At 28.9% G+C, this 144,179-nt stretch overlaps 1 protein-coding gene and 2 long non-coding RNA genes across 11 annotated transcripts in view; 1 reads left to right on the top strand and 2 right to left on the bottom strand.

The window, feature by feature from the left end:
* Nucleotides 1-55,568: 55,568 nt before the first annotated feature.
* On the bottom strand, nt 55,569-117,558 carry LOC147806712 (serine/threonine-protein kinase mig-15-like). Of its 9 annotated transcripts, none has more exons than XM_087167041.1 (14): nt 117,274-117,558; nt 114,691-114,797; nt 113,532-113,736; nt 111,706-111,884; nt 110,407-110,618; nt 108,714-108,777; nt 105,249-105,388; nt 98,769-98,846; nt 96,347-96,427; nt 94,993-95,132; nt 76,869-76,969; nt 69,226-69,408; nt 64,334-64,396; nt 55,570-56,234 (listed from the first exon to the last, which is right to left on the bottom strand). In XM_087167041.1, the coding sequence occupies exons 5-9, from the start codon at nt 110,581-110,583 to the stop codon at nt 96,410-96,412; spliced, it is 477 nt and encodes a 158-aa protein (XP_087023167.1). In that variant the 5' UTR covers nt 110,584-110,618; nt 111,706-111,884; nt 113,532-113,736; nt 114,691-114,797; nt 117,274-117,558; the 3' UTR covers nt 55,570-56,234; nt 64,334-64,396; nt 69,226-69,408; nt 76,869-76,969; nt 94,993-95,132; nt 96,347-96,409. The 9 variants fall into 9 exon arrangements, with proteins under 9 accessions (XP_087023170.1, XP_087023167.1, XP_087023166.1 ...); XM_087167040.1 differs by lacking the exon at nt 117,274-117,558 and adding an exon at nt 116,916-117,247; XM_087167039.1 differs by lacking the exon at nt 117,274-117,558 and adding an exon at nt 116,184-116,896.
* On the top strand, nt 88,593-92,703 carry LOC147806713 (uncharacterized). The gene is made up of 2 exons (XR_015435073.1): nt 88,593-88,732; nt 92,555-92,703. It is a non-coding gene; the product is annotated as an uncharacterized LOC147806713 (long non-coding RNA).
* Nucleotides 117,559-141,123: 23,565 nt separating the features above from the next.
* LOC147806711 (uncharacterized) overlaps nt 141,124-144,179 on the bottom strand; it is a 7,463-nt gene continuing 4,407 nt past the window's right edge. The window contains exon 3 of the long non-coding RNA XR_015435072.1: nt 141,124-142,951. This is a non-coding gene — a long non-coding RNA (uncharacterized LOC147806711). The remainder of the gene's footprint in view (nt 142,952-144,179) is intronic.

Here is a 144,179-nt window from a genome sequence, read left to right as displayed (position 1 = left end):
GTGTTTTAAACTAAATATTCGCGGGGTAGGCAAGAGAAGCATGGCGCAGTTGGTAAAGCTGTGTGGCAAGTTAGATTTGTTGTCCCGGGGGCCATTGGTTCGAAACCCTGTTGCAGTCGACATTTAAATTTTTTCTTTTCTTATATATTATTTTTTTAAATATATTTTGTGATATTTTAACGTGAATCAAGTGTTCCGTACATAATAAAAAAACCATTTTTTCTTTGGGAAATAGCGTATAATAGCTTATAAACGGATAAATTTCGGTTAAATTTTATTTATTTATTTATTTTAATTTAAATTATTTTTTTAACTTCTTTTCAATATTTTAAAGCAAATAAAGTGTTCTATATGAGAGAAGAAATATTTTTCTTTGCTAAAGAGTGAATAATGGCTGAAAAAGGGACAGAAGTCATATCAGGAGGCGACGCACACATCACACCCCGTAACTCCCTATAATATTAACTTATAAATTTCAAACTCCGCCCAAAATTAGAATTTAATATATCGAACAATTTTACCGAAGGATTGTTTTATATACCAATTAGTGGGTCCACAATCTGCCAAAATAAGTTTTGTTTACTAACCGGGAGGAGGTGTTTTAAACTAAATATTCGCGGGGTTGGCAAGAGAAGCATGGCGCAGTTGGTAAAGCTCGGTGGCAAGTTAGATTTGTTGTCCCGGGGGCCATTGGTTCGAAACCCTGTTGCGGTCGACATTCAAATTTTTTCTTTTCTAATATATTATTTTTTTAAATATATTTTGTGATATTTTAACGTGAATCAAGTGTTCTGTACATAATAAAAAAACTATTTTTTCTTTGGGAAATAGCGTATAATAGCTTATAAACGGATAAATTTCGGTTAAATTTTATTTATTTATTTATTTTAATTTAAATTATTTTTTTAACTTCTTTTCTATATTTTAAAGCAAATAAAGTGTTCTATATGAGAGAAGAAATATTTTTCTTTGCTAAAGAGTGAATAATGGCTGAAAAAGGGACAGAAGTCATATCAGGAGGCGACGCACACATCACACCCCGTAACTCCCTATAATATTAACTTATAAATTTCAAACTCCGCCCAAAATTAGAATTTAATATATCGAACAATTTTACCGAAGGATTTTTTTATATACCAATTAGTGGGTCCACAATCTGCCAAAATAAGTTTTGTTTATTAACCGGGAGGAGGTGTTTTAAACTAAATATTCGCGGGGTTGGCAAGAGAAGCATGGCGCAGTTGGTAAAGCTGTGTGGCAAGTTAAATTTGTTGTCCCGGGGGCCATTGGTTCGAAACCCTGTTGCGGTCGACATTCAAATTTTTTCTTTTCTTATATATTATTTTTTTAAATATATTTTGTGATATTTTAACGTGAATCAAGTGTTCTGTACATAATAAAAAAACTATTTTTTCTTTGGGAAATAGCGTATAATAGCTTATAAACGGATAAATTTCGGATAAATTTTATTTATTTATTTATTTTAATTTAAATTATTTTTTTAACTTCTTTTCAATATTTTAAAGCAAATAAAGTGTTCTATATGAGAGAAGAAATATTTTTCTTTGCTAAAGAGTGAATAATGGCTGAAAAAGGGACAGAAGTCATATCAGGAGGCGACGCACACATCACAACCCGTAACTCCCTATAATATTAACTTATAAAATTCAAACTCCGCCCAAAATTAGAATTTAAAATATCGAACAATTTTACCGAAGGATTTTTTTATATACCAATTAGTGGGTCCACAATCTGACAAAATAAGTTTTGTTTACTAACCGGGAGGAGGTGTTTTAAACTAAATATTCGCGGGGTTGGCAAGAGAAGCATAGCGCAGTTGGTAAAGCTGTGTGGCAAGTTAGATTTGTTGTCCCGGGGGCCATTGGTTCGAAACCCTGTTGCGGTCGACATTCAAATTTTTTCTTTTCTTATATATTATTTTTTTAAATATATTTTGTGATATTTTAACGTGAATCAAGTGTTCTGTACATAATAAAAAAACTATTTTTTCTTTGGGAAATAGCGTATAATAGCTAATAAACGGATAAATTTCGGATAAATTTTATTTATTTATTTATTTTAATTTATATTATTTTTTTAGCTTCTTTTCAATATTTTAAAGCAAATAAAGTGTTCTATATGAGAGAAGAAATATTTTTCTTTGCTAAAGAGTGAATAATGGCTGAAAAAGGGACAGAAGTCATATCAGGAGGCGACGCACACATCACACCCCGTAACTCCCTATAATATTAACTTATAAATTTCAAACTCCGCCCAAAATTAGAATTTAATATATCGAAAAATTTTACCGAAGGATTTTTTTATATACCAATTAGTGGGTCCACAATCTGCCAAAATAAGTTTTGTTTACTAACCGGGAGGAAGTGTTTTAAACTAAATATTCGCGGGGTAGGCAAGAGAAGCATGGCGCAGTTGGTAAAGCTGTGTGGCAAGTTAGATTTGTTGTCCCGGGGGCCATTGGTTCGAAACCCTGTTGCAGTCGACATTTAAATTTTTTCTTTTCTTATATATTATTTTTTTAAATATATTTTGTGATATTTTAACGTGAATCAAGTGTTCCGTACATAATAAAAAAACCATTTTTTCTTTGGGAAATAGCGTATTATAGCTTATAAACGGATAAATTTCGGTTAAATTTTATTTATTTATTTATTTTAATTTAAATTATTTTTTTAACTTCTTTTCAATATTTTAAAGCAAATAAAGTGTTCTATATGAGAGAAGAAATATTTTTCTTTGCTAAAGAGTGAATAATGGCTGAAAAAGGGACAGAAGTCATATCAGGAGGCGACGCACACATCACACCCCGTAACTCCCTATAATATTAACTTATAAATTTCAAACTCCGCCCAAAATTAGAATTTAATATATCGAACAATTTTACCGAAGGATTGTTTTATATACCAATTAGTGGGTCCACAATCTGCCAAAATAAGTTTTGTTTACTAACCGGGAGGAGGTGTTTTAAACTAAATATTCGCGGGGTTGGCAAGAGAAGCATGGCGCAGTTGGTAAAGCTCGGTGGCAAGTTAGATTTGTTGTCCCGGGGGCCATTGGTTCGAAACCCTGTTGCGGTCGACATTCAAATTTTTTCTTTTCTAATATATTATTTTTTTAAATATATTTTGTGATATTTTAACGTGAATCAAGTGTTCTGTACATAATAAAAAAACTATTTTTTCTTTGGGAAATAGCGTATAATAGCTTATAAACGGATAAATTTCGGTTAAATTTTATTTATTTATTTATTTTAATTTAAATTATTTTTTTAACTTCTTTTCTATATTTTAAAGCAAATAAAGTGTTCTATATGAGAGAAGAAATATTTTTCTTTGCTAAAGAGTGAATAATGGCTGAAAAAGGGACAGAAGTCATATCAGGAGGCGACGCACACATCACACCCCGTAACTCCCTATAATATTAACTTATAAATTTCAAACTCCGCCCAAAATTAGAATTTAATATATCGAACAATTTTACCGAAGGATTTTTTTATATACCAATTAGTGGGTCCACAATCTGCCAAAATAAGTTTTGTTTATTAACCGGGAGGAGGTGTTTTAAACTAAATATTCGCGGGGTTGGCAAGAGAAGCATGGCGCAGTTGGTAAAGCTGTGTGGCAAGTTAAATTTGTTGTCCCGGGGGCCATTGGTTCGAAACCCTGTTGCGGTCGACATTCAAATTTTTTCTTTTCTTATATATTATTTTTTTAAATATATTTTGTGATATTTTAACGTGAATCAAGTGTTCTGTACATAATAAAAAAACTATTTTTTCTTTGGGAAATAGCGTATAATAGCTTATAAACGGATAAATTTCGGATAAATTTTATTTATTTATTTATTTTAATTTAAATTATTTTTTTAACTTCTTTTCAATATTTTAAAGCAAATAAAGTGTTCTATATGAGAGAAGAAATATTTTTCTTTGCTAAAGAGTGAATAATGGCTGAAAAAGGGACAGAAGTCATATCAGGAGGCGACGCACACATCACAACCCGTAACTCCCTATAATATTAACTTATAAAATTCAAACTCCGCCCAAAATTAGAATTTAAAATATCGAACAATTTTACCGAAGGATTTTTTTATATACCAATTAGTGGGTCCACAATCTGACAAAATAAGTTTTGTTTACTAACCGGGAGGAGGTGTTTTAAACTAAATATTCGCGGGGTTGGCAAGAGAAGCATAGCGCAGTTGGTAAAGCTGTGTGGCAAGTTAGATTTGTTGTCCCGGGGGCCATTGGTTCGAAACCCTGTTGCGGTCGACATTCAAATTTTTTCTTTTCTTATATATTATTTTTTTAAATATATTTTGTGATATTTTAACGTGAATCAAGTGTTCTGTACATAATAAAAAAACTATTTTTTCTTTGGGAAATAGCGTATAATAGCTAATAAACGGATAAATTTCGGATAAATTTTATTTATTTATTTATTTTAATTTATATTATTTTTTTAGCTTCTTTTCAATATTTTAAAGCAAATAAAGTGTTCTATATGAGAGAAGAAATATTTTTCTTTGCTAAAGAGTGAATAATGGCTGAAAAAGGGACAGAAGTCATATCAGGAGGCGACGCACACATCACACCCCGTAACTCCCTATAATATTAACTTATAAATTTCAAACTCCGCCCAAAATTAGAATTTAATATATCGAAAAATTTTACCGAAGGATTTTTTTATATACCAATTAGTGGGTCCACAACCTGCCAAAATAAGTTTTGTTTACTAACCGGAAGGAGGTGTTTTAAATTAAATATTCGCGGGGTTGGCAAGAGAAGCATGGCGCAGTTGGTAAAGCTGTGTGGCAAGTTAGATTTGTTGTCCCGAAGCCATTGGTTCGAAACCCTGTTGCGGTCGACATTCAAATTTTTTCATTTCTTATATATTATTTTTTTAAATATATTTTGTGATATTTTAACGTGAATCAAGTGTTCTGTACATAATAAAAAAACTCTTTTTTCTTTGGGAAATAGCGTATAATAGCTAATAAACGGATAAATTTCGGATAAATTTTATTTATTTATTTATTTTAATTTATATTATTTTTTTAACTTCTTTTCAATATTTTAAAGCAAATAAAGTGTTCTATATGAGAGAAGAAATATTTTTCTTTGCTAAAGAGTGAATAATGGCTGAAAAAGGGACAGAAGTCATATCAGGAGGCGACGCACACATCACACCCCGTAACTCCCTATAATATTAACTTATGAATTTCAAACTCCGCCCAAAATTAGAATTTAATATATCGAACAATTTTACCGAAGGATTTTTTTATATACCAAATAGTGGGTCCACAATCTGCCAAAATAAGTTTTGTTTGCTAACCGGGAGGAGGTGTTTTAAATTAAATATTCGCGGGGTTGGCAAGAGAAGCATGGCGCAGTTGGTAAAGCTGTGTGGCAAGTTAGATTTGTTGTCCCGGGGGCCATTGGTTCGAAACCCTGTTGCGGTCGACATTCAAATTTTTTCATTTCTTATATATTATTTTTTTAAATATATTTTGTGATATTTTAACGTGAATCAAGTGTTCTGTACATAATAAAAAAACTCTTTTTTCTTTGGGAAATAGCGTATAATAGCTAATAAACGGATAAATTTCGGATAAATTTTATTTATTTATTTATTTTAATTTATATTATTTTTTTAACTTCTTTTCAATATTTTAAAGCAAATAAAGTGTTCTATATGAGAGAAGAAATATTTTTCTTTGCTATAGAGTGAATAATGGCTGAAAAAGGGACAGAAGTCATATCAGGAGGCGACGCACACATCACACCCCGTAACTCCCTATAATATTAACTTATGAATTTCAAACTCCGCCCAAAATTAGAATTTAATATATCGAACAATTTTACCGAAGGATTTTTTTATATACCAGCTAGTGGGTCCACAATCTGCCAAAATAAGTTTTGTTTACTAACCGGGAGGAGGTGTTTTAAACTAAATATTCGCGGGGTAGGCAAGAGAAGCATGGCGCAGTTGGTAAAGCTGTGTGGCAAGTTAGATTTGTTGTCCCGGGGGCCATTGGTTCGAAACCCTGTTGCGGTCGACATTCAAATTTTTTCTTTTCTTATATATTATTTTTTTAAATATATTTTGTGATATTTTAACGTGAATCAAGTGTTCTGTACATAATAAAAAAACTATTTTTTCTTTGGGAAATAGCGTATAATAGCTAATAAACGGATAAATTTCGGATAAATTTTATTTATTTATTTATTTTAATTTATATTATTTTTTAAACTTCTTTTCAATATTTTAAAGCAAATAAAGTGTTCTATATGAGGGAAGAAATATTTTTCTTTGCTAAAGAGTGAATAATGGCTGAAAAAGGGACAGAAGTCATATCAGGAGGCGACGCACACATCACACCCCGTAACTCGCTATAATATTAACTTATAAATTTCAAACTCCGCCCAAAATTAGAATTTAATATATCGAACAATTTTACCGAAGGATTTTTTTATATACCAATTAGTGGGTCCACAATCTGCCAAAATAAGTTTTGTTTACTAACCGGGAGGAGGTGTTTTAAACTAAATATTCGCGGGGTTGGCAAGAGAAGAATGGCGCAGTTGGTAAAGCTGTGTTACAGGTTAGATTTGTTGTCCCGGGGGCCATTGGTTCGAAACCCTGTTGCGGTCGACATTCAAAATTTTCTTTTCTTATATATTATTTTTTTAAATATATTTTGTGATATTTTAACGTGAATCAAGTGTTCTGTAGATAATAAAAAAACTATTTTTTCTTTGGGAAATAGCGTATACTAGCTTATAAACGGATAAATTTCGGTTAAATTTTATTTATTTATTTATTTTAATTTAAATTATTTTTTTAACTTCTTTTCAATATTTTAAAGCAAATAAAGTGTTCTATATGAGAGAAGAAATATTTTTCTTTGCTAAAGAGTGAATAAGGGCTGAAAAAGGGACAGAAGTCATATCAGGAGGCGACGCACACATCACACCCCGTAACTCCCTATAATATTAACTTATAAATTTCAAACTCCGCCCAAAATTAGAATTTAATATATCGAACAATTTTACCGAAGGATTTTTTTATATACCAATTAGTGGGTCCACAATCTGCCAAAATAAGTTTTGTTTACTAACCGGGAGGAGGTGTTTTAAACTAAATATTCGCGGGGTTGGCAAGAGAAGCATGGCGTAGTTGGTAAAGCTGTATGGCAAGTTAGATTTGTTGTCCCGGGGGCCATTGGTTCGAAACCCTGTTGCGGTCGACATTCTAATTTTTTCATTTCTTATATATTATTTTTTTAAATATATTTTGTGATATTTTAACGTGAATCAAGTGTTCTGTACATAATAAAAAAACTATTTTTTCTTTGGGAAATAGCGTATAATAGCTAATAAACGGATAAATTTCGGATAAATTTTATTTATTTATTTATTTTAATTTATATTATTTTTTAAACTTCTTTTCAATATTTTAAAGCAAATAAAGTGTTCTATATGAGAGAAGAAATATTTTTCTTTGCTAAAGAGTGAATAATGGCTGAAAAAGGGACAGAAGTCATATCAGGTGGCGACGCACACATCACACCCCGTAACTCGCTATAATATTAACTTATAAATTTCAAACTCCGCCCAAAATTAGAATTTAATATATCGAACAATTTTACCGAAGGATTTTTTTATATACCAATTAGTGGGTCCACAATCTGCCAAAATAAGTTTTGTTTACTAACCGGGAGGAGGTGTTTTAAACTAAATATTCGCGGGGTAGGCAAGAGAAGCATGGCGCAGTTGGTAAAGCTGTGTGGCAAGTTAGATTTGTTGTCCCGGGGGCCATTGGTTCGAAACCCTGTTGCGGCCGACATTCAAATTTTTTCTTTTTATTAATTTTTTTATTAATTCTCTTTAATATTTTTTTAAATATATTTTGTGATATTTTAACGTGAATCAAGTGTTCTGTACATAATAAAAAAACTATTTTTTCTTTGGGAAATAGCGTATAATAGCTAATAAACGGATAAATTTCGGATAAATTTTATTTATTTATTTATTTTAATTTATATTATTTTTTTAACTTCTTTTCAATATTTTAAAGCAAATAAAGTGTTCTATATGAGAGAAGAAATATTTTTCTTTGCTAAAGAGTGAATAATGGCTGAAAAAGGGACAGAAGTCATATCAGGAGGCGACGCACACATCACACCCCGTAACTCGCTATAATATTAACTTATAAATTTCAAACTCCGCCCAAAATTAGAATTTAATATATCGAACAATTTTACCGAAGGATTTTTTTATATACCAATTAGTGGGTCCACAATCTGCCAAAATAAGTTTTGTTTACTAACCGGGAGGAGGTGTTTTAAACTAAATATTCGCGGGGTTGGCAAGAGAAGAATGGCGCAGTTGGTAAAGCTGTGTTACAGGTTAGATATGTTGTCCCGGGGGCCATTGGTTCGAAACCCTGTTGCGGTCGACATTCAAATTTTTCTTTTCTTATATATTATTTTTTTAAATATATTTTGTGATATTTTAACGTGAATCAAGTGTTCTGTAGATAATAAAAAAACTATTTTTTCTTTGGGAAATAGCGTATACTAGCTTATAAACGGATAAATTTCGGTTAAATTTTATTTATTTATTTATTTTAATTTAAATTATTTTTTTAACTTCTTTTCAATATTTTAAAGCAAATAAAGTGTTCTATATGAGAGAAGAAATATTTTTCTTTGCTAAAGAGTGAATAAGGGCTGAAAAAGGGACAGAAGTCATATCAGGAGGCGACGCACACATCACACCCCGTAACTCCCTATAATATTAACTTATAAATTTCAAACTCCGCCCAAAATTAGAATTTAATATATCGAACAATTTTACCGAAGGATTTTTTTATATACCAATTAGTGGGTCCACAATCTGCCAAAATAAGTTTTGTTTACTAACCGGGAGGAGGTGTTTTAAACTAAATATTCGCGGGGTTGGCAAGAGAAGCATGGCGCAGTTGGTAACGCTGTGTGGCAAGTTAGATTTGTTGTCCCGGGGGCCATTGGTTCGAAACCCTGTTGCGGTCGACATTCTAATTTTTTCTTTTCTTATATATTATTTTTTTAAATATATTTTGTGATATTTTAACGTGAATCAAGTGTTCTGTACATAATAAAAAAAACTATTTTTTCTTTGGGAAATAGCGTATAATAGCTAATAAACGGATAAATTTCGGATAAATTTTATTTATTTATTTATTTTAATTTATATTATTTTTTAAACTTCTTTTCAATATTTTAAAGCAAATAAAGTGTTCTATATGAGAGAAGAAATATTTTTCTTTGCTAAAGAGTGAATAATGGCTGAAAAAGGGACAGAAGTCATATGAGGAGGCGACGCACACATCACACCCCGTAACTCGCTATAATATTAACTTATAAATTTCAAACTCCGCCCAAAATTAGAATTTAATATATCGAACAATTTTACCGAAGGATTTTTTTATATACCAATTAGTGGGTCCACAATCTGCCAAAATAAGTTTTGTTTACTAACCGGGAGGAGGTGTTTTAAACTAAATATTCGCGGGGTTGGCAAGAGAAGCATGGCGAAGTTGGTAAAGCTGTGTTACAAGTTAGATTTGTTGTCCCGGGGGCCATTGGTTCGAAACCCTGTTGCGGTCGACATTCAAATTTTTTCTTTTCTTATATATTATTTTTTTAAATATATTTTGTGATATTTTAACGTGAATCAAGTGTTGTGTACATAATAAAAAAACTATTTTTTCTTTGGGAAATAGCGTATAATAGCTTATAAACGGATAAATTTCGGTTAAATTTTATTTATTTATTTATTTTAATTTAAATTATTTTTTTAACTTCTTTTCAATATTTTAAAGCAAATAAAGTGTTCTATATGAGAGAAGAAATATTTTTCTTTGCTAAAGAGTGAATAATGGCTGAAAAAGGGACAGAAGTCATATCAGGAGGCGACGCACACATCACACCCCGTAACTCCCTATAATATTAACTTATAAATTTCAAACTCCGCCCAAAATTAGAATTTAATATATCGAACAATTTTACCGAAGGATTTTTTTATATACCAATTAGTGGGTCCACAATCTGCCAAAATAAGTTTTGTTTACTAACCGGGAGGAGGTGTTTTAAACTAAATATTCGCGGGGTTGGCAAGAGAAGCATGGCGCAATTGGTAAAGCTGTGTGGCAAGTTAGATTTGTTGTCCCGGGGGCCATTGGTTCGAAACCCTGTTACGGTGGACATTCAAATTTTTTCTTTTCTTATATATTATTTTTTTAAATATATTTTGTGATATTTTAACGTGAATCAAGTGTTCTGTACATAATAAAAAAACTATTTTTTTTTTGGGAAATAGCGTATAATAGCTAATAAACGGATAAATTTCGGATAAATTTTATTTTTTTATTTATTTTAATTTATATTATTTTTTTAACTTCTTTTCAATATTTTAAAGCAAATAAAGTGTTCTATATGAGAGAAGAAATATTTTTCTTTGCTAAAGAGTGAATAATGGCTGAAAAAGGGACAGAAGTCATATCAGGAGGCGACGCACACATCACACCCCGTAACTCCCTTTAATATTAACTTATAAACTTCAAACTCCGCCCAAAATTAGAATTTAATATATCGAACAATTTTACCGAAGGATTTTTTTATATACCAATTAGTGGGTCCACAATCTGCCAAAATAAGTTTTGTTTACTAACCGGGAGGAGGTGTTTTAAACTAAATATTCGCGGGGTTGGCAAGAGAAGAATGGCGCAGTTGGTAAAGCTGTGTTACAAGTTAGATTTGTTGCCCCGGGGGCCATTGGTTCGAAACCCTGTTGCGGTCGACATTCAAATTTTTCTTTTCTTATATATTATTTTTTTAAATATATTTTGTGATATTTTAACGTGAATCAAGTGTTCTGTAGATAATAAAAAAACTATTTTTTCTTTATGAAATAGCGTATACTAGCTTATAAACGGATAAATTTCGGTTAAATTTTATTTATTTATTTATTTTAATTTAAATTATTTTTTTAACTTCTTTTCAATATTTTAAAGCAAATAAAGTGTTCTATATGAGAGAAGAAATATTTTTCTTTGCTAAAGAGTGAATAAGGGCTGAAAAAGGGACAGAAGTCATATCAGGAGGCGACGCACACATCACACCCCGTAACTCCCTATAATATTAGCTTATAAATTTCAAACTCCGCCCAAAATTAGAATTTAATATATCGAACAATTTTACCGAAGGATTTTTTTATATACCAATTAGTGGGTCCACAATCTGCCAAAATAAGTTTTGTTTACTAACCGGGAGGAGGTGTTTTAAACTAAATATTCGCGGGGTTGGCAAGAGAAGAATGGCGCAGTTGGTAAAGCTGTGTGGCAAGTTAGATTTGTTGTCCCGGGGGCCATTGGTTCGAAACCCTGTTGCGGTCGACATTCAAATTTTTTCTTTTCTTATATATTATTTTTTTAAATATATTTTTTGATATTTTAACGTGAATCAAGTGTTCTGTACATAATAAAAAAACTATTTTTTCTTTGGGAAATAGCGTATAATAGCTAATAAACGGATAAATTTCGGATAAATTTTATTTATTTATTTATTTTAATTTATATTATTTTTTTAACTTCTTTTCAATATTTTAAAGCAAATAAAGTGTTCTATATGAGAGAAGAAATATTTTTCTTTGCTAAAGAGTGAATAATGGCTGAAAAAGGGACAGAAGTCATATCAGGAGGCAACGCACACATCACACCCCGTAACTCCCTATAATATTAACTTATAAATTTCAAACTCTGCCCAAAATTGGAATTTAATATATCGAACAATTTTACCGAAGGATTTTTTTATATACCAATTAGTGGGTCCACAATCTGACAAAATAAGTTTTGTTTACTAACCGGGAGGAGGTGTTTTAAACTAAATATTCGCGGGGTAGACAAGAGAAGCATGGCGCAGTTGGTAAAGCTGTGTGGCAAGTTAGATTTGTTGTCCCGGGGGCCATTGGTTCGAAACCCTGTTGCGGTCGACATTCAAATTTTTTCTTTTCTTATATATTATTTTTTTAAATATATTTTGTGATATTTTAACGTGAATCAAGTGTTCTGTACATAATAAAAAAACTATTTTTTCTTTGGGAAATAGCGTATAATAGTTTATAAACGCATAAATTTCGGTTAAATTTTATTTATTTATTTATTTTAATTTAAATTATTTTTTTAACTTCTTTTCAATATTTTAAAGCAAATAAAGTGTTCTATATGAGAGAAGAAATATTTTTCTTTGCTAAAGAGTGAATAATGACTGAAAAAGGGACAGAAGTCATATCAGGAGGCGACGCACACATCACACCCCGTAACTCCCTGTAATATTAACTTAAAAATTTCAAACTCCGCCCAAAATTAGAATTTAATATATCTTACAATTTTACCGAAGGATTTTTTTATATACCAATTAGTGGGTCCACAATCTGCCAAAATAAGTTTTGTTTACTAACCGGGAGGAGGTGTTTTAAACTAAATATTCGCGGGGTTGGCAAGAGAAGAATGGCGCAGTTGGTAAAGCTGTGTGGCAAGTTAGATTTGTTGTCCCGGGGGCCATTGGTTCGAAACCCTGTTGCGGTCGACATTCAAATTTTTTCTTTTCTTATATATTATTTTTTTAAATATATTTTGTGATATTTTAACGTGAATCAAGTGTTCTGTACATAATAAAAAAACTATTTTTTCTTTGGGAAATAGCGTATAATAGCTAATAAACGGATAAATTTCGGATAAATTTTATTTATTTATTTATTTTAATTTATATTATTTTTTTAACTTCTTTTCTATATTTTAAAGCAACTAAAGTGTTCTATATGAGAGAAGAAATATTTTTCTTTGCTAAAGAGTGAATAATGGCTGAAAAAGGGACAGAAGTCATATCAGGAGGCGACTCACACATCACACCCCGTAACTCCCTATAATATTAACTTACAAATTTCAAACTCCCCCCAAAATTAGAATTTAATATATCGAACAATTTTACCGAAGGATTTTTTTATATACCAATTAGTGGGTCCACAATCTGCCAAAATAAGTTTTGTTTACTAACCGGGAGGAGGTGTTTTAAACTAAATATTCGCGGGGTAGGCAAGAGAAGCATGGCGCAGTTGGTAAAGCTGTGTCGCAAGTTAGATTTGTTGTCCCGGGGGTCATTGGTTCGAAACCCTGTTGCGGTCGACATTCAAATTTTTTCTTTTCTTATATATTATTTTTTTAAATATATTTTGTGATATTTTAACGTGAATCAAGTGTTCTGTACATAATAAAAAAACTATTTTTTCTTTGGGAAATATCGTATAATAGCTTATAAACGGATAAATTTCGGTTAAATTTTATTTATTTATTTATTTTAATTTAAATTATTTTTTTAACTTCTTTTCAATATTTTAAAGCAAATAAAGTGTTCTATATGAGAGAAGAAATATTTTTCTTTGCTAAAGAGTGAATAATGGCTGAAAAAGGGACAGAAGTCATATCAGGAGGCGACGCACACATCACACCCCGTAACTCCCTATAATATTAACTTATAAATTTCAAACTCCGCCCAAAATTAGAATTTAATATATCGAACAATTTTACCGAAGGATTTTTTTATATACCAATTAGTGGGTCTACAATCTGCCAAAATAAGTTTTGTTTACTAACCGGGAGGAGGTGTTTTAAACTAAATATTCGCGGGGTTGGCAAGAGAAGCATGGCGCAGTTGGTAAAGCTGTGTGGCAAGTTAGATTTGTTGTCCCGGGGGCCATTGGTTCGAAACCCTGTTGCGGTCGACATTCAAATTTTTTCTTTTCTTATATATTATTTTTTTAAATATATTTTGTGATATTTTAACGTGAATCAAGTGTTCTGTACATAATAAAAAAACTATTTTTTCTTTGGGAAATAGCGTATAATAGCTAATAAACGGAAAAATTTCGGATAAATTTTATTTATTTATTTATTTTAATTTATATTATTTTTTTAACTTCTTTTCAATATTTTAAAGCAAATAAAGTGTTCTATATGAGAGAAGAAATATTTTTCTTTGCTAAAGAGTGAATAATGGCTGAAAAAGGGACAGAAGTCATATCAGGAGGCGACGCACACATCACACCCCGTAACTCCCTATAATATTAACTTATAAATTTCAAACTCCGCCCAAAATGAGAATTTAATATATCGAACAATTTTACCGAAGGATTTTTTTATATACCAATTAGTGGGTCCACAATCTGCCAAAATAAGTTTTGTTTACTAACCGGGAGGAGGTGTTTTAAACTAAATATTCGCGGGGTTGGCAAGAGAAGCATGGCGCAGTTGGTAAAGCTGTGTCGCAAGTTAGATTTGTTTTCCCGGGGGCCATTGGTTCGAAACCCTGTTGCGGTCGACATTCAAATTTTTTCTTTTCTTATATATTATTTTTTTAAATATAATTTGGGATATTTTAACGTGAATCAAGTGTTCTGTACATAATAAAAAAACTATTTTTTCTTTGGGAAATATCGAATAATAGCTTATAAACGGATAAATTTCGGTTAAATTTTATTTATTTATTTATTTTAATTTAAATTATTTTTTTAACTTCTTTTCAATATTTTAAAGCAAATAAAGTGTTCTATATGAGAGAAGAGATATTTTTCTTTGCTAAAGAGTGAATAATGGCTGAAAAAGGGACAGAAGTCATATCAGGAGGCGACGCACACATCACACCCCGTAACTCCCTATAATATTAACTTATAAATTTCAAACTCCGCCCAAAATTAGAATTTAATATATCGAACAATTTTACCGAAGGATTTTTTTATATACCAATTAGTGGGTCTACAATATGCCAAAATAAGTTTTGTTTACTAACCGGGAGGAGGTGTTTTAAACTAAATATTCGCGGGGTTGGCAAGAGAAGCATGGCGCAGTTGGTAAAGCTGTGTGGCAAGTTAGATTTGTTGTCCCGGGGGCCATTGGTTCGAAACCCTGTTGCGGTCGACATTCAAATTTTTTCTTTTCTTATATATTATTTTTTTAAATTTATTTTGTGATAATTTAACGTGAATCAAATGTTCTGTACATAATAAAAAAACTATTTTTTCTTTGGGAAATAGCGTATAATAGCTAATAAACGGATAAATTTCGGATAAATTTTATTTATTTATTTATTTTAATTTATATTATTTTTTTAACTTCTTTTCAATATTTTAAAGCAAATAAAGTGTTCTATATGAGAGAAGAAATATTTTTCTTTGCTAAAGAGTGAATAATGGCTGAAAAAGGGACAGAAGTCATCAGGAGGCGACGCACACATCACACCCCGTAACTCCCTATAATATTAACTTATAAATTTCAAACTCCGCCCAAAATGAGAATTTAATATATCGAACAATTTTACCGAAGGATTTTTTTATATACCAATTAGTGGGTCCACAATCTGCCAAAATAAGTTTTGTTTACTAACCGGGAGGAGGTGTTTTAAACTAAATATTCGCGGGGTTGGCAAGAGAAGCATGGCGCAGTTGGTAAAGCTGTGTGGCAAGTTAGATTTGTTGTCCCGGGGGCCATTGGATCGAAACCCTGTTGCGGTCGACATTCAAATTTTTTGTTTTCTAATATATTATTTTTTTAAATATATTTTGTGATATTTTAACGTGAATCAAGTGTTCTGTACATAATAAAAAAACTATTTTTTCTTTGGGAAATAGCGTATAATAGCTTATAAACGGATAAATTTCGGTTAAATTTTATTTATTTATTTATTTTAATTTAAATTATTTTTTTAACTTCTTTTCAATATTTTAAAGCAAATAAAGTGTTCTATATGAGAGAAGAAATATTTTTCTTTGCTAAAGAGTGAATAATGGCTGAAAAAGGGACAGAAGTCATATCAGGAGGCGACGCACACATCACACCCCGTAACTCCCTATAATATTAACTTATAAATTTCAAACTCCGCCCAAAATTGGAATTTAATATATGGAACAATTTTACCGAAGGATTTTTTTATATACCAATTAGTGGGTCCACAATCTGCCAAAATAAGTTTTGTTTACTAACCGGGAGGAGGTGTTTTAAACTAAATATTCGCGGGGTAGACAAGAGAAGCATGGCGCAGTTGGTAAAGCTGTGTGGCAAGTTAGATTTGTTGTCCCGGGGGCCATTGGTTCGAAACCCTGTTGCGGTCGACATTCAAATTTTTTCTTTTCTTATATATTATTTTTTTAAATATATTTTGTGATATTTTAACGTGAATCAAGTGTTCTGTACATAATAAAAAAACTATTTTTTCTTTGGGAAATAGCGTATAATAGTTTATAAACGGATAAATTTCGGTTAAATTTTATTTATTTATTTATTTTAATTTAAATTATTTTTTTAACTTCTTTTCAATATTTTAAAGCAAATAAAGTGTTCTATATGAGAGAAGAAATATTTTTCTTTGCTAAAGAGTGAATAATGACTGAAAAAGGGACAGAAGTCATATCAGGAGGCGACGCACACATCACACCCCGTAACTCCCTGTAATATTAACTTATAAATTTCAAACTCCGCCCAAAATTAGAATTTAATATATCGAACAATTTTACCGAAGGATTTTTTTATATACCAATTAGTGGGTCCACAATCTGCCAAAATAAGTTTTGTTTACTAACCGGGAGGAGGTGTTTTAAACTAAATATTCGCGGGGTTGGCAAGAGAAGAATGGCGCAGTTGGTAAAGCTGTGTGGCAAGTTAGATTTGTTGTCCCGGGGGCCATTGGTTCGAAACCCTGTTGCGGTCGACATTCAAATTTTTTCTTTTCTTATATATTATTTTTTTAAATATATTTTGTGATATTTTAACGTGAATCAAGTGTTCTGTACATATTAAAAAAACTATTTTTTCTTTGGGAAATAGCGTATAATAGCTAATAAACGGATAAATTTCGGATAAATTTTATTTATTTATTTATTTTAATTTAAATTATTTTTTTAACTTCTTTTCAATATTTTAAAGCAAATAAAGTGTTCTATATGAGAGAAGAAATATTTTTCTTTGCTAAAGAGTGAATAATGACTGAAAAAGGGACAGAAGTCATATCAGGAGGCGACGCACACATCACACCCCGTAACTCCCTGTAATATTAACTTATAAATTTCAAACTCCGCCCAAAATTAGAATTTAATATATCGAACAATTTTACCGAAGGATTTTTTTATATACCAATTAGTGGGTCCACAATCTGCCAAAATAAGTTTTGTTTACTAACCGGGAGGAGGTGTTTTAAACTAAATATTCGCGGGGTTGGCAAGAGAAGAATGGCGCAGTTGGTAAAGCTGTGTGGCAAGTTAGATTTGTTGTCCCGGGGGCCATTGGTTCGAAACCCTGTTGCGGTCGACATTCAAATTTTTTCTTTTCTTATATATTATTTTTTTAAATATATTTTGTGATATTTTAACGTGAATCAAGTGTTCTGTACATATTAAAAAAACTATTTTTTCTTTGGGAAATAGCGTATAATAGCTAATAAACGGATAAATTTCGGATAAATTTTATTTATTTATTTATTTTAATTTATATTATTTTTTTAACTTCTTTTCAATATTTTAAAGCAAATAAAGTGTTCTATATGAGAGAAGAAATATTTTTCTTTGCTAAAGAGTGAATAATGGCTGAAAAAGGGACAGAAGTCATATCAGGAGGCGACGCACACATCACACCCCGTAACTCCCTATAATATTAACTTATAAATTTCAAACTCCGCCCAAAATGAGAATTTAATATATCTTACAATTTTACCGAAGGATTTTTTTATATACCAATTAGTAGGTCCACAATCTGCCAAAATAAGTTTTGTTTACTAACCGGGAGGAGGTGTTTTAAACTAAATATTCGCGGGGTTGGCAAGAGAAGCATGGCGCAGTTGGTAAAGCTGTGTGGCAAGTTAGATTTGTTGTCCCGGGGGCCATTGGTTCGAAAGCCTGTTGCGGTCGACATTCAAATTTTTTCTTTTCTTATATATTATTTTTTTAAATATATTTTGTGATATTTTAACGTGAATCAAGTGTTCTGTACATAATAAAAAAACTATTTTTTCTTTGGGAAATAGCGTATAATAGCTAATAAACGGATAAATTTCGGATAAATTTTATTTATTTATTTATTTTAATTTATATTATTTTTTTAACTTCTTTTCTATATTTTAAAGCAACTAAAGTGTTCTATATGAGAGAAGAAATATTTTTCTTTGCTAAAGAGTGAATAATGGCTGAAAAAGGGACAGAAGTCATATCAGGAGGCGACTCACACATCACACCCCGTAACTCCCTATAATATTAACTTACAAATTTCAAACTCCCCCCAAAATTAGAATTTAATATATCGAACAATTTTACCGAAGGATTTTTTTATATACCAATTAGTGGGTCCACAATCTGCCAAAATAAGTTTTGTTTACTAACCGGGAGGAGGTGTTTTAAACTAAATATTCGCGGGGTAGGCAAGAGAAGCATGGTGCAGTTGGTAAAGCTGTGTCGCAAGTTAGATTTGTTGTCCCGGGGGTCATTGGTTCGAAACCCTGTTGCGGTCGACATTCAAATTTTTTCTTTTCTTATATATTATTTTTTTAAATATATTTTGTGATATTTTAACGTGAATCAAGTGTTCTGTACATAATAAAAAAACTATTTTTTCTTTGGGAAATATCGTATAATAGCTTATAAACGGATAAATTTCGGTTAAATTTTATTTATTTATTTATTTTAATTTAAATTATTTTTTTAACTTCTTTTCAATATTTTAAAGCAAATAAAGTGTTCTATATGAGAGAAGAAATATTTTTCTTTGCTAAAGAGTGAATAATGGCTGAAAAAGGGACAGAAGTCATATCAGGAGGCGACGCACACATCACACCCCGTAACTCCCTATAATATTAACTTATAAATTTCAAACTCCGCCCAAAATTAGAATTTAATATATCGAACAATTTTACCGAAGGATTTTTTTATATACCAATTAGTGGGTCTACAATCTGCCAAAATAAGTTTTGTTTACTAACCGGGAGGAGGTGTTTTAAACTAAATATTCGCGGGGTTGGCAAGAGAAGCATGGCGCAGTTGGTAAAGCTGTGTGGCAAGTTAGATTTGTTGTCCCGGGGGCCATTGGTTCGAAACCCTGTTGCGGTCGACATTCAAATTTTTTCTTTTCTTATATATTATTTTTTTAAATATATTTTGTGATATTTTAACGTGAATCAAGTGTTCTGTACATAATAAAAAAACTATTTTTTCTTTGGGAAATAGCGTATAATAGCTAATAAACGGAAAAATTTCGGATAAATTTTATTTATTTATTTATTTTAATTTATATTATTTTTTTAACTTCTTTTCAATATTTTAAAGCAAATAAAGTGTTCTATATGAGAGAAGAGATATTTTTCTTTGCTAAAGAGTGAATAATGGCTGAAAAAGGGACAGAAGTCATATCAGGAGGCGACGCACACATCACACCCCGTAACCCCCTATAATATTAACTTATAAATTTCAAACTCCGCCCAAAATTAGAATTTAATATATCGAACAATTTTACCGAAGGATTTTTTTATATACCAATTAGTGGGTCTACAATATGCCAAAATAAGTTTTGTTTACTAACCGGGAGGAGGTGTTTTAAACTAAATATTCGCGGGGTTGGCAAGAGAAGCATGGCGCAGTTGGTAAAGCTGTGTGGCAAGTTAGATTTGTTGTCCCTGTTGTCTGATCTGTTGTCGAAACCCTGTTGCGGTCGACATTCAAATTTTTTCTTTTCTTATATATTATTTTTTTAAATATATTTTGTGATATTTTAACGTGAATCAAGTGTTCTGTACATAATAAAAAAACTATTTTTTCTTTGGGAAATATCGTATAATAGCTTATAAACGGATAAATTTCGGTTAAATTTTATTTATTTATTTATTTTAATTTAAATTATTTTTTTAACTTCTTTTCAATATTTTAAAGCAAATAAAGTGTTCTATATGAGAGAAGAAATATTTTTCTTTGCTAAAGAGTGAATAATGGCTGAAAAAGGGACAGAAGTCATATCAGGAGGCGACGCACACATCACACCCCGTAACTCCCTATAATATTAACTTATAAATTTCAAACTCCGCCCAAAATTAGAATTTAATATATCGAACAATTTTACCGAAGGATTTTTTTATATACCAATTAGTGGGTCTACAATATGCCAAAATAAGTTTTGTTTACTAACCGGGAGGAGGTGTTTTAAACTAAATATTCGCGGGGTTGGCAAGAGAAGCATGGCGCAGTTGGTAAAGCTGTGTGGCAAGTTAGATTTGTTGTCCCGGGGGCCATTGGTTCGAAACCCTGTTGCGGTCGACATTCAAATTTTTTCTTTTCTTATATATTATTTTTTTAAATTTATTTTGTGATAATTTAACGTGAATCAAATGTTCTGTACATAATAAAAAAACTATTTTTTCTTTGGGAAATAGCGTATAATAGCTAATAAACGGATAAATTTCGGATAAATTTTATTTATTTATTTATTTTAATTTATATTATTTTTTTAACTTCTTTTCAATATTTTAAAGCAAATAAAGTGTTCTATATGAGAGAAGAAATATTTTTCTTTGCTAAAGAGTGAATAATGGCTGAAAAAGGGACAGAAGTCATCAGGAGGCGACGCACACATCACACCCCGTAACTCCCTATAATATTAACTTATAAATTTCAAACTCCGCCCAAAATGAGAATTTAATATATCGAACAATTTTACCGAAGGATTTTTTTATATACCAATTAGTGGGTCCACAATCTGCCAAAATAAGTTTTGTTTACTAACCGGGAGGAGGTGTTTTAAACTAAATATTCGCGGGGTTGGCAAGAGAAGCATGGCGCAGTTGGTAAAGCTGTGTCGCAAGTTAGATTTGTTTTCCCGGGGGCCATTGGATCGAAACCCTGTTGCGGTCGACATTCAAATTTTTTCTTTTCTTATATATTATTTTTTTAAATATATTTTGTGATATTTTAACGTGAATCAAGTGTTCTGTACATAATAAAAAAACTATTTTTTCTTTGGGAAATATCGTATAATAGCTTATAAACGGATAAATTTCGGTTAAATTTTATTTATTTATTTATTTTAATTTAAATTATTTTTTTAACTTCTTTTCAATATTTTAAAGCAAATAAAGTGTTCTATATGAGAGAAGAAATATTTTTCTTTGCTAAAGAGTGAATAATGGCTGAAAAAGGGACAGAAGTCATATCAGGAGGCGACGCACACATCACACCCCGTAACTCCCTATAATATTAACTTATAAATTTCAAACTCCGCCCAAAATTAGAATTTAATATATCGAACAATTTTACCGAAGGATTTTTTTATATACCAATTAGTGGGTCTACAATCTGCCAAAATAAGTTTTGTTTACTAACCGGGAGGAGGTGTTTTAAACTAAATATTCGCGGGGTTGGCAAGAGAAGCATGGCGCAGTTGGTAAAGCTGTGTGGCAAGTTAGATTTGTTGTCCCGGGGGCCATTGGATCGAAACCCTGTTGCGGTCGACATTCAAATTTTTTGTTTTCTAATATATTATTTTTTTAAATATATTTTGTGATATTTTAACGTGAATCAAGTGTTCTGTACATAATAAAAAAACTATTTTTTCTTTGGGAAATAGCGTATAATAGCTTATAAACGGATAAATTTCGGTTAAATTTTATTTATTTATTTATTTTAATTTAAATTATTTTTTTAACTTCTTTTCAATATTTTAAAGCAAATAAAGTGTTCTATATGAGAGAAGAAATATTTTTCTTTGCTAAAGAGTGAATAATGGCTGAAAAAGGGACAGAAGTCATATCAGGAGGCGACGCACACATCACACCCCGTAACTCCCTATAATATTAACTTATAAATTTCAAACTCCGCCCAAAATTGGAATTTAATATATCGAACAATTTTACCGAAGGATTTTTTTATATACCAATTAGTGGGTCCACAATCTGCCAAAATAAGTTTTGTTTACTAACCGGGAGGAGGTGTTTTAAACTAAATATTCGCGGGGTAGACAAGAGAAGCATGGCGCAGTTGGTAAAGCTGTGTGGCAAGTTAGATTTGTTGTCCCGGGGGCCATTGGTTCGAAACCCTGTTGCGGTCGACATTCAAATTTTTTCTTTTCTTATATATTATTTTTTTAAATATATTTTGTGATATTTTAACGTGAATCAAGTGTTCTGTACATAATAAAAAAACTATTTTTTCTTTGGGAAATAGCGTATAATAGTTTATAAACGCATAAATTTCGGTTAAATTTTATTTATTTATTTATTTTAATTTAAATTATTTTTTTAACTTCTTTTCAATATTTTAAAGCAAATAAAGTGTTCTATATGAGAGAAGAAATATTTTTCTTTGCTAAAGAGTGAATAATGACTGAAAAAGGGACAGAAGTCATATCAGGAGGCGACGCACACATCACACCCCGTAACTCCCTGTAATATTAACTTATAAATTTCAAACTCCGCCCAAAATTAGAATTTAATATATCGAACAATTTTACCGAAGGATTTTTTTATATACCAATTAGTGGGTCCACAATCTGCCAAAATAAGTTTTGTTTACTAACCGGGAGGAGGTGTTTTAAACTAAATATTCGCGGGGTTGGCAAGAGAAGAATGGCGCAGTTGGTAAAGCTGTGTGGCAAGTTAGATTTGTTGTCCCGGGGGCCATTGGTTCGAAACCCTGTTGCGGTCGACATTCAAATTTTTTCTTTTCTTATATATTATTTTTTTAAATATATTTTGTGATATTTTAACGTGAATCAAGTGTTCTGTACATATTAAAAAAACTATTTTTTCTTTGGGAAATAGCGTATAATAGCTAATAAACGGATAAATTTCGGATAAATTTTATTTATTTATTTATTTTAATTTATATTATTTTTTTAACTTCTTTTCAATATTTTAAAGCAAATAAAGTGTTCTATATGAGAGAAGAAATATTTTTCTTTGCTAAAGAGTGAATAATGGCTGAAAAAGGGACAGAAGTCATATCAGGAGGCGACGCACACATCACACCCCGTAACTCCCTATAATATTAACTTATAAATTTCAAACTCCGCCCAAAATGAGAATTTAATATATCTTACAATTTTACCGAAGGATTTTTTTATATACCAATTAGTAGGTCCACAATCTGCCAAAATAAGTTTTGTTTACTAACCGGGAGGAGGTGTTTTAAACTAAATATTCGCGGGGTTGGCAAGAGAAGCATGGCGCAGTTGGTAAAGCTGTGTGGCAAGTTAGATTTGTTGTCCCGGGGGCCATTGGTTCGAAACCCTGTTGCGGTCGACATTCAAATTTTTTCTTTTCTTATATATTATTTTTTTAAATATATTTTGTGATATTTTAACGTGAATCAAGTGTTCTGTACATAATAAAAAAACTATTTTTTCTTTGGGAAATAGCGTATAATAGCTAATAAACGGATAAATTTCGGATAAATTTTATTTATTTATTTATTTTAATTTATATTATTTTTTTAACTTCTTTTCTATATTTTAAAGCAACTAAAGTGTTCTATATGAGAGAAGAAATATTTTTCTTTGCTAAAGAGTGAATAATGGCTGAAAAAGGGACAGAAGTCATATCAGGAGGCGACTCACACATCACACCCCGTAACTCCCTATAATATTAACTTACAAATTTCAAACTCCCCCCAAAATTAGAATTTAATATATCGAACAATTTTACCGAAGGATTTTTTTATATACCAATTAGTGGGTCCACAATCTGCCAAAATAAGTTTTGTTTACTAACCGGGAGGAGGTGTTTTAAACTAAATATTCGCGGGGTAGGCAAGAGAAGCATGGTGCAGTTGGTAAAGCTGTGTCGCAAGTTAGATTTGTTGTCCCGGGGGTCATTGGTTCGAAACCCTGTTGCGGTCGACATTCAAATTTTTTCTTTTCTTATATATTATTTTTTTAAATATATTTTGTGATATTTTAACGTGAATCAAGTGTTCTGTACATAATAAAAAAACTATTTTTTCTTTGGGAAATATCGTATAATAGCTTATAAACGGATAAATTTCGGTTAAATTTTATTTATTTATTTATTTTAATTTAAATTATTTTTTTAACTTCTTTTCAATATTTTAAAGCAAATAAAGTGTTCTATATGAGAGAAGAAATATTTTTCTTTGCTAAAGAGTGAATAATGGCTGAAAAAGGGACAGAAGTCATATCAGGAGGCGACGCACACATCACACCCCGTAACTCCCTATAATATTAACTTATAAATTTCAAACTCCGCCCAAAATTAGAATTTAATATATCGAACAATTTTACCGAAGGATTTTTTTATATACCAATTAGTGGGTCTACAATCTGCCAAAATAAGTTTTGTTTACTAACCGGGAGGAGGTGTTTTAAACTAAATATTCGCGGGGTTGGCAAGAGAAGCATGGCGCAGTTGGTAAAGCTGTGTGGCAAGTTAGATTTGTTGTCCCGGGGGCCATTGGTTCGAAACCCTGTTGCGGTCGACATTCAAATTTTTTCTTTTCTTATATATTATTTTTTTAAATATATTTTGTGATATTTTAACGTGAATCAAGTGTTCTGTACATAATAAAAAAACTATTTTTTCTTTGGGAAATAGCGTATAATAGCTAATAAACGGAAATATTTCGGATAAATTTTATTTATTTATTTATTTTAATTTATATTATTTTTTTAACTTCTTTTCAATATTTTAAAGCAAATAAATTGTTCTATATGAGAGAAGAAATATTTTTCTTTGCTAAAGAGTGAATAATGGCTGAAAAAGGGACAGAAGTCATATCAGGAGGCGACGCACACATCACACCCCGTAACTCCCTATAATATTAACTTATAAATTTCAAACTCCGCCCAAAATGAGAATTTAATATATCGAACAATTTTACCGAAGGATTTTTTTATATACCAATTAGTGGGTCCACAATCTGCCAAAATAAGTTTTGTTTACTAACCGGGAGGAGGTGTTTTAAACTAAATATTCGCGGGGTTGGCAAGAGAAGCATGGCGCAGTTGGTAAAGCTGTGTCGCAAGTTAGATTTGTTTTCCCGGGGGCCATTGGTTCGAAACCCTGTTGCGGTCGACATTCAAATTTTTTCTTTTCTTATATATTATTTTTTTAAATATAATTTGTGATATTTTAACGTGAATCAAGTGTTCTGTACATAATAAAAAAACTATTTTTTCTTTGGGAAATATCGAATAATAGCTTATAAACGGATAAATTTCGGTTAAATTTTATTTATTTATTTATTTTAATTTAAATTATTTTTTTAACTTCTTTTCAATATTTTAAAGCAAATAAAGTGTTCTATATGAGAGAAGAGATATTTTTCTTTGCTAAAGAGTGAATAATGGCTGAAAAAGGGACAGAAGTCATATCAGGAGGCGACGCACACATCACACCCCGTAACTCCCTATAATATTAACTTATAAATTTCAAACTCCGACCAAAATTAGAATTTAATATATCGAACAATTTTACCGAAGGATTTTTTTATATACCAATTAGTGGGTCTACAATATGCCAAAATAAGTTTTGTTTACTAACCGGGAGGAGGTGTTTTAAACTAAATATTCGCGGGGTTGGCAAGAGAAGCATGGCGCAGTTGGTAAAGCTGTGTGGCAAGTTAGATTTGTTGTCCCGGGGGCCATTGGTTCGAAACCCTGTTGCGGTCGACATTCAAATTTTTTCTTTTCTTATATATTATTTTTTTTAAATTTATTTTGTGATAATTTAACGTGAATCAAGTGTTCTGTACATAATAAAAAAACTATTTTTTCTTTGGGAAATAGCGTATAATAGCTAATAAACGGATAAATTTCGGATAAATTTTATTTATTTATTTATTTTAATTTATATTATTTTTTTAACTTCTTTTCAATATTTTAAAGCAAATAAAGTGTTCTATATGAGAGAAGAAATATTTTTCTTTGCTAAAGAGTGAATAATGGCTGAAAAAGGGACAGAAGTCATATCAGGAGGCGACGCACACATCACACCCCGTAACTCCCTATAATATTAACTTATAAATTTCAAACTCCGCCCAAAATGAGAATTTAATATATCGAACAATTTTACCGAAGGATTTTTTTATATACCAATTAGTGGGTCCACAATCTGCCAAAATAAGTTTTGTTTACTAACCGGGAGGAGGTGTTTTAAACTAAATATTCGCGGGGTTGGCAAGAGAAGCATGGCGCAGTTGGTAAAGCTGTGTCGCAAGTTAGATTTGTTTTCCCGGGGGCCATTGGATCGAAACCCTGTTGCGGTCGACATTCAAATTTTTTCTTTTCTTATATATTATTTTTTTAAATATATTTTGTGATATTTTAACGTGAATCAAGTGTTCTGTACATAATAAAAAAACTATTTTTTCTTTGGGAAATATCGTATAATAGCTTATAAACGGATAAATTTCGGTTAAATTTTATTTATTTATTTATTTTAATTTAAATTATTTTTTTAACTTCTTTTCAATATTTTAAAGCAAATAAAGTGTTCTATATGAGAGAAGAAATATTTTTCTTTGCTAAAGAGTGAATAATGGCTGAAAAAGGGACAGAAGTCATATCAGGAGGCGACGCACACATCACACCCCGTAACTCCCTATAATATTAACTTATAAATTTCAAACTCCGCCCAAAATTAGAATTTAATATATCGAACAATTTTACCGAAGGATTTTTTTATATACCAATTAGTGGGTCTACAATCTGCCAAAATAAGTTTTGTTTACTAACCGGGAGGAGGTGTTTTAAACTAAATATTCGCGGGGTTGGCAAGAGAAGCATGGCGCAGTTGGTAAAGCTGTGTGGCAAGTTAGATTTGTTGTCCCGGGGGCCATTGGATCGAAACCCTGTTGCGGTCGACATTCAAATTTTTTGTTTTCTAATATATTATTTTTTTAAATATATTTTGTGATATTTTAACGTGAATCAAGTGTTCTGTACATAATAAAAAAACTATTTTTTCTTTGGGAAATAGCGTAAAATAGCTAATAAACGGATGAATTTCGGATAAATTTTATTTATTTATTTATTTTAATTTATATTATTTTTTTAACTTCTTTTCAATATTTTAAAGCAAATAAAGTGTTCTATATGAGAGAAGAAATATTTTTCTTTGCTAAAGAGTGAATAATGGCTGAAAAAGGGACAGAAGTCATATCAGGAGGCGACGCACACATCACACCCCGTAACTCCCTATAATATTAACTTATAAATTTCAAACTCCGCCCAAAATTAGAATTTAATATATCGAACAATTTTACCGAAGGATTTTTTTATATACCAATTAGTGGGTCCACAATCTGCCAAAATAAGTTTTGTTTACTAACCGGGAGGAGGTGTTTTAAACTAAATATTCGCGGGGTAGGCAAGAGAAGCATGGCGCAGTTGGTAAAGCTGTGTCGCAAGTTAGATTTGTTGTCCCGGGGGCCATTGGTTCGAAACCCTGTTGCGGTCGACATTCAAATTTTTTCTTTTCTTATATATTATTTTTTTAAATATATTTTGTGATATTTTAACGTGAATCAAGTGTTCTGTACATAATAAAAAAACTATTTTTTCTTTGGGAAATAGCGTATAATAGCTAATAAACGGATAAATTTCGGATAAATTTTATTTATTTATTTATTTTAATTTATATTATTTTTTTAACTTCTTTTCTATATTTTAAAGCAACTAAAGTGTTCTATATGAGAGAAGAAATATTTTTCTTTGCTAAAGAGTGAATAATGGCTGAAAAAGGGACAGAAGTCATATCAGGAGGCGACGCACACATCACACCCCGTAACTTCCTATAATATTAACTTATAAATTTCAAACTCCGCCCAAAATTAGAATTTAATATATCGAACAATTTTACCGAAGGATTTTTTTATATACCAATTAGTGGGTCCACAATCTGCCAAAATAAGTTTTGTTTACTAACCGGGAGGAGGTGTTTTAAACTAAATATTCGCGGGGTAGGCAAGAGAAGCATGGCGCAGTTGGTAAAGCTGTGTCGCAAGTTAGATTTGTTGTCCCGGGGGCCATTGGTTCGAAACCCTGTTGCGGTCGACATTTAAATTTTTTCTTTTCTTATATATTATTTTTTTAAATATATTTTGTGATATTTTAACGTGAATCAAGTGTTCTGTACATAATAAAAAAAACTATTTTTTCTTTGGGAAATAGCGTATAATAGCTAATAAACGGATAAATTTCGGATAAATTTTATTTATTTATTTATTTTAATTTATATTATTTTTTTAACTTCTTTTCAATATTTTAAAGCAAATAAAGTGTTCTATATGAGAGAAGAAATATTTTTCTTTGCTAAAGAGTGAATAATGGCTGAAAAAGGGACAGAAGTCATATCAGGAGGCGACGCACACATCACACCCCGTAATTCCCTATAATATTAACTTATAAATTTCAAACTCCGCCCAAAATTAGAATTTAATATATCGAACAATTTTACCGAAGGATTTTTTTATATACCAATTAGTGGGTCCACAATCTGCCAAAATAAGTTTTGTTTACTAACCGGGAGGAGGTGTTTTAAACTAAATATTCGCGGGGTTGGCAAGAGAAGCATGGCGCAGTTGGTAAAGCTGTGTGGCAAGTTAGATTTGTTGTCCCGGGGGCCATTGGTTCGAAACCCTGTTGCGGTCGACATTCAAATTTTTTCTTTTCTTATATATTATTTTTTAAAATATATTTTGTGGTATTTTAACGTGAATCAAGTGTTCTGTACATAATAAAAAAACTATTTTTTCTTTGGGAAATAGCGTATAATAGCTAATAAACGGATAAATTTCGGATAAATTTTATTTATTTATTTATTTTAATTTATATTATTTTTTTTAACTTCTTTTCAATATTTTAAAGCAAATAAAGTGTTCTATATGAGAGAAGAAATATTTTTCTTTGCTAAAGAGTGAATAATGGCTGAAAAAGGGACAGAAGTCATATCAGGAGGCGACGCACACATCCCACCCCGTAACTCCCTATAATATTAACTTATAAATTTCAAACTCCGCCCAAAATTAGAATTTAATATATCGAACAATTTTACCGAAGGATTTTTTTATATACCAATTAGTGGGTCCACAATCTGCCAAAATAAGATTTGTTTACTAACCGGGAGGAGGTGTTTTAAACTAAATATTCGCGGGGTTGGCCAGAGAAGCATGGCGCAGTTGGTAAAGCCGTGTGGCAAGTTAGATTTGTTGTCCCGGGGGCCATTGGTTCGAAACCCTGTTGCGGTCGACATTCAAATTTTTTGTTTTCTTATATATTATTTTTTTAAATATATTTTGTGATATTTTAACGTGAATCAAGTGTTCTGTACATAATAAAAAAACTATTTTTTCTTTGGGAAATAGCGTATAATAGCTAATAAACGGATAAATTTCGGATAAATTTTATTTATTTATTTATTTTAATTTATATTATTTTTTTAACTTCTTTTCAATATTTTAAAGCAAATAAAGTGTTCTATATGAGAGAAGAAATATTTTTCTTTGCTAAAGAGTGAATAATGGCTGAAAAAGGGACAGAAGTCATATCAGGAGGCGACGCACACATCACACCCCGTAACTCCCTATAATATTAACTTATAAATTTCAAACTCCGCCCAAAATTAGAATTTAATATATCGAACAATTTTACCGAAGGATTTTTTTATATACCAATTAGTGGGTCCACAATCTGCCAAAATAAGTTTTGTTTACTAACCGGGAGGAGGTGTTTTAAACTAAATATTCGCGGGGTAGGCAAGAGAAGCATGGCGCAGTTGGTAAAGCTGTGTCGCAAGTTAGATTTGTTGTCCCGGGGGCCATTGGTTCGAAACCCTGTTGCGGTCGACATTCAAATTTTTTCTTTTCTTATATATTATTTTTTTAAATATATTTTGTGATATTTTAACGTGAATCAAGTGTTCTGTACATAATAAAAAAACTATTTTTTCTTTGGGAAATAGCGTATAATAGCTAATAAACGGATAAATTTCGGATAAATTTTATTTATTTATTTATTTTAATTTATATTATTTTTTTAACTTCTTTTCTATATTTTAAAGCAACTAAAGTGTTCTATATGAGAGAAGAAATATTTTTCTTTGCTAAAGAGTGAATAATGGCTGAAAAAGGGACAGAAGTCATATCAGGAGGCGACGCACACATCACACCCCGTAACTTCCTATAATATTAACTTATAAATTTCAAACTCCGCCCAAAATTAGAATTTAATATATCGAACAATTTTACCGAAGGATTTTTTTATATACCAATTAGTGGGTCCACAATCTGCCAAAATAAGTTTTGTTTACTAACCGGGAGGAGGTGTTTTAAACTAAATATTCGCGGGGTAGGCAAGAGAAGCATGGCGCAGTTGGTAAAGCTGTGTCGCAAGTTAGATTTGTTGTCCCGGGGGCCATTGGTTCGAAACCCTGTTGCGGTCGACATTCAAATTTTTTCTTTTCTTATATATTATTTTTTTAAATATATTTTGTGATATTTTAACGTGAATCAAGTGTTCTGTACATAATAAAAAAAACTATTTTTTCTTTGGGAAATAGCGTATAATAGCTAATAAACGGATAAATTTCGGATAAATTTTATTTATTTATTTATTTTAATTTATATTATTTTTTTAACTTCTTTTCAATATTTTAAAGCAAATAAAGTGTTCTATATGAGAGAAGAAATATTTTTCTTTGCTAAAGAGTGAATAATGGCTGAAAAAGGGACAGAAGTCATATCAGGAGGCGACGCACACATCACACCCCGTAATTCCCTATAATATTAACTTATAAATTTCAAACTCCGCCCAAAATTAGAATTTAATATATCGAACAATTTTACCGAAGGATTTTTTTATATACCAATTAGTGGGTCCACAATCTGCCAAAATAAGTTTTGTTTACTAACCGGGAGGAGGTGTTTTAAACTAAATATTCGCGGGGTTGGCAAGAGAAGCATGGCGCAGTTGGTAAAGCTGTGTGGCAAGTTAGATTTGTTGTCCCGGGGGCCATTGGTTCGAAACCCTGTTGCGGTCGACATTCAAATTTTTTCTTTTCTTATATATTATTTTTTAAAATATATTTTGTGGTATTTTAACGTGAATCAAGTGTTCTGTACATAATAAAAAAACTATTTTTTCTTTGGGAAATAGCGTATAATAGCTAATAAACGGATAAATTTCGGATAAATTTTATTTATTTATTTATTTTAATTTATATTATTTTTTTTAACTTCTTTTCAATATTTTAAAGCAAATAAAGTGTTCTATATGAGAGAAGAAATATTTTTCTTTGCTAAAGAGTGAATAATGGCTGAAAAAGGGACAGAAGTCATATCAGGAGGCGACGCACACATCCCACCCCGTAACTCCCTATAATATTAACTTATAAATTTCAAACTCCGCCCAAAATTAGAATTTAATATATCGAACAATTTTACCGAAGGATTTTTTTATATACCAATTAGTGGGTCCACAATCTGCCAAAATAAGATTTGTTTACTAACCGGGAGGAGGTGTTTTAAACTAAATATTCGCGGGGTTGGCCAGAGAAGCATGGCGCAGTTGGTAAAGCCGTGTGGCAAGTTAGATTTGTTGTCCCGGGGGCCATTGGTTCGAAACCCTGTTGCGGTCGACATTCAAATTTTTTCTTTTCTTATATATTATTTTTTTAAATATATTTTGTGATATTTTAACGTGAATCAAGTGTTCTGTACATAATAAAAAAACTATTTTTTCTTTGGGAAATAGCGTATAATAGCTAATAAACGGATAAATTTCGGATAAATTTTATTTATTTATTTATTTTAATTTATATTATTTTTTTAACTTCTTTTCAATATTTTAAAGCAAATAAAGTGTTCTATATGAGAGAAGAAATATTTTTCTTTGCTAAAGAGTGAATAATGTCTGAAAAAGGGACAGAAGTCATATCAGGAGGCGACGCACACATCACACCCCGTAACTCCCTATAATATTAACTTATAAATTTCAAACTCCGCCCAAAATTAGAATTTAATATATCGAACAATTTTACCGAAGGATTTTTTTATATACCAATTAGTGGGTCCACAATCTGCCAAAATAAGTTTTGTTTACTAACCGGGAGGAGGTGTTTTAAACTAAATATTCGCGGGGTTGGCAAGAGTAGCATGGCGCAGTTGGTAAAGCTGTGTGGCAAGTTAGATTTGTTGTCCCGGGGGCCATTGGTTCGAAACCCTGTTGCGGTCGACATTCAAATTTTTTCTTTTCTTATATATTATTTTTTTAAATATATTTTATGATATTTTAACGTGAATCAAGTGTTCTGTACATAATAAAAAAACTATTTTTTCTTTGGGAAATAGCGTATAATAGCTAATAAACGGATAAATTTCGGATAAATTTTATTTATTTATTTATTTTAATTTATATTATTTTTTTAACTTCTTTTCAATATTTTAAAGCAAATAAAGTGTTCTATATGAGAGAAGAAATATTTTTCTTTGCTAAAGAGTGAATAATGGCTGAAAAAGGGACAGAAGTCATATCAGGAGGCGACGCACACATAACACCCCGTAATTCCCTATAATATTAACTTATAAATTTCAAACTCCGCCCAAAATTAGAATTTAATATATCGAACAATTTTACCGAAGGATTTTTTTATATACCAATTAGTGGGTCCACAATCTGCCAAAATAAGTTTTGTTTACTAACCGGGAGGAGGTGTTTTAAACTAAATATTCGCGGGGTTGGCAAGAGAAGCATGGCGCAGTTGGTAAAGCTGTGTGGCAAGTTAGATTTGTTGTCTCGGGGGCCATTGGTTCGAAACCCTGTTGCGGTCGACATTCAAATTTTTTCTTTTCTTATATGTTATTTTTTGAAATATATTTTGTGGTATTTTAACGTGAATAAAGTGTTCTGTACATAATAAAAAAACTATTTTTTCTTTGGGAAATAGCGTATAATAGCTAATAAACGGATATATTTCGGATAAATTTTATTTATTTATTTATTTTAATTTATATTATTTTTTTAACTTCTTTTCAATATTTTAAAGCAAATAAAGAGTTCTATATGAGAGAAGAAATATTTTTCTTTGCTAAAGAGTGAATAATGGCTGAAAAAGGGACAGAAGTCATATCAGGAGGCGACGCACACATCACACCCCGTAACTCCCTATAATATTAACTTATAAATTTCAAACTCCGCCCAAAATTAGAATTTAATATATCGAACAATTTTAAAGAAGGATTTTTTTATATACCAATTAGTGGGTCCACAATCTGCCACAATAAGTTTTGTTTACTAACCGGGAGGAGGTGTTTTAAACTAAATATTCGCGGGGTTGGCAAGAGAAGCATGGTGCAGTTGGTAAAGCTGTGTGGCAAGTTAGATTTGTTGTCCCGGGGGCCATTGGTTCGAAACCCTGTTGCGGTCGACATTCAACTTTTTTCTTTTCTTATATATTATTTTTTTAAATATATTTTGTGATATTTTAACGTGAATAAAGTGTTCTGTACATAATAAAAAAACTATTTTTTCTTTGGGAAATAGCGTATAATAGCTAATAAACGGATATATTTCGGATAAATTTTATTTATTTATTTACTTTAATTTATATTATTTTTTTAACTTCTTTTCAATATTTTAAAGCAAATAAAGTGTTCCATATGAGAGAAGAAATATTTTTCTTTGCTAAAGAGTGAATAATGGCTGAAAAAGGGACAGAAGTCATATCAGGAGGCGGCGCACACATCACACCCCGTAACTCCCTATAATATTAACTTATAAATTTCAAACTCCACCCAAAATTAGAATTTATTATATCGAACAATTTTACCGAAGGATTTTTTTATATACCAATTAGTGGGTCCACAATCTGCCAAAATAAGTTTTGATTACTAACCGGGAGGAGGTGTTTTGAACTAAATATTCGCGGGGTTGGCAAGAAAAGCATGGCGCAGTTGGTAAAGCTGTGTGGCAAGTTAGATTTGTCGTCCCGGGGGCCATTGGATCGAAACCCTGTTGCGGTCGACATTCAAATTTTTTCTTTTCTTATATATTATTTTTTAAAATATATTTTGTGGTATTTTAACGTGAATCAAGTGTTCTGTACATAATAAAAAAACTATTTTTTCTTTGGGAAATAGCGTATAATAGCTAATAAACGGATAAATTTCGGATAAATTTTATTTATTTATTTATTTTAATTTATATTATTTTTTTTTAACTTCTTTTCAATATTTTAAAGCAAATAAAGTGTTCTATATGAGAGAAGAAATATTTTTCTTTGCTAAAGAGTGAATAATGGCTGAAAAAGGGACAGAAGTCATATCAGGAGGCGACGCACACATCACACCCCGTAACTCCCTATAATATTAACTTATAAATTTCAAACTCCGCCCAAAATTAGAATTTAATATATCGAACAATTTTACCGAAGGATTTTTTTATATTCCAATTAGTGGGTCCACAATCTGCCAAAATAAGTTTTGTTTACTAACCGGGAGGAGGTGTTTTAAACTAAATATTCGCGGGGTTGGCAAGAGAAGCATGGCGCAGTTGGTAAAGCTGTGTCGCAAGTTAGATTTGTTGTTCCGGGGGCCATTGGTTCGAAACCCTGTTGCGGTTGACATTCAAATTTTTTCTTTTCTTATATATTATTTTTTAAAATATATTTTGTGGTATTTTAACGTGAATCAAGTGTTCTGTACATAATAAAAAAACTATTTTTTCTTTGGGAAATAGCGTATAATAGCTAATAAACGGATAAATTTCGGATAAATTTTATTTATTTATTTATTTTAATTTATATTATTTTTTTTAACTTCTTTTCAATATTTTAAAGCAAATAAAGTGTTCTATATGAGAGAAGAAATATTTTTCTTTGCTAAAGAGTGAATAATGGCTGAAAAAGGGACAGAAGTCATATCAGGAGGCGACGCACACATCACACCCCGTAACTCCCTATAATATTAACTTATAAATTTCAAACTCCGCCCAAAATTAGAATTTAATATATCGAACAATTTTACCGAAGGATTTTTTTATATACCAATTAGTGGGTCCACAATCTGCCAAAATAAGTTTTGTTTACTAACCGGGAGGAGGTGTTTTAAACTAAATATTCGCGGGGTTGGCAAGAGAAGCATGGCGCAGTTGGTAAAGCCGTGTGGCAAGTTAGATTTGTTGTCCCGGGGGCCATTGGTTCGAAACCCTGTTGCGGTCGACATTCAACTTTTTTCTTTTCTTATATATTATTTTTTTAAATATATTTTGTGATATTTTAACGTGAATAAAGTGTTCTGTACATAATAAAAAAACTATTTTTTCTTTGGGAAATAGCGTATAATAGCTAATAAACGGATATATTTCGGATAAATTTTATTTATTTATTTATTTTAATTTATATTATTTTTTTAACTTCTTTTCAATATTTTAAAGCAAATAAAGTGTTCTATATGAGAGAAGAAATATTTTTCTTTGCTAAAGAGTGAATAATGGCTGAAAAAGGGACAGAAGTCATATCAGGAGGCGACGCACACATCACACCCCGCAACTCCCTATAATATTAACTTATAAATTTCAAACTCCGCCCAAAATTAGAATTTAATATATCGAACAATTTTACCGAAGGATTTTTTTATATACCAATTAGTGGGTCCACAATCTGCCAAAATAAGTTTTGTTTACTAACCGGGAGGAGGTGTTTTAAACTAAATATTCGCGGGGTTGGCAAGAGAAGCATGGCGCAGTTGGTAAAGCTGTGTGGCAAGTTAGATTTGTTGTCCCGGGGGCCATTGGTTCGAAACCCTGTTGCGGTCGACATTCAAATTTTTTCTTTTCTTATATATTATTTTTTTAAATATATTTTATGATATTTTAACGTGAATCAAGTGTTCTGTACATAATAAAAAAACTATTTTTTCTTTGGGAAATAGCGTATAATAGCTAATAAACGGATAAATTTCAAATAAATTTTAATTATTTATTTATTTTAATTTATATTATTTTTTTAACTTCTTTTCAATATTTTAAAGCAAATAAAGTGTTCTATATGAGAGAAGAAATATTTTTCTTTGCTAAAGAGTGAATAATGGCTGAAAAAGGGACAGAAGTCATATCAGGAGGCGACGCACACATAACACCCCGTAATTCCCTATAATATTAACTTATAATTTTCAAACTCCGCCCAAAATTAGAATTTAATATATCGAACAATTTTACCGAAGGATTTTTTTATATACCAATTAGTGGGTCCACAATCTGCCAAAATAAGTTTTGTTTACTAACCGGGAGGAGGTGTTTTAAACTAAATATTCGCGGGGTTGGCAAGAGAAGCATGGCGCAGTTGGTAAAGCTGTGTGGCAAGTTAGATTTGTTGTCTCGGGGGCCATTGGTTCGAAACCCTGTTGCGGTCGACATTCAAATTTTTTCTTTTCTTATATGTTATTTTTTGAAATATATTTTGTGGTATTTTAACGTGAATAAAGTGTTCTGTACATAATAAAAAAACTATTTTTTCTTTGGGAAATAGCGTATAATAGCTAATAAACGGATATATTTCGGATAAATTTTATTTATTTATTTATTTTAATTTATATTATTTTTTTAACTTCTTTTCAATATTTTAAAGCAAATAAAGAGTTCTATATGAGAGAAGAAATATTTTTCTTTGCTAAAGAGTGAATAATGGCTGAAAAAGGGACAGAAGTCATATCAGGAGGCGACGCACACATCACACCCCGTAACTCCCTATAATATTAACTTATAAATTTCAAACTCCGCCCAAAATTAGAATTTAATATATCGAACAATTTTACCGAAGGATTTTTTTATATACCAATTAGTGGGTCCACAATCTGCCACAATAAGTTTTGTTTACTAACCGGGAGGAGGTGTTTTAAACTAAATATTCGCGGGGTTGGCAAGAGAAGCATGGTGCAGTTGGTAAAGCTGTGTGGCAAGTTAGATTTGTTGTCCCGGGGGCCATTGGTTCGAAACCCTGTTGCGGTCGACATTCAACTTTTTTCTTTTCTTATATATTATTTTTTTAAATATATTTTGTGATATTTTAACGTGAATAAAGTGTTCTGTACATAATAAAAAAACTATTTTTTCTTTGGGAAATAGCGTATAATAGCTAATAAACGGATATATTTCGGATAAATTTTATTTATTTATTTATTTTAATTTATATTATTTTTTTAACTTCTTTTCAATATTTTAAAGCAAATAAAGTGTTCCATATGAGAGAAGAAATATTTTTCTTTGCTAAAGAGTGAATAATGGCTGAAAAAGGGACAGAAGTCATATCAGGAGGCGGCGCACACATCACACCCCGTAACTCCCTATAATATTAACTTATAAATTTCAAACTCCACCCAAAATTAGAATTTATTATATCGAACAATTTTACCGAAGGATTTTTTTATATACCAATTAGTGGGTCCACAATCTGCCAAAATAAGTTTTGTTTACTAACCGGGAGGAGGTGTTTTGAACTAAATATTCGCGGGGTTGGCAAGAAAAGCATGGCGCAGTTGGTAAAGCTGTGTGGCAAGTTAGATTTGTCGTCCCGGGGGCCATTGGATCGAAACCCTGTTGCGGTCGACATTCAAATTTTTTCTTTTCTTATATATTATTTTTTAAAATATATTTTGTGGTATTTTAACGTGAATCAAGTGTTCTGTACATAATAAAAAAACTATTTTTTCTTTGGGAAATAGCGTATAATAGCTAATAAACGGATATATTTCGGATAAATTTTATTTATTTATTTATTTTAATTTATATTATTTTTTTAACTTCTTTTCAATATTTTAAAGCAAATAAAGAGTTCTATATGAGAGAAGAAATATTTTTCTTTGCTAAAGAGTGAATAATGGCTGAAAAAGGGACAGAAGTCATATCAGGAGGCGACGCACACATCACACCCCGTAACTCCCTATAATATTAACTTATAAATTTCAAACTCCGCCCAAAATTAGAATTTAATATATCGAACAATTTTAAAGAAGGATTTTTTTATATACCAATTAGTGGGTCCACAATCTGCCACAATAAGTTTTGTTTACTAACCGGGAGGAGGTGTTTTAAACTAAATATTCGCGGGGTTGGCAAGAGAAGCATGGTGCAGTTGGTAAAGCTGTGTGGCAAGTTAGATTTGTTGTCCCGGGGGCCATTGGTTCGAAACCCTGTTGCGGTCGACATTCAACTTTTTTCTTTTCTTATATATTATTTTTTTAAATATATTTTGTGATATTTTAACGTGAATAAAGTGTTCTGTACATAATAAAAAAACTATTTTTTCTTTGGGAAATAGCGTATAATAGCTAATAAACGGATATATTTCGGATAAATTTTATTTATTTATTTATTTTAATTTATATTATTTTTTTAACTTCTTTTCAATATTTTAAAGCAAATAAAGTGTTCCATATGAGAGAAGAAATATTTTTCTTTGCTAAAGAGTGAATAATGGCTGAAAAAGGGACAGAAGTCATATCAGGAGGCGGCGCACACATCACACCCCGTAACTCCCTATAATATTAACTTATAAATTTCAAACTCCACCCAAAATTAGAATTTATTATATCGAACAATTTTACCGAAGGATTTTTTTATATACCAATTAGTGGGTCCACAATCTGCCAAAATAAGTTTTGATTACTAACCGGGAGGAGGTGTTTTGAACTAAATATTCGCGGGGTTGGCAAGAAAAGCATGGCGCAGTTGGTAAAGCTGTGTGGCAAGTTAGATTTGTCGTCCCGGGGGCCATTGGATCGAAACCCTGTTGCGGTCGACATTCAAATTTTTTCTTTTCTTATATATTATTTTTTAAAATATATTTTGTGGTATTTTAACGTGAATCAAGTGTTCTGTACATAATAAAAAAACTATTTTTTCTTTGGGAAATAGCGTATAATAGCTAATAAACGGATAAATTTCGGATAAATTTTATTTATTTATTTATTTTAATTTATATTATTTTTTTTAACTTCTTTTCAATATTTTAAAGCAAATAAAGTGTTCTATATGAGAGAAGAAATATTTTTCTTTGCTAAAGAGTGAATAATGGCTGAAAAAGGGACAGAAGTCATATCAGGAGGCGACGCACACATCACACCCCGTAACTCCCTATAATATTAACTTATAAATTTCAAACGCCGCCCAAAATTAGAATTTAATATATCGAACAATTTTACCGAAGGATTTTTTTATATTCCAATTAGTGGGTCCACAATCTGCCAAAATAAGTTTTGTTTACTAACCGGGAGGAGGTGTTTTAAACTAAATATTCGCGGGGTTGGCAAGAGAAGCATGGCGCAGTTGGTAAAGCTGTGTCGCAAGTTAGATTTGTTGTCCCGGGGGCCATTGGTTCGAAACCCTGTTGCGGTTGACATTCAAATTTTTTCTTTTCTTATATATTATTTTTTAAAATATATTTTGTGGTATTTTAACGTGAATCAAGTGTTCTGTACATAATAAAAAAACTATTTTTTCTTTGGGAAATAGCGTATAATAGCTAATAAACGGATAAATTTCGGATAAATTTTATTTATTTATTTATTTTAATTTATATTATTTTTTTTAACTTCTTTTCAATATTTTAAAGCAAATAAAGTGTTCTATATGAGAGAAGAAATATTTTTCTTTGCTAAAGAGTGAATAATGGCTGAAAAAGGGACAGAAGTCATATCAGGAGGCGACGCACACATCACACCCCGTAACTCCCTATAATATTAACTTATAAATTTCAAACTCCGCCCAAAATTAGAATTTAATATATCGAACAATTTTACCGAAGGATTTTTTTATATACCAATTAGTGGGTCCACAATCTGCCAAAATAAGTTTTGTTTACTAACCGGGAGGAGGTGTTTTAAACTAAATATTCGCGGGGTTGGCAAGAGAAGCATGGCGCAGTTGGTAAAGCCGTGTGGCAAGTTAGATTTGTTGTCCCGGGGGCCATTGGTTCGAAACCCTGTTGCGGTCGACATTCAACTTTTTTCTTTTCTTATATATTATTTTTTTAAATATATTTTGTGATATTTTAACGTGAATAAAGTGTTCTGTACATAATAAAAAAACTATTTTTTCTTTGGGAAATAGCGTATAATAGCTAATAAACGGATATATTTCGGATAAATTTTATTTATTTATTTATTTTAATTTATATTATTTTTTTAACTTCTTTTCAATATTTTAAAGCAAATAAAGTGTTCTATATGAGAGAAGAAATATTTTTCTTTGCTAAAGAGTGAATAATGGCTGAAAAAGGGACAGAAGTCATATCAGGAGGCGACGCACACATCACACCCCGTAACTCCCTATAATATTAACTTATAAATTTCAAACTCCACCCAAAATTAGAATTTATTATATCGAACAATTTTACCGAAGGATTTTTTTATATACCAATTAGTGGGTCCACAATCTGCCAAAATAAGTTTTGTTTACTAACCGGGAGGAGGTGTTTTGAACTAAATATTCGCGGGGTTGGCAAGAAAAGCATGGCGCAGTTGGTAAAGCTGTGTGGCAAGTTAGATTTGTCGTCCCGGGGGCCATTGGATCGAAACCCTGTTGCGGTCGACATTCAAATTTTTTCTTTTCTTATATATTATTTTTTAAAATATATTTTGTGGTATTTTAACGTGAATCAAGTGTTCTGTACATAATAAAAAAACTATTTTTTCTTTGGGAAATAGCGTATAATAGCTAATAAACGGATATATTTCGGATAAATTTTATTTATTTATTTATTTTAATTTATATTATTTTTTTAACTTCTTTTCAATATTTTAAAGCAAATAAAGAGTTCTATATGAGAGAAGAAATATTTTTCTTTGCTAAAGAGTGAATAATGGCTGAAAAAGGGACAGAAGTCATATCAGGAGGCGACGCACACATCACACCCCGTAACTCCCTATAATATTAACTTATAAATTTCAAACTCCGCCCAAAATTAGAATTTAATATATCGAACAATTTTAAAGAAGGATTTTTTTATATACCAATTAGTGGGTCCACAATCTGCCACAATAAGTTTTGTTTACTAACCGGGAGGAGGTGTTTTAAACTAAATATTCGCGGGGTTGGCAAGAGAAGCATGGTGCAGTTGGTAAAGCTGTGTGGCAAGTTAGATTTGTTGTCCCGGGGGCCATTGGTTCGAAACCCTGTTGCGGTCGACATTCAACTTTTTTCTTTTCTTATATATTATTTTTTTAAATATATTTTGTGATATTTTAACGTGAATAAAGTGTTCTGTACATAATAAAAAAACTATTTTTTCTTTGGGAAATAGCGTATAATAGCTAATAAACGGATATATTTCGGATAAATTTTATTTATTTATTTATTTTAATTTATATTATTTTTTTAACTTCTTTTCAATATTTTAAAGCAAATAAAGTGTTCCATATGAGAGAAGAAATATTTTTCTTTGCTAAAGAGTGAATAATGGCTGAAAAAGGGACAGAAGTCATATCAGGAGGCGGCGCACACATCACACCCCGTAACTCCCTATAATATTAACTTATAAATTTCAAACTCCACCCAAAATTAGAATTTATTATATCGAACAATTTTACCGAAGGATTTTTTTATATACCAATTAGTGGGTCCACAATCTGCCAAAATAAGTTTTGATTACTAACCGGGAGGAGGTGTTTTGAACTAAATATTCGCGGGGTTGGCAAGAAAAGCATGGCGCAGTTGGTAAAGCTGTGTGGCAAGTTAGATTTGTCGTCCCGGGGGCCATTGGATCGAAACCCTGTTGCGGTCGACATTCAAATTTTTTCTTTTCTTATATATTATTTTTTAAAATATATTTTGTGGTATTTTAACGTGAATCAAGTGTTCTGTACATAATAAAAAAACTATTTTTTCTTTGGGAAATAGCGTATAATAGCTAATAAACGGATAAATTTCGGATAAATTTTATTTATTTATTTATTTTAATTTATATTATTTTTTTTAACTTCTTTTCAATATTTTAAAGCAAATAAAGTGTTCTATATGAGAGAAGAAATATTTTTCTTTGCTAAAGAGTGAATAATGGCTGAAAAAGGGACAGAAGTCATATCAGGAGGCGACGCACACATCACACCCCGTAACTCCCTATAATATTAACTTATAAATTTCAAACTCCGCCCAAAATTAGAATTTAATATATCGAACAATTTTACCGAAGGATTTTTTTATATTCCAATTAGTGGGTCCACAATCTGCCAAAATAAGTTTTGTTTACTAACCGGGAGGAGGTGTTTTAAACTAAATATTCGCGGGGTTGGCAAGAGAAGCATGGCGCAGTTGGTAAAGCTGTGTCGCAAGTTAGATTTGTTGTCCCGGGGGCCATTGGTTCGAAACCCTGTTGCGGTTGACATTCAAATTTTTTCTTTTCTTATATATTATTTTTTAAAATATATTTTGTGGTATTTTAACGTGAATCAAGTGTTCTGTACATAATAAAAAAACTATTTTTTCTTTGGGAAATAGCGTATAATAGCTAATAAACGGATATATTTCGGATAAATTTTATTTATTTATTTATTTTAATTTATATTATTTTTTTAACTTCTTTTCAATATTTTAAAGCAAATAAAGAGTTCTATATGAGAGAAGAAATATTTTTCTTTGCTAAAGAGTGAATAATGGCTGAAAAAGGGACAGAAGTCATATCAGGAGGCGACGCACACATCACACCCCGTAACTCCCTATAATATTAACTTATAAATTTCAAACTCCGCCCAAAATTAGAATTTAATATATCGAACAATTTTAAAGAAGGATTTTTTTATATACCAATTAGTGGGTCCACAATCTGCCACAATAAGTTTTGTTTACTAACCGGGAGGAGGTGTTTTAAACTAAATATTCGCGGGGTTGGCAAGAGAAGCATGGTGCAGTTGGTAAAGCTGTGTGGCAAGTTAGATTTGTTGTCCCGGGGGCCATTGGTTCGAAACCCAGTTGCGGTCGACATTCAACTTTTTTCTTTTCTTATATATTATTTTTTTAAATATATTTTGTGATATTTTAACGTGAATAAAGTGTTCTGTACATAATAAAAAAACTATTTTTTCTTTGGGAAATAGCGTATAATAGCTAATAAACGGATATATTTCGGATAAATTTTATTTATTTATTTATTTTAATTTATATTATTTTTTTAACTTCTTTTCAATATTTTAAAGCAAATAAAGTGTTCCATATGAGAGAAGAAATATTTTTCTTTGCTAAAGAGTGAATAATGGCTGAAAAAGGGACAGAAGTCATATCAGGAGGCGGCGCACACATCACACCCCGTAACTCCCTATAATATTAACTTATAAATTTCAAACTCCACCCAAAATTAGAATTTATTATATCGAACAATTTTACAGAAGGATTTTTTTATATACCAATTAGTGGGTCCACAATCTGCCAAAATAAGTTTTGATTACTAACCGGGAGGAGGTGTTTTGAACTAAATATTCGCGGGGTTGGCAAGAAAAGCATGGCGCAGTTGGTAAAGCTGTGTGGCAAGTTAGATTTGTCGTCCCGGGGGCCATTGGATCGAAACCCTGTTGCGGTCGACATTCAAATTTTTTCTTTTCTTATATATTATTTTTTAAAATATATTTTGTGGTATTTTAACGTGAATCAAGTGTTCTGTACATAATAAAAAAACTATTTTTTCTTTGGGAAATAGCGTATAATAGCTAATAAACGGATAAATTTCGGATAAATTTTATTTATTTATTTATTTTAATTTATATTATTTTTTTTAACTTCTTTTCAATATTTTAAAGCAAATAAAGTGTTCTATATGAGAGAAGAAATATTTTTCTTTGCTAAAGAGTGAATAATGGCTGAAAAAGGGACAGAAGTCATATCAGGAGGCGACGCACACATCACACCCCGTAACTCCCTATAATATTAACTTATAAATTTCAAACTCCGCCCAAAATTAGAATTTAATATATCGAACAATTTTACCGAAGGATTTTTTTATATTCCAATTAGTGGGTCCACAATCTGCCAAAATAAGTTTTGTTTACTAACTGGGAGGAGGTGTTTTAAACTAAATATTCGCGGGGTTGGCAAGAGAAGCATGGCGCAGTTGGTAAAGCTGTGTCGCAAGTTAGATTTGTTGTCCCGGGGGCCATTGGTTCGAAACCCTGTTGCGGTTGACATTCAAATTTTTTCTTTTCTTATATATTATTTTTTAAAATATATTTTGTGGTATTTTAACGTGAATCAAGTGTTCTGTACATAATAAAAAAACTATTTTTTCTTTGGGAAATAGCGTATAATAGCTAATAAACGGATAAATTTCGGATAAATTTTATTTATTTATTTATTTTAATTTATATTATTTTTTTTAACTTCTTTTCAATATTTTAAAGCAAATAAAGTGTTCTATATGAGAGAAGAAATATTTTTCTTTGCTAAAGAGTGAATAATGGCTGAAAAAGGGACAGAAGTCATATCAGGAGGCGACGCACACATCACACCCCGTAACTCCCTATAATATTAACTTATAAATTTCAAACTCCGCCCAAAATTAGAATTTAATATATCGAACAATTTTACCGAAGGATTTTTTTATATACCAATTAGTGGGTCCACAATCTGCCAAAATAAGTTTTGTTTACTAACCGGGAGGAGGTGTTTTAAACTAAATATTCGCGGGGTTGGCAAGAGAAGCATGGCGCAGTTGGTAAAGCCGTGTGGCAAGTTAGATTTGTTGTCCCGGGGGCCATTGGTTCGAAACCCTGTTGCGGTCGACATTCAACTTTTTTCTTTTCTTATATATTATTTTTTTAAATATATTTTGTGATATTTTAACGTGAATAAAGTGTTCTGTACATTATAAAAAAACTATTTTTTCTTTAGGAAATAGCGTATAATAGCTAATAAACGGATATATTTCGGATAAATTTTATTTATTTATTTATTTTAATTTATATTATTTTTTTAACTTCTTTTCAATATTTTAAAGCAAATAAAGTGTTCTATATGAGAGAAGAAATATTTTTCTTTGCTAAAGAGTGAATAATAGCTGAAAAAGGGACAGAAGTCATATCAGGAGGCGACGCACACATCACACCCCGCAACTCCCTATAATATTAACTTATAAATTTCAAACTCCGCCCAAAATTAGAATTTAATATATCGAACAATTTTACCGAAGGATTTTTTTATATACCAATTAGTGGGTCCACAATCTGCCAAAATAAGTTTTGTTTACTAACCGGGAGGAGGTGTTTTAAACTAAATATTCGCGGGGTTGGCAAGAGAAGCATGGCGCAGTTGGTAAAGCTGTGTGGCAAGTTAGATTTGTTGTCCCGGGGGCCATTGGTTCGAAACCCTGTTGCGGTCGACATTCAAATTTTTTCTTTTCTTATATATTATTTTTTTAAATATATTTTATGATATTTTAACGTGAATCAAGTGTTCTGTACATAATAAAAAAACTATTTTTTCTTTGGGAAATAGCGTATAATAGCTAATAAACGGATAAATTTCGGATAAATTTTATTTATTTATTTATTTTAATTTATATTATTTTTTTAACTTCTTTTCAATATTTTAAAGCAAATAAAGTGTTCTATATGAGAGAAGAAATATTTTTCTTTGCTAAAGAGTGAATAATGGCTGAAAAAGGGACAGAAGTCATATCAGGAGGCGACGCACACATAACACCCCGTAATTCCCTATAATATTAACTTATAATTTTCAAACTCCGCCCAAAATTAGAATTTAATATATCGAACAATTTTACCGAAGGATTTTTTTATATACCAATTAGTGGGTCCACAATCTGCCAAAATAAGTTTTGTTTACTAACCGGGAGGAGGTGTTTTAAACTAAATATTCGCGGGGTTGGCAAGAGAAGCATGGCGCAGTTGGTAAAGCTGTGTGGCAAGTTAGATTTGTTGTCTCGGGGGCCATTGGTTCGAAACCCTGTTGCGGTCGACATTCAAATTTTTTCTTTTCTTATATGTTATTTTTTGAAATATATTTTGTGGTATTTTAACGTGAATAAAGTGTTCTGTACATAATAAAAAAACTATTTTTTCTTTGGGAAATAGCGTATAATAGCTAATAAACGGATATATTTCGGATAAATTTTATTTATTTATTTATTTTAATTTATATTATTTTTTTAACTTCTTTTCAATATTTTAAAGCAAATAAAGAGTTCTATATGAGAGAAGAAATATTTTTCTTTGCTAAAGAGTGAATAATGGCTGAAAAAGGGACAGAAGTCATATCAGGAGGCGACGCACACATCACACCCCGTAACTCCCTATAATATTAACTTATAAATTTCAAACTCCGCCCAAAATTAGAATTTAATATATCGAACAATTTTACCGAAGGATTTTTTTATATACCAATTAGTGGGTCCACAATCTGCCACAATAAGTTTTGTTTACTAACCGGGAGGAGGTGTTTTAAACTAAATATTCGCGGGGTTGGCAAGAGAAGCATGGTGCAGTTGGTAAAGCTGTGTGGCAAGTTAGATTTGTTGTCCCGGGGGCCATTGGTTCGAAACCCTGTTGCGGTCGACATTCAACTTTTTTCTTTTCTTATATATTATTTTTTTAAATATATTTTGTGATATTTTAACGTGAATAAAGTGTTCTGTACATAATAAAAAAACTATTTTTTCTTTGGGAAATAGCGTATAATAGCTAATAAACGGATATATTTCGGATAAATTTTATTTATTTATTTATTTTAATTTATATTATTTTTTTAACTTCTTTTCAATATTTTAAAGCAAATAAAGTGTTCCATATGAGAGAAGAAATATTTTTCTTTGCTAAAGAGTGAATAATGGCTGAAAAAGGGACAGAAGTCATATCAGGAGGCGGCGCACACATCACACCCCGTAACTCCCTATAATATTAACTTATAAATTTCAAACTCCACCCAAAATTAGAATTTATTATATCGAACAATTTTACCGAAGGATTTTTTTATATACCAATTAGTGGGTCCACAATCTGCCAAAATAAGTTTTGTTTACTAACCGGGAGGAGGTGTTTTGAACTAAATATTCGCGGGGTTGGCAAGAAAAGCATGGCGCAGTTGGTAAAGCTGTGTGGCAAGTTAGATTTGTCGTCCCGGGGGCCATTGGATCGAAACCCTGTTGCGGTCGACATTCAAATTTTTTCTTTTCTTATATATTATTTTTTAAAATATATTTTGTGGTATTTTAACGTGAATCAAGTGTTCTGTACATAATAAAAAAACTATTTTTTCTTTGGGAAATAGCGTATAATAGCTAATAAACGGATAAATTTCGGATAAATTTTATTTATTTATTTATTTTAATTTATATTATTTTTTTTAACTTCTTTTCAATATTTTAAAGCAAATAAAGTGTTCTATATGAGAGAAGAAATATTTTTCTTTGCTAAAGAGTGAATAATGGCTGAAAAAGGGACAGAAGTCATATCAGGAGGCGACGCACACATCACACCCCGTAACTCCCTATAATATTAACTTATAAATTTCAAACTCCGCCCAAAATTAGAATTTAATATATCGAACAATTTTACCGAAGGATTTTTTTATATTCCAATTAGTGGGTCCACAATCTGCCAAAATAAGTTTTGTTTACTAACCGGGAGGAGGTGTTTTAAACTAAATATTCGCGGGGTTGGCAAGAGAAGCATGGCGCAGTTGGTAAAGCTGTGTCGCAAGTTAGATTTGTTGTCCCGGGGGCTATTGGTTCGAAACCCTGTTGCGGTTGACATTCAAATTTTTTCTTTTCTTATATATTATTTTTTAAAATATATTTTGTGGTATTTTAACGTGAATCAAGTGTTCTGTACATAATAAAAAAACTATTTTTTCTTTGGGAAATAGCGTATAATAGCTAATAAACGGATAAATTTCGGATAAATTTTATTTATTTATTTATTTTAATTTATATTATTTTTTTTAACTTCTTTTCAATATTTTAAAGCAAATAAAGTGTTCTATATGAGAGAAGAAATATTTTTCTTTGCTAAAGAGTGAATAATGGCTGAAAAAGGGACAGAAGTCATATCAGGAGGCGACGCACACATCACACCCCGTAACTCCCTATAATATTAACTTATAAATTTCAAACTCCGCCCAAAATTAGAATTTAATATATCGAACAATTTTACCGAAGGATTTTTTTATATACCAATTAGTGGGTCCACAATCTGCCAAAATAAGTTTTGTTTACTAACCGGGAGGAGGTGTTTTAAACTAAATATTCGCGGGGTTGGCAAGAGAAGCATGGCGCAGTTGGTAAAGCCGTGTGGCAAGTTAGATTTGTTGTCCCGGGGGCCATTGGTTCGAAACCCTGTTGCGGTCGACATTCAACTTTTTTCTTTTCTTATATATTATTTTTTTAAATATATTTTGTGATATTTTAACGTGAATAAAGTGTTCTGTACATAATAAAAAAACTATTTTTTCTTTGGGAAATAGCGTATAATAGCTAATAAACGGATATATTTCGGATAAATTTTATTTATTTATTTATTTTAATTTATATTATTTTTTTAACTTCTTTTCAATATTTTAAAGCAAATAAAGTGTTCTATATGAGAGAAGAAATATTTTTCTTTGCTAAAGAGTGAATAATGGCTGAAAAAGGGACAGAAGTCATATCAGGAGGCGACGCACACATCACACCCCGCAACTCCCTATAATATTAACTTATAAATTTCAAACTCCGACCAAAATTAGAATTTAATATATCGAACAATTTTACCGAAGGATTTTTTTATATACCAATTAGTGGGTCCACAATCTGCCAAAATAAGTTTTGTTTACTAACCGGGAGGAGGTGTTTTAAACTAAATATTCGCGGGGTTGGCAAGAGAAGCATGGCGCAGTTGGTAAAGCTGTGTGGCAAGTTAGATTTGTTGTCCCGGGGGCCATTGGTTCGAAACCCTGTTGCGGTCGACATTCAACTTTTTTCTTTTCTTATATATTATTTTTTTAAATATATTTTGTTATATTTTAACGTGAATCAAGTATTCTGTACATAATAAAAAAACTATTTTTTCTTTGGGAAATAGCGTATAATAGCTAATAAACGGATAAATTTCGGATAAATTTTATTTATTTATTTATTTTAATTTATATTATTTTTTTAACTTCTTTTCAATATTTTAAAGCAAATAAAGTGTTCTATATGAGAGAAGAAATATTTTTCTTTGCTAAAGAGTGAATAATGGCTGAAAAAGGGACAGAAGTCATATCAGGAGGCGACGCACACATCACACCCCGTAACTCCCTATAATATTAACCTATAAGTTTCAAACTCTGAACAAATTTAGAATTTAATGTATCGAACAATTTTACCGAAGGATTTTTTTATATACCAATTAGTGGGCCCACAATATGCCAAAATAAGTTTTTTTTACTAACCGGGAGGAGGTGTTTTAAGCTAAATATTCGCGGAGTTGCCATGTGAAGCATGGTGCAGTTGGTAAAGCTGTGTGGCAAGTTAGATTTGTTGTTCCGGAGGCCATGGGTTCGAAACCTTGCGTCGGTCGACATCGAAATTTTTTCTTTTTTTTTATAAATTATTTTTTTAAATTTATTTTTTGATATTTTATCGTGAATCAAGTGTTCTGTATAGATAAAAAAAACTATTTTTTCTATGGGAAATGGCGAATAATAGCTAATAAACGGAAAAATTTCGGATAATTTTTATTTATTTATTTATTTAAATTTATGTTATTTTTTTTACTTCTTTTCAATATTTTAAAGCGAATAAAGTCTTCTATTAAGTGTAATAATATAATTTAAAATAAACAAAAAAAAAGAAAATTTATTGATAAATTGTCCGTCCTTGGGATTCGAACCCAGGACCCCTCCCTCCAGCAGCGAACTTGCTGGTCCGGTGGCCTACCATCCAGCCCACCGTGATACGTGAAGCCTACCACAGTTTCGAGTCAAAAGCTCTCTTCTCTCATCTTCGCAATATACCTTTAGGGGCCCACTGTGACCTATAAAAGCTCTCTTCGGGGAATATTCAGGGCCCTCCTGAATATTGAAAAACACATTAAAAAATAATATAATTTAAAATAAACTTTAAAAAATAAGAAAATTTTTTGAATTTTTTTTGTCTTTATCGAAGAGCAAACATAGGGTATCTAATATATGTGAATCGCACTTCAGATGTGGCACACTGCGCAGTTAAAGCTCCAACGGATCAGTCGGCGTAGGGACCGACGGTGTGCGGTATGTTAACTCGTTAAACTGTTCTACCGTATAGTGCTCGACTTCGGCTGCAGGACGTCGAGCTACCGATGCGGGGGTGCCATCCCCTCTGCAGAGGATCAAAATTGTGATGGCATTTCTTCGGATTATCCTCAGGGGTGTTTCCCAGACCGTCGCCAATATCCCATCGTACAGCTCTAGTGCGACGTAAATTAACTACAACAACTCCCGGCGCGAATTCTAACACTATTAATTTCATGTGGAAAGATTGAACACATATAGCGTTATTGTTAATAATGGTGAAATTATTAAATATATAAACAATGGTGCTTGTTTGAGTTATTTGCAAACATTTTTAACTCCAAAATGGCTGTGAAAAAAAGCAAAGTTGATTCAGAGTGCTGTGAGTTCAATGATGAGTGAACTTGGAAATATTTTTCTACAGTTGCAAAAGATAAACCAGTATCTCTTGTCTGCAATGAAGATGTAGCAGTTTTGAACGAATACAACATTGACCGGCATATTTCAGTCAAGCAGAAGAATGCCAATTACGAAGCAATATCTGAATGTGAAAGACAACAAAATACGGAAAGTCTTCTTAGAGAATTATCAGGCGGACAAAATTTTTTCGAAGATAAACTCTGCCCAAGAAGCAGCTACGCATGCAAGTTGTATTGTAACATACAATGTTGCTAAAAATAATAAATCTCTAGGTGATGGGGAGTTTGTTAAATAATGTATGCTCCAAGCTAGTGATGTTTTATGTCCAGATATGAAAAATAATTTTGAGGCTGTAAGCTTATCGCGAAAAACTGTGACTTCTAGAATTGAAGCCAACGATAAAAGTTTGACATCACAACCCAAGTAGCACCTAATATTAGATAATATCAGAAAAATCGGTAAAATCTAAGGTTATCTTGTACAACTTCTAATATTAGAAAGATACAAGAGGTCGCTGTTTGCTCTGCCTTATAATATTAGATTCTATGCGAACTAATATTATCTAGCATTCGCCATAATATTATTTTTCATTAGTTTTGATGCTATATAATATTAGAATATATATTTTCTGATATTATCTTGCGTCGTTTTTTATTTTTTGGAGTAAGTAAGAGGTAGTGGCAAGGAATCCGGCAGAATAATATAAAAGGAGATGCAATCCTCTTACAAACTATCCCCCCCCCCAAAAAAAAAAATTTAAAATACTCTGTTATTACATTTTGTTTTGTTATTACATATACTTTAATCTGTTAATTTTTTTCAAGACAAATTTCTTCATTGTTAACAAGATATTTAAAATAAAAGTACGAATTTCCTGTACTTGCAAATTTTGCCGCGAAAAACTGTATTGATGGCGCTGGCATAGCTACTGAGTTTGAAACACAAATAACTACAAACAGTAGTTTCGTATACTAACGTGTTTGTGCACGCTTAACATTGGTATTTATTGTGTTGATGAAGTTTTACAGTTGTGATAAGTCAGTTTGTGTTATACACCTTTGTTAAACTAAATAACCAAGAAAATATGTAATATTATTTATATTTCATAAAATGAAATTTAAAATTATAGCTTAGATATCTGCCAAGTTTGTGCATGTTCAGTGTGCATTAGAAAAGAATCAAAGATGACTCAGAATTCATTGAAAAAGTAATAAACAGGTTTGGACAGCAAACAAGACGATTTCAATTCTTGTTTGATTAAAAAATTTTTTAACTGTTACGTATCAATAATTACTTAATTATTTGCTTTTCAATAAAAATATTTTTTATAAAACATTTTTATAACAAAATTGTTTTTCTGTATCTCTTTAAGTACTTAAAAAAAAAAAAAGAAGCTAGGGGGTGCAAGCGCACCCTCTTGCACCCCGCTGCCGGCGCCCTTGGGTAGTAGAATAATTGGGAGATATAATTTTACTTAATTTTCTGTATTGCCGTGAAGCAGTAAAGCATAGAACAATAGTTTTATAATGTCATTCCATGAATTATTTTCTTAGCGATACAGAAATAATAAATAAAATAATTGTAGCGAATTCTGCTAACCATCTATTTTCCTCCTTCTTACTCCAAAGTATATCTTATGTTCAGCTGATTTTTTTTAAATATTTCAAATTTAATTAAGAAATACTATATTGCAACTTTTATAGCAATTTTCTTTCTTTTCTTCATACAATGGGTCTTTTAATGAATTTTGTATCATTAATAATTTTAAAATCATTAATTTAAAAATGTATTCTTAATTTTTTTTTTTAGAAATGAGCCTTTCTTATCAAAATTTTAATTGAATTTGTTAGTTTGTAAAACTTGTTTATAAAAGCTGTAACTTAAGCCAATTTTAATCTCACAATTAACAATAATTATTTATATTCTGAAATTATGTAATGAAAACCACACTACATAATTATAAAGTTATATATTTACATTTGAACTGAGTGGAAATTTAAACTTAAAATTTTTTTCTTCTTATAATATTAAAATAAAATTGTTCAATTTTTAAGTGGTCATTTCTTGTAATAATTGACACAATAAAGAAAAAAATTTAAAAATATTCAAATTACTTACTTCAACAAATTTACACATTTTCTGCCTCTTCTTCTTTTACAGAAATTAAATGTAGAAATACTTACGTAGCTTTATTCTTTCAGTATCTGAAATTTTATTTAACAAAACACCTGAAACAAAACCCAAACGCAACCTAGAAATTTTTCCACGGAGAGAAACCAGGAAAGCAACTAATACTATGAAAATTGGAATTATTTTTCTTATAATGTAAAAATAACTTTTATGGGCACTTCAGAAATTTTCATCAATTTGATAACTATTTAAAGGTGTTATGTACTAAACCAACAATTTTTGCAAAAAATTTACATAGCAATTTAATTTCAAAACTGTCAGTAAATATTATGTTTTATCTAAATTAAATTTGCACTAACATATACTTGCATACAAGAATGAGACGAAAATATAATAACATTTTTTACATTATTTTTTAAAAGTTGCTTTCAGCATGAATGATCAAAATTTGACTACAATCCAGGGTTCGTGATTTTTTTGATTTTTTTAAAAAAAATCAAAAGAACCAATTTTTTTGATTTAAATCGGATTTTTTTGATTTAAATCAGATTTTTTTGATTTTTATTCAAATACACTGTAAGAACTTTAATTTATGATTAAAAAAATTATAAATGTTTAAACAAATTAACTTAATATTAAAACTATATTGTAACAATATTTTAGAAGCTCTAACTAAAACATGGCTTTGAATGCATAGCAACCATTTTGAAAGAAATGCATGATTAAAATTTAAAGACTAGATGAAATAGAGAATTTAAAGAATACTTCAGGGGTCTGTTTGGGTCTTTCTGAGAGGTACCTATTTTGTGAAAATTAAAAATTAGATTAAAAAATCAACACAAATATAGTAAAAATATGGATTTATTGTTTCTTACGAGACACAAAAATAAAATTTTAAGAATAAGTATTTTGTGTGATTATTCTATCATTTTTCCTAATGTTGAATTTGTAAAGGTACCGGCTTGGACAGACCCCTGTGCTTTAACTATTAAAACAAAGTTTCAGTTAGCAAACCATAACTTTAATTCAAAATTGTGATTTCTTTTTTTTTCTCATGATTTTTAAAATGACAAAATGTAGCAGACTGTGTTTATAAATGTTAAAAAACATCTGAAGTATTCATCAAAAAATAAATAAATATTTAATCTATATATTTTTATATTAAAATATTCACTTTTAATTCTATATCAAAATAGATAAGTTAAGCTAAAAAAAAATTAGAAAATCTATGTATTCATTAGAATTTTTTTTCACAAAATTTCTTTATAGAAAATCAGATAATGTCAAAGATACTGTAAACATATTATGAGAAAAAAATACCAGTTAATAACCCTACTGCATCAAACAGACTTCGAAAGAGTTTGAAAGGGAAGAATGACACTACAATAGGAAAAAAAAACATCTGAATTCATCAGCCCGTTTTTTTTTCTTTTTCTGTTTTTGGCATATTAAGGTAATTTCTTTTTAATATAACCTCAAGCTTCAGAAATATACATTTTCCACCAATAAAATATGATGTAGATTTTAATTAACGCTTTTTCATTCAAAAGGTAGAATTTTAATTAACATTACTTGTATTATTTTTTTAAAAAAATTCATGTTTATTAATTACTTTCTACAGCTATGCAAGTCTATATTAAGACAGCATTAAATGTTTACTTTAATCTGTACTTTCAATCTCAAGAATCAAAAGATTTTTAAAAATGTAATTTCAAATGTGTTGGAATTTAACACACACCAAGAAAGTAATTTCGTTAACTAAAATTAATTAATGCAGCAATTTATTTAAATTAAATTTTAATACTAAGAAAAGAAAATAATAGAAGTATCAAAAATTTAAAACACTGTCTTTTAACTTTTAAAATCAATATATATAGATAAAAAAAATTAGTTGATTTAAATCAATGATTTTTTTAAAAAAATCATTTGATTTAAATCGTGATTTAAATCAAGCTGATTTAAATCAACGAACCCTGCTACAATCCATTACTCTTTTGAGAACGTTGCTATAAAAAAATTCAGATTTTTGTTTGAAAATTCAAATTTAAAAAAATTCAGATTTTTGTTTGAAACAATTCCATTGCTTTTATTTTGCTGATTATAGATTATGCGTTATGACATAAATAGGTTTAGAAAAAAGCAGGTGTACTATGTAAACATTTTAAACAGAGCTTTTCAGAAAATAAATTTAAAAAAATTAAGCAGATGTTAGAGTCAATTTTCTGGTATTGATCAATTAGCCATAAAAAAAAACTATATTATGCATTTAAAAACTTGCTTTGCAAAGAACCTTACTGATGAAAACTTAAATAAACAAGATTCTACTCTACGTTGGTTTAAATTTTTTGCTTTAACAATAATGTAAATAAATGTTCAGCTAAATTTTAAATATTAAGCCAAAGAAATTTTTACTATTATCATTATTTTAAACATCATAAAAATATTCACTTCTTATCTTAAATTTGAACTAAATAATTCAAAATTAAGTGAAAAATACAATGCTAGTAGTATAAATGTTCATAAGCTGGAGTTAATGTTTAACAATGATGTTAAAATTAAATTGTTTCCGATATGTTGCAAATTTTAAAGAAACCGAATTTTAACTTCATCTAATTTCAAAATACTTAAACATTACTATCATGACTATAAAAAAAATTTCCAACATTATATCTTATTAAGTTTTATTTATGAACACATATCTGCCTACCCCATTTTCTAAAATTTTGAAGATTTATTATAAAGTTGCTGTATAAATTACCGAATGCAGTAGTTAAGAAGAAAAAAAATTAATCAAACCAAATCATGACAAACATTATTTCACAATTTAATTATTTTATTTTAAAACAAAATACAATATAAACTTCACTCAACTATAAAAGCAATATATTCTTACCATCATTGTTTAATATAAACATATAATCCTTAAAAACACATATTTGTCATTTAATAAAATAATTTTTATTGAAAAAAGCAACAGTTGGACTATGTGTTATCATTTTTATTATTATTTTCTAATAAAAAGAATTCCAAAACTTTACAGTAATTTATTTCATGCAGTTATTTTCCCTTCAATTGCAATTTTTTGTTTATGTGCAACTATATATCAGAGCAATAAACTGATGAATCTGCTTTATTGAAAGATTTTATAAAATTGTCAGCAACAGTAACCACACACACACAGCAGGGATGAATCACACAGAGATCTTCAAACTTCTGCACAACAACAAGAGGACTTTCAGCTCCGGCAGATTTAAAGAGAATCTAACAGCATATACACATCAGTTGTTTTGTTTTCTGTCAGGATTGAACTTACGGGCCCTCGTATTCTACCAGAATGTCATTTTCCATTTGCATTATCCAGCAGCCCAGACGAAGCTAAAATTATAAGAGAGAAAAAGTTAAACTTTACATTGAAAACACTAAATTTAAAACTATTAGCATTGAATATTTCTTTAAGACTTAAATCATTTAAAAAAATTTTAATAGGTCTAAAGTTTAATAGGTAGATTTCTGTAACAATACCTAAACCAAAAAATCTCAGTATCACTGCGCAAGAGTCGAAAAATATTTCATTTATAACCACTCTCAAGTAATAATTTTATTCTTTCCTAATTATTTTTTATTAAAAAGAAATTATAGTTCAAAATCCTTAAGCCCTTCTGAATCACTGGCGTTTAAAAGATAATTCCTTCTAGAAATGTTGTTCTTTCTTTCATTTTTTCAAAGAACACCATAATTTAATAAAGAACATTTTATATCTTATTGAAACCTGACTGTGAGTGGGGATTTTGTTACTAATTCAGATATTTGGAGAATAGGAAATCTGTGAAATTGGGGAAGGGGGATTCCGTTTTAAAAAATACGATTTTTTGGCCACCTAAATCTATGAACTTTCCATGATTTTTTTCTTTTAAATAGTTAAAATCATGACAGTTCATGACTAATTTTGTTCAATATTGAAATGCCGGACTTTCCTTTATGTAAATTGACAGAGAGTTAGTCTAGAATGACCGGTCACAAGATATCAGGGCAGTACTATGTAAAGTTTTAACTGAGTACAAATACTTTAGGATCTCAGCTCAAGTTATCCATAACCAAAATTGTTCACAGTCAATCATTTGAAATAAATAAATAAATAAAATAAAATAAAAATGAATATTTTCATGTACAAGGGTGGCTATTGTACAAGTGAGATATCTTTGCTTCGATTCAAGATGAAAGTTATTTTAATTAATTAATATTATTTAATAATGTAATTATGGCTCAGTCTTAATGATAAAATTCATGGATTCAATTGGCTGGAGTTCAATTAAAATATCTTAAAATACATTAAAAATAGTTTGCAAATTCAAATATATATATATGGATCACACTCTAGAACAACGGTTTCCAAATGATGTTAGGGGTTCCGTGAAAGAGTTCTGACAGTTGAGACTTTTTGAACAGTTTTTGAAATCCTTAATTATATTTAAAGTAATATGCCAAAAAATGGGAAATGAAAATTTAAAAAAAAATATATAATTTTTCTAACAACAATTTTACAAAAGTATGAAAAAAAACATGCATTTATAAGAATTTGCAATAGTATTTAACATTGCGCTTTTCAAATCAAACTAAAATAAAAGATTTTTTTTTAATAAAGAAATATGTTTCCCTAATAACTATTTTCAATATTTAAAAACAGTTTTTAATAGCAATATAAAAACAAATCTTCAATTAGACTAGATTCATCTCTAAGACAGTGTATATTCAACTGTTAAACATACGAGTAAAACCTAAATTAAGATTATTAAATATAAAACGATGAAAAAAATTTATTTCTCCTTTTAAATATTAAAAGTTCAAAATTAAAATAAAGTTTTTACCCTAATTATTAGCGGACTATTTAATCATTTAGGGCTTCATAGCCAAAAAAAAAAAAAAAAAAATTGGGAACGGCTTTTCTGGAATTGTGCTATTTAATGTCCTGTTAACAGAAGACACAGAAGAAAGTATTATAATCTAATTTCTGTTTGTATTTATTCGTCATTTGCATGCACTTTACAGAGCTACATGCTACCTTCCTTTAATCAGGATAAATATAAATACTAAAAGGTCTTTCATGCTCTATCCATTCTTTAAATAAAAATTAAAATTGATCATGAAGGAAAAAAAAAACTATGATTACCACAAATATTAAAAATTTTAAGTCTTTTTCTTATGTTTCACTGCATTTTAAAAATATTTTTGCACTGAGTTTGACTTCCTAGCCTTTTCAACAGTTTCATGGCCACTAGTAACACATATAACACTTATTCTCAGTAGCAGCTGATTTAGAACGAAAAAAGAATATTTGTATGGAAATATTTAGCAATCCTGCTTAGGTATATTGAATAAAGTAAGTTGAACTATTTTTATTGCTGTCATTACCATCCTGACCCTTGATGAGTTGATTTTAACATTATTGAAAATTTTTGTTCTTGATTAGTTTATATTAGATAAGTCTTTGTACAAAATATATAATAGTTTTTAAAACAGTAACAATATTTTGTTTCCTGCAGAACAGCAATCAAGATGGATAAGAAATATTATAAATTTCACGGTAACTGCTACATAATATACTAAATATTTTACATATAGAGAATTTTAGGGATTTTTATTGTCATCAAAATACAAAAAACTTTATTACCATAATGTCTATAAATGGTCTGCAATATTTTTTCTTTATGATTGGCATTAAATGAATTCGAAATTTTTTTATGTTAACTCATAATTTTAAATAGTAGTAGACAAGTAAATAATTATTGATAGTTAAAAGATTTAATTTAAAAAGGGAGTTCTGAAAAAAAGAAACAAATTTTTAGAGCACAGAAAAAGAAAAGCCTTAAACTGATTCCTGCGAGGTCCATTTCATTATGTATTAGTAATACTTTTTAAAATATTCAACCCAGCAATAAATTGAGTAAAATCTCTATTTTAACGGGCGATTTTTTGAAAACTCAATTATAGATCTAAAATGTACAAAAATCAGGAGAAAAGCCAGAAGAAAATGGCAAAATCCAGTAGTCTGCTGAGAGATCCAGTAGAGTTGGCAGCTATGCTGCAGGGTAAAATAAAAAAAATGTCCATGCATCTTAAACTATACTATTACCATTTATCTTAAAATTTGTAAACATATGAAAATACATCTTAAGCGCATACATCTTAAAATTTGTATAACAATTGTAATGACAGCTTGAGATTCCTAATGACAGAAATGAAAATAGAATAATACAATGTAATTTTTATTTATTTCACAATCTTAATTTAAATTTAGCACATTGAATTGTGTACACAATTTTAGATGCTAAAATTTTGGCCGTTTTTTGTGTAATAATTTTGGATTTTAATATTTTATTTAATGTTAAATGGAAATTCATTAAAAATGTACTTAAGTACTTTTAATACCTTCGCATTTTGTATCATTTTATTTTTTAAAATCGCTACAATAATTTGTAACCATCAGGAATAAATAATTTTTTGTATTCATCTTAAATAGTCATTGACGACAGGGGTAATTGTGAGCCCATGTCAAAATTCCGAAAAAAATTCTCGAGTAAAAAAAAAAAAAATTTTAAATCGAAACATTAGAAAAAAATTTAAACAAGGTGTTTTCGTACTTAGTTTACTTAAGTTATACTTAATTTAGTTTACATAAAATATATTTAAGATTTTACACATACCTATGATGACTTAGAGAAGTAATTGAAATTTACAAATATGTCTTTCTTTCTTGAGTTTATGATTATAATAACTATTTACTGATAAAAAATGAATATTAATCTTGAATATAAGCTTATAAAGTAGCTCTCCTTACAAACAAATAAAAGTAAACTGTGTTTTGAAGTTCCACCGTTGAAAATTTGATTTCCGAAAACTTTTGTGATCAATGATTTTTTGAAACATCTAAACCTTCGATCTCCGGAAACTTCCGAATCATGATTAGAGAAATATCCGGAAATCCGGATTTTTTCCGGAGCACAATCAGCCCTGATTAAGTTTTAGGGTATTTTTAAAAGACTCTGTTGTCAAATGAAATAAAGCTCTTTTTTTCTGAATAACAAGCTATTTTTATAACTGCTGTGAGTTTGCAACAACTGTTAGGACATCCTAGTTCCCACTGAATTTCATAAAAAATTCCCTGACTTTTCCAGGTATATTAGGTAAATTTAAATGGAAATTCATCTCATATTTTATTTATACCATGCGATTTTTTATCAGAAAACTTAGTTATTTTTATTTTTTGTTTTTGCTACATCAAAAATTAAATTTTGTGAGCAAAAACATTGAATGAGAATGGAAACATAGAAAAGTTTCACTTAAAAGTAGAATTATATAAAATAACTGTAATAGGCCCATGGGAGCCCCGGTCATGTTTGACCTATCTTTAGCCAATATTATTATCCATGCTAGTTCTGAAAACGATGTAAAACATCAATAAGAAGTAAAGACACATTTTTGTGAAAGTTTTATATTTTAATATTTGAACAATGCTACATTATCTGAGCTAACAATAAGTCTTTGATTCAAATAATTTTCATTCATAAAAATCTCACTAAGATTTAGAAAAGCTGAATAACTTTTAAAATATTCAAATTTTTCTCTCATTCTAAGTCAGGATAACTCACTAGAGCAAGATAGTGTTGTGAGGCCACAATGGACATATTTCATAACTTTTAAAATTTCTTTAATTTCTTAAACTTGTTTTTTTACTCATTCTTAATCAAATTATAATTAAATCAATCAGTTAATTTTTATAATGGCGAATATAAAATATTTTATTCTTTTCTCATTGATCAATGTAACGACTAATTTTTTATTTCAATACTAATGTAGATTCATTAATTCACCGTTGCGCCTAATAAATTTTTTTAGAAATTATTTATAACTCTTCATTCCTAAATTTCTTACTGCAAATATGTTTAAATTACACGGTTATACTAATTCTCACAGTCCCAACAAGACTGCGATTTGGGATTGCCACGGTATTTTTCAAACCTAATATAGATCATGGGGGGTTGGCTTTATTTTCGGCTATGTTATTTTTTGATAAACCACCAACTTTGGATTTCTTCTCATGATTCTAACTGTCTGTGGGGAACAATTCAATTACTTTTTAATTTGGCTTTTGATTAGGTAGGTCATGGGAGATTTATCCCCTATAGCCTGCCCTTATTAATATTATATTATGCAAAATTTATTTAGCTAAAAGTCTTATTGATAGAATATAAATTTTGTATCTTGAGCTCTACAAATAACTACTAAATACAAGTTTTATTATTTATGATCCAGTTTACATCTTCAACTTTCATTATCCTGTTTTTTATCACTATCTTCAATTAGTCAATTATACCATACAACTTCCAACCACACCTGAATTTTGTCTTCACAAGTGCATATAATTATAAATTCTCTTAGATTGTAAGGCGGTGGTCAACTTTTTAATCTTCTTTGTGAAAGAGCTTTAAAAAACACTGTTAATGTAACAAAACCAAATTCCTTGCCTTGGACTAACAAAAAAAAGTATGCCAAGAGGCATTTTAACTGTTAAGCATGTTTTTATTTTACAAAGCATTACTTGATCAAATTTAAAATGAAAGAAAATTGCTTCAGTGCCAAATTACCAAAGAGAGTTACTTTATCATGTACTTCTATGCAAATAAAGTATATATATTCTTGTAAGATCATAAAAAATTTACATTGACTTATGAAAAAAGAGAGTATAAAATGCAAAGTAGGGGGGGGGGAAGACATACCTAGCAGATAGGGTAAAAACTTCACATAGGAAATTAATTTCTAATGGTTTGTTCTGTGCATCATAGTCAACATTTTATCAAGCAAATACCTTCAGGGTTTTTAAGCAAAATATACCAGTAAAGGATGCATGTGTAAAAAAACATGCACATTTCAATGTTAAACTTAAAATACATTCTGGCATTTTTTTTGTCCTTTATTCCTTAGTATATTTAAGATGTTAGATTTCTAACATGAATCCATCATTACCATTTTCTCGCAATAATTATCATCCATGATACTAAATTGTTTGTTTTCAAACTATTTATGTCCGAAGTTACTTATTTTAAGTTTTTTAAATGCCTAATTTTAACTGTATGTTATGACCTAAACATTATTTGCGAATTAAGAGACTGAAATACTAAATAAAAATAAAATAATAATTCTAAATCTGAAAAATTGAAATAAATTCAGACTTTGTTCACATTTATAGGAAAAAAATTTACAACATTTTATTTTTTTCTGATTTTCTAGAGGCACGTCATTATTAACTTTAAAACAACTCACAAAAACTATATTTTTCAAAATTATACATGATTTATGACAAAGAATTATGAGGACAGTTTTTGACAAATTTATAAAATTTGACCTTCTTAGCTTTAAAATAAATGTAATCTTTTATGAACTTTTGTAATTTCCCAAAGTTTGCCTCTATAAAAAATGAAAAACTGTACCTGTAGCAAAAATGTAAAGCATTTAGGAATGAAAAATCACACATTACAATATGTATGTTAGCTGAATAACTATTTTCATACAAGGTGAATAAAAAGAAAATATTCAATGAATCAGTACTGGATAAATTCTATATTTTTTGAAGTAACAAACTTTTTATATTCTTTATTGTTTTATGACACATTTTCAGTTAATTTTTACATTAAAGATTTTAATTAAGTTGCCTTATGTATGGGGGACAAAATAAAAAGGAACGACCTTGAATATTTTTTGATTTAATGTGATCGGATCTTCACCTTCTAGGACTCACTCTTAATGGCTGGAGGGGGTGACCTCAAATATGCTGATTAATTAATGTAGACAATATTTTAAGTCTAATTAATACATTACATATTAACAATATTTAATACATTAATACATATTAACAATATTTAATACATTAATACATATTAACAATATTTAATACATTAATACATATTAATACGTATAACTTAGTCAATTAAACACGAGGTAGCTATTGCTTAAAAATAATCAAAATTGATTGAGTAAAATTTATTAAGATCTTGTATTTTGTTTCCTGTTTTATCTGAAATATTGATTATTAATATTGCTCTGAGTTTTTAATTAAATTTACAACATTAAGTTTTAATTAAATATTTTTTTAAATTAAACTCTTTTGTGATTTGTAATAAAAATACACATTGTAATGGACAATATTAAAAATTTAATGAGTCTTTAAAGATAAGTTTTCCTTCAATGTTTGTTTATAGAATTATGAAAGCAGGGATGGACTGGGATACCCTGGAGGTTGGTGGATGCACTTTTTACTTTTTATGGGGTGTCAGGTGATATGTATATATTTATATCAGTATGTAAATATATATATATATATATATATATATATATATATATATATATATATATATATATATATATATATATATATATGTATATATATATATGCAGTATTTTCCTTAAGCGACTTTAGAATGGCATAAAATAATTAGTAGTAAGTAATTTCAAAAACTGAGAAAATAATATTAACATGTTAATGTCTAGGATGCATTTTTTCTTACATTGATCAAATGCTACAATGTAAAGTAGAAAGCTAAAAGTCCTGCCTGAGGATTTCCTTTTAAATTTGTTGGAAGCATTTCTGAAATTTATCAAATTAAGCAATCAAATTTATCAATTATGCACAGGGTTAAACTTTTATAAATAACATACAAACATCCTAACAGGGATAAAACACTATTTTTGTACATTCATGATGTTACAAACATCCTAACAGGGATAAAACACTATTTTTGTACATTCATGATGTACTCTAGCTTGGATCTTGCTTACTTAGCTTACCCTTATAAAAGTTATGTTACATATAAAGAAATTTTACTCCACAATTTATTTTTTCTTTAACAGGAAAATAAGGTAGGGGTGCCCAACCTTTTTAAGTGAAGGACCATTTGCACGGCAGGTAGATAACAAAGGGCCGCACGTATATTTAGTCATGTCAGTTGCAAATATAATGATTTTAATCTAAGCATTATGAAGCACTAAATAGTTTTATCAGTAAACTTAATAACATATTTGCAGAAAATTAAATACTTTTAACGATTTTAATTTATTTAAAACTAAAAAAAAAACAAATACTTTTTTTTAAAAAAACTTTTTCTATTTTTCACAATAATTAATGTATCAAATAAATATGCATACATAAATATTGGAGGGGGAAATACAAATTCTAACCAAAAAGAAGCTTAAAGAATGAAAGATCAAAAAATATATGCATTTTATTGAGTAATATAAATTTGAATTAAATATTTTAATTAAAGAAAATTCATAATGTTTAAGCAAAAACCAAATTAAAAAAAACTTTTTATTGCGTTCAGAAGCTCTTGCAGGCCGCACATCAACAGTCAACGGATCGCAGGTGGTGCACCCCAATAATTAGACTAAAGAAAAAAAATTCTACAAATAAACATTTTACATACCACAAAAAGAATTCTGTTGTAGAGTTTTAGACCAATTTGGCGCAAGCACTGAATGAGCAGAACCTGAAAAGTAATTTAATTTTAATAAAAGGCCAAAACATTTGATTAAAACATGAAAATATGATTAATTTATTTTTTATTTTTAATTAAAACTATTAATACCGTAGAATTTAAATTAATCTGAACTTGAACTGGAGACAACATAATAGAAGCAACAGAGTTTCCAATTATACAAGGCAAAAAGGTAAAAATCTTTAACATTCTAAGTTATTGCAAAACAATTTAAGATTAACAGAAAGATATATTTAATTGAAAAAATTACAACGTGGGCTCAAAACTAATGATGGTCCGAGACCATCATCATAAATCCAACCATCATAAAATAAATAATCCATGGCCTCCCTGACCAGCAATCATTGTTAACGAATGGTAAGCTGTTTTAGTTATATGATTTGAAATAATAAAAAATAGCATATAGTGCAAAATAGAATATTTCTTCATTGTTAGGAATGAAGTTCCATTTGACAATTCCATATTCTATTATTGTCCATATTCTATATTATATCATTACAGTGTTTCCACTACAAAGCGAGAATCTTGCATATTTTTTTCTTTTCTCGCATTAAAAAATTATTACCGCGAGAAATTCACGCATTCTATACATCAATTTCAAAATTCGCGAATTTCTCGCATTTTGGAAAAAGCTCAGAATTACACCATTTAGAATAAAATCCGTTTCATTTTTCTTCCTGGATCTTTCATTATTTTCAACATCTGCCCCGTTATCTAGCTTCCCTATTTACCAGTATTGCTCAGAACCTTTTCGAACAACAGAACACAACCACGGAACTCCTTTCAGAACACATTTCTCTGCAACCACGTGTTTACCGCAGGTTAGGTTTCTTCATGTAAGACTTCATGTAATTTTTTATGCACTTATGTAAAATGGACAAATACCTTGTAAAGGTAAAATCTTCTATGATGATGCACCAAAAATATTTAATGCTTTAAAAAATAGAAGACGTTAAAAATGTATTATAATTAAAGAAATGATTTTTTTTCAAGAGTTTTTGTGTTTTTTTAGTTTTTAGAAATCTCACCCTGTTTTTGAGAAAGGGTGAGAAATTCTCACCCATTTTTTTTCTATGATGAAAACACTATATTATCCTATCTATGATGAAAACACTATTTAACATTCACACTATTAATTTAAAATAAAAATTCAAATAGAGACAAGCAAATAGACCATTGAAACTGCGTATGAATTAGGTAGTAATATATTTTACAGGGATGAGAGTAGTCAGAAAGTAAAAAAGAGGAAATCCAAGAATGAATATATATATGTATATATACACAAAAATTTGACAAAAAGAGTGAGATCTTTAAACTTGTAAACCATGTGATTATAAATCCTGATGATTAATTTTAAAATTGTATGAATATATAAATATTAATCACATGCCTTATTTTAAAATTGAGACAATATGAATCCCGATATGAGGCTTTTAAATCACGTGAATATGAAACTCTATATAGAATTTTAAAGTATGCAGAAATACAAATCATGATGCGTAATTTTTAGAGCACGTAAACACGAATCAAGATGCATAATTTTCAAACCGCGCAAATACAAATCACAATGTCTAATTTTTAAAGCACGTTTAAGTACGAAAATCGATGTTTGATTTTACAAACGCAAAAACCTATCACGACATAGAATTTTAAGCTCGCATGAATACCAATCGCTACATAGGGTTTTAAAAAGCGTAAATACAAATTACTTTATTGGATTGGATTTCGTATAAATATGAAAATCGATGTTTGATATTACAACCACAAAAACGAGTCACGACATAGGATTTTAAGCTCGCGTGAATACGAATCGCTACATAGGGTTTTAAAAGCACGTAAATACAAATCACTATATTGGATTTTTAAATCTCGTAAATAAGAATCGCAATGTACGATATTTAAATCGCCTGAATAAGACTCGCAACGTTCAACTTTTAAATCAGGCAAATACGAAAATCGATGTTTGATAATATAATAGCGATTTTAAAAATTTATAAATGCAAAACGCGATCTAAGAAAACACGATCGTAACTAAGAATCATAATGTGTGATGTTTGAATAGCGTAAATAAGAATCGCATAGCGCAACTTTTAAATCAGGTGAATACGAAATCGATGATAGATATTAAAATCGCGAGAGACTGGACTTGGGATTTCTAAAAGACTTGTTTGTATTGTTTTTGTTTCGACATAATAAATAAAAATTTACAAGATTAAGTGAATGAGCAAATAAATATTTTCACCCCAAATCCACCTCTATTATTTCATTTATTTATTATTTTTTTCGTTTGCTTTCACGCCAGACAACAGGGTCATGACGTCTGAATTGCAAAAATACGAGCTATCCGGCGGACGAATAAAAATACGGAAAATCTTATTTTCTGAGAAGAGAAAATAGCTAAAATAAGTAAAAATACGGAAGGGTTAGCAGCTAGGATGTAGTTTGAATTTTTTGTTTATCTTTGAAAATCGTAAATAAATATGATTATTTTATTTTAACAATTGAATTTTCAAAACAAAAAAAAAAAAAAAAAAAAAAAAAGCGGGATATTTATTTTTAAAAAAAAAACGAAACTTTTAGAGAATCCGAGTTTTTGATAAAAAGGCTGAAATTCGAAAGGCAAAAGCGAAAAAATATCATCTCTGTATAAAGGTCAACCAGTTTTATCCCAAGGAAATGATTTTTTGAGAAACTTCAGAGTGAAGAATGAGGATTTCAATGCTTTCGCTCCGCGGAAAATTAAATTCCTCATAAAATATTTTAACTTGTTCAAAAAAAGTTCCGCGGAAATTAGCGGGAAAAATGGAAAAATCTAAAAAAAAGCGGAAATCCGCAAATTCGCGGTAGAATCTCATCCCTGATTTTAGTAACTTGTTCATTGTACCAGTGATTACATTTCCTTAATTTCTAACCATGATTGCAATAAAGTATCAATCAGAACAAGTTGGAACTGGAGCCAACTCTAGAACAATGGATAAAGTGAATAAAAGTAAAAATGATTATGATTCTAAAAGAAAGTAAAACTTCAGGGTTAAAAAAAAAGAAAAAGAATTAACGAAACTAAAATCATGCATCTTTTTTAAAAGAAAACTAATTATTATTTGCCATTTAGTTAATATTATTTTTCTAGCAACATCATCTTAATTCTTTAGTAATAAAACATACCAAAGATGCAAAATAGAAGTATGTATTCATATTTCACAAAAAATATCTCAAAATTTTTTAAGCAAGCTGTGATGGCTCAGGGGATAGAGCGTTCGCCTTCCAATGAGGTACACCAGGATCGAATCCTGGCAATGGCTGGTCGATTCAAATTCCGCATTCGGCTTGCACCGACCACAATGCTGATGCGAAATATACTGAGTGGCAGATGAATCATGGGATATAGTCCCCTTGCCGTCAGGTTAAACGTGGGAGGTTTTACGCTCCATGTAACGCAAATATGGGTAAGCTCCATCAAAGAGTCCTCCAGAAAAGCAAATCTTTCCCAATATTTGATCCAGTAGTTCCCTTGTCTTCTGGGTTGGGTTCAAAATTACAAGGCTACGGAGTTGAACATTAGTAGTCCTAAACCCAAAATTGAGTAGGCTGTTCAACAAGGGTTAAAAAAAAATTCAGGAAAAAAATTGGACTCTTAAATTTATGATGAAAAGATAAATTCTCTTATAAAAAGATCAAGCAAATAAATAAAACATTAAAAATTATTATCTTTAAATAACCAGATCCTTCACTTCAAAAAGAATTCTTTTTAATCCTTCAGCACCCAAACTGTTCTAAAAATTACCCATTTCCATTACCCATAATATGTTTCTCTAGATAAAATTCCTATGCTTCCATCTTTATGACAACCAACATTTAACAAAACCTTCCCCTTTGTTAGTTTGTGGTTGCAAATCATTATACAGATAGTAAATACAAAATACAGTAAATGCAACCAATACTTGTCATCTGCATATTTTCAACATTTACAGTTGTATTATTTCAAAAAAGGAATTTGGAAAAATCAACTGCACTGGGTAAAGCTTAAACAGCATTGCATACTATACAAAAACGGAACAAACAAACAAAAGACATAAAAAAGGAAATGAAAAAACTTTAATAGCTTCTGTGACAACTCATTTTATAATAAATCCAAGTAGTAATAGAAGCAATAATATATGTTATACAAGTAAAAATAACAATGTCCGGAAATGAAAACAATGGCCCTCAGCAGCCAAAATTAGTGAAAAATTGAATAATTTACACTATTACAGAAAAAACCAACCTTATATGTCGGCCTCTCATCTACTCTCTTACTTTCTCAAACATTTAATTCAGTGTGTTGTGACTAACTCATAACACAATTAAAAATTGTTAAAGTATTAAAAGTGACATGTTTTGAGCACTTAAAACATAGCCACCCATTCTCAAGACACACCAGACTAAATGAGGAAACCAAAAAAAAAATTTTTAAAGGAATAAATGTCCAAAAAAGAAATTCATAAATAAAAGTGAAAGACAAAAAAAATTTACGGTCGACAAGAGACAAAACAGATAGATATGGGTCTTTATCTGATTTATCTAAAGGCTGGTAACAAGAGTACTAAAATAATTTCAACTTTTCTTATTTTATATTTAAAGGTAATAAAGTTTTTTGTTGTTCATTATGAAATATATTTTCTAGCTTCTGTTTCTTGAGATTATTTATTTTAAAAGAAAAATAGATCAACTGAGGCCTGGCTATATATCATCAAAAAAGCAAAAATTTCAAAATCTCAACTTTTTATTTCATTTTGCATAATTGTAAATTTAACGTCAAATAATTAAGATAAGATAAATACCAGTAACTGGGTCCACAGTTACTCCCAACCAGGGTGCAAAGTAACGGGATAGAAAGTCATACTGATTCCCAGCATCATCTTTGCAATTAAATTTGTCTCTTGCTAGTCACTATCACACCAACAACCTCTGAAGATGTAGATAATAATTGATTTTCATTGCTTTTGAATGATTCAAACTCATGCCTGAAAATTTAGGTACAACATTAGTTTGTAACAGAATCATAAAAACTTACAGAGAATATCAAAATAAGTATTTTCAGAATGTTTTTTTCTGAATTTAGAACATTAGTAAATTGTAATTGTTCTTAAGATTCTATGAAAATTGCTTAAATAAAACTACTATTTAAAAATATTGATATCAAAATTTTTACTTTAATAATTTGATCTATATTTTATTTTTCTTGAAAAAAAAATAGATTAATATGGTATAAAAAAATTTTCATCTACAATTAAATAAGAAAAATAATAAACTATTAAAAAAATTTTTTTGCGTGAAATTATGTTTGAGTAAACAGGTTTTATGAGTGGGTGCAATTTTTTAAAAAATTTCCTTAGTATTTTTGAAAATTGATTAAAAACACAAAAAGTGAAATTAACATTAAGGGGTCCAAACTTTGGAGCGCTCTCCTGGCCAAACTATGGGGACCCTATTTTCCAGACAGGGTTGCCACTCAAATCTGGAAGGAAAAAAAAAATTCCCCGTGTTTTCCCTGTACATATACGCAATATATTAAGAGGAAACAACAATTACTGCACTCTTGTGTGAGCTACATTAGGCAAACTATATTTATTAGTTTTAATTGCTGGCAAAACAGCTGAGCATACATAAATAATGCTATAGTATATGAAATAGTTTAGTACAGCTGAAATATCATGGTTAAATATCCCATAGATTACACTTTGAGTGGTCACCATTTTCAAAAGATAAAAATAAGAAAAAAAATTCCCTGCATTTTCCCAGTTTATAAAGAAAAAATAAAAATTCCCTGTTATTTTAGGTGATTTTTAAATTTCCTGTATTTTCCAGGTTTTCCCTGTTAAGTGGCAACCCTGCCAGATTCCGGTTACCTCCTATATTTGAAAGGTTAAGAATCCAAAGATGCAAAAAAACAGATATGTTAATGCAGAGAAAATACATTTTTGTGTTTGATTCATAACTTAATTAATGGTTAGCACTTAATAATTAGCATATTTGAGGTTACCCCTAGAAACCATTTAGATTGACACTAAAAAAATGAAAATTTGATCATTAGAACAAAAGTTATTTATCGTGATGTCTTTTTTTTGCGCACCTGTACATAGAAGATATTTAAAAGATGGTAATTTTAATGCACAAAAGTAACATTTACAAAATTAAAAGAGATAAAATTTTTTATACAATATTTTTTTCTTATCAACACAGTAAAAAATATAGATATTGAAAAAATTATATAATTACTCCTTTTTCATACTTTATGAGTCTTCATGGCATTAAAAGAAAGATAAAAAAAAAGAGGATTTTAAAAACCGTGAAATTTAAGGAAGTAACTGAGATTGATGCTATAGCCATTCATTTGTATTTACTACAAAATCACTAGAACCGATTCCCTTTAAGAAGGGGTTAATTAAATGTATGCAGTGTGATTCAAGTATTGTAATAAATAATATTAATGGGTGCCACTCTAAGAAACTTTCAAGATAGAACTTATTTTTTGACCAATTAACACAGTCTGTTAAACAGAATATTTCAAAAAATTATTGCAGCTCACTTATCATGAGGGTGGTCAATTTATTATATCATTGAGTATATCAGCGGATATTTCATTGCCAACTTTTTTAAAAATTTCTTCAACAAATAAGGAGAAATTTGAGAATATACTTGTAAACAGGAGACAGTTGTAAAATATAGGAGTCTTTGTTAAAAAACAGAAGACTTGGAACGTATGTAATTTTACATTCCTTTTTAATTTTATTTCCCTTTTTTTAATAATTTTAAATAATTATTAATAAACTAATTTAATTATTAATTTTATATCCCATATTTTAATTAAAACTAAAAAACGTGATATTAACATACATATAAAAAGTTTAAAACTATAACGAAATATACTGCAGTTTTAGTAGAAATCATAGTAAATATGGAATATATAGAATAGAGAATAGAATTGAATAGTTAGAATTGAGGTACAATTTACTGTAGTGCTTTTTTTGTAGCCAGAGGAAACATTTCCATGCATTTCACATTCCATTCAAAGTTAAATTTACACAGTAATGCAACATTTTCCAAAATTACTACACAGTAATTTTTTGAAAATGTTGAATTTTTTTTCTCGTTTAATTAAACAAGTTTCAAAATTAACAAAATAATTGAAAATAATTTTTAAAAATTTAACCAAAGTCATTAGGCTTTAAAATAATTATTAATGAAATCTAGCAGGCTTACCAGGAAAAAAAGTTAGAATAAATATAATAAATAAAATAATAAAAAATAAATATAATAAATAAATGAAGTAAAATATTTCAGTTACTATTTTTAGACTATGTAATATTTTAAACTTAGGTGATCAAGTAACAAGTTTAACAGACATACGATTGCTAGAAGAAATTATCTTAAATTTTTTATTCGCAATGTATATTTTTTTTGTATTTAAATTCTTTTTATCCTTTTGTACAAGGATAAAAAGGAAAATCATTATTGATACATAAAAAAGTATATGTATTGAGAAAAACGACATAATACTCAATTTTCGCACTTTGAAATCGTCAACGCATGAAAAAAAAACTTTAAATTTCCAGGAATAACTGAAAAAAGAATGATTAACCCGAGTGTATTTATAACTAATCGAGAGCGACAAAAAGGGGTTAATTAAATTTATGTTTTGAGATTCAGACATTATCTCGATATTTTTGATATATTTAAAAACGTATTAAAATAAACGAAATTTTAAAAAAATATAAAAAAATAAATAGTGATAAATGCCAAATAACTAGTGGAAAAATTATACAATTATAAATAAAAATACTTAAATGTGCGATTTAAATTTCTCATACTACAATAATGTAGTGATTTTAAAAAAAAATCGTGAAAATCAACAGCATTGATTTAAAAAAAGAAAAAAATATTAAAAGGTTGCTTGGATTTAGTGATGATCAAATGCGTTTGAAACTAATTACTCAAATGCGCATTCTAAATAATATTGCATGTAAAATTATATGGTATTGCATGTAAATTTCATAATATGAATTAAAAAAAGCACAAGAAATCAGTAGCAATAACTATGACAAAATCAGCAAAAAAAATTGTATAAGGGAAATTTTTGATATATTTAAAAACGTATTAAACTAAACGAAGTTTTAAAAAAATATAAAAAAATAAATAGTGATAAATGCCAAATAACTAGTGGAAAAATTATACAATTATAAATAAAAATACTTAAATGTGCGATTTAAATTTCTCATACTACAATAATGTAGTGATTTAAAAAAAAATAGTGAAAATCAACAGCATTGATTTAAAAAAAGAAAAAAATATTAAAAGGTTGCTTGGATTTAGTGATGATCAAATGCGTTTGAAACTAATTACTCAAATGCGCATTCTAAATAATATTGCATGTAAAATTATATGGTATTGCATGTAAATTTCATAATATGAATTAAAAAAAGCACAAGAAATCAGTAGCAATAACTATGACAAAATCAGCAAAAAAAATTGTATAAGGGACTAATAAATGCACCAATAGAGTTTTGCATATCATAACAATGTATAAACAATAAAGGGATTAAAAAAAAAAAGCATTGAGAAAATTTGCAGCATTAATAGACGATAAAAATGATCGAAGTACCACATGGATGTTATAGTATCACAGTATTTATGATAGTATTCACACAAATCAAACATATCAAAAAGTGATTACTGAAATGTGTGATTTAAATTTTGCGTGTCGTAATAATATTGGAGTTTCAAAAACTATGAGGAAATAACTTTCATGAATTGCAAAAGAAGGGGAAAAAAAGAAGATTGAAACACAGATTTATTGGGGGATCGCTCGCATTGAATGTCAATTGGAAATTTCCATGTTGCGTGATCATATTAAAAATTTATTCAATCTGATTGTAGGCGAATAAATACCATTGAATAGATTAATTCTTCTGTTACAAATCGGAATTCACAACATAACTGGTACTCGTTAAAATATAAGTTTTAAAAACAATGAGAAAGAACTTTTGAATGTTTGCTATTTTGGAATTACTTTTTAGAATATCAATTTTATATTTCAATGCTTGCCTCACTAGCTCACCAATTTGAGACTAAGTTATTATGGAATTTTTTTTATTACACTCGTGTTCTTCTAAAGAAAAACAAAAGAGGATACTGATAAGGACAGAATAATTTTACTTAAAGCATACCTGTCAATATTGGAGAAATAAAATAACAGAGATTTTACTAGTGACATTTTTTAGGCTAAGAGTAAAGTTTTGATACATCATACATAATCATGTAAGTCAAAAAGAGAAATTCAAAATTGGAAATAATATAAGCACTTACATTTATCTCAGTAAAAAATATGTATATAAATCTTAATCTAAAGAAATTTTTTTTTAAAACCATTAATAATAATTAAAACTATAAATACTCAACATACTGCAGAACAGACAATAGCACTATTTGTTCAGGAATAAGAAAAGTATTTTCACCATCAGCGGATATTTTATCACCGAAGTTTCATTTTTTAATTTCTTCAACAAATAAGGAAACATTTTGAGAATATGCAGGTAAACAGGAGGTAGTTGTAAAATACAGGACCCTTTGCTAAAAAACTGACTTGGCATGTATGCGCAAGTAACGAAATGTAAATTTTAGATTAGCAGTACTACCATTTTGCCAGAATATAAATTTGCCAGAATTCCGTGAATTAGCAAAAGAATCACATGCCTGGCTCTAAGGATTGATTCTCACGACTCAGCATGGTGCCAAAAACAAAATTTCCGATTTTTAGCATTTCATTAATTGCCTTCAAGACTCAAAGATTTTATTTGTCTTACAGAAAATGTAAGTAAAACTTTGCATTTAAATTAACATTATTTCAGTGTCTGAAACACGGTTTTTAATTTAAAAATTTAGTCTATTTTGAGTAAAATAAATTTACGATTTACAGCAGTCAATATTACAAAATAAAAAGATATTCTTTTAATTAAAAAATTACAAGAGACCCAGCTTCAGCTGTTTTAGGTGTTCAACTTATATTTTGTTTTCTTGTACAAAATCTATAAGATTTAGAAAATTGAATTTGCAGAGGTGTGTAAAAAATGTACAAGGTTAACAAGGAATTTTACATTTGATGCTTAGTTTGAAAATCAGTTATTGCTATATTTGAGTAAAAAGATACCCTTCAAGTTTCTTTGCAACCCTCAGGTATGCAACTAAAGAATTGAATTTTGACATGCTGAAAGAGGCAATTTATTTATGAACTTGAGTTTTTTTCATGAGTCGAGTTTTGAGTAGTTTCTTTTCTTCAAAATTCCAATTTGTTAAAAAATTATAGCAATTTTAAATGCTTTTCTAAAGAAGTTTTCGTTAAAAAACAGGAGACGTGACAGATATGAATAAGCAATGAAGACGCTAAAAAACTTTTTGTTCGTAATAATGTATTATACAAAATTATAATAGTTTGTCACCATGAATAAAGGAAATTCAGAAACAAAAGTGGATTTAAAAAAAATATTTCTAAGACAGAAATTTTAAGTTCCCTAACTCAGACATCCATTTGACAACATTCCGTTTTTCAAATCGCGTTTTCCCGATATTCCCAGTATGTACAAACTCTGATATTTCTATAAGAAAGAGTGCATTTAAAACACACACACATACATATATAAATTTGCAATTACATAAATTATATGCATGAACAATTTAATAATTTGTCTTCAAATTTGACCAACATAAATACATTTAGCAATCCACAGCTCATGGTTAGTAACTGATATCAGGTTATAATGAAGTTAAACTAGCACACTATATATAAAAAAAGAAATAATTAAACAAATAATAAATAAATATTATTTTAAAAAATATATTTATTGCTAATTATAAGGAAAAAAATATTTAAATCTTTATGTAAAAAAAAAAAAAAATGAAATTGACATACTTAAAGCAAAGAATAAAATGGCTGAAGAGTTGCATGCCCACAAAGGTTAACTTCACAGGTTGGAATAAACCATTCCAGATCACACTCATTGCCCAAAAATAAAAAAAATAAAAAAATTCTAGAAGAATAAATAACATGAATTTAACACTTTTTAAAATTTAAATATCATTATAAATTATCATTCAGCATAGGTACTTCCATTAATATGTCAAGAAATAAGATCTATTTATGCAAGGAATAAGGTGCACTACAGTGATTTATAACCCGGCGTTGAACAGCTGACCCAATTTTTTTGGGTTTATGACTACTAATGTTCAACTCCGAAGCCTTGTAATTTTGAACCCAATCCAGGGTTTTGAACCCAATCCAGGGTTCCTTGTAAGGGAATTCCAGGATCAAGTTTTGGGAGAAATTTGTCTTTGTGGAGAGCTTTTTGGTGGAACTAACCAGCATTTGCTTTCACGGAGAGGAAAACCACCAACGGTTAACCTGAGGGCAAGTGGACACTCAACCCTTTGCTGTCTACCACAGAGGATACTTTACGTTGGTACTGTGGTCAGTGCAAGCCATATGCGGCATTTGTATTGACCAGCTGATGCTGGAAGGCAAACACTAACCCCTGAGCCATCACGGCTCACACAACATTGATTAAACATGTATAGAAAATCGTTTTAATGAACGACTTAGTACTATTGTACCTTCATATTTATTTTATCAGTTTATTATATATTATTTTATTTTGACTTTATTCTGTAATCAGGGCTTAAAATTAAAGGTGGTCGATTACTCTAGAACTATACTCATTAGTTTAACTTAGACCCTTGAAAGTCTGAGCCTGCCTCACGATGGTTAATCATTAATAACGGCTCTGGATTTTAAAACTTCCAATTTTTAATTTAACATCCTCCTCAATATCTTCCAACCATCTTTTCCTTAACTAATGGCCAAATCCTAAAAATTAAAAAAATAATCATATTTAAGCTTTATCTAAGTTTCTTAAAAATAAAAACACCTTCAAATTTATCGGTTTATAACAGTAAAAATTTTTAAAAAAAGTATACAAGCATTAAAAAATAAATTTGCATAAATGATAAAAAAGAAAGAATAAATGTAATAAGCCACTGCACTACGTTTAAATACAAATTACTGTCATTAAATTACACTGCTCAAAATAAAGAATATAGGGGAAAAAAATCTCTCATATAAAACTAAAATTAATTCATTAATTTAATTAATGAATATTTGAAAAAACTGTATAAAAATCAAGTGCCATTCACTACAAGTTTAAAAAAATGTATTTGAAATTGAATGGAGGAATAAAAAGTATTTTAGTAACGATTGAAAATTTGAACAAGTGTAAATATTGTAAGTATTGTAAATATCTGGAGTAAAAAAATATTTTTTTTACCAAGGAGCACGAAAGAAATAGAATTTTTTAAAAAACCACAAAATCTACCAACAGTTTTGGTCAAGCAATAAACAAAACAAAAAAATCATGTTGCACAAATAATTATTTACCATTATCAAAAGTATCTTCTCCTAATCCTGTAAGAAATACAGCTTCAGAAAGGTTCATTTCAGCAGCAATTTCTAGTTTAGCTTTTTTTTTGATACTGCCTCTAGCAAATTCAAAAACATTAAAAACATAGTTTCAATAGATATAGTAATCAGAAATTAAAAGATAGGAATAATAAAATTCAAATGTCAAACAATTCATATCTAAACTGGGCTATGAGTTTAAAAGTACAAAATCCTTTAAGAGGATGGTAGTTGGCTGGGTTCACAACCCAGTCTATGTGGCTTTTTTTACATGAAAAAACCTTATTATGTTTGGGGCTAATTGGTTTTTTTCTTTTTTACAGGTTTTTTCATAAATGATCTAATTTTGCCCAAAGATGAGTGCATTTTTTAAATATATTCTACATGCATTCTTATAAGTACGAAACAAAAAATATGGTTTAAACGTAAAAAAATATTGCTCGATTATTATCAAAGGTATTAATAAATTAAATGATTATGATGAGAATAACTATTTTAGTCATATTTCTGCCATTTAAATGCACAATAGCATAATTATGAAATTGCTAAAATAACTCTTTGTAAAATGCAAAGCATAATAAACAATATAATTTGCTTTATAGTTAATGAATGGAATTTCTAGATGCAATGTATACATTCATGAAATTAAATATACATATCTGTTGAAGCATGTGGTATGTTCATTTCTATTTATTAATGTGTGAGTTTCTTATATGTTTTAGAAAGTACAAAAAAAAAAACTTTAATCTTTATTAAACCATTATAATGCTTTTAAAACAAAGAAAAAACATAATAAATTTTAAATGTTTGTTTCGAAGCATTTTAAGTAAATAGTTAAAGATTTTAATGAACATGCAGAGATGTTCATTATAACTAATAATTATGTATGAATTAAGATATCATGTACTATCAATATCTACAATATATATTTTCATTCCATTAATAATAATTCCATTATATATTCACTATATAATTCAGGGTTCCCACTCATTTAACAAAGCAAAAATTAAGCACTTTTTAAGGACTTCTTTTTAAAAAAATTAAGGACTTTTCTGAAAAATTAAGAACCTTAAAAATGATATTGTTTATTATTGAATATTCATATACCACCAGTGACGAGGCGAATCATTTAACTTTCTTAAAAACAAAATTCAATAAATGGAAGGAAAAAAACAGAAAACAATTTTACTATGATGTAAGTAATGAAATAATTGTATTAATTAACATGGCTTGCCAAAGTAGGAGTAAGCAATTTTTGCAAACTCGGGTCATTTTTTTCCTTTTTTAAATTTTTTTTCCCGATTGAAGAGATCTATTGAATATTCGTAATACAATTTTAATAACTTCATTAAATTGAATTGTAAAATTAAGTGTCAAAATTAAGATTTGCAATTCTTTTCATATATTAAAAAGAAAAGAGTTAATAAAAAAATTTAGGAGAAACAATGAAAATATTATTACAACAATACTTTGCAACTAGATAGGCATTACATATTTAGTTGTGGGCCAAGTTTGCTAAATATTCAGTTATGCCCAAAAATATTCTTTCTTTTCTATTAGTAAAATGTTTCATTTATACAGGAATTAAAACAAAAAGTTGAATTAGAGTTATGCATGAGAGTAGTTTTCTTACAATGTCATGTTTAATTAAGTCCTATTTCAAGTAAAAACAGGCCATACTAACATTCAAGCACCTTAAATTATTCCACTTTTGTTCATTAGGTTTAATTTAATATATTTTTTAAAAAAATCATTTAAATAAATATTTTTATGAAAGTTTTTATAAAATAAAAATATAATTACGTTTGAAAAAATTTTTACTTTTCAAACCAATGAGTTTTATTAGTTCTCAGTGAAACACATAAATGAAAGGGTCTAGAACGACTTTTCAAAGGTATCAAAACATTTCTATGGTCAGAAAATTGGTAAGGTTCCTTAAGTAACAAATACTGATAAGTTATTTATTTTTTTATCCTTCATAGGTATTTACTAGTAATATTTCTTTATAATCCGCTATGATTCTTAATATTATTCTCTACTATTATTATGATTTAATATTTTATTTTTAACGCAAATTAACAGTTTAAAACTGAAAGCGGTGTACTTTTATTATAAAGTAAGCCTGTAATATCACCTTTATCAGGTAAAGTTTTGTAAAAAAAAATTTTAAAATATTATCAAAAACATATGTGTTTTTTTTTTAACGGTCACTTGAGGGTTGTCCCATTGGCCACAGAAATGCCGGAACTGCTACTCTCTTCTCGTTACCCAGTCGGCGCCTGTGGCGAAGATTTTTGCAAAGTTTGAAAATTAAAAATTTTCCTTTCGAATTTTCAAATAATTTGAACATTGGAAAGAAAACTGACTTTCTCAAGTTAAATGTATGCATTAATTTTAGTACTTTCAATTTTAAAAAAATCTTAGTTTAGCATAAGAAACTTTAAATTAGGTTCAAAATTATGTATGTATATATATATATACAACAAAATAAATATATACAAAAAAACAGGAAGAAAATTAAGAAAAACAATAAGTTTCATTTATTGCGCATAAGCTGCAAGTTAACAGAACTCATTAGATAAGTTCAAAATGAAGATAAAACAAAGGAAAATTACAGACATATGAAAAAAGGGGGGAATAGAAAAATAATAATAAAAAAATAACAAACAACTGGGGAAAAAAAAAGGATAAAATTTGTTTTAAAAATACGGAAAATAAAAGATATAATCGTTTCATCAGCCCACACGATTATATCCGCAAAAAAGAGTGCTTTCTGATATTGTATCAATATAGCCAAAGCAAAATATATTAATACAATAGTGTGAGGAGCACTCAAAAAATTTTTTTACAAAAATTACAACAAATAAAATAGAACACAATAAGTAAAGTAACATGTAAAAACAGAAAAGAAAAAGAAAAAACAGAATAAAACAAAATCTATAAAGCGAGTAGCGAATTCAAATATACTTACATGAACGGGAAATTTTTCAAGAATGATTTAAAAAATATTTTCGTATTCATATTTTGCCAGACTGCAAAATATGAAAACAAAAGTGCAAATTGAGCGTAACTAGAGGAGTTTTGTTTTAAAGTGCCGTTCTTACTGCATTGCTGAAGTGCGTTTGATTTGTTAGTTACCAAGGATGGGCCCGAAATGGATGTGTGCAAGGTAATATTATACTAAATAATTTAAAGAAGTTGACCATAAATAATTTTAGAAAATAAATATTTATTTAAGAAAAAAATATGAAATAGAAAAGAGAAACATGAATTGCCTGTTTTGTACATTATTTTAGCCACGGATTTGCCGGAAATGGATTTGCACATAGAAAAATTACATAAATTAACAAAGAAAATTTTTTTAGTAGATAATTTTAGCCACGGATTCGCCCGAAATGGATTTGCGCATGGAAAATTGTATAAATTAAAAAAGAAATTTTTAGTGAATAATTTTAGCCACGATTGGCCCGAAATGGATTTGCTCATGGAAAAATTTTATAAATTAACAAAGGAATTTCTTAGGAAATAATTTTGACCACGGATTTGCCCGAAATGGATTTGCACATGGAAAAATTATACAAATTAACAAAGAAATTATTTAGTAAATAACTTTGGCAACGGATTTCCCCGAAATGGAAATGCACATGGGAAAATTATATAAATTAACAAAGAAAATTTTTAGTAAATATATACACAAAAATATATGATTAATTCAATGATTTTATATAGAATTTAATTACTTAAGTTAGGTATCCATTGTTTTTTTTTATCAAATTTTAAAAGAGTTTATCGATTTGTTTTTTGGATAAATAAATATTACTACATATTCTTTTAATTCTATTAATTTCATTAAAAGTGGTATTACTTGGAATTCTAACGCTTCTAGGAGCATCTATTTAAATACCACTTCTAATGAAATGAATAGAATTAAAAAAATATGTATTTATTTTCAGGATTTTTTAAAAAAATTTTATCCTTTTTTTTCCCAGTTTGTTATTTTTTTTATTATTATTTTTCTTTCCCCCTCTTTTTTCATGTGTCTGTAATTTTCCTTTGTTTTATCTTCATTTTGAACCTATATATACCCATGCAGCATGAAAGGGCAAATAAACGTTAAAAATCCGTTCGTCCGTTATAAGGTTTTGGGCTTACGTTAAAATTACGTTAATTTCACGTGATGATTTTCACCATTTCCTCATTCGTTAAAACGTATACGATAAAATTACGTTAATTTCACGTGATGATTTTCACCATTTCTTCATTCGTTAAAACGCATACGTTAAAATTACGTTAATTTCACATAATGATTTTCACCATTTCTTCATTCGTTAAAACGTATACGTTAAAATTACGTCAATTTAACGTTATCAATTTTCCCTTTAAATAATTCGTTAAAAATACGTACTTAAAATACGTTATTTTAACGTGTACATTTTATCCATTTTTTGACCGTTTTTTAAAAACGTGTTATTAACGAAAAATTGACGTTTTGTTGCATAGTTATATTTACGTAAATTGTTTGGGATTATAAACGTAAATTTAGTGGTAAAAATGTTTCAAGCAAAAATCATGAACCTGTGAGAGCCCAAGAAAGATAATCTTTTACGTCTCACTTGAATTCGAATAAACTGAACATTGCAGATTTTCATTACAATTCATATTTAATTTTTAATACTTATAATTATTTTTGTTTTATTAAACTGGTTATAAATATTTGCTTGTTGATAATATTGAGTCGGCTCATTATCAGTAACTGACAAGGGAACTATGAGTTTTAATTCTTATATAACTAAACTATGATGAAAATTAAGAAATTTTCCAAAATACTGAATAAAGTAAAAATTTTCCACTACTTGACATGCAACGAACATAACGTAAAAACACATTATACTTAAATTTAAATTATCTCTGTTCAGAACAAGAGTCGTGGTGTAGTGGTTACAGCGTTCGCCTCAAGGGTACGGCATCCTAGGTTCGAGCCTACTCTAGAGTGGGATGTTAATATGCGAATACTAATAATTATTATTATTCAAAGATCTTAATTTAAAAAATTTATTTTTTGTTATTATGTAAAAATTGATTCACTATTTTTTTATATTGCAATTATCGCTCGCCATACGAGTTTATAAAAAATAATTTATAATATACAATTTTCTAATTATTATTTTCTACTTCAATCAACATGAAATAGAAACGATTATTTTTGGTTAATTTTGTTAACATTTATTTATTAATTTCTTACTTTGCAATAATCGCTTACCGTATATAAGTTTTTTCAAAATAATTGCTAAGAAATGTGTCTACTTTTAAATTCCATGTTCTTACTGCATGAAAGAGACATTTACTTTATTTTAAAATACTGATTTAATTTTTTTTTCCTTCCAAAAACTTCATAAATTGTAAAAATAGAATTAAAGTATTTTGAAAAATTTATCAATCTTGATTCTTTAATGTATATAATATTTATTAATGAAAAAAAAATACATATCAAATAACAGGTAAAAAGATAATTCTCATAATTAGTTTTCGTAATAAAATTTAGTGTGGGAAGTTTTAAAATATTGGTTGTTATTAAAAGACGTTTTTACACACAACAACGTTTTTACAAATTTATTAAATTTTGCTTTGAATCTTGAATTTTATAATCTGGAAATTGCTTAATTATAAAATCTTAATTGCAATAAGTAAATTATTTATGAAAATCATATATAGTAAAAAATAATATAAATTTATAAAATATAAAAAATAATATAAAATAGCATAAAATATAAATAATAATTGTAAGTTTTGTTGTAATGTCAGAAAAATAATTTTTTTTATAAGAGAAAGTAATGATAATTCTTTATTTCTTTGCAAAATATTATTTATGAGTGAGTTTTTGTGTATGTGAAATTGAAGTACTTTTAAAAATAGTTAGAGCGTTAGTTCGGTGTATTTTTCCGAGCTGTCAGTTTTAGGCTTTCTTGCATTGAATAGTCTGTTTTTTTTTTTTTTTTTTTTTTTTTTTATCATATCGGGCAATAATGTTACATAACAGGGAATTTTAGTAAAATTTACCTAGGGACACAATGCTTGGAAGGTTTTAAATAGTTAATGAAGTTAAATAAATTGTTTTTAATTATTTAGATCATATAAATAAAAAAGAAAAGGAATTAAGTAAGGAAAAGAGAAAGTTCCTCAAAAATTGAAGTTAAGACCTAAATTTTGCAATGCTAATACATAGATCCTAAAATAAAAATAATAAAAAAATAAAAAAAAACCACCTTTAAGAAAAAAAAGGTCCCGCAGTGGACTGATCGTTAAGACACGGTTCCCAACAGATCACCGAAGTCAAACATCACTGGCTGCGGTCAGTGTGCGGGTGCCACTTGGATCAGTCTGCGTAGGGACCGAGGGTGTGCGGTATTGGTCCTCGTTAAACTGTGCTACCGTAAAGTGCTCGACTTCGCGCGCACGTTGTCGGGCTACCGAAGCGGGGGTGCCATCCCCTCCGCAGAGGATCAAAATTGTGATGGCATGTCTTCGGATCATCCTCCGGGATGTTTCCCAGACCGTCGCCAATAGCCCATTGCGCAGCTCTAGTGCGACGTAAATTAACAACAACAGCAAGAAAAAAAAGAAGAGAGAAATTAAATATTTGTTTTTTTCATATTTTGACATCAGTGCGACAAATTTTTTTCTTTGTTTTTTGACCAAGATTTTTTCATTTAGGCTTAGTTCCCGGTTAATCGGGGTTTTAAGGGCCATTCTAGTCCTTGACGGGGGCGGTGCTCGATCCTCGACACCACCGAGTACATGCGATATATGTGCTATTAAAATCTGTGGAATCGAGAGGCCTGTGGTCGATCGCATTACTGTGCCAAATGTACAGGGATCTGGAGAAAATTTCCTACTCCTTCAGATTTAAGTCTAAATGGATGATAAGCCTAATGAACAGCTCTAGTGCGACGTAACTAAAACTCCTACCTTCATTAATTCGTTGACACATTATCTGTTTACACTGTGTTATCTGGGAATAAAATTTCAACAAAATCTTTTTAATGTATACATACATTGCTTTTAAAATGAAGACAAATATCAGCAAGCGAAAAAACAGATTCATAAGAATTTACTTTTTTTTTTTATCTAAAGCACTGAAGAGGGAAACGGAACGTTTAACGACAATGGATCCTTCCAGCTAAAATTAAGTATAAAATTTTTAATATATTATATGAAAATAACTTGATCCACTAGAAATGTTAACAACTTGACACCCTTTTTTACCCTTATTGTAATAATCAAGTTTTCAAATGCATGATATTACCTCTTTTTTTTTCTTTTCTCCAAATGAAATCGTGATTTAAAAGGTGCTTTTTATTTAAATGTGTATTTTTTTATGTAATAAATATTTTATGAATTTTTTCAAACTATTATTTTTAACACGGTCATCACCAACAACTAAAAATGATACCTAAATCGTGAGACCATGCCTTTATGCATGCCAATTAATGTATTGTAAAATCTTCACCTACGCAGACGAGAAAAAAACAAAAAATAAGCACGAAATTTGAGAAATAGCATGTAATCATGATATAATAATTAAAATTAACCAGAGATAAATAAATGTACATGTTGATCCCATATTATGTTAATCGATAAAACTTTTACATTGGTGGATGTAGTTAGATTAAATCTTTTTGATTTGATGGAAGACCTAACGTAGACTGTATTCTACAATATCTTTCTTACTCTCATTTCGGATTAAATGGAAATCCTACAATTTATGGTTCATTGATCAGCCTATATGATGCACAAAAAAATCAATGTATATTGTTAGTTTTAAAATATAACATAATTAATGTCTCATTTAGTTAAATTACTATAGTACGATCCTCTAATTCCTAACGATTGGATATGAAGTTCCTGGTTAGAGGAAGCAAAAAAGTGTAAAGTTTTAAAATAAATAATCACGTATTTTAAATAATCTTGTATGTCTTACGAATCAGTGATCTTAATTTATAATATTTATTCATGTTTATCTTTTAATAATAAATTATTGTTATAATAATTTTACATTTCCAGAGCATAAAACAGCAATTTTTATGAACTCATGAAAATTATAAAAAGCATTAAAATCTAGTTTTTTTATGTACAAGCTATTCAAATAATATTATACTAGTAAAAATAAAATACTATTATATCTCTGTAATGAAAATAACATTACATAACAATATAATTCCATTTTTCTTTAAGTCATCAGGTAAAATAGTAATAATTTTTTAAAAAAAAGCTTGACAGTTTTATTTAACTTTTTTAAAAATATTATATGAAAGTTATTCTACAATGTAGCATTTTATTCCAGGTTTAATTAGAATAATAATAAGAAAAATAAGAAGAAAAATCAAAAATAGAGAAAAAATTGATTAACAATATAGATTCAAAAGTACTCTCCACATTGCTTTCAGTTATTTGAGTTTTTGTTTTACAAGTGAATTAAACGATACTAAGTTTCAACTTTTCACTCCTTTTCCGTGGGAGCAAGTTCTACACAAGGATTGCTACCCCTACACTAGCTACCCCTACATTTATTTACATTGTTGCACGCATGTGTTTACATACGCCGAATTCAATGGTAAGTTCTTTTATTCCTTACTTTAATTATTACTATTTTAGAATGTTAATTCATTATAATGCTTCACTGTCAAAAAAAGTAAATAATTATTGTAGTTAATTCTGCTTGAAATAAACACAAATATTCTAAGCCTATCATTTGCGAAGTTTAACAAACTATGACAAAACGTAACGATTTTGGAAAAAAGCAAGAGAATTTGTTGAATCTCATTTACTGTGCTTAATGTAAAGAGACGAAATACAGACCCGTTATATACGATTGTTATGCAGTTAAGATATTTTTAATAAAATCATGAATTTTTGGAAAGGTTTCTGATGGTACCTAAGCTTAATCAAGGAATATTAATCTGAAATACTGAGTTAAACTAGTTGCGATCTTATGTAAAAAAAAATTCTATTTTAAAGCTTTAATTATCAAAATTATTAAATTAATGCTGCATTATTTTATTCACCTGACAAATTTTGTTGCTATAATAAATAACAATTAACAAAAAGTAACAATTATAAGCATTATTCTGAAGATAATACTTAAATGTCATTAATCATGGTTGACTTTACACACCAAAATATGAGTAGAGGGGATATTTTCCTTCTGTGATTTGCTGCGCCTACTATTGTGGATTTCAAACTTGCATACATTTATAAAAAAAAACTTGTAGAGGTTTGCCAGGGGGTAGATATATGATAAACTAATGATAACTGAAGATGATAAACTAATTTTCCGGAGTGGAAAAGAATTTTAGCTAGATTTATAATGTAAATTTTTCTGTTTCACTAATTTTAGGGGATATTTCCATATATTAACCTGTCACACTAACTACAATAGCCAAGCTACCAAATAGATATAAACTTGAAAATTTTTTTGAAAAAAACATGAATGTTTGCCAAATGGTTACGAGTTATATCTTTCGAGTTGGTCCCTTTCTGTGATTTTTTAACTTTCTTTCAGTTTCTCCGATACCAGAAGTTGCCAAGACGTGCTGATTATTCTGCCATTGTTCCTTTTATAGAGATCTCCCCTGATTTTATGAATCAAATAAAAGGGGATGTTTCCCTATTTGAACTAGATTGTGCCAACTAAAAATGCTGAAACAAAAAAAAAATATATATATTTTGTACTTTGCAAAAATTTTTAAAAGAAGTATGTAGAAGTTTTCCTGAGGGTTGCTTCAACTTATATTCTCTGAGTTACTCCCATTCTGAGATATTTTCTTAATTTTTCGTGGACCGCTGGAAGTTTATAAATATTTATCCATAGGTAACAACATAGAAATACTCATTAAACTTTTAATTCCCTATTAGGGTTACTTCTGTATTGTGAGCAGTTATGCCAACTGCTATCGTCCAGGCACCAAATAGATTTCTAACTGCTAACTTTTTAAAAGAATATGTAAAGGTGTGCGAAAGGTAGCTACGAGTTATACTCTTCAAGTTGATCTCCGTTCGTTAATTTTTTTTAGCTCCTGGTTGCTGCGTGGAAGTTGCTTAGAAGATATAGTGATTATTCACCGGCAGATCATGATACGGGCATTTTTCTTACTGTTTTGCCTACTCAGTACGAGATGGCATTTTTATTAGCAAATGAGACGAGACAAGTGTTATGTGTGAAACAGTCCTATCATATTGTTATTAATTTGAGCTGTCTTATCTACTTACCTACTATTGTCTTATAAAGTATAAAAACTATTAGTTGTTGCATTTTTAAAAAAGTTGAGTAGTGGCATTTTCTTTTAACTTTACCTTTTTAAAGAACCAAGGGTTAAACACGCTTGATTGGTGTAAATTTTACAAGAGTCTATAGCAGATGGTTCTTCAACCAAAATGTCGTGGAAGTATCATCTTAACAAGCTATTGCAAGAGAAAATCTCACATGGACAAAATAGTTTTTTGACTATTTATTTTGCAACATGATATCTTTAAAAAGAAAAAAAAACACCCAGTTGAACATTTACTGGAAATTTTTCTTCTTATTTTTGAAACAGTTTTTGAAATTTATCAGCTAAAACGATATGGAAAATAATTGCAGTAATTTTCAATATTAAATTATCTTTAGAATTATTCTTATTCAAGCTTTTATTTAAATTTACATTGCTGTTTAAAACTTTTTTAATTCTTTTATAGTCACTGTATTCTAAAAATATGCCTAGGCAGAGGTCTAGGCCAAATTTACTACCGTTTAGCAGTACCTTCACAAATTCAACTTTAGAAAAAACATTAGTTTCACAAAATACTTTTTCTTATAATTTTATTTTTGTATTCCTTAAGAAACAATAAATCCATATTTTTGTGTTGATTTTTTAATGTAGTTTTTAATTTTTCACAAATTATGTCTAAATTTTCATAAAATAGGTACCTATCAGAAAAACCTAGACAGACCCTTGCTAGGTGAAAAAGTTCAATTGAAATTTTTATTGCTAAATTTTTCTTTTAAACAATTTTTGTCTTGGTTTTTACCTAGCTTTTTACATTTCTAAAAAACTTTGTTTTTATTAACTGTATGACACAGTAATTAAGAATGTTTCTATTGTCTTTATTCTTATCTGGAAAATATGATAATTGGAAAGACTGAGATGTAAAGCTTTAAAATTTCATTTTCAGAATTAAAATAGATTTTTCTGTTTTACATTTGTATATAATCTTTTGTTTTTTTTAGCATTTTTAAGATAACACAGCATTTTAATAACATATTTCTAATAGAGTATATTTTAGTTAATGTTGCTTTATGGATACTGCTTTACAAAAAATATTATTCTTAGCATGGAAGTTTTGTTGTAACAATTATGATAATTTTTTTTTCTCTTTCTATTTTACTTCATAACTTTATTAAGTATTTCTGGTTTAGTTTTTTGTTTTCCCTTTAGCCCATTCCACTAATATAGATAAGCATGGAGTAATTTCCAATAATAAATAAACTTATTTATTCGTAAAAAATATTTATTAATGAATTTTTTTTTTAAAAAATATTGCTATTAAAATATATTCTGCATTTCACCATTTTTTTTAGCTAACATTCTGCCAAACCATTACTCCTTACTTCTCTAGTTCTGAATAATAAATGTGCCCGTATAGACAAAACAAAATATGTTTGAATTATTTCTATGTTTTTGAACGTATTAACTGAATGAATTTTCTTTTTCATAATCTATTGATGTACTTCTGAGGAAGATCTTTGAAAAGGATCTAGCTTTGAGAATGAACCTCCATCAAGTCTCATTTGAAGGTACCTGAATTAAGTATGTCTAAAGAAATAACTGTATTTGAATTGTTTCCTTTTTTCTTGTGCTTAAAAATGGGTAAAAAAATTCGTGAAATTATAAACATGATCAAATCAATTGTTAAAAATTATTTCAGATTACTTTTGCTGATATTAAAAAAAGTAATTAAACATTGTTTACATAGGCTGCCCATGCTTCAATAACAACAAATAAAAGTACTCAAAAATTTGTCTCTTAAAATGAATTATCATATATTGTAAATATATTTTCCATGTACTGTAGAATCCTAATTATTTCATGCACAATCATCAGCCTTTGCACTATTCAACTAATTTATAATAGAAGTTTCTGGTGTAAGTTTCATCGTTAGTATCAAGTAGAATGGTAAACTGTGACTGTTTTTACCACCACTATTTTTGCTGTTCCAATGTTTTATTTCACTGACACTTAAAAAAAAAAAATGTGTTTTATCTGCATTAAATTAGTCTTTTTATTCATAGTCCTCCATAAGTTCAAACAAATTCTGAAACTTCTATTTTGCTTTTGAGAATTCTTCAGCGATTATGCAGATTGATGAATCCCTCAAAGGCTAAGGCTACTCAAACCAAACATTTGGCAAACATTAAAATGAATAAACAACATCAATTAGAAATTCTCGGGGAATTAAGATTTATGCATATTGCTCAGTATTTCAAATCTCCGTGGCAGAATCGCAGCGAAACGGCGACATTGTTGCAAAATTTTACAGATCTCTTGCAGAAAGATTTTTCTCTTGAAAAGAAGAAATTATTACTTTTCTTTTTTACAGAAATATTTGAACATGCAATATTTGAATCATGCATTTAGATAATCAGTTTTTGACACGCTCAATTTTCACCGATAGTATCATAAATCGACGTAATGTTTTGATAGTATTTTCGGCAGTTATTGATTTTCATTTGGTTCTTAACCATCTTGATATATTTAAACAATATGGAAAACTCGAATCGAGCATTTGAGTATCTATTTTTTAAGGCTATCTATTTTTTTTTTTTTAAATTCTATTGAATTTTTAGAAGTTATAGATGTTGATTTCTCCTTAAATTTTAAATCAGATATTTTTTATACGATATTATTTATTACAACCTAATTTCAAAGTGTAACACGCTTTTGAGGAGTCCAATTTACGTAATTACATCATATATTTTTTTTTTTGGGGGGGGGGGCAATTGCTACTACGGATTTCATGATATTGAATATTTTTTTATTGTGATGATTATTTACAAAATGTGAAGAAGCTAATAAAGTGTATGTCTTCCTACCAACAAAATGTGAGAATATCACCCATAATATTAAAAAAAAATTATTTCGTGTTAAATTAAGAAAATCATTATTATTTTTTGTTAACACAGCATATTTGCCATTTTAAATTAGCAACATATATGTTTGTTTGTATTAAAAGTATTTTGCAATTAGATCTTAGTGCTGGAGAGTTTAGTCGCAGATAACTCAAAAACATTCTGCCACAAGATTTCAAATTATCCTTGTTTTAATTAAAATAAGCCAATTGTATATATGTTTATATATATATATATATATTTTTTTTTGTGTACATCTGCAGTTTTCTACAATTCCGCATATTAGAAATTGAACTTTCAATATTGTTAACTTTAATCAATGATTTTATATCTATGACTATACATATGATATTTTCTATTTATATGATATATCTGTCTATGATATTATCACTTTATTTTTATAAAGTTTTTTTTTTCAATAACTTCTGCACTATATTATTATGCTTACATTAAATGAAAAAATTTTTGATTTCATACTGTTTGAAAACATCTTTTATTTAAACATCTTTTATTTAAATATCTTATTTTTCCAAGTGAATGTTTTTGTGTTTATTATTTGGTGTTGAAGTATTAATGATTAAAATGCTTTGAAACACGATTCATTGTGTATATCAAGGTTGCAAAAAATGCTTACTTTTCTCTAAAAGAGTTAGACTGACTAGTTTTCATTAATTTATTATATTTTCTTGCATTTTACTGTATACATTTAGCATACTTATGTTCCAACTTTTTATTTTAACAAAAACTATTAAGTAAAATTTACGTTAAATGTCTAATATTGCAGAAAACTTGTAAGTTAAGTAGTTCATGCAATGGAAATTATCACTACTACAAACTATATGAATTACAGTTTGACAAAAAAATATATATTTGTTTTCACATCTTTAAATAAGTTAAAAAAAATTTTGATATATCTGCTCTATACTTGTTCAAAAAAATTTTTATTTTATTTTTTTGCAAGGGTGTGGAAAGTTGGTAATTTTGTTTTGCTCATATATATATATATATATGCAGCATTAAAAAAGATAATTTCTAATTAGTTCCAAGCATAAAATTATTATTTTTTGAAACAATTTTAAGTTTAAGGCTGTTCCTCCGAATTGTTTTTATAGTCCAAAATTGCTATACTGCATTACTCCAAACATTCTGTCATGTTGCTACAATTAACTAACACCATTGTGTTCCTTTCATTTAATCACATTTTTCGAAGAAATATTTATTAAAATATTTCTCCAAAAACTGTGTTTTGTGTGTGAAGTTTTTTTTTTGAAATTTTTTTATCCAGTCCTTTTTAAGTGGTTTAAACAAATAAAGTTTTTACTGCCCCCAAGCAACCTGATTGTAACACACTAGGGTCAAGGAACACAGAACCTATTTTTCCCACCCTTCCTATTTTTCCCACCATTACTAAGAATTCCGTTGTGGAAATGAATTTCTATATCACCAAACAGCTTTCTAATGTATTTTGGAGTAAAGTGTTACGTTTTAGCAGCGATTTTACAGAAATTAAAGAATTTTCAAAATAACCATTTTTTGTTTAAAAAAGCTTTAACAGAGGCAATTGTAAAATGTAATTCTTCACTTGAACTAAATAATATATAGTTTAACAAATTACTGAATTTGTTAAAATTACTCCTTTTGTATATTAAAGATACTGTTAGTGTTAAAAGGCATAGTATTTTTACTGTTTTAATAAATGAGAAATTAAAAATTACGTAACTGAAACTAATCGAATTGTGTTTCTGAACTACAAAGTTCTTGCAAAATATTCTGAAGAGGAATGAAAATTGCAGCCAAGGAGCAATAAAAAAAAGAAAAGAATGAGAGAGGAAAATAAAATTCTGATGATAAGTAAATAAACAGAAAGTATAGGGCAGCTTTTAGGAGTACTTTACCTGACAATGGGCACATGTCGTGGCAAGTACTGCGGTTATGAGAAAAAGTAATTTCAAATAGGAGTGTTTTGTGAATAGTTTTGTCTTGATTTTAGGTCAGCGTGGGTAAACCAATTGACACCTTTATTCCTTCATTGTTCCCCTATTAGAAATGTGCTCTTACTTGTTACCAAAGCAGCCAACAGCACCAGACTAAAACTCTGGAGGAGTTCTCCTCAAAGCCACACGAAAAATAATTTTATGTTTTATTTATAACTTACTGCTGGCTTCAATGTAAGATTTAGTTAGGATAAAAAAAAATTATGAAATATTCTAATTCAGATTTATGCTGTATATGTATGTAATTTTGTTGTGTAATATGTGACTAAAATTTGTAAAATAGATTTTCTTATATCTCAGTATTTGGATGTACTCAATCGATATATACTTAGTAGAAATTCCATGAAAATAATAAACAGTTTTAATATTTTTTTAAAAATTTTTATTTAACTGTATTTTATCTAGTCAGTATTGCTTCGTTTTAGAAATCTACTGTTGGTTGTAACAATTTAATATTATTGTCCGGTATATTTTTTTTTCATATGCTAAAATATTTATTTGTTTTCCAGGAACATTGCAGTGAAGAGGTGATAGTAACAGCGGGATGGAAGAAGTTATGAATGTTTCAGATCTGTGGCGATGTGTTATAATTGTAAATCTATATATTGTAAATATATTGTATGATAGTTGTAAAATAAATAAAACTTAATAAATCTTATTTGATTTAATGTTTTTTTCTGTATTTAAAATTATTTAGTTAACTGCTCTTCTGGATTGAAAATTTTAGTTTTACGAACATAAGACTTAGAAAAATTGTAATTTTAGTAAGTAAACAAATCAAATGGTAAATTTGGTTAATATTTTTTTTTTTACTTCGTGTGTGTGTTAAAGTAAATTTTAGTCAAATTTTTCAAGCTAAAAATTAAAATATATGCATTTAAAAAAAAATAATGAACCCAAAAGCATTCTAGAAGAGTAGATAATTTCCAGCAAGCAATTTGGAAACATGGACTTCAGGACAGCAGTAGATTTCTTAATTATTAATTTAAACTAAAAAAAAAAATTTTTTTTTTCCGTATGGGTTTGGAAAATCATGTAAGTATTGAGTAATTTTTTCTTCTACCAATTCTTTATATTACAAACTTTTAGGAATGAAAAATGTAAAAAATTCCTGAGGGACATGAAACTTCATAAATAAACTAGTATGCTGCTGTGAAGAGGTAGAAAGATTTGCATTCCATATTCGTTGAGTTATAATTTGAATTGTAAAAATTTACAGAAAGTGTGAGATTAAAAACAAAAGCTTTTTCTAGGATTCTAAAAAAAAAAACATGAATATCGGCTATTTTCCGTTATTTTAGTTTTAGTTCGAAAAGAATTAAAAGTTTTTTTTTAAATAAAAAGTAAATGCTATATTTTTTAGTGTAATTAGGGCAGCGTAAACATTAAAATACGGAATGGTTTCTTTCCTTCTTAGTTAAAAAAAAAACTTAAAATATGCTATTGTTAACAATTCGGTTAAAATTACGATAAATTGAAATTAATTTAGTTAAATTTTCGCGAAAAATTTATCAATTCACCTAGTTCAAAATAAGCGTTAAAAATATTGATATATAAGCGTTAATAATGCGTAAATAAAGCTCAAAATAAGCGTTAATAATACGTAAATAGTATGGATAAAATACGTTTGTATTTTGGTTAAAATAACGTAAAATGTACGTTATTTTAATAAAAATAAGCGTTAAAAACACGTAAATATTCTTGGTGAAAATAACGAATTTATAGAACCAAAAATATACGTAAATAGTTTGGTGAAAAAAACGTAAAAAATACGTTAAAAATTGGTTACGAAATTCACCTTAGTCAAAGTAACGGCAAAAATCCGTCATTTTTACGTTAAAAACAGCCCAAATATAAACGCTTTTTTACCTAATTCGAGACTACCACTCGAAACGGAAATAAAACGTTTTAAATAAACGTTTTTTTGCTCTAAACCTTGTGGCATTTTAACGTTATTTTCACGTAATTAATACTTATCTCTGCTGCATGGGTATATATATATGTATATATTTGATTTTTTGCTATTCCATTTTAAAGGTAATAAGTTAACTTTTATAATCGGTTCTATTGTTTTGAAAAAATAAAAATCAAATTTGATTATAAACTTTCAAAACTTCAGATAATTCAAAAATGTTAATCAGTTTGTTATATATATATATATACAGTCAGACCTCGATATAAGGTCACCCCCCATATAAGGTCCCTTTTCCAAAGTCCCGGGCTCACTGAATAGGAATTCTTTGTTACAGATTATCGGATATATGGTCAAGTTTTAAAAATCGTTATCGCTTATAAGGTCGTTTATATCTGAGGCAAGGAGAGCTCTTTTCTAACAAAAGCCTAACTTCTTTACAAGGCAAATAAACCTCTCGAGTTCTAGGAAAATGTTGCAACCTACGAACAAGCTACAATTTCTGTAATTGTTTCACATGTTGTGGACAGTGAGGACAATGACAGAATTAAAAAATCTAGAAAACATTGTTCGAAAAATGAAACGAAAAGCAAGACAGACCTGCATAAATGATTATTTTAAATAAGATAAGATGTAATGTATGTATGTACACTTTGAATAAATTTGTAAACAGCTTTATTTTAAGTTAAAAAAAATTTCATAATTCTTTACTAATTTTATTAAAATTTATTGACATAAATATTTAATTTATGGCCGATCGTTTTTGTTTGTTCGTTACCATTTAAAAAAAATCATAATGTGTACTATTTACATGCTTAGTTACGAACTGCTAATGAATCGGTTAAAAGGTCACCCCGCTTATAAGGTCACTTTTGCGATGTCCCTTAGGGTGACCTTATATCGAGGTCTGACTGTATATATATATTTATAAACTTAGAGTTAAGTTAAAAATATTACATTTCTATAAATACTTTAAAAAAATCAACAAACATTTTAGTATCAAAGGCTACTAAACTTTCATTTGTAGAAACTTACTTTATCATTTCTTTCACACAGGAATTTCAGCTTTTGAGTTTTCTTATGCATAAACACACCATCCAAATAACCAGTTTCTACATTACATATTTCTATCGTTTTATGGCCCCATCCCAGGATGTGGCCTGTCCGAATGTTCGCTACAAGGAAGGAAAAAATATTTAAACAAATGGAAGATTAAAAATAAATCACACACAAACTTAAAACTACTAATTTTAAGCTACAACCTGAAGTTGTACTTTTTAGATGATAGTAAATGAAAGACCAATAACATAATTTTTAAGAACAAAAATTTGCAATTAATTATTATTTTAAAGGTTTATTTATTGTAAATAAATTCCTTCAAATATTTAGCTTTAACTCAGTTAAAGATGCCAATTTTTAAAAAAAATGCTTCAAAATCTTCATAATATATGTGTATCATTCCATAATGCTAAATGCCAAAACTATTAGTAAAAGAGATGTCATGTTGTGTTCATTTAACTAACTTTTATGTAAATGACCATACTTAATATGAATAGTAAAAAAATTTAAAAAAATAAATAAAATCATCCAGTAAGGATCTCATTAACGATAAAAAAAAGACTACAGATGCTCAATTGACTTGATCTGCAAACTTTTCTACTAAATTTAGTTGAAGCTCTGAGGAGCTGCGTATTTTAAGCATAATCTAATAAAAAGCAATTTTTTAAACTTTACACTCATAAACTGTAGCTACTACTCTTGTTTGGTAGTTAAGAACACTGTAAAAGCATAATCTAAATAAAAAGCAAGCACATCTTTGATTATAATAGCTTCATTCCTTTTTCGTCTGTATTATCATGCAAAAATATTTCCTTCAATTGATTAAGAATTCATTTAATCCTCCTCTTTATAAATCATTAATATGTTTTTCTTAATAACTTAGGCATTTGTGCAGAAATCAAATTATTTAAATAGATTATTTGTCTACAATTGCCTAAAACATTAACATAAAACTCAAGAACAGTTCAAGTTTTATTACAATGTTTTTACCTTTATAAAATAGCCATTAACTTCCCACTGCTAAAACTGTTCTGCAGATAATACAATACAATTGAAAGAATATTTTTAAAATAGCTTTCAAGATTGAAATTTGGAAATATAATTATACAGGATAATATGTAACTGTTCCTATCATAACTGAATAAAATGTTACATTTAAATCCATTATTCTTTCAATTTACAATAATAATATGTATTGTAAATAAACATTTATAATAATAACATTTATAATAATATTGTAAATAAACTGTTATACATTTCAAACTTGATAATTATTTCAAACAGAATAGATAAATGACGGTAAATTCAAAAAGAAAAAAATATTTCTTACCTACAGATGTTGGCATCTCTCCCCACTGAAGAAAAACATTTTTATTAACTTTCCCACAAGAATTTACATAAACTCCTTCATCTAGAAATAAAAATAAACAATTTATTTTAACTCATAATAAATAATTTCAGTACCTAAACAGAACTACTCAAAAAATAGGATGGAAAAAATTCTACTAAAAATCATTATCTTAAAAGTTATTTCAAAATACAGTAAAAGATAAGAGAAAGAAAAATACATAGCAAATTTTTAAAAAAATGGAGATGCCTTAAGTTTTAAAAGATAAGTATGTTGAGTTCCTTAAATATAACAAAAACGTTAAAGTGAGAACACGCACTGATCTTGTGACAATTACTAAGTATAGTTAATACCACTTTAAAATATAATTATTTAAAAAAATTTGTAAAACATTAAAAACTATCAACACCTTCTTGAATGTTCTGAGTAAATTTTCCATTCCAACTGTTATGCTGCAAACAATTTTTTAAACATCTTAAAACATTTAAGAATCAAACTAATTTATGTAATACTTTGTATTTGCATGTTTTTATTGCTAGAAAGCAAAGAAGATGTTTAATTATAAACTACTAACATTTTTAAGGATGTTTGGAAAAGAAAGCTCTTTTTCTGTTCAACTCTTAACAAAGTTGTAATTCTTAAATAAAGAGAAGGATCTTGAGAAATCTTATTTTTCGTGATCAACAGTCAGGTTGTATTTTTCTAGCAAAGAAAATAAAGCTCAAAATGGATATTTAAAAAAAAAATGGACAAAATATTTCAAGGAAGATAGGCATTTAAACAACTTAATGTGAGTGTCGAAGAAAACAAGCATTTAATTCAGATTTTTATACTACTGTTATAATTATTTTTCAAAAGAATTACCTGGAACTAAAATAATTTCATAATGCATACATCTCTGCATATGCAATTTCAATTATAAGTAGTTCTTCAACAGACTTTCACAAATTCTGAAAATAGTTAAATAATTTTCTGAACCTCAGACTTTTAGCTTTGAGAAATGAAAAGGTTTTCGAAGAATATATTTGTTTTTATTTTTTAACTCATCATCTGAGATCATCTGAAAAGTTACAATTGCAACTTTTCAAACTATCCTAGACAACTTAACCTAGCAGTCCAAAATCTTAATCCATAAGGATTATTTCTAGTGCAGTGATAGGACATGTGCCTATAATACAAAAATATGATGGAAACTTAAAGCATTAGCATAGAAGCAAAAGAATCATTGTGCTGAGACAATTCTTATAAATATACACTTTAAGCTTTATTTACTTTTTTAAACACCTATTTGTAAAACTTTTAACACTTATTTTGAGCTATATCCAATTTTGTAAAACATACATATCAAACTATGTTCATTTTCTTACATATGTTTTTTAGCTGTATCCAAAACAAACAGCTCAACAACAATTTAATCTTTTTAATATATTGCAGATTAAAAATAGTTTTATTTTAATTTTATCAGTTCATTAAATTTTTTATGAAATTTATTATTTTAATTAAGTATTTAAGAAAGAGTATGTTAATAATCATCTTTTATTAAAAATTGATCTTTTTTAAAAAATAGTCTGAACATAAAAATTGTCACTTTAAAAACAAGAATAAGAACATTTACATATATTTGTAAGAAGTATATTTGTATAAGTACATTTAATGTTAATATTAATGGCTCAATATGTATAGATATATATAACATTGTTAAAAAAATAAGATCTTTCATAATTCATCACAAACAACTTATTCTATACAGGTTGTCCGAAATACAACAAATGTGGCATGCATACAGAATTTAATGGTGGGATCTTTCCCAAGTTTTCCTAAAGTGCCTTGCATTTCTTCGGTTTCAGTTGAAACTGTGCTGACAGCAGATTCAATACATTCAAAGGAATGAAACTGCAAATCTCAAAAAGTTCTGATTTTATAATAATGAAGACTCCACAGAACAACGAAATATTTGAAAGAAATACTAAACTTTAATATGTGTGATGTAAAATTCACAGATTAAACTCAAACACATATTAAATATTCAGTTACTTTTTAGTATCTGCTCAACATAGCACATTTTGTCGCATTGTGTGAAAAATTATCAAAATTAAGAAAACCATCATTTTTAACCAAATTAACCTACACAAAAGTTATAGAAAACAGAAAGTCTTCTTAATAATGGAGAACTAGTTGTTCGGGTACATTTTTAAACTGATAGTGCAACATATGATTAGCAATAATTACAATAAAACTATAATCAGTAATTTTAAATCTCTAACAATAACAGTTTATACAGTTAGAAAATACTTTTTTCTTAAAAAAATTTGATAAATTCTTAAAATGAGCAGTAAATAGCTGGAATCAAATGTAAAACAATTTATGTTCAGTCATAAATTTTAAGCATTGAAATTATACTCACTATCATAACAAAGAAGAAGTTGCAAGCCTTTGGAATTGGGAAGAGTGACATAGTGTGAGGTGTAATGGAGCCCTGAGACTAAAAGAAATATAAACATGAACATTAAAAACTTTTGAAATGCTTTGGACAATGATTAAAATAAACTAAACAAAGGAGCAGACTATATATATATATATATATATATATATATATATATATATATATATATATATATATATATATATATATATATATATATATATATATATATATATATATATATATATATATATATATATATATATATATATATATATATATATATATATATATATATATATATATATATAGGTACTTAAAACAAGAGAAATTCTGACATAAAATTACAAAACAATTAATTATATCTATAAAAAATCATACACATAAAAAAAAAGATTCTGCACAATCTAGTAAAAAATATATTGTGTAAAAAAAGGCCCACCAGCAAAAAATAAATAAATAATATAAAATAAAACAATAATACAATACCAATGTGTAAGATGCAGCAAGTATAAAAAATAGAATAATAATAATAATAAAAAAAATACTTGTATAAATGCTTTTCTAATTTAGGACCCAATAAATGTTTCAATGATACTAACAATTCTTTTTAATTGTCACACACATTTAAAAACCAAATTAGTTCATTTTAATATATATTTCATATGAAAAATCACATGTATTCCAAATTAGTTTCAATTTCCCGTTAAAAAAAGTTCTTTGTTACTACTGCAGCAGAATGCTTTAAAATTTAGTGTTTAATGTTAGTATTTTAAGGCTTTTAAAGACAATTTTTGAAGAAAAAACATTATGAATGCAATTTTTGATTATAAAACAGATTTTAATTATATTTTATAAAATTTGATAAAACCTTAAATAACCCAAGAATACAGGGATTAAACATAGGAACTTCGTATATTAAAACCAGAATTTTAAAAAGTATATATTAACTGACATTTATTATTCTCTATGCATACATGCACACTAGCAAACATTTTAGATTATTTAACATAATTGCAATGAAATACAAATCATGAAAACACTTAATCAGGGAGCTACTTCAATTCCAAACTTCCTTATGATTTTTGTGTATTGTTTACTACAACATTAACTGCTTATCATATCATACTTATTTATTAACCTTTTCAAGAGGGATCGACAAGACATCTAGGTCTGTAGGGGTATCTTTCTGCGACTGGGGGTGGAAATTGTAAAAGGTAGTCTCTGTTCGTAAAAAAATGGTGACAAGAATGAAACAATTTTATACTCCCACTGTTTTTCTTAAACACCGTTCACTACTTCTTTGACTATCGTATTTAGGGATAATACAAGGGCCACCAGAGAGGGACTCTTGTGCTTTTGTATCACTTTATAAGTGCAGAAATCCTTTTTCAGTGGTTTTATTAGATCCAGCATAAAAAATTAAACAAATAACATTTCACATATCGTTTTCTATAATAAATTATCAGCCTGTCCTATGTTATTATAACTTATGCACCTTCAAGCATTCATTCATTTGCACCATGTAACACTTTGTCAATCTTTTTGTTTTGAAGTTTATCAATGCAGAATCTCAATAAATAATATTTCAATGTCTATAGGTACATTTATGTTTAAAAAATTAATGAATGGAAAAAATAATAGAAACAGCTTTTTCTTTTTTGCTGTTATATCAATCCCTCATTCACAACAATTTCTGCAAAAGCAAAATTTAAAGAATCAAGTCTTAGTTTACAATGACATACAAAAGTTTTAATAGCTATAATTATCAGTACCTATAATAATAACTATTTAATACATTACAATTAATATTTGTAATTTTAGTACGTTTATTAAGCATTTCACGTTTAATTTCTATCAAAAAAATTTTACAAGCTGTTTTTTTATATTTTTATATTAAAACAAATTTTAAACAATTTGTCTCTGCTCTACAATAAGTCTGAGTAAAAATAGAAGAAATTTAAATAATTTCTGATGCACGAAAAGACAATTTAACTACAAATATAACTATTTGAAAGTATTTTTCATCTTTAGAATTGTTAAATCTTTTCAACTTATGAAAATATGTTACTTCAATCAATGATCAATAGTTTTTACCACTTTATTTGCCGGTTTTACGTTTTCACTATTAATGATAATAACAATAAAAACAAGAGGGGGAAACGAAGACAATTCTACTATAATTCCTGGCTAATTTGATTGATCTGTTCTTTTCAGTAAGAATGGTCGTTACTATTGAAAATTATTTAATCAAATAAATTCCCTTAATCTTATTTACAATATTATATTAAATAAATTGTGTGATACATAAAAAAACTACAATAACTTGGTTAATCATTGACAAAAATTAATACAACATTTTTAATTTAATTTTATTTTCTAAATAGCATATATCGTAATTTAAATCACTAACTCAAAAAATGCTTTAGCCAGTTTCTAAATTTATTTATAACATATCACTCAGAACCTTATTCCTCTAATCTCTTAGTTCGAATCAAATATGTGTTTTGATTTCCAAAGAATTTTCTTTTAAAATAGCTCCCCAACAAGTAATGCATGAATATTTCAATTATTGTGCTTCAGTTGCAAATGATTCATATAAAATATTCATATTCAAAACATCATGTCATTTTCCTTTAGTACCAAATTTCATAAATGAATGCATCTTACTGAAACTATGTAGAAACTATAATAGAAATTGTTTTTTTTTTTAAATTCAGGTAATAGATTTATAAAATTTTAATGTTCTTAAAAATTTAGTTCGATCTTATGATGATAAACCAACGAGATATTATTAGACTTCATAAAAATTAACTTAAAATTAAATTGTATCTAGCATAATGAGAGGGGAGGAACACCAAAATTGTCACAAAAGAAAAAAGATTAGGAAGAAAAAAAATACCATTTTTGATTTCATTACAAATAAAGCATAAAATATACAGTATTATAAATTACAATTTCAAAATCCGCAGTCTTTGAAATCCTTATATAGCCAAAATCATGAATGAAGTTACAGCTGAAAAATGTAAATATATATATGAATTTTTCCTACAAAATAAATATCTTTATTAAAATTCATAGTAAAATATTTTCTTCTTGTCTGCAACAATTACAATCAAAAGTTTAAAAAACCGATAAGCACCACATTTATACCAAAAATAGAATAGAAACCCAAAAAATATTATTTATTTGAGTTTATTTAAAATATTTTAGTTCAATATTTATTTCAATTTGAGATAATTTACTTTGACGGCTATGATTACTTGATATTTTTATGTATAATCAAAATTGCTATTCGTTAAATTAAAATAGCAATATAGAAATTATCGTTGAAAAATAACTTTAAAATATTTTTTAAAACAAAAATATTTTTTACAAAATTTAAATTAACTACAAAAAAAGCAAGAAAGAAAACAGTAGATGTATACCCAAACTTATAATTGATATTTGAAAGTAGGTGGGAAATGTAGAAAACATTTTCTACCCTTATGAGAAAGTGTTGCATAAAACAATAAAACACATCCCACAGGCACCCCTTCCCCCAGAAAAAGGTTAAAGCTGAACTATCTATATTGGAGGTTTATACTTATAGAGTTTTACAACAAATAGCTTCACAATTGTATAGATTAGGGTTGTAGTAGGAAAATGTGGCAAAATAAATTGCAACACTTAATAAAGTTTCCATTCTTATTCTGCTTCAAAATCCACATTTCATTACTTTTCAGTCAAAAGATACATATTTACACCCCAAGTTGCTTAAATTATTGAATAACTGAGTCAGCTCTTTAAATATAAGAACTAAAGCTTATTTTTAGCTAATTCACAAAGTTCTCTATCAAGAATAACTTTTTGGTAAGAAAACTAGTATTTGATCAGAAAATTATCAGTTTATTTAGGGGAAGTCATAAGATTACAGGGTGGTTCGAAACTATACGTCAAAAATGTGAAGGCAGCTAAAGGTGACCTAAATAAACTGATTTTGTATAGGAATGTACAATATATGCTCAAATGCAGTGTTAAAAGTGCTAGCATGTAATGCAGTATTACTCCCAAGTAATTGAAAAACAAGTTAGATAAAAGATTTATTAATATTATCCTAATATTAACAGATTTATTAACAGTTCCTAATATTAACAGATTTATTAACAGTTCCTAATAGCTTGCAACCAGTTTACAATTAAATTATAGAATTACTTGATAGAGCGAGTATCAACAAGATTCAAAGAAGTGGCACATGAATTGGTGTACATTAGAAAAAACAGTCAGCACATTTTCAGTGGCAACCAGATCTTTAGATGCTTCAAAACTATTGATTGTACAGGTTGCTTGTTTTATATTTGACCCCACATGAAGAAATGCAAGCACGTTAAATGTGGAGAATGCGGTGGCCAGTTCAGGAATGTGAGAAGAAATATATTAAAAGCAAGCAGCAATGATAGTTTTATCTGCATCAAAAATTAGGATTAGAGCTCATGAAGCCTACTAAAAGCTAAATAATGTATTCATATTTAAAACATACTCAATTGCAAAACTATCCAAAAGGAGCGCAAGAAAAAGATCAACGGAAATATTATTATTCAATTAAAAAATCATCAAGGAGCTTAATGAAGTGGAAATAGATGCAGAAAATGTTTAACAGTGACTATAAGGCTTTTAAAATGTAAAAATATCAATTAATTTAAAGAAAAGAGCTTTGAAGTAAACTAAATAAAAGATTTAAAAAAAGTTAATTTTATGTAAAATAAAAATTTATTTATTCAAGTGTAAACTATCAGCAAAAATAAAATACAAAACTTTATGCATAAAATTTACATTTCCTTGAATCTCTTACAGATTGAAAAATGTCAAAAAATCCAACGAAATTAACTCAAATGAATTTTTTCTATGATTTATCTTGGCGATAAGAATTTGTGTGACATCTCAAAATTTTGGCACGTCTAAAAAGATACTTGTATAAGGAATGGGGCAAAATATTAGGTAAACTGCGCCATGCATACATATAAAATTCAGTGACCTGCATACAACTCTGCATTAAATGCAAAGGTCTTCACTTTGAAAATTTGTTATTATATTACAGGCAATAAAGTTTTCAAACTCATTTGAAAGTCTGGTACTGATATTTTGCTAAGCATTAAGTTGTAAAGCATGTGTGTCAACTTATCTCTTATAACCCTGTAATTTTAAACTATGCACAAATTTTCAAACAAACCATAGAGTGAGGGATATTTGTGTTGCAGTATGAAACTTATTGTAAGTTTTTAAGACTAATTTCGTATAATTTATAATAAATATCTTCCACGTTATTATGTACATCATGACAATCAGTCACAAAATGTCAAGATATGAACTAAAGTGATCTTCAAGAACACAGAAACAGATTCCTATGGCTAAATATCATATTAAAACTATTAGTCTAGTAAAAATAGCATGTAGTCTAGTACTCTAACAAAAAGAGTACAAACTTTACTCACTTAACTATACTTTTACTCTAGTTACATCAGAAAAAGAATAAGGTAAACTACTAAGAAAACAAAGACAAAAAACACACAATTCAATGATGTCTTGATAACTACATGCTTGAGAACTAAATTTAACATCAATAAAACAAGTCCTAAATAAAGCAAAGAGAAAACTTTTGTTACTTTTAAATCTATTATATGTTATTAACTCAGAACTTCTTTTTATTTAACCAACATATTAGTCATTGTGTTTCTTTGGATTATAATTTTCTTAAGTTTACTAAAGTAGCAATTTTTAAAATACCATATTTATTGCAATATAAGTCACCCTTTCCTTTTCAATGTTACTGAAAATCGAATGCAGCTTAGAGTCGAAGGTGTAAAAATTTGTTGAAAGGGAGAAATTTAGTTTTTACCCCTTTCAAATGGAAAAATGTAATGATCCATTCTGGTCACTGTACTAGTCACGTTCCATAGGTATATCTCTAGCGTTCAATCTATCCTGAACATGATTGTCTGCATGACAAATGCATAGGATTTCATAATAGACAACTCTTTGTAGGAAAACAGCGACACCAGCACCAATTCCAAAGTCAGTTGTGACAGTGGGAGTGACCAATCATTTTCGGAGCATGATACAGTTAGAACAATTATAGTTTCATGTGTGTATTTAATCTATTTAAAAGTTTTTAATTGTGAAAATTTAAGAAGTGAACAATTAATTTAATCAATCATTCACTTATTATTACTTATTATTATTAATTTCAGAAATATCTGTTATCAATAAACCTTTTTACGCTACTTTTTATTTTTCACAAATCTGTGTTCAAAATTTGGAGTACAGCTTCAATTCAAATAAATACCATATGATCATATTAAACGGTAGCGAGTCAGATATGAAGATCTATCACCAGATCATAGTTTAGAGACCCACAGAAAACTCAAGCATCAGTTACAAAAAAATTCATTAAAACTCAGAAGGATATCAAAATAATTTACTCACATGAGCGGGTATATAAATATCGTAGACATCACCAGAATCCAAATCTAGAGCATGAAAACCTTCAGTAGAACTGTACACTACTTTGAGCCAAACACCCTCTTCAATCGTCATATCTATTAGAGCAGGCCAGTGAGCTAAGTCTGCAAAAGACTTGAAGGCCATGAATTTGTGATACGGTATTGGTGCTCAGTAATAAATTTCTATGCTTTCTCTCAAGGCGATCAAAAGGAGCTTTATTCTTTTAAATTCGACTGGAAAAAATTATAAAAACAGTCACTCTTTGGTATAGTAGTGATATATTACTCATAAAGTTCTTAAAATTATAAAATAAAGAAATCAAATTCTGGTAAGAACTGGACTCTTAATTAGAATTAATCATCATTACAATGCTGTGATAAGTAGTCTAATGAAAAACCTACAAACAGGTTTATAAATAATATTTGTTATGCTTTGAAATGGATTTACGTTTAAGGTTATACATATTAGAATTGATGTAAATATAAAATTCAAAATAAAATTTTAAATATTAACATCACTAAACAAAGTAATCATACTTTTGTCAAAAGTAGACACTTTACAAGAATTCATCACTGTTTGAGTCATTAATTCGAATAATCTAAATATAAACACTGCAAGCTGTTTTTTTTTTTAAAGAAAAAACACACTTATAAATACACAGTGGTACCTCGTTAACGTGAACACGCTTAACAGGGTGTGTAGCCAGATTTTTCAACAAAAAATAAGTACCTTTTATATACTTTTTAAGCACTCTAATTAGGATCTTTGCAGTAATAAACATATTTTTTTTCTATTGTTTAAAGTTCTTACTTTATAAACATAATAAAAATCAAAAGAAACAAAATTAATTTATAAAATTCACAATCAATAAAATTCAAGAACATTTTTAAAAAAATTACACAATCATGATAAAGTAACTAGTTTCTGATAAATATTGCAGAGAAAAATGTGAAAATCGTGCCCTTTTTTGTAATTTAGAACGAGAATCGACAAGGCAAAGAAAAGAAAAATCTCATTTTAAAATATAGAAAATTATGCATTTTTTACAAACCCGAATTAAAAAACCTTCACCTTTAAGGGCGTTTAAAAAGCGCAAATAAAAAATAAGCACTTTTTTAAAATGTTACGCACCCTGTTTAACATGAACTAATTTTTTATTCCCTGCCAAATTGAATACGTACATAATACTTTAAAGTACTTTTAACATGAAATATCTTTTAAGGTGTACTTGAATTTCATTGCCCTTGGATTAAAATGTACTTTAAATGTGAACAAAAAATTCAGTTCCCCTTGAACAGGTAAGAAAACTAATCATTCACAGTTCTACATCTATAAGAGTTTTTTAAATGCTTTGTTATCGAGTTATTAATTACAGCAATTAAATTAATGTGTATGAATTAAATTTGTTGAGAGAGCATTGTTGTTGAGCATTACAGGAAACAAGCCTTTTGTACTCTGATGTGAAAAGAGTTTTCTTCTACCTCATGAGTGTGAAAGTAAAGAAGCATGCTTTCTTTAAAAACCCATATTGATCCTTTGTTCAATATGAATAGTTATTTCTCCACCACTCTCGTTCCAAGAAATTGATATTACTGAACTGCATTTCTAGAGATAAATATGTGTGGAGCAAAGATTTTTCTTCAATTTCACTAACAAATACTTTCATTTTTTTTTTGTAATGAAAAACGAAAGCTTGAATCTTTTTTTGTGTGGATACAGTTGATAAGTTAGAAGACTTTTGGAAAGCGTGCGTCAATAAGAAACCAAAACTAGATATTACCAATTATCTTGTTAGTAATCCTCTATAATTTGTGCAATGAATAAATTTTTCTCAAATAGTTACTTTTAACCCACTGATGGCTCTGCACAAAAAAAGTTGGCTTTGAACCTGCAGTCTTCTCCACATAGCAAAACGGGTTTTGTCCATGCTAATAGATAGGAGAATAGTGCACAGGTGAGAAACATTCTTCTAATTTTACCCATTTGCTAAACAGCCAGTAGCATTAGTAATCTTTTATTTGCTTCAACAGATTTAAAAAAAAAAAGATAGAGCACCTGAAGTAAGAACATTTTTTAATTAAATTCATCTGAACTAAAATATTTTTAGCTTCCTTTATAACTTTATTCTATTTTTTGAAGTAATTGGTTGTATTTATTATGAGATTTAAAGAAATTATTTAATATAAAGCAGAAATAAAAACTAGATATACATTATAGTACAATTATAATTATATGTTTTACACATAAATAAATATGAAATCAAATATATATTAACTTACATATTTATAATGGGGATATAACAAAAAGCTTTTTGTACTACAAAAAGCTTTTTGTACTACAAAAGACTAGTTTTACAGACGCTTTTATTATGACAAGGCAATTAGGAGGGTTTATACTAGACTTTAATCTTCACTTTTCTTGAAAATACAGTAATTGGAAAACTGAAATGTTAAGCATTAAAATTTTCTTTCAAAAATTACAATAAATTTTCAGTTCTTCTATTCTGCTTTTGTGTATAATCTTTGTTTTTTATATGCGTTTTTATAATAGCGCTGCATTCTTTAAGAAGTTTCTGATAGACATTACCTCTTTTAATGTTTTATGCATAATTTTTTTTGCAGAAAATATTATTTTTAACATTAAAGTTTTGTTTTAAGAATTAAGAGAATATTCTTTTTTATTCACCTTTACAACTTTAGCTTTTTTTTTTCAATAGCAGTTAGTTTTTTCTTTATCTTAAATATTTATAATTATCTTAGTATCTAATTATCTTTGCTAACTTAAACATTTCTATTAAAACTTTTTCCCCTTTACCCCATATCAATTATACAGCTAAGTTTCGATTATTTTTCAATAATGACTAAACTTATTCCAATATAAAAAATATTTATTCATGTTTTTTAATTAAAAAAAAAGTGTTGCTATTCGGTCAATTTTCTTTGGCCAAATATTTGGCTTTTTGACTATTGGATACATTTCTAATTCATAATAGAGATTTAAGACAAGAAAATGCAAATTAATAACAGATATAGATATTAGAAAACATGTATTGTAAGATTTTCTTAAAAATAATTTCTGAATTGATAATGTGAACTACTTTCAGCATGAACAAATTTTCTGTCTCCCTTCGAGGTGACATTAAACAAGGTTTGACTGTATGTACATAAAATTAGAGAATAGAAGAAAATAGAGCTACAAGTATGCTACGAAGCATAGTAAATAACAGTTTTCTTCTTTCTTTTTTTAAAATTTGTGATAAGTTAATTCATACTGAGAAGCAGTGCATAGCTGAATAAAATTTTGATACAGTGTTAACTTTAACGTGCGCCAAATAAATATTCATCTAGTATTTCTTTTGAATTGTAAGCATAAACACTACACATAAATTTATGGACATAAATACAAAATTTAGATAACATAACACTTATGCATTAAATTCTTGTTTACCTATTTTAAAATGGATAGCACATTGAAGATCTCCTACATTTATCCAACCACTTCTTTTTTCAATCTAAAACATGATCACAGTTTTGTTAAGTAAATTGTTTTCATTAACTATAAAAAAAAGAATGGATAAAAAATTAACTTCTTAAAATATTAACTTAAATAAAAAAAAACTCATTTTAGTAATTTTTTTTTTTTGTGTGTGGCTTTAATGCTTTTGTAATGAATTTGGGGCTTTTCATTAAGCATAACAATAACTTTTAAATAATTTACCACTAATATAGCAACCACTAGTAAAAATGGTCTAAAATACATTTTTTTAGACCTAAATAAATCTAAATAATCAAAAAAAAAACCAATTTAGGTATAGGTGTAAAATAAAAAATTATAACTTGTTAACTTAGTCCTAACTCTATACTATAGACAAACAGCATGTAGTGAGCATTTATGCAAAATTTCAATAAGATAAGGCAAACAAATATTTAAAATATCACACTTACCAATAGAGAAAATAACAAAACAGGTTTTTAGCTGCAGTAACTGCACTTATATTTAAAAAAGAATGAAACGGGGAAGAGAAGTGTAAAGGAATGTAAACAAAAACTGCTGATGAGTTAAGAAAAAGTATTGAATACAGTTATCATTCAATATCAGTTTAAATCACTGACTCATTAACCTTTACTATTGAGAAAATAGCTGAAGCAAAATTTAAAAGAATAAACTAAAAAATAAATTAAATTCCTAAAATGTTTAATGAGATAAACACATTTAAAAAATATTCATCATTTATTAAATCAAACAAAAAAGTGGTGCTAAAATATTGAAAAAACGAGTAAAATAAAAACCAGTCTGTGCTCTTTTTTTATTTTATTTAGACACAATAAAAATAGTGGGTACATTTAATTAAATTTGTTAACTAGCTATATTTTCAAGATCTGAATGTCAAAGATAAATTTGACATCAATTCCAATTTAACTCTCAATGAAATAATAAAAGTTATAAAAACTTTTACAAGCCTTAAAAGAGCTTAATCTTTAAAATGCTGCTTATAAAATAACAAAATCGTTTTAAAAAATTGAAGCTATTTTTTTAATAATATATGACATTTAAATTAAAACCATTAAAATTAAACAAAAATACAGAAATTAATTTAGCCACTGTAGTATTTGTAAAGTTTAATATTGAAACCTTTTTTTATTTATTTAAATGTAAAATACCAGTTAATAAAATTAGCCACTTAATACAATCAAACTTCCTAAGAACGAATGATGCTTTATTAAGTGACAGGCACTGTATATTATTAAAAGACAAGTCTTGCTGCAGCTCCCTATAAGAAAATGGGTTTTTAAAACTTTTATAACTTCTTCTCTAACTAGGACAAAAAAAAAGTTTGGGAGAGATGAAAACAAATTTGTATTTAATATTGAAATCTGAAATTTAATGATTTACTCATAATAAGCTTAAGAGTATATTTGGTTACCGTTAATAATAAAAAATAAATGAAATCAAATAAAAATTAATTACATTGTCTAAAATCAAAAGCTGAATCATAAAACATGCATTAAAAGCTATTTCAGTTTCCCTATAAGCTAATAAAAAATAATTCATTAACTAAAATATAACTGTAAGGAATATATAAAAAACAATCCTGAACTTGAATATGTGTTAAACTGATAATACACTAACTAATACTCACTCCATCAGTTCTTAATATTTTGCTCCTCAGCCATGAGAAGTAATATACGCATACTCTATATTTTTCGCCAGACACTGTGACAAGAATATTTTGGCCATCTAGGACTTCAATTTGCCGAAATTTTCTCCTCGATATTAACTGGTACCCCTTACCTTGACCACTACGGTCAAGAAGCATGAGTCCATTCTCTGTACCAATCAGCAGCTTTACTCCTAAGTAACAACAGTTTATATTAAAAAAACAATAAAGTAAATTTTAGCTACGAAATTAAGTTCAAAAAGAAATTTATATAAAAAATGATAATTCCAAGCAACAGTGTGATAAAATATTGCTATCAGCAATGTAAAAATTCCACCTAATGCTTAAGTCACAGTTAGTAGCACAAACAAATAAATAAGTAAATTACACAATGCAATGAATTTAAACTAGCTTTTAATCTATTTTAATAAATGTTAACCTGCTTTAATTCCAATTAATATCAGCAAATTACTAATTGATTTTTTTCTACAAAATAATTTATAATTTTATTATGCCATATTAAAAATTTAATGTCCTTGTTCGTTACCCATGAGAAAACTTAGAAGGATACACAATAAAACATTTAAACATCATGTTGCAATAATAATGAGTGATAATTTATTAATAAATTAATAATGTAAGGCTTACTGTTTACTTTTCACACTAAAAATAAACACCATCAAAGACTTTAAAATTATTAAAAAAAATATTTCACTATTGAATGCTTGACTTTCAAACAAATGGCATGTTTTTACAGTTTTTTATTTATTTATTTTGATTTCCTTTGCAAGCAGCAGAAACGATCATCGCCTGGTAAATTACCTTGAAAAGGCAAGATCCGCTGTTTGAAGTGAAATTATTTAGTTGTAAGTGAACTCATTTATTTAAGAAGGTTGAAATAACAATCATATTTTAAAATAAAACAATTTAATTTGATAACTATTAATGAAAATAATAATGAAATTATTAACGAAGTTAAACTCATAAAATCTATATGAAAAATATTAATGGTTAAAAGCCTAGTTTTTAAAATATACAAAACAATGCCATCCAAAAATTTTTAAAACAATTATAGTCTTTTTCTTTGTAAAAAAGCCAGCAGTTAAAATATGCAAGTACATACAAACGTAAGTCAATATAAAGGGCTATAATGTATTCAGTCTTGTTCTAAATGTATCACGGTTTTTTTTTAAAAACTCACACCTAATTTTATCACTAATCTAGCACTAAAACTAAATCAGGTAATTTGGATATAAACTTTTGATCAGAGTTGAATCGTACTTTCTTATTTCTGGAGTGTCATCAGATGACTCGTGCGATGTTGGTGTAACATTGACACTAACATGGCTCTCTCTCCTTGGAGATGGAAAGGGACCAGTACCATCACCAAACCCAAATGTGAGAAAAGAGCACTGTTTGTGTTGCAGTTGAGGAGGGGCCTTTCCAACAGCTTGCCTATACTGTTACATAAAAGAATAAAGTTATTCAATTAGAAAAATAAAACTAAGAGGTAAACAGACAATAAAGCAATATAAAAAGCAAGCATCAAGAAACTATAAATATTAATTCATGCTGTATTATTTAAAATTAGCACAACAAACAAAGCCAATACTTATTTTAAAAAAAGTGGTGATTTTATTTTAACATTTAGTGCAATTGCAATAACATATAAAAAATTTTTTTAACACTTACTTCCTGATATATCTGCAATAAAAATTAAGATACTTTTATTATACTGATTTCTTTAGAATATTTAAAGCAAAAGTCAAATTTATACATAAGCAATATTACTTTTCATTTCAGTTAAAATAAAAACTAAATATTTTCAGCAAAAGTTATGTAATGAATGTATATGTAGTTACATATGTTATAGTGAATGCTAAAAACTTGGTAATTTCTCTTTCCAATAACATAACTAATTACTATTAAAAAAGATAACCATACACAAAAATTTTAATGAGACTTAAAACTAGAATATTATATTATGTTGTTCCATTTAAAATATGTTATTTATAAATTCTAAAAACAAACAAAAAAAATTATCATAATTCCTACTTAAAAAGCATAACTCTCTCAAATAGAAACACATAAAATTTAAGCGAATATTTTATTTAAAAAAAAAATCACATATTAATAGCACATGTGGGTATATTTTCTGATAATTAACTTTTCTGATAATTAACTTCCTGGGAAAGGTTCATTCGATTAGCTAAACAATAGTGAATATAATCAAATCTGTGAAGGGTCCACTTTTAAGTTAAAATATTTTGTTAAGGGTTTGTTAATGGACCCAAATTTCTTCTAAATAGACCTTAATTTTTGAAACCAATGCCATACAGTATGCTTATTCACAGCACTACCCCCTGACACTTAACATATTCGGAGTTCTCATGCAGCTAGTGATAAGCAGTGTATGGTGTACCTGCTTTTATAACAACTAATATTCCTACTCTGAACCGACAGGATTTTTGTCCACTTTACACACTAATTTACTTTTCACTCAATAGCAAAGCAAAGACAGCAAGAACTTTATTAGTTACCATATATATATTATATTAAATATTAACTCATGCATGCATTTTAAAGTTTAAAATATATACACACTTAAATATAGTAATATAGTTAACAATTATGTTTAAATTGAGATTATAGTTCAAAATTAACTCTTACTTTAATTTAAAAAATTTGTGTTAAAATATAAATTTTGGTCAGTAATTTTATAAAAAGAGTTTTCAGAAGAACTTTTGTTTATTATACTATGGTCAATACTTAAAGTTTATTTATATACACTGGTTATTTTAGATAATAGTGCATAATAATGGTAAAAATTTTGTTTGATATAATTTGAATTCTTAACTGTAACAAAAGAGGAATTTTTCAATACTCTTTTTCTCATAAGTTTAGCTACTTAAAATATCAATATTAATGTTATACCAATACATAAAAGCAATTCTTAAGGTTTTTGATAGCTTTCACTGTGATGGTTTCACACACAGTTATCTTAAAAAAGCTAAAAGTGCAAAAAAAAAAAAAAAAAACTCGTTCACAATAATTAAGTCTTACTACAATTTTAGTAACACAACAGTTATAAAAATCACAAGTAATACCTCATCTGATATTGTTGAGTCTTGAAGCCCATGCTGTGGTGAAGACTGATGATCAGATGTGTTCCAAGCATGTTGCTGCAAGAGGTCAGGTACAACACCCATAGAACGTGCTAGCGGTCATCCCTATATTACCAGGAGAGCTTCGAGTTCAGGACCTCGATCACAGCCACCGCTTGATGAACTCCGATCCGTTCGCTCCCTATCACTGCAAATAACAAAAGAGCTTTTGTTTTCAGAACTAAACACAATTAAAAAGGAGAGAAAATTTAAAATCTCTGGAATTTAAAGTATAGCAGATATGCTTCTAGTCAGCTACACATTTATGCAGATTTTATTGCTATTACAAGAGTAATGCTGTTTTACTACAGTGTGTTCCATAATTGAAGCAGGAAATAATTTTGATTGAAAACACAAGTTTTAAACCAAAAATTGTGATTTAAAAAAAAAACCAACAAAAAAACAACCTAGAATTGCATGTGTGATAGTGCGTTTGAATTTTAATAGTCTAAACCCAGAACTTCCAGAAATCCACAACACTGGCATTTTATTTTCAATATCAGCATTTTATTAATCACATGACATAAAACTCAAAGATTGGGTGACTTTTAGAACACTCTTTATTGCAAACAAATAGCATTTTTTCAGCTAGGAATACAAGTAATATTATGTAATTTTTTTAAAATTGTTAATACATGAATTAGAGTAACAAACCATGCCACAAAAATTTGACATCCAACAACTGACAGTAACAAAAATGACTACTAAAACTGTTCCCTAAGAGCTATCTGCTACTCTATTTAAGTGCTACTCTATTAAACAAGATTTGTCTTACTTATAGTTCTGAGGATAATATTATTTTTAATTTTCACAAATAAACTTGAAACTTATATATCAGTTTCAAAATTAATACTTTAAATAACTATAAATACATGAAACAATACTGCATTAAAATGATAAACAATTCATAAAATTAATGTTAAATAAAGTGATACATTATTGCATTAAAAAAGAAATGTAAAAAGGTTAGCAATGTGTAATAAAGTAGACATTATATTAAATCATTTAAGTTTGTGTATTTTGAAGAAAAAAAAATTTTTTTAAATGCAATGCAAAGATAGAAAATTTTAAAAATAGAAAGGTAGTTAAAATAATAACTAACCATCAAATCAGATAATCTGTTTTGTTTTTGACTACCAGTGATACCACCATCAATTTTTTTATATTTGTAATCTCAACCTCCAAAAAGATGTTCAATATTTTTGTCATCTGGAAAGAAAAAACATTTTAAATTAAGTGCATAAATAGGCACAGTTACCAACATGAAAATAACAATCCGAGGATTTTTTAAAAATGTAAATTTCATACCAATTCTCAAGTCATTTATATAACATTCTAGAAAAAGGAAATTTTAGAGATTGTATAATAATTTAGAAGAAACTGGTATTTCAAATTTGCTGCACTGCTTTTAGTTAGCAGTTGTCTTTAAATTAATTTGAATACTACTTGTACTTATTATTTTAGAAATAATGACTGGAGACAAAAGAACTGTTGCTGTCATGTGGACCCCAGACGGAAAACAAATTAGAGTAGTTTTGAGGTCTAGAACAGGGTTTCTTAACCTGTGGTTCATGGACCCCCTAGGGGTCCATGAGTCATATTTTGGGGGTACGCTGACTACTTTTAAGACGATGGGATTAATAATATTTAAATAACATTGATCTTTTTTTTTCTAAAAGATGAAAATACATACATATTTGAAACTAGGTGATTGAGATACTCCAAATTCAGTGCGGACCCTCTAATATCCTTGTCATATTTTTAACATTCTGCACCAACCGGCATCCCGTTTGAACCATCCGGGGCAATCCCCTGTTTACATCCGATTTGCTATTTTTATAATCCTCTATCGACCCCTCATTTTTTATGAGCCGTCCCTTTGCTCTTTTCTCTTAGATATGCCAGATATCCTCCACAATATGAGGAGCCACATTCGTAAACCATATAAAAGTTTAACATTTTTAAAAACACAAAATAGCCTTCGAATTTTATTTCACTTGAAAATAAAGTAAAGTAAAAATAATAGATGGTTTTTGCAATAATTTTTTTTACAGGGGTTGGTCTGTGACTTCTTAAAAAATTTCAAAAAGGGTCCATTATACCAAAAGGGTTAAGAAACATTGGTCTAGAATGAACATTGCAAACTTGATATCTTAGCATAAAAGTTACAAAACAAAGAATTAAAGATAAAATTTCCATTAAAAATAGCAATCGGAATTCTGAGAAATGACAATGCTCAGAACATTTCAGATTAACAAAATTTAAGTATCACACAATAAACGCAAATTTATTAAGAAAATAAATAAACAAAAGATCAAGGTCCTTGAATATTAACCACTGTCTTAAGCTATTAAATGAATTATTTCAATTTTTATCTCTTATATTAATAATTTCTACCTTAGTAAATTTCTTGTTTACTTTGTTACAGAATAACAAATTACTTATTTATCACTTCAAAAGAAAGGAGAACATTTATAATAAATTTGAAACTAAAACTAGCTCAAAAATAACAAGTGCAGAATCCACCTAAAGAAAAACAAAAATCCATAAATTTTTCAATCTGATGATATCCATATACAATTTTTGTACACATACCTTTTACTACAGACTCCTCCTTAAAAGTAATCAAACAGTAAGTATGACGTTTTAAATTAAAACGGCTACTCGAAATAATAATATATTAAATTTAATAATAAATTGAAAACGCTTAAAACTAATTTCGTTGGATTTAATTGACGTGTTTACATAATTGCATGAACAAGCAAATAAATTCATTGGGGTAATAATAATTCAACTTTAACAATTCATCTACAAGGAACATCGAGCAGAACAGGCACAAGGGCTTTCACACCAGTTACGATTCATTCAAAAGGCACATTGAACAGAACAAACAACAGAACTTCCACACAAATTAACATTAACAGGGCAATTACAATTCAGTTAAATGTATTCATTCACAAGGCACATTCAACAGATCAAGCAAAAGAGGCAGCCAAATAACATGTAACTAAGTCAACTCATGTGAAGAATTTAGTGCCAAAAACAATATTATTTATATAAAAATTACAATAAATGTCGTCAACATGCCTAAATACCCGACCATGCGAACTTTCATTAGTTAACCAGAAATACAAGTAGCCGTGAATTTAAAAATGATTGTGCACCCTGAAATAGGTAGATACTATTAAAAAAATGCATTTCTATTTTAATTGAATTCTTTAATTTAAAAATCCAAACTGAAAACAAATTTATATGGTAAAAATAAATTATTGGTTTAAAATCAATTTCCAAAGATTGTGCGAAAATATTTTTACACTTTTAGCTTACTTGTCTTCTATGACCGTTTTAGTTTTCTTTGGAATTCAAATTTTATAAGAGGTAAGATAAAAGCGCTCAGCAAACTGTTAAGTAAACACCTTAAAAGGGAGCAGAAATAAGAATAAATAGCTTTAGTGTAAAGGTTGCTGGTCGAATCCTTTTACCCTGGACTTTATTCCAAATATTCTTATTTCCTGGTATATATAAGTCCCGCAGTGGACTAATCGTTAAGACACGGTTCCCAGGCAGATCACTGAAGTCAAATGTTCGAATATAACACCAATTTTCCTAAACAACTCGTAAACAATTTTGACTGAAATAAAATTATCGCCGATTCCCAGAAAAATATTAGTTGCTAAAAAATTACCTTCGATTATCTTCCTGGATCAAGTATTGAGAGAAATTTGCTTTCGTAGAGAACTCTTTGGTGCAACTATCCCACATTTGCGTAACATGGAGAGGAAAACCACGAAAACTTATTTCGGTTAGCCTGACGGCAAGGGGACTTTAACCCATGATCCGTCTACCGCTGAGGATATTTTACATCAGCACTGTGGACGGTGAGAGCCGGGTGCGGAATTCGTATCGACCAGCCATTGTATCCTACCAGGTTTACCTGATCGGGAGGCGAGCTCTCTATCCCCTGAGCCACCACGGCTCAATACTATCATTTTTATTTTATGATCGTCGTTGAACAGCTGACCTAATTCTGGGTTTCGATTACCAATGTTCAATTCTGTATCCTTGTAATTTTGATCACAATCCAGAAAACAAGGGAGCTCCTGGATCAGTACCCCCAGAGTTTTTGATTTGTTATGGGAACATGGAGGACTTTGTGACCTGACAGATTTAACGGGCATCAGTCACTATTTACTACACGGGGAGTCATCGGCCGGTGATCTCTTCGACATGGGCCCAGTATCCTACGAACTAGGCTATCCTAGCCCTCTCTTGTAATTTTATTTTATATCCGATTTTGGGTCCTCTCTTATAGTTAAAATTGGGGATTCAAGGTCACAGTCACTTCCTTCGTCGCTATGGTAACAATGTGACTGCCAACAATGCCACTATTTTTATTCAAGCCGCAATTAATGAATATCTATAACTCATAACTGTATATTATTATAATTACGGGGGTGGGGAAAAGTGAGATATGCGGATACTGTGGTGACACAGTGGGGTGAAGTGTACATTCACCGCATTTCTGCGTTATGTGGTTCGGGCAGAATGTCGAAAATACGATATTTCATTTATGAAAACCAATGTTATCATTTGGGATGTGAGCAAAAACTCTTATCTGGATGAACTGCATAACTGTCACTACATTAAAAAAAATGAAATAATTAAAGTTTGTACAGACGAACCTCGCTATAGTGAGCGTTCAAAGGACAGAAATTTCGGTTCACTATAACCGGGGTTTCTCTATAACCATTCCGCAAACGATTTTAACTTATGGTTCCAAACTCCCCCCCTCCTTTTATTACGCATTATTTAAATTATTGACCCATAGAACGAAATACAAAAATGACTGAAAAATAATTCGTAGTAACAAAAATATGTTCACTTTTATTTTTTATTACTCTTCGTCTAGCGTACAAAAATTTTTTTAGTTATCTTTAGTTGATGAGCAATTCTCAACATCGCGAATATTGAAACACTTCCCGACTCTCCGATAATTTTTCCAGAATTTATGTTATTCCGCTTTTTATTAAACCTGTCTAACCAGCCATTCGAGCACTTAAAAGTAATCTCACCCAATCGCTTAGCAAATTCATCGGCTTTGACTTGAATCACTTGTGGCCAGACATGGGCCCCCATCAGGGGGAAGGTGGGCGCACGATGCGCCCACTTAAAGCCTGGGGGGGGGATTTTTACACTAAATAAAACGAATAGTTTGGGGGGAATTTAGAATTTGCCCAAGAGCTTGGGGGGGATGGAGGCCACTGGGCCAGACATTGGAAGAGGGCGGCTTCTTTGAATGCTGAACATATTCAATAATGAAGCACACAAGAAAAAATGCTTATTGCTACATTCCATGCTATAGATGGTTTTTAAAAATCGGTATATGTATTTGTTTTGAAGTAGACATTTCAAAATTATTACAAAAAAATGAAGAAAATAAGATGAAAAAAAGTGCATACTATCCAAATTCTCTTCTTTCTTTGGTTCACTATATCCACAAAAAATAACATTATACGGGTGCAGCGAGGCAGGGGAGCGAACATTTCGTTCACTTTATCCGGGAATTCACTATAAACCGTGTTCACTATAACGAGGTTTGACTGTATTCTCAACTTGGTGGTCCATGATATTAATGAATTCACGAACGCTGATTTAGATAATAGCAATTCTTCATTTTTTCTTTTTAAATATAATCTCCAGCTTGCATGATTGCTTCTCATTATGTTTTTATTTAAATAGTGTTTTTTGAAAAAAATAAAATAAATTTTTTTTTTGTTTGAAAAGTCAAACTTATACTTAAGAACTATCGCATTTTGTGAATTTGCATTTATAATTGTTGATAAAAATTTATTAATAATTTTAGCGTAGAAAAATAAACGAAACACTAATTCGTATCTCTGAAGCAATAAATTTGTGAATCAATTCATGGATACAATGAATGAGCAAATTTATGAAACAGAGAATTAATAAAGTCGTCAATCAATGATTATCAGCGATTCAATAAATTAGCAAATATTTGACTTAATGAATTGATAAATAAGAGAATGCATGTATCAACAATCGATTCATCAGAGACTTAATCATCGAATACGTGATTTAACAGGTGAGTGATTTATTGAATCGATAAATATGTAAACGAAAATGAAAAAGAATCAACACATTACGGAATCAATAAAATAGTGCGACTAAGAGTTCAATCGACTAAAAGTTCAAAGAATCACTGATTACTGATTCGCTTCTCATTGATTCATTTTTTCTTTAATACTCTAATTCAGTAATTCGCTGTTTCATTTTCCTACTAATAATTTAATTCATCTTTTCTTGCTTTCATCCCCTGACTGATAATCAGATGCATTCAATTTTTGTTTATTTCACTTGATCCGTTTTTTAATATGGTAATTTATTTTTGATATATCGATTCACTGTTTTTTTCTCTTCAATTTAATGATTCATTATCCACTGACTCGTTCATTTATTAATTTGCTCATTTCATGGATTTGAAGATTCTTGAATTTCATTCTTAGTCTTATTCCATACTTATTTGGACATTTTATTATACTTATTTCATTTTTTACTGTTATGTGTGCACTAAATGCGAAATTACGGATAACTATTACAATCTAATAAGTAACTACGAGTATATAAATAAATTTCAGTTGTTTATGGTAAAGATAAATAATCAAATTAAATAATCAAATTAAAAAAAAAAAAAGAAACTCTGGTTAGTAAGCTTGTTTAACTGAAATTCTGTAGTTTCATATTACATTCAGAAAATATTTCTGACTCTTACTAAAATAAGTAAACCGTTTCTAAGTTTGATTTCTCTTCGTTTCTAATAAGTACAGAAGTAAATCAATGAAAGAAAAAATAACAACTAATTTAAGCCAATCCAACACTAAAATTCCACAATATAATTGTATTTTCCACCATATATGAGAGTCGTTCAAATGAAACCTGGTCAATGCGTCTAACTATGCATTAGACGTAATGGGGCGCCACGTAACTGCGTGTATGGCTGCACCATCTATTGGTAGAGAGACTGACGTATGAGCAACGTTTGAGGTTGCATAGCGACAGTGTGGTTGCACTTCGAAGAGAAGGTGGTCATGCAAGTTATCGTCCACTACGAAACATGCAGGCGAGTAAGCAGGGGCAACGAGTTTCGGTGGGAAACGCTGGAACATCCACCGTACTGTCCAGACCTTTCACCGTGCGTCTTTCATGTTTTTGGACCTCTAAAACAAGCTATTCAAGTATATATTTTCAAAATGGACGACGAGGTGTGTGACTGGGTCCAGGCCTGGATCCGACAGCAGCCTACTAGCTTCTTCAAAGATGTAATAGACCAGCTAGTGTCGCAATGGGATGAATGTGTGCTAACAGTTTTGGCGACTATTTTTGAGTATGCGTACTGTGTATAAGTGCACTTGCGAGTTAATAAAATCGTTACTTTACACTAGTGATCGGGTTTCATTTGAATGTCCCTTATATACATAACATAACCAAATGCCGGGATAGCCTGGTCGGTAGGGCGCTGGGCCCATATCCAAGAGGTCGTGGGTTCGATCCTCGCCGGCCGAAGATTCCCCGTGTAGTAAATGGTGGCTGATGCACGTTAAATCTGTCGAATCTGCCGCCTCCATGTTCCCACAACAAATCAATACCTCTGGGGGTACTGATCCAGGAGTTTCCTTGTCTTCTGGATTGGTTCAAAATTACAAGGCTACGGAGTTGAACGTTAGTAGTCGTAAACCCATGAAATTGGGTCGGCTGTTCAACGACGGTTATAAAATAAAATAACATAACCAAGAACATAAACCAACATTGAAAGGAAAATGATTTAAAAAAATATTCAGTAAAACGTCATCACATTAAAAAAAAAATAATTTTAATACATTTTTACAACTCTTTTTACAAGAACTTTGACTTTATCCTCATCGTGATGCCGCAAATTGCCTCATCTTTAAATACTCTTCATATTATTTTATGTATTACACACAGAAAGAATTGTCCTTTGTTATCATCTATGAAAAATATATATTCTTATCTGAAAAATAATATACTAGCTTCTTAAATGCTTTATAAAGGTTTGTAGAAATTAAATTTCTTCCCTTCTAAATCCTCCTTCGTAGAGCTACTTTCTTTTACTGCATTCCATTTGTATGAATACATTTATTGAAGAATTTAATGAGCAATAAATAAATAAATTTATAATCGAACATTTACCTGATTCCTGACAGACAGGAAGCAGCCATCTTCTTCATGAAATTCATTTCTACAAATATTATAGATAATGCATTATAATAACTATAAATACAACTTTATTATGATTAAATGAACTAAAACGGAAAGATATTTGATTAAAAAAACTTCATTCTCTTCAGAAAATATACAGACTGAAAATAACAGTCGACATGTTTCAGAAATAGGCTTCTATTTTCAAGGCTTGTTACTTAACCCTACGAAGTTTGTTACTTTACAGAATTTACTTCGCCGTTTTTTTTACAGTTTGTTATAAAATTGCTTCGATCCTCTCCAGTTTTGGTTCATTTTGAGGTCTCTAAAACATTCCATCAGTTTTGATAATAGTTGAAGGCCGATTCCTTGCCGTACAAACGCTTTAAGACTTGATTGAAAGTACTCGACAGACATTATCAGGAATATGAGAAATCATCAATTGCTGCCTCATGGACCCGATTCGTCGTCGCTTTCCAATGAAGTAAAACGAGTTCGAATCCAAGCGATATCGGATCGATACGAATTCTTCACCCAGCTGGCACCGACCACAGTGCTAACTTAGAGTATCTTCAGTGAAAGACGGTTCGTGGGTTAGAGTCCCTTTGTCATCGGGCTAACCGTGGTAGTTTTTCTAAAGTAAATTTGGAATTAGTTCCTTCAATGAGTCCTACATTAAAGCGAATTCCTCCCAATATTTTATCCCGCAGTTCCCGTGTCTTCGAGACGAGGTATAAAATTACAACTCTATGGAGTTGAAAATTAGTTGTCGTAAATCAAAATTGGGTCGGCTGTTCAACGATGATTATAAAACAAAATTGCCGCACATAAGCCGTGAGGGCTGAGAGGATAGAGTGCTCGACTCAAAATGAGGTGATTCGAATACCAGCGAGGGCTAGTCGATACGCATCCGGCTCACACAAACCACAGCGCTGAAGTGAAATACCCTCAGTGGTAGACGGATCATGGGTTAGAGTCCCCTAGCAGTCAGGCTAATCGTGAGAGGTTTTCGTGGTTTTCCACTCTGTAACTCAAATGTGAGTTAATTTCAACAAAATGTCCCCCACGAAGGAAGGATCCAGGAGTTTCCTTTCTTTCTGGATTGGGTTCAAAAGTACAAGGCTACTTATATATTAGAAGTACACCTTAAGAATGTTTTTCCCTTAAAATAATAAAAGCCAATTTTGTGAATTGAAGGCATAAATTTGAATAGTAGTAAAATCATCGTTAATGATACTGCTTCCTAGCGGTATATTACTTACTTATCATCGAAACACTGAGTTTAATTCAAGAAGATTTTCACTATAATTCTTTTTTTTCTTTTCTGGTTTATCCATTCAATAATTATTTTTTCTGTATACAATATTATGAATTCCTATTTATCATTATTTTTTAATATTACTTATTGCTTGAATTACCCGATTTTTTTAAAAATTTCTTTTGTAAAAACAATTTTAGTTTACAAATAGTACTAACTTAAATAGGAATTTGATTTACTGCATTTTTATTGTATTTTTTTAGTTACTGGATATAACTTAATTAACTTATTCGTTATTTAGTTTATTTAGCTAATAGCTTTGACAATGGAATTTATTAGTGATGATTATAAATATTAAACAGTTAGACTTATAATGAATTATCCATAAAGCATTAGTTTTGTACAACCCTACGAAGTTTATTATATAGAGGTTAAATATCTTCAGAAATTTATAAAATTCTCAATTCCAGAACTCTTTGTTTGATCAAATTAAAACAAAACTATTTTCATCGATTTGAGAGAAAAAATTATCATAAAAATATTATCATTTCTCTGAAAAATAATAAAGTTTCTTTAAAAAAAAATATTAAAAACATGTTATTTTAATTTTTTTTCTAGAATAGAAAAATTAAGCAAAAGATATGAATATTGAACTTTGTGAAATAATTGAAACTTTATTTCCTATTTTTCCTTAGCGAACGGAGAAAAAAGAAGCACTTTGCCTAAACGCGAAAAATATACTTGACAAATGTAGTTTTTGTTTCTTTTTAAACGTTAAACCTAATTTCATTTAAAAATTCATCTGGAATCATCTACTGTATTAAAATGTTCGCAAAAGAACGAAAACGAAACTGCCATACTGACCCAAAACATGCAAAATACTACTTTTATAACTGTCGTTAAACAGCCGATCCAATTTTATGGGTTTACGACTACTGATGTGCAACTCCGTAGCCTTGTCCTTTTAAACCCAATCCAGAAGACAAGGGAACTCCTGGATCAAGTTTTGGGAGAAATATGCCTTCCTAGAGGAGATTTTGGTGGAGCTAACCCGCATTTGTGGTACATGGAGAGGAAGACCATGAGAACCTCCCAAGGTTAGCCTGACGGAAAGGGGACTCTAACCCATGATCCATCTACCACTGAGGATATTTTACGTAAGCACTGTGGTCGGTGCAATCCGGATGCGGAATTCGTATCGACTGGGATTCGAACTCAAAATACTACTTAGCAAATCCCAAATCTACACCCCAAAAAGCAATAAGCATCCCATTCTTTTCCATTCCATCAAAATACATAAGCAAAACCCCAGAGCTCAGTTATTCATCAGCGATATTCTGTCAAAAAAGCCAGAAACGTGCAGATATTTTCATGCTTAAGTAACCTGGATAGAATAATAATAAATCAGAACATTGAATGTCAACGCCTGTGAGACATTAAACGAAACTTCAACAGCCATTATGAAAATTTAAATAAAACTTTCCAAATTGAAATCACGTGCGCTTGACTATGGGCTAATGGATTTAAAAAGGCTCGTCTCATGTTGTTCACTTCATTGATCTGAAGATTTCATAGAAATAAAAACTAAAATCAAATTTATAGAAATTATATTTATAGTCATGATTTGATTTTTATACTTTAATCGAAATTTCCGAGCAAGGTGCTTTAGAGATTATTTTACTTAAATTACGAAAAACTGTTGCAGAAAAAGAGTAAATTTAAACTTCTTGTATGAATTTACCTAAACATATTATATACCTAAATATTCAGAGGAATTCATTGGTGAATATATTGGAATTAAGAAAATTATTACAAATGAAACTTTTTATTCATTTTCATTATCTTTTTTAAATTAACTTAGGGGAATGAATTTGGTTGCGTTGAAGCAAACCACTGAAATCAAACATTACGATGAAAAAAATTCTACAAACTTTTTTCCTGTAAGAAGTGATAAAAATGCGAGGTCAGTTTAAAAGTTTGCTTTTCCGCAATTCCATTTTTCCACTTCTTTGAGAAACGTATTCATTGGAGTCTCTTTTAAGCCTTCCTATTATTTCATCTGTTTTCAATCCTGGAATTTCACAATTTAAGTGAAAATTCACGATTTAAATGCAATCTCATTTAAGGCTTTTATTAAAATTTTTTGTAGCGCATGCCAACTATCCTAGTTTAAATGTTAAAAAAAAAAAAAAACTTTATTCAGTTGCTTCACAATGGCCAACATTCTAGGAAAAATAACTACAATTTTGATCCTATGCAGAAAAGACGACTCTCTTTTTGATAGCCTATATTTGAAGTCAAGCACTTTAGGGTAGAACAGTGCGCCCTCTGTTCCTTCGCAAGCTGATCTACTGAATCGCGTCTCTAAGAAGCTTATGAAAAGGCGAAATTTACCTTCACTTTTTTAACGTAAAAAATTAGATACTTACTTCGAGATCTTTTTCTTCTTCGAGGAAAAGTGGATCTCAGAGTACTAATAAAAAAGTGGACCTCAAATATTTCATAGCTTCTAATATAAATTTGATTCAACTAAAATTCCTAGGTTATTTCTTTTCGATTCTTCAACGTCTAAATATATTAATATCTAAATTTCGGATTTTATAAATATTGCGAAAATTCCAAACAGAAAATAAGAGGGGCTTAAAAAAAACTAAATTTAGGAAACTGTAAGAAAGATATGTTAAGTTTTGATACTACACTGATAGAAAAAAAGCTTAAACTAAGATTTAATTATTTATTAATTAAACAGATAGAAATATGATTTTCGGATGCCTTCTAATTACCGAACAAGAAAACAATAAAAGGTCATTATATGAACAGGGCTACTATCTTCCTACGCTTTTTGGAAAAATTTATTCTAGTGGTAGTTTTATTTATGTTTGAATGCATTATTTTTTATTTATTTTTTTAATCTTATTTTCCGCAAAAATAAATGTAAATGAGAAATTCATATGCAGCGCTTAAAATGTTTATTTTATGTTGATTAAATGTTGAAAAATTTGGTTTTTAGATTTTCACCGCTCTATAAAATATTTTGTAAAAAGCGTAATAGTTGGCATGAGTAGATATCTTTTTTTTTTATAGAACTAAATTATTGAGGAATATTCTTACAGATTTGCTTAGATTAGAAGATCAGTTTGTATAAATTTGTATTAATTTTGCAAAAATTCTAAACAGATACACAGTAACTATTAACTTGCCGGAAATTACATGAAAGATAAATTTTTGAACTCAAATTTCTGCTTAGTTCTTAACGATAACTACAAATTTTAACTACAATTTTCACAAAAGTTTTAAATTATAAACTTCAAAAAAGATCAAAATAAGGATCAAATAAAGTTATCATTTGAACAGAAAAAGCATTTGCTAACAGAGCATTTCATTTAAGATTTAATGCATATTGGATTAAAAAAAATTCAGCTCTAGTAAAATGTTAAATGTACTTACTCACTTTAAAAAATAATTTAAAGTTTCGAAAATTTTAGAAAATAATCAATTTAAATAGTTATATTGTTGTTGCTGTTAATTTACGTCACACTAGAGCTGCACAATGGGCTATTGGCGACGGGCTGGGAAACATCCCGGAGGATGATCCGAAGACATGCCATCACAATTTTGATCCTCTGTGGAGGGAATGGCACCCCCGCTTCGGTAGCCCGACGACCCCAAATTTTATAAAGGTTAGATAGACCTGCGCGCGAAGTCGAGCACTTTACGGTAGCACAGTTTAACGAGGACCAATGCCGCACACCCTCGGTCCCTACGCAGACTGATCCAAGTGGTCACCCACCCGCACACTGACCGTAGCCAGTGATGCTTGACTTCGGTGATCTGCTGGGAACCGTGTCTTAACGATCAGTCCACTGCGAGACTGAAATAGTTATAACAATAATAACTATGCAGATCTACAATTAATTTTGAAGTTTAATTTCAATAATAATAGTTATAATTTATCAAAAAAGATGGAATTTTAAAGTCGCTTTATTGACGATATATAAGTCACGTGACGAATTTAAACAATTAGGGGTTTTCAGAATAAGAATAAGAAATCCTTAAAAGTAGCCAAAAATGGGTTAATTGGCGCAAACAATAATCACGCAAAGTACAACATAAAATATAGCTGTCAAACTATACTTCTGTCCCAGTATCCAGGGTAGAGATAAAATGTATCTACGAAATGTAAATATATTGATTTCATTTTTAGAATTTTACCAAACAATTACTCGTAATCACCTTATCATATTTTTGATTACAGATGTAATCGTGATTACAATGGTAGATCACAGCAATAAATTACTTGAAATCTAGATTACAATTCCCCATAATTTTAGTTACAACAGTTATTGTGCGTCCGAAGAATAACAATAAAAGAATGATTGCGTGTAATTAACATTACAAAGGATCAAAATATGTGATTCCAGGTAATCGAAACAAGTAATTTTGATTATTGTAATCAAAGTATACGACCACAAATAATTACGATTCTATACCTTATGCAAATACAGTAAATGTGTGCGTACATATTTTTATTCAAAATCAGCAATAAAAAAAATGATTTTGAAAATTTTTGAAGGGTGGCTGTATTGTCATTCTGCAAAGTGTTACGGCAATAACTCAAAAAAAATCTTTTAAATTGTATACAACAGTTAACTGTAATCATCGTTGCTTATTTTGATGAAAAAATGCGCATTTTCTGATAAAAATATCATTTGCATTCGATTTTAGTGTGCAAAAACTACCCCTCAAATAAAATTTCATAATATTCTGATTATTAAAGTGGGGTCCACAGAGATAAATGAAGATATGCATAAAAAATGGAATGTTGCCAATGTTTGCGTTGGTAGAAACATTTGGCAGTCGTACTGCCTTTAATTTCGTGCGTTAACTTGCGATTACGTACAGAGAAGTAAACCTGTCCTCAAATTTCAAAAATAAATAATTTTTTTTTTTGAATTTATTTATTGCTAAAACGTGTCATACCACTCTACTAAGTAAATCTACCCCAAATTATCAAGATAAATAAAAAGGTAGTGCAAGATTTTTTTTTGCTTAAAAATTAAAAAAAAATAAGATTAAAAAAAATTAAAAAAAAAGAAAAGAAATAAAGCTTTCTAAAAAGTTTTCTTCGTTCTTCTTTGAGTTCAAGTGAGTAGACTAAATTATGACTTTTGCACTCTATTCACAAAATAGTTTTTTTTTAATTCGCAAACGGTTCCCAGCAGATCACCGAAGTCAAGCATCACTGGCTGCTGTCAGTGTGACAGTGGGTGACCACTTGTATCAGTCTGCGTAAGGACCGAGGGTGTGCGGTATTGGTCCTCGTTAAACTGTGTTACCGTAAAGTGCTCGGCTTCGCACGTAGGTCGTCGGGCTACCGAAGCGGGGATGCCATCCCTTCCGCAGAGGATCAAAATTGTGATGGCATGTCTTCGGATCATCCTCCGGGATGTTTCCCAGACCGTCGCCAATAGCCCATTGTGCAGCTCTAGTGCGACGTAAATTAGCAACAACATTATATATATATATATATATATATATATATATATATATATATATATATATATATATATATATATAAAATCTTTTTATGTTATTCCTTCATCTAAATCTTTTTCCTAATTTATTATTCTAAACTAAACACTCTTCTTCATCATACTTTAATATTCACATCCAATCTTTTACTTAGTTTATACATAAATATATAATTACGACGTTGTAATGGGAGAATTTTTAGGTGACTTCTTCAGTTTTAAAATTCGTACTCTATTGTCTGAAATACAATAAGAATTTTTTTACCCATTGGCAAAATGAGTGTTGTTCTGGGTTTGATGATGTGAGTCCCTTATTTGGACGTCATCATGCTTTTCAACTGTGTTCAAGAGTAATAGTAAACAGTTCGCATGTGTCGTCGTTGCACGCGTTGACATAACGATTAATTCTTTTTTTTTTCACTTTTAATTTTGATATGCATTAAGGTGGTAAGTTTATTTTGAAGATATGGGACCAGAGAGATCCCATAAATATTTCTTGAGTTGTGAATAAAAGAGAATTTAATCATTTGAGAGATATTTTTGTTTCAATTAGGAATCATAAATTCTAATCTACAGTTCAACCTGAAAAAAAATTTGACAACTACCATTTTGTCCATGGGTAACCTGTGATTATTTTTACTTCATTTAATTATTATTTTCTTTTGTAAATTATTTATTATTATTTTATCTTCATATTTTGAATATAAAACATCATAAGTGCTAACTTCTTTGACCTTTATACTGGGGAAATATGTTTATTAATGTGAATTTAGTCTCTATGGGTACCATTAAGGTCAGGGCTTTTGACGTCAAAAATTTATTTTTGAAATAGCATATCAAAAACCTGTCATTAACTTTCGAAATTTGACAAAATCTGTCGAAAACCCGGACTCAATAACTGTCAAAAAGCTTTTTTGTCATTGGGGACATTTTATTCAAAGTTAAATGAAGCACAATATTTTATTTATTACTATATTGATGATTTATATTTTATAACATCAATAAAAGTATATTAAGAATTATTGAAACTATTAGTTTATTTTGCTAAAAATATGGTACCATTAATACTTTAAGATCAATATTAGTTGCTATATTACAACTATCCAGTTCCTGATATAAGTAAAGAGTTTTTTATTGTTATCAATCTAATTATTTATTTTAGACACAATGAAAGAAGATTTTTTAGCTTAAATTAAAAAAAGGTTTGCCAATAATCGTCTGATCGGACCTTGCGATTTTTTTTTTTTTGAATTTTAATATCTGTTGTTAATTTTTATATGTACAGTCCGCAAAAAAAAACGAATCACCCTGAATAACGTTCGTTCTAATGATCGGATTTTCACGAACAAAGTGTCAATCTTAATGGTTCCTGGGGGTGACCTCAAATATGCTAATTAATTAGTGCTAACTAGTAATTAAGTTACGAAATCGGACACAAAAACATACTTTCTCTGAATAAACATACATTTTTTTTTTACATATTTGGATTTTTAACCTTCGAAATATAGGGGGTAGCAGCAATCTGGGAAATATGGTCCCCATAGTTTGGTCAGGAGAGCGATCCAAAGTTCGTACCCCTTAATGTTAATTTCACTTTTTACGTTTTTAGTCATATTTTCAAAACTAATAAAGCAATTTAAAGAAAATTGCACCCGCTCATTAAACTCATTTACCCAAAGATAATTTCATAAAAAAAATTTTTTTTAATAATTATTAATTATTTTTTTTATTTAATTAAATTGAGGATGAAAACATTTTGAATTATAAGCTATGAATTTTTTTATACTATATTAATCTACATATTTTTCAATTGACAAATCTAAAGTTTCAACTGTTTTTATTTATTAGAAGCTGAAAAAAATTAAAATTAATTATTTTTAAAAAAATAATTTGGCGACAATAAAGAAATGATTAAATGGGCGATTAATATTAAAATGTGATAAACTTGCGAGGAACTTGACTTCGCGCGCGTAGCGTAAAATTTCATTCATATTTTTTTCGCTAATAATCGTTTGCCAATCTTTTCATTTTTATTTCTTTCTAACTATAAAATACAATGCTTCCTTTTTAGTCGCTTAATAATATATTTGCAATTTAGTAAAGAAATTTGAATAAAACATTTTGAATAAAAAACGCTTTATTCAAGGAATGTCTAGTTTTATAAAATAGGATATGATATGATCTTCTGATATAATATGATTATACACCAGATTGTGCTTATTTAATGTGATTATTTTTTATTTTTTGATTTTGTTTTTCAATAACTGATACAATTTCAATAATATACATACGTATGCATAGATTTGGAATAATACATTTATCAATTTCTTGAATATATATTTTATAAATATTAATAGAAATACGTAGTCAACATTTTTAAGCATCTCTTACAACATCGCAAATTTCTCAACATCTTATAAGGTAAATTAACGAATGAAGGAACACTTAAGCTTAGCTTGCCTTTAAAAGAAAGTCATAAAAATTTCAAAATTTGTAATTTTAACTAAATGATGGTGGCGACATATTTGTTATTAAATAAAAATTATGTAAAAAAAATTTAGATAACTTACATAATTTTGTTTTAAGCTTTTGGTGGTTTAAATAATAAGTAGTAAGATAACCAAGTGAAGGAACAGTTCTTACCAGTGAATAAACACTAAATTTTCCAGAGAATGAACACTTAATTTAGAGAATGTTTAATGCTCGTTAGGAATCCATAGGCCACACAAATGTGTAAAAACAAGATTTTTTTTGGAAATACAACTTATAATCACAGTTAACGTGGAAAATGTTACTTTTTTTTCAGTCATGGAATGGAAAGTAAAATATATTTGAATACATAATTCAAAAAAAAATAAATGTTTTTCATTTTTTTTTCTCACAGTTTAATAGTCCGTTCTAAATTATGAATGTTTATCTATGCTTGAATGTTTATTTATCACTTTCTAAAAGGATACCAGAGCTACTTCCCCCCTAAAGATTCATCTAAAGTTCTTAAAACTTGTATTTCGAATATTATTCTCTAAGGGAAGTTTTGCCTTTTGAAATTATCTTCGCATTGCACTGAATTATCGGTGGATGTCGCCTTAAAAAAAACTTCACCCATTTTTCATCTGGATGATTGTTTTTAAATGGATTTTTACTACCAGTTCCCGTCTGGACGTTAAAGATCGCAATAAGATAATAACTTAGCTAATTATTAGCACAAAGGCCTGCGAAGAAATTTTCGATTCAAGCTTTTATTATTATATTTATTCAGTAAACATAGCTTATTAAGGTATCTAAGGTATGATGTAATAACTAATCACTACATTTATAACGATAAATAATTAATAAATTATTATTATAATTCTGTAAATAAATTTAGCAATTAAATTTGCATTTTGAAATGAAATCGTTATAGGAACTATTTATACAACATTTAACTGAATTTTAGGTGTCCTCTATATCGCAGAACTACTAATTATCTATGTAAAATCATATTTCACACACTGTTCATTCACACATACTGTTCATTCAAATCATTCAAAATCAATGATTTTCTTTTCTTAATTTGTTAATTATTTTGAATGTATCTTGTTTTTCCTGGACCTCTATACAAAACCATCGGGGTACTGAGGGAGATTTTTTAAGCATTTGCTTCTCCCTCAAACAGAAATGGTTTTGTTTTTAATGGCTACCGAGGCCGGTACCCCCTGAAGACGTCGGCTTCGGTGGTCATATTTTTATTTTTATTTCATTCGTTTCCTGTAGCTTGAATAATTTATTTTAAGCAAATTACTTAATAATTTTAAGCAAATATGGGTGTAAAAATAAACTCGATCAAAATACTCCGAAAGCATACCCTAAAATATGTGTAGAATAAACTTTGGCATCGATACATAAAAAATACCTTTTCAAAACTTATTTTAATATCGAGTGAAATAATTTAATATGTTGTGTAACTAAATGGATAATCCCAAGAAACTGAATCAGAAATATAAAAACTTCATTGATTTAAAAAAAATAATAGATGATAATAAAAGTAGACATGTCTTGAGCGTCCAATAATGAAAGTCACAAGTTATTCAAGCCTGACAAGTCTTGAAAATGGGCGATTATATTTGAACGCTCGAAGCATGTCGACTTTTACTTCCCTCTTCATATGTTTTGAAGCCAGTTGAGTTTTTATCGTCAATTATACTGTTTTACATTTGGGATTTGATCATTATTTTGATAAGGATTTTACACTCGTTAAAGTAAACATATGCATTTTAATATTTTAACAGGATTCATGTGGTCTTTAAAAACGTAAGAGCATCAATATTGTAAAAGTTATATTTAACTTAAAAATTATAATTTTGAGACCGGATATTTTGAGTTAATGAAATTAAATATTTTATCTTTTAAGTTTTTGGGCCCCATTTCAATATCTTAAGGATCTTACTAGCTCTGTTTAAAAGGAGAGTATTAGATATATATAAAAAAAACATAAATAATCATAGTAGCAGTATTTGGTGGTAAATGCAGCTTATCGTAATTGAAGAATATGCTGTGCGACATTGTATGGTGAAATTGCGAACGTAAGTTTCAGAATGCATCGAAACACGAGGATGCTATTTGCTAGTCATCTTTATCCAAAGAAAACCATGTAACCTAAATATCTAGCAGAATGAAGAGATTTTATCAACAACGAATCATACAATATGCAACATATTATTTCAATATCATATTCTTAAACACAACATATTTCAATGTCTTTAAAATGCCACTAAACATTCGGCAATTCCTTGAGTTACAGAAAAAAGAAATATCGTAAATTACAGAAAACCTTGTGCATTAGAATTACTATACAATCTACATTTTATTTTTCAAGCACTTTTTTCCCTCAAACTTTCTTGCCTATAAGACTCGATTAACCCTTTCGTGCCGACTGTCACAAATACGTGACAGCATAAAACAGTATCAATCAGGGTGAAAAGATAAAACTGGTAATCAAAGTAATTCTATAGCAGTTTATTTGTGGGCTGGGTTATAATTGTTTGATTTATTTAATTCACCATTATTTAGTTATACTTTGAACTAACATTGATTATATATATGTTTAAACTAACAATAATTAAGTTCAAGGCAAAGTAAGTCTGTGAAATTAGCAACGCCTGCATTTAAGCTATCGTTTTTTATTTATTTACATCCTGATTCTGATTTTGTACGAATGCTTTCGTGAATCATCCGTCCCCAAGGGGTGAAAGCTGTAAAAATGATCTTTCCTAAAATATTGTATATAGCTGTAATAAGTTATGTTAATTTGATTTTAGTATGAAATCCTCGAATAAATTTAGCGAAAACAGCATAATCTAAACAATATCAGATAAAAAGTTAATGTATTTAAATTCTGAAAACTTAGAAAATCATAAATAATTTATAAATCGATTCAAATTTTCTTTTCAAAGGACATTAATATAATCTTTTTGCTTTTTAGACAGAAATCAGCTTAAAAATTGTCTATTGCCTAGAAACTTCGAGATATTTTCTATTTACAATCAATTAAACCTCTCTGAGCAATCACAAAAAATTATTTCAATTTTTTTACAGTTATGGCATGGTTGCCTAGCAACCTAGTAAAATTAAGCATTCCTTTTTTGAATTAGTCAATGGGCTATCTTAAAATATTCATTTGCGCAGGCGACTTTTTTTGGCGGTTTTCTGGACTATCGCCAAATATATAAACCTTTATTGTGACCCAATTTACGATCCATTTTTTTTAAAATTTTGTCTACCCCCCCCCCTAATTTAAGTGTCTAGATTCCAAATATGTAAAAAAAATTATATGTTTATTCAGTGAAAGTACGTTTTTGTGTCTGATTTCATACATTAATAGTTAGCACTAATTAATTAGCATATTTGAGGTCACCCCCAGAAACCATTAAGATTGACACTTAGTTCGTGAAAATGCGATCATTAGAACGAAAGTTATTCAGGGTGATTCGTTTTTTTTTTTTTTTGCGGACTGTACCTGAATCTAAGAAGAATCCATAAATATATTCAATCGTTCGTTATTTCTAAAAGAAGGAGTCCTTGTACAATGTTTTATTTCAAGTTATAAAGGAGCTTTTAATAATTTATACATTTTTAATAAGAATAGCACGATATTCTATAATTGTAGTGTTATAAATAATGGATTCATTCACTATTGTATCTCAGTTTCATAAAGTTTCGAAGGGTTAAAAATATTAAAACTGATAGAGGATACCCATTAAATTCTCTTTACAAAGGTATATAGCTATAAAAAGTATAAATTATATTTTATTAAATCACAGCACAGTATAATTATGGAAGCTTTGAATCATTTTAGAACTGCCCAAGTGTCCTCATTTTACTAAATAATATGAAGTTGTGAAAACTTATTTCCTAATTTTTTTTTAATCGGAATATGTTGCAAAATCTTGGGAAGTTTTATTTTCCAGAAAGGTTTTAGAAAAAAATGTGCTCAATTATAAAGATTTTTATTTTAAAAACTAATAAAAATGAACGAGAGCTGAAGATTCCAATGATTTTAACGTGAAAAGGTATTTGTTGTACAAAGGAAGTGATAAATAAATTATGAAATTTTTTTTCAGTAAGTGACTAAAAAATTGTCCTAACAGGATTTCAAAAACGTGGCGAACTGAAATTGATCTTTTTTTTCTTTTTTTTGAAAAAGAGAAGGAAAAGAGGGGGGTGAGACAAAACTTAAGATTACGTTATTCTTAGTGAAAAGAAAATTGTTTGGAAAAGTTTCAGGACAAATAGTTTTAAAAAGGACCATCTGTGCACAGGCCACTTGATTTTTCTGACATTGAAAGATTCGCCGTGAAAAATACTAAAGTTGTCGTCGCAATTCCCAGATTAGCATATGAGCTTTACTCATTTATTTTCTTCCCAGCTATTGATGGGTTTTCAACGGGTCACATTCCCTCAGTGATTTGATCAAGACGCGAAAGTGGATAAACATAGGTCCAATTTTATTTCCAACTTGATGAGAAATTTAGCTTTAATTTATACTATATGATATGGAGATAACATTTAACATAATTTATACCATATACAATATTAAACATTAATAATTTATACTAGACTAATTTATATTCCAATAGCTGCCTAGAACTTTCGTTACTTTTAATAGTTTATATTCAATATATTTCAGACAGCGTTAGATTTTTTATTTATTAAATTTTTGAAAATAGGGCACCTAAACTTCCTTCGTTATTTTCAATAATTCGAAGTAAATGCAATAAGTGAATAAAAACAAATGCGGCACGTAAACATATCTTTATAGAAATTTTAGGACATTTTATACATTTAAATTCACGATTAACATCAGTTTTAAAGGATATTGAAATTAACTTTAAAAATTATTTTGATTTTATATTAAATTTACTGCGATCTAAACCAAAGATAAACCTTAAAAATATTCCATAAATTTACAGGATTTGCAAACTCAAAACACTTATAATTTTTGAAATTTTATTTTTCTGAGAGATTAGGTCTATTTCAGCATGTTATAAGCAATTTCGATAAACCCGTTCTTAAAACACTAGGGTTATTCGAGCGTATAATAAAGCAAACTACATTCTCTTAGTATCTATCGAATATTATGTATTCGACAAAAGTCATCCACAAAGTTATTTGCATATAAAACTTATTTGCAAAAAGTTATGCAAAATCCTTAATTCTTCCAAATAATATTCAAACTAAAATAGTAAAATCTACGTGAAAAATTTAAAAACCCAATATTTTCATAAGTTAAAAGAAATTAGATTCTATAAAGTGAAATACCAAGAAATCATTTCCATTTAATGGTTTTTAAACACTATTTTCGTATTCTTTAAAAACATAAACTATTCTTGAAGAAGTTAAAGATTTAGCGTTAGAACAATACTAAAAAGAGTATAAAATTATTAAAAGCTTTGTTTCACACAAAATCTACGAAATTACAGTTAAGACTGCTTCATTTAATTTAGCATAATTTTTAGCACTAAGGAATAGTTAAATATACTCCAAAAAAACACGAGATATTTTTAAAAATGGCCTTTGGAACTATGATCCAGAAATTTAAATTCAGATTCGTAAAAATTCAAAAATGATTTTTGTGTTAAAACATCGAATTTTCAAAAATCAGAAAATTTTTCAAAATCCTAAATTCAAAGTGTAATAGCATTTTTCACGAAAGAAAAATTTCTAACCTCTGTTTGCATTTGTAACGTTTAATATTTTTATCAAACAATTAGGTTTTGCTGCTAAAATAAATAAATTTTTAAATCTTTACATTTGAATTAATAATGCAATGTTAAAGACACTTAGTATATTTAAAAAGTGATTAGTTTTTTTACAATATAATTGGAATTAACGTATGCTGATATACTTTGCTTTTCAATATAAAGAACATTTTGCATTTGTAAACCAGATCATTTTAAGTGCCATAAAACTTTTGTTTTCTACCATGGCGAGTAAACTGGTTTTGAGTGGATTTTAAGTAAATTTTTGTAATTTTTCTTCTAAATTTAGCACGAACTCTTATTTCCGGAAGAAACCTAAAGTATGTATAAAAAGAGCATTGGTTATAGTCATCCTACAACGTAACCCAACAAAAACTTGTTCTTATTTAATAAAAGACTAAAAGTAAACTAAAGGTAAATTTTATTTCTGTCCAAGACAAATTACAAACTTTTACAAATTTAGCATTTTAAAGTATCAAAGCAATAATTCAATACAAAATACTGAAAACATTCGCCACTAAATCTATTTCATAAAGAAATTTAAACCAATATTACATTTACTATTTTGTTTCTACACAGCTGGAGATTTATAAATGGCTAATTATATAAGTTAACGTTATTGTTTATTTAACTATTTTATCTGAAACTATTGTAATAAAATTTTTGAACATGTGATTGCAACATTCTTATATAACGATACTTAAAAATTTATGAAACTTCACTTTTAAAATTTTGTTCAGTTAAGTTTAGCTAAAAGTTTAAATTTTGTTTCGCGGTTTTGAATTTTTATCTAATCTCATTTAATTAAAGCCAAAATTGAAGGAATCATTTTGAAAAAGGGGTTTCTTCAATGGATCCAAATTGAAGAAGACCCTTTTACAAAATGACAGATTCAATCTTAGGTTTAAGCTACAATAAAATTTAGAATTTTAAACTGAAATAAATTTAAGAAAAATATAAATTAACGTAGTGAGTATAATTTTTAAGAGTGTTTTACTATTACTATTAAAAAAAGGTCTAGTTTTCAAATGTAGAAAGTTACAGAACAAATAAAACTGCATTGTATTACACAATTTTAAATTTATAATTAAGATATCGGAAAATTTATTAATCCAGAAAACAAAATGATTAATTTAGAAAATTATGTTTATAATATTTTGATAACTGGTTTAAAATTTAGTATCTTTGAAAATTCTAAAAAGATTATAAACTTGTTCAGCGACCTTTAGTTTAATATGAAACAAACTACAGGATAAGCCAGTATTAATCTTTTAAAATAAATTTATACTAGGAGCATTTTTAGTGGCGAAATGTGTACAAAAAGAGTGCTTTAAAACTAATATTCAAGACACATTACTCACCAAATACTTATATATATGCACAATATTATCGTTGACATCAACATTAAATATAAATTGAATTTCATACTATTGTAATTCAATACATTTGTTATTAAATTCACATTGTTTTAAAATAAAACTAATTTAAGAATACAGTTTGAGTCATGTCATCTAACTGATACAAGATATTTAAGAAAAACATTTAGCTTTAGGGTAATAAGAATTAAGATTTCGAAACAAAATTTCAATTCAAATTTCGTTACTTTTAACACAAGTTTAAAGCGAATAAGAAACTAAAATTATTGGTAAATTGTACTTTTAATACATGGAAAAAGGTAAATTTAGTTGTAAACATTTCAATTAAATTTTTGCTCATAAAAAGTTCGCATAAAATTTGCTTATTACACTTAAACCTTTTATTTATTTGAAAGACTTATGTAGAATTGAAAGTTTAGAAAACTATTAAATGCAAATACTGTTAAATTACTCCAAATTTAGAAAAGTTTTGCCCTAAGACACTCCGGAAATTTGTTTATCGATTATTAGCACTTAAAGATTAATAAAAGTCTGAGTCGAAACTTATCTGCATCAAAATAAATGTTGAAAATGGCAACTAAAAATATATAAACTGCAGAAGCGAACATTTAAAGACTTGGAAAGTTAGAGTTGCATTATAAATATTGGTATAAAATTTTCATCGATCGCAAATCTAAGAATTCTAAGTTTCAAATTCAGAACGATACAAAGTTTTCAGCGTTTAGTTTAAGATCTTCCATCAAAGGCAGCCCTCATCAACATAACGCTTAGATCACTTCTTTTAAAAGATTTTTAAGAGATTCTATCACTGTCTTAATGAGTTGTCTAGTTCTAATAAGCACTTTTAAAGCGCTGGGGGATTTTTCAGGGCACGAACCTGCGAAACTTAAATTCCAGTCCAGGACCTTACTGTACTCCACCCAACCCTTTAAAATTTTATTCATGACCTAGTTTAAAAGCTTCTATGTTTTCGGCTGTAAGTGCTAGAGTTCCTCGGAGATTTCAGGTCACGAACATCCGAATCGGTGTCAATTCTACCAATCTCTACCAATTCGACCTCCACACTTGTAGAGTGGTTTTGGAATTTTTAGTTTTACACACGTTTACCTGTGTTGTAAAGCTATGTCCCTAGATAGAGTTTCCGATAGATCTGACTTATGGGGCGTAAACAGTTGAATTATTCTAAATGAGCTTAACTTCTCGAAGAAAAAAACAAGGAGTAATTACTGAACTAGGCCAATTGGAGTTCATTATCAAATATAATACATCGGACTGATCGTTTTCTAGAGTTTTCTTTTAAAAGCTGGTCTATACAAGTTAGTTTTTTGTAAAGTTTCAAAAATTAAGAAATTTTAAACTGTCTCTGTCAAAGTTCATGTTTAATAGTAATATTAAAGTAAAAGATTATTTTTCCTTCAATGTAACTTCAACTCTAAATCAAATTATCAATAGTTTTATTATAAACTTGGGAGTCTTACCTTTATTAAAAATCGCAACACACATTTGCCCTCTTATCATAACTATAAAAACACTTCAGGCATCCAGATTTCCCCTCTAGAGTTGTTTTAATATGTGTACGAACAAATAATTTCTGAAAATTTTCATATTTGAAATTTTTTTAATTTAAACACTTCGGTTTTATAAAATGCTCCGTCTAATCAAGTTAAAATTTCTTAAACTGGAAAATTTAAAAAGGGTTTAGTTAATAATCGAATTCTTTTTAAACTTTTGGTTTAAAAGTATTGCGCATATTGACTGGAGCTTTGATTTCGTTACAAATAGGCTTTTATTGGCTCGAAAGATCGTATAATGAGATTTGAGGGGCAGCAGATGCAAAACTATATGTTAATTGAGCAACTTTTTGCATGACTTCTGCCTTAAAGTTTATGTAATTTTAGACAAATCTGGGGCTGTCATTGAAAACAAATCTCTTCATATTTAATTTCCATTTAAAGTATTTATCAAAAGAGTTTCTTTTACATTTCAGATTCTATAAAATATTCATGTCAAAAACAAAACTAGAAGAAAATTAAGTCTGGCTGGAACTAAATGGAAACCTGGTTTTCTAGGTAAAATGGACTTAATGGTTTGAATGAAGCAATAGTTATAAAGTTCTCTCAAATGTAATAAGCGCAATTCGTAAGTTTTAAATTTATAATAATTGCCATTAAAATGACCTTTTTACAGTGTTTGAAAGTTGGTTTTTACTTTAAAGAACTTGCTGCGACCTTTGAAACAAAAATTCTTTAAAAATTTAGTAATTCAAAAATTTGATTTTTATTAAAAAATAAAATTTCCGGTTAAGTTATGAATTTTTCAGCTCAATTTCTATTCAGTCCAGTCCCAATTATAATTTTACTTTGATTCCAAAAGATGTTTAGTCTTGTATTCTATTCTTATTCTACTACTGAAGCAGCGAATTAGTGTTATGGTTAATGTTAAGGTATGTTACGTGATTATTGAACAGTTAGTCATTATCTGGCTACTCCAGCAGCAAATAAGAATCATTAAAACTCACAAATTTGTGACACTTTAAATGTAATTTATCTATTTAATATTAGTAATTTGACTGGACTAAATAGAGTGTTACTTTTACAATAGACGCCCGGTGGCTGAGCGGTAGCGCTTCGCGCTGTCGTGCCACAGGTCCCTGGTTCGATCCTCGGGCCGGGCAAGGTTCACTCAGCCTTTCATCCCTTCAGTGGGTCGATAAAATGAGTACCAAGCATGCTTGGGAACTAACACTGGGGGGTTCCGCGTTCGGCTGACCACCTGACCGGAACATATGCCCCTGCACCCCAGAGCCCACGGTCAAGAAAACTGAGATGGGCACAGTCGGCCCTGGCCCTCTTAATGGGCTGTCGCGCCACTGAGTTAGTTAGTTTTTTTTTAGTTACTTTTACAATATTAGCTACTTGCTAGAATAAAATTTTGATATTAGCTTTCAACTACGTTGAAAATTGAGATAAGTAAGCATTTTTATGGAAAAAAAAACTTATTAAATTTTTCAACTGCAATTACACCAATATTATAAAAATCTTTAAATTTAAGCTAAATCACGCAGGAACAATTCTTTAGAAGTACATTTTTGAATTTGTTTTCTCAACTCATTTTAATTAGAGCACGTAGACTATTAAAAGCTTTTAATTATATAATTAAGCTTAAAAGTAAAAATCCTATTTAGGTTTTTACATTCATATAGTCCCCCCCCCTCACTTCCGCCTTAGGGTTTTTAGAATTTAGTAAAATAAAGAGTCCTAAGTCCATTTTTTTCCTAACTGAAAAGCAGGTTTACTGTGAAAGCAGAAAAATTTTATGTTTTATAAATGCCCTAAAACTGTTCAATTAAAAATTCGTTCTATAAACTTGGTACCGAAGGACGTAAATATAAGTCCAGTTTCTGTAAGATCAAAATCAGATACTTCTGAATTATTAAATATAACTTTAAAAGTATTTTTAGTGTGTTTTGTGCATCTATAAAAATACCAAAATTTCCAGCAAAAACTTTGAGAATTGCTTGACATTTTAAATTTAATTATTAATTGAATTAATTGTTTTCTGAATCACACCCTTTAACTTAAAATTGAATCTCATGAAGAAAAAAAACGCTAATAAAGAATTACAATGAATGTTTTTATTTGAAAGCACTCATATTTATTACTTTCACAATAAGAATGCTAGTTTCTTCTAATTTTTGTGTCAACAATCTAAATTTGGATAAGTTTGGCGAAATTAACACTTAATTAAGCAATTCGGAAGATTGAGTGATCGTCCGATGTTTTAAATTATAATAGCGCAAAGGATAACTTGAAAGACAAAATATCTGAGCAGAGTTAAAATCTTACATTCTTCTCGATAACTTCATAAAACGTCTCACAACATCTTAAATCAGAATTTAAAAATCGGGTAAGGAAAGAAGTTCTTCACAAATTTTGCTATTTGATGAGGAAATTAGCGTACTTAGAGATTGTCTTTATATGCCCTATATTTTTATTATAAAATGATATTTTTGCATCTAACAGTATTTGCTTTTACCAATATTTATTGGAATCTTGTAATTTGACACATTAAAGAAAATGTTTAAAAATAAAAAGTTAAAATTTATGAACATCTGTTTGCTCTTTGACTTTCTATAGAGTTTAGGAATATTGGTCAAAATTGAACTGAAATGCTTTTAATTATATCTTGCTTAAAAAGAATTCTTAAGGCTATTTATAAGAAAAGTAAGACTGAAACTAATATCAACGATCTAAAATTTCTGCATAAGTCAAGATTAACATGTGTAGGCAATTAATGCGTAAAGTGTTCAAATTAGGAACATTCCACTTAATATAAAAAGAGTTCTTGACCTGTATAGAGTTCTATTTCAATTTCATCAGGCATCCGATGAGCAATAGTAAGGCTGCTCTTTCATTCCATGCTGTGAAATTCAGGCATCCGGTGAGCAATAGTAAGGCTGCTCTTTCATTCCATGCTGTAAAATTCAGGCATCCGATGAGCAATAGTAAGGCTGCTCTTTCATTCCATGCTGTGAAATTCAGGCATCCGGTGAGCAATAGTAAGGCTGCTCTTTCATTCCATGCTGTGAAATTCAGGCATCCGATGAGCAATAGTCAGGATGCTCTTTCATTCCATGCTGTGAAATTCAGGCATCCGATGAGCAATAGTCAGGCTGCTCTTTCATTCCATGCTGTGAAATTCAGGCATCCGATGAGCAATAGTCAGGCTGCAATTAAATATTAACTATAATTACTGGGCCGTAAACCACTTACATTAGTAAACGGATACATTGAAAGTGATTTTTAAAAAAATTGAAATTTTCAGTTTAAAATGTTACGGTAAGCATTGTACGGATTTTCAACAGCCCACTAAATTAAACCATTTTGATTGGAAGAAAAAGGAAGCTGCTTAAAAAATATTTTTTCAAGCAGATTGTTTTTAAATTTCAGATTAATTTTATTTTACACGAAAAAAACGACCCAGTTAAAAGGTATTTTGTTTGACGATTCAGTTGCTTAGCAACCAGGAGGCACTCGTCCATTACTTAGCATTGGAGAGGAATTTTATAAATTTTGCCACTTAACAAATTAAAAAAGCTTTCCTTAAACACCGCCGAAAATCTTAATTCACAGAAGCTTTTCTAATGATACAAATTTTAAGCGAAGAATTAATCAGATCATAAAATTCACGAAACCCAACCCATTTTCTGATCTCATAAGTTGCTCTTTATTACACAATGTTCTAAAAACGTCACATTGTCTGCTTATTCTTACTAGCCAGAAAAATCACATGGTTTCTCAAGATTAAGATTTCTTTAGTTATCAAGATCATAATTAAAAAATTTTTGCAAATTCCATGTTATTCTGTTTCTATATATGTATAATCCTTTCTTAATAGTGTTTCAAAATGCTATGCGCTTAAACATTTCGTCAAAGTTATGATCCTTTATGAAGTAATTTTATATTAATATACTAAACATTTTATGAAAATATTTATAAATATCAGTTTTACAATTTTTAAAGTCAATTACGATATTTACGTTATAGAAAGTTATTTAAAACTTTCAAAACATGCTGTTAAAATAGTGAGACATTCTTGACTAGCAGCACTACGAGTACTTAGTACCAAATAATCTACCCGAAAATTTAATAGGAATTTAAAAAGTCTTGCATGTTGCAAGAGTAAAAGGTAAAAAACTGATTAAAGTTCTATCCCAAACAGAATCAGGAACTAAATCAAAGGATACATTAAAAACCTTTGATCTTTTAATTTTAATAAATTGAAATTCTCTTATTAATAACTGGTGTTTTGGAAGACGAAGGCTGCAAATGGAAGTTTTGCTAAAAGTGTAAGACAAATCCGTACAAGGTTCTAAAATTTTCAGTCAAATAAAGAGTATTCACGTTTATTTAAAAAGCTTTAAAAAGTTGATAACACATTAAAAATATCGATTT

The sequence above is a fragment of the Parasteatoda tepidariorum genome, chromosome 7, assembly GCF_982258835.1.
Source record: "Parasteatoda tepidariorum strain Cologne lab strain chromosome 7, Ptep-v5.0, whole genome shotgun sequence".
NCBI classification, from domain to species: Eukaryota; Metazoa; Arthropoda; class Arachnida; order Araneae; family Theridiidae; genus Parasteatoda; species Parasteatoda tepidariorum.
This window is presented reverse-complemented; position numbering and strand designations above follow the sequence as displayed.

Coding starts and splice junctions, on each gene's coding strand:
- LOC147806712 (XM_087167041.1), bottom strand. CDS start 110,583: ATGCTTCTTGACCGTAGTGGTCAAGGTAAGGGGTACCAGTTAATATCG. Junction 108,778..110,406: donor AAATATTAAGAACTGATGGA/GTGAGTATTAGT, acceptor ATCATGTTTTAG/ATTGAAAAAAGAAGTGGTTG. Junction 98,847..105,248: donor ATATTTATATACCCGCTCAT/GTGAGTAAATTA, acceptor TATTTCTTTTAG/TCTCAGGGCTCCATTACACC.